The 143,169-nt window shown below is 44.7% G+C and overlaps 1 protein-coding gene across 1 annotated transcript; it reads left to right on the forward strand.

The window, feature by feature from the left end:
- The first annotated feature begins 3,887 nt into the window (after positions 1-3,887).
- On the forward strand, positions 3,888-64,516 carry LOC121334014 (BTG3 associated nuclear protein). Its single transcript, XM_041400872.1, has 11 exons — positions 3,888-4,020; positions 14,914-15,055; positions 15,865-15,959; positions 17,147-17,346; positions 30,463-30,585; positions 32,171-32,346; positions 40,492-40,731; positions 54,382-54,549; positions 60,341-60,471; positions 62,492-62,554; positions 64,427-64,516. The coding sequence occupies exons 2-11, from the start codon at positions 14,986-14,988 to the stop codon at positions 64,514-64,516; spliced, it is 1,356 nt and encodes a 451-aa protein (XP_041256806.1). The 5' UTR covers positions 3,888-4,020; positions 14,914-14,985.
- The last annotated feature ends 78,653 nt before the right edge of the window (positions 64,517-143,169 follow it).

The following is a 143,169-nucleotide window of genomic DNA, read 5'->3' on the forward strand; positions in this document are numbered from 1 at the left end:
GATAAAATCCTCTAAAATCTCTAGGTGGAATGAATCCCCTTCAAGCTTTGATAATCCTCCAAAAATACTGAGATGACAATGGTACCTGACCAAATAAATATGGTCTGGGGCAAACCTGAGCAGAGCTGGGCAAATCTCAGCTGGGCAGGGGAGGTAAAAGGGCAGAGAAGAAGAGAGATCTTCTTCTGGATTCTTCTTCTCTTTTCTTACAGCATCTGTGAGAGATCCTGGAAGATCCCAGCCAAGCAAAGTGTAAACACAGGGCTTGTGCCAGAGGCACATTTCTTGAAGGGAAGGAGCCTCCCATCATTTGTTTTGGGTTTTTTTTTTGTTTGTTTGTTTGGTTGGTTTTTTTTTTTTGTTTTTTTGTTTTGTTTTCTTGGTGGTGTTTTTTTTGGTTTTTTTTTTTTTTTTTTTTTGGGTTTTTTTTTTTTTTTTTTTTTGGGGTTTTTTTTTTTTTTTTTTTTTTTCCCCAGGATGTGTCCAGGGAGATGGAGGAGTCTGTAAATAAATAAGAGAACACCGAGGTTGTGCCTGACCCTTCTCACTTTGTTCCTCAGACTGGCAGACGTGACCCTGCAGGACCATGGACTTTGCCCAGGTGGCAAAACGTGTCACAGTGCTTCTCTCTCTGCTGAGGGGATTCAGGGCCTTTTCTTCCCTCCCTGTTCATGAAAACCAGGAGTATTTGCATTGAATAAAATGGAGTTTACTCAGCAGAAACAAGAATGAGATCAGAGTATTGATACTGAGGTAGCTGAAGTAGGTCCAGGAGCAAAACCCACCTGATGCTGCCATTTTCTGTTACAAACCACAGAACAGTTCTGAGGGGATTGAGAATGGATGTGGCATCTGAAAATTAAATGGTGAGCTTCTCCTCATATGCTGCTACAGCACATTTACAAAGAATATCAATATTCTCTTGGCTGAACAGGTATTTTATGTAACTTTTCCTTAAGCATCACAGTCACAATATAGGACAGGCTGTGTTCATCAGGCTGGTTTATTTCCCTTTCCAGTTACTAGAGATATTATAGAGAAAATGAATAAACCCAAAGAGAAACAAATAATAAACAGGGGAGCTTCAAGTACTCTTTTTTACTCTTGGGTGTAATTGGGGATTTTATCCTTAGGAAACAAAATTCTTCTTCCAGCAAATACTCTGGAGTGACTTCAGTGCCCTGCTCACATCTTCCCCATCCCTTTTCTCCATGTCCTCGTGCTCTGCACTGAGGATAATTGTGGATGTCTGTCATATGTTTAAACAAAAGCTTTGTTTGGCAACCTTTCTTTTTCTGCTGCAGCTGCAAAATTGTGTGCACAGTGTGTTAATTTTTTACCTTTGATGCTATGGGAAGGGTTTTTTTCCCTAATGAAAAAAAAAGGAAACCAATGAATGAGATCCCAATCTCTCCTGATCCGCACAAAACATGTGAAGGCAGCAACTTCCTTAGAAAACAATAGTAAATGAATGCTGAGACCAGGGTGAAATAAGCTGGATACTTCCTGGAAGCAAATTACTCCTCATAACATGGCAAAACACAGACATAAAATGCAAGAGACTGAAAAAAAAAAAAAAAAGAGCATGAAAATGTGAGGAAATAAACCAACAAAGAAATCCCTTGTTTTATTTGGGACAGCAGACTAACAGGGCAACAGGGGGTATTTTCTCCTGTAAAATTAAAAACATCAAATTATATATTAGCAACCTGAAGTTCTCAGTTGCTTTTATTTGAAAACAGGAAATTAAGAATGGATTTGTTGTAGGCACTTGAGCAAATTATCATGGTTTAAATCAGAATAAACCTTCAAGTGCATCAAGTTCTTCTTGGCATTTGCTCATAGGCAGACTTATCCCAGGGTGAAGTGAAGCCCTCATTCACTAAATGTGCATTACATTGAATTTCTTTCAGTTATTGCAGAAATAGTACTGGGAGCTCCGTTTTGGCAGCAGCTGAGGCTCAGGAGATTGTGAAGCACAGGAAGCAATTACCCTTTGGTCTGTCACTCATTGGTACTGGGAATGAAGGACAAAAAAGCCAAATCTGGCCCTTCAGATTTAGCAGAAAAATCCTTTTCCTCCTGCTGTTCCCAGTGTTTCCAGTCAGACTTTGTGCTGCATGAAGTGTTTGTCCTTTCTGGCTGTGCAGTCTCAAGGAAACACGGGGTAAACCAGGATAAAGGAGACTTTCTATGATTTATTGGTGTCATTCATACTTTTAAAATGAAATGCTCCCTGGTTTGGAAAAAAAATCCAAACTCATTTCTCTGGTAAAGAGGGAAAAACTCTTCCAAGGGATGAAGTAATTGTGGATTCTCAGCTGCTGGATCAGGGTGGACTGGCAGGAGGAGGTGCTGCAGCCTCCCTTGGGATAAATTGTTTTATTTGTTTATTCTGCTGTTATCTCTGATCACAGCCGCAGACATCAGCTGGATCCTGCCAGTATTTCCTGCAGTTAATTTGAGCTAAATTAACTTTGGGTAAATACCATAACTGTTTTATGACAATGAAAGATTTATGTTTGTGTTGGGAAATGATTCATGGCTCTCTAGAGGAGAAACACCTCACACCTCCAGCAAACAGGAGTTAATAATCTTTGGGATGGCAATAGTACAAAAATATATGAAAACAGGGCAGCTTTTACATCGGGCTGGTTTAGGATGGCAACAGCTTTTACCAGCAGCTGGAACACAGATATTTGTATCCCTGTTTTTCCAGCTGGGACCTGCAATTCCTTGAGTCCAGCAGAAACTCTTTAGCAAAACTGTTGCAGGGCAAATCGGTGCAGCAAAGCGTGAAATAATCCAGTGTGAAAAGTCAGATTCTAAATAGTTTAACCTTTGAACTGCCTAATCTGCTTGTGAAGGGGGAGAACGTGGTAAATAAATCAACAGGCTCAGCTGAGCACTCCCAAAGCTGCATGAGGGAGCAATTTCCCAACACACCAGGCCTGCAGGTGTCTGGAGAACGACTTACAGCTGAGCCAGAGTGGATTCAGCTGTGTGACATGGCACTGGAGAACCCCATCAGGCATCTTATTTAGGAGTTTTTATTTGTCTTATTTAAGGAATGTTTTAATGCAGAAGTCTGAAAGTTGCTGCTGGCTATGGTGAAGCTGAAAAGTGAAGTGTGGTTGGTCTTTATTGGGCAACACTGTGCTATATAAAGACATAAAACCGTCAAATCTTTGTCCTCTTTCAGAGCCGTTTGCATACGCTTCCTCCATGCTTCTTTTTTTGGGGGCTTTTTGCATATTTTTATCATCCCCAGAAGGTTCATGGCGCGTTCCCCACCTTCGCCCAGCCCTCCTGTTCTCACGGCACACACAGGAGTGACAGAGGAGCGAGGCTGATGAGCCAATTTAGCAAATTCCCACTTCTGCCTGCTGCTCAGCGTGCTCTGGGCACGGTGACATTTCTGTCCTGAGCACCGCGGTGACATCCAGCTCACGTTTCTGTCCTGAGCACCGCGGTGACATCCAGCTCATCCCAACTCCATAACCGGGAGCTGGTGGAGGGGGTGGAATCTGATGGAAGGAGCAGATGATGGTAAAGGTGTGAATGATTTTCGAGGTGCAGATTCCTGTTTAATCTGCCAGCTCTGCTGGCCGAGTTCTGCCCTGGAGGTGTTCCAGGAATTCCTGAGGTGGCACTCAGAGCTCTGGGCTGGGGACAAGGTGGGGATAGGGCACAGGTGGGACTCGATGATCCCGGAGCTCTTTCCCACCCTCAGTGATCCTGTGATTCCGTGATTCCCTGACTACACTTCCCGGCACGCCCCGCGCCACCCGCGCGTACTACAGGTCCCGTCGTGCTCCTGCGGGGGCGCGCGCGCTGCCCTCTGGGACTCGTAGTCCGGTCCCCGCTGCGGCGCCTCGGCGGGGAAGGGCGGGGGCATCGCGCGCGCGGGCGCGGCGCGTGCGCGGCGCGGGGCCCCGGGCCGGATCTCTCGCGAGGAAGGACGCCATTATCGCAGCCGCCGCACAAAACACCACGAGAACTCGGCGCCCGCCTCACACGGTAACGCGGCGCCCCGCGGGCGGGAGCCTCCGCTACGCGGCCACCCCCGGCCGCCCGCACGGCCCCGCACGGGGACACCGAGCACACACCGCGCACCCGCCGGGCTCCCCGGGCCGCGAGCCGGCGGGGAGGGAGCGGCCGAGGCGGGGGGGCCGCGCGCCCCCCTCCGCCTCCCTCCCCCCCCATCGCTCTCATGGGGGTCGCCCGTGATTCGAGATCGGGGAGAAAATCCTCCCCGTGAGGGCGCTGAGGCCCTGGCACGGGGTGCCCGGAGCTGCTGTGGCTGCCCCTGCATCCCTGGCAGTGCCCAAGGCCAGGCTGGACAGGGCTCGGAGCAGCCTGGGATGGTGGAAGGTGTCCGTGCCATGGCACGGGTGGAACGGGATGAGCTCTCGTGTCCCTTCCACCCAAAGGTTTGGCGCTGCCCCGCTCCGGGGCTCGGCTCTCCAGTGCCGGGCTCGGTGTCCCGCCGTCCCCCCGGGATGTGTTTGGAGCCGGGCGAGGCTCGGGCTGGGCTGGGAGCGCTCCTCCACGCCGTGCCCTGGTGCAGCAGGGACAGGGACAGGGACCAGCCCCGTGTGTGCTCATTCAGTGCCTGACGGGGATTTCCACGTCCATAGCAGGCTTGGTGCTTTCTATCCTCTCCATTCCAGCCAGTTGTTTTGACATTGAGTGCTTTCGATGGGATATTGAGAAGGAATTCTTCCCTGTGCGGGTGCCGAGGCTCTGGCACAGCTTTCCCTGGAGCTGCCCCTGCATCCCTGGCAGTGCCAAGGCCGGGCTGGACAGGGCTCGGAGCAGCCGGGGCTGGTGGAAGGTGTCCCTGCCCATGGATGGGGGTGGAACGAGATGAGCTTTAAGGTCCTTTCCCACCCGAACTATTCCAGGATTCTCTCAACACACTCGGTATCCCTATACCCTTATTTGCAATTCAAGTGTTGCCTTCTTTTTCTCCCCCCCCCCCGCCCTTTTTTTTTTTTTGTTTTATTTTTAAATCCATCCACAGTGGCAAGTTGTGTACTTCACCAAATATAGTCATTTTATCCTGCTATGGCACGGATAGTTTATGGATCAGTTTATTTTTGGAGCTCTCCAGGGAAGACTTTTTTGAAGTAAACAAGGGTTATTAGCAACTGAGAGATTGCTTTGGTGGAAGCAGCTTTACAATGATATTTTGAAGTGTTTTTTGGTGCTTTTGTGCCTTCTGTGTGAGGTTACCTGAGGTGTGGTGCCCTGTCAATACCAAGATTTCAAGAGGCAAACCTGATATTCATATAACTTCAAATATTTCAACCAAGATTTTAAAATATCAAACAAAAAAGTGTTTGAATTTCATAGCAGTGACTCTTGAAACAGAGAGTTTTCTCTGTTAGGAAGTTTTTGGATATATCATTATATATATATTAAGTAGTTGTTTCTAGAAATGCACCAGAATAACAAGACTTTGATTCTCCCCATCATTAAATGGAAGTAGATCCATTTTCAGTAATAGATGTTAGGAAGAAAGATTAATTAATTTATTGAGAGAATAAAAGGATGGAGGTTGGATTTGGGAAACATTCCATCTTCTCCAGAGGACACAAACATTTTAGAACTTTGTTTTTTCAATTTATCATCTTTTCTACAGCTGGGTTTTCTGTCTGAGTCACCCAGCTGTGTGAAAGTTGTGTGGTTCCAGAGCAGGTGTTGATTAAGGTTCTTTTAAAGGACTAATTGATTAATAACATCCAGAGTAATTTAATAAAACCATTAAGGGTGTGGTGCTAATTAGCAATGCTCACAGCTGCAGCTTCCAGAGGCACCTGCTCCAAGAAATAAGTTTGGAAAAGGCTCCTTTCCTGCCTGTGCTGCTTTTACCATCCTTTTTCTGGAATTTGGGGTGATCAGGTGAGGAGAATGAGCTTTTAGTCAAGCTCAGAGCTGCTGATTGTGGCTTTACCTTGGCTTGGGAAGGAGTTGGGGTGTCCCATGGGATTCACACCCAGGGAATTCCAGGGAGAGGCTCCTGTTGGCCAGGACTTGAATTTGCCTCTGGTTTTTCTCTTGAGCTTCCCCCTCATCTTGTGAAGCTTGCTAGGTGCAGGAACAACACACGGCTTTAATGTGTCAGAATTCCAGGGTTTTCCTTCTTTTTGTTAGAATTTCCAGGGTTTTCATCTCTTTCCTTGAAGGAGCCCTGGAATTGGAGTTGCTGGGATTGAGCCGCTTTTAGGAGGAGACAGAGCAAAGCCAGTGGTTGGAATTAAAACCACAAAATGTCTTTGTATGCAGAACTTTGCCAATAAAATTTTGGTCACATTCTTTTTGTTAGAATTCCAGGGTTTTCCTTCATTTTGTCAGAATTCCAGGGTTTTCCTTCTTTTTGTTAGAATTCCAGGGTTTTCCTTCATTTTGTCAGAATTCCAGGGTTTTCCTTCTTTTTGTTAGAATTTCCAGGGTTTTCATCTCTTTCCTTGAAGGAGCCCTGGAATTGGAGTTGCTGGGATTGAGCCACTTTTAGGAGGAGACAGAGCAAAGCCAGTGGTTGGAATTAAAACCACAAAATGTCTTTGTATGCAGAACTTTGCCAATAAAATTTTGGTCACAGGTTGATTTCCTTTAGTTTAAGCCTTGATATTTAGTTATTGACAGTTGAAATAACCTTATTTTCTTTCTTATCCATATCATTGAAAGGATAATCATCACCTTTTATTTTTTTTTCCTTTCCCAAGTAAAATAAAAGGAATAAAATGTCTTCACAGTCACATAAAGCACTTGTTTCCTTGCAGGTTTAGGTTTTTAAAGGTGCTGGAAAATAGTGAATTTTGCAACCAGTTAGACTGAAAAACGTACAAAAGGCTTAACTTCATCACACCCTTGGTATGTGGGACTTGAAATAAAATAATTTGTGGTGGTGTCTGTTGAACAGAATCATTTGATGTTGCTTCCTGTTTGTAACCCCTGACTTAGAGCACTTCAGGGAAGAATATATTCAGTTCAAACCTCTGAAAATCCGAGTTTTACCGTGGAGAAGAATGGAGGGAATTGATGGCAGTGGGGAGTTCCCCTTCCCATCCCTGCTCCTCAGGTACAGACAGACCAACCTGATCCTCTCTAGCACCCTCTCAACTGAAGCTTTGGGGAGTTTGAAGCTGAATTTAGTTGGGATTTGTCTTTTAATTACAGGGAGGGGAGCTGCCAAGCCTGGATCAGGTGGTGTAAATGAAAATTCAAAATTTGGAGGCAGGATGGGGGGGTCAGGCTCTGCTCCCAGGGAACAGGGACAGGAGCAGAGGGAACGGCCTCAGGCTGGGTCAGGGCAGCTCAGGGTGGACAGCAGCAGGAATTTCCCCATGGAAAGGGGGGGGTCAGGGATTGAAGTTTGGAGTGCCCATCCCTGGAGGTGTCCCAGGAATTCCTGAGGTGGCACTCAGAGCTCTGGGCTGGGGACAAGGTGGGGACTGGACACATCTGGGTGAGATGCACGATTCCAGAGCTCTTTTCCACCCTCAGTAATCCTATGAAAACAGTTCAGATTTTGAAGAACTGCTCATATCATGTTTTCCTACTGAAATGATGCTCTTCAGTTTATTTTCATTAATATTTTTGGTAAGAATTTGAAAATCCTGCTATCTCTCTGTTGTGCAGCAGTGCTAAGGTCTGGTTTGGCAGCTGGAAAGGCTTTTTTCCTTGATGCCTGAAGCAGGAAAATCCATTAGAAGATTTTGGAGTGAGCAGGTTGTATTTGGTGTTGGCTTTCCTGCTTTTTTGTAGTAGCAGCAGCCTGTGCCAACACTGGGGGCTGTCCTTGTCTCCTCTGGAATTGCCAAATCAGAAACTTTTTCCAGTGTATTGAGGACTAGCAGTGCACATATTAGGAAAAAATGAGAAAAAACCATAAATTATTATTCCCTTTTGTTGCTAAAGGTAAGCTGCCAGGCCAAGAGAGGATGGCCCTAGAGAAGGAGGGATAAGTGGGATATTGGGAATGAATTCCTCCCTGTGGGTGGGGAGCCCTGGCACAGACTCCCAGGGAATTGTGGCTGCCCCTGGATCCCTGGCACTGCCCAAGGCCAGGCTGGACACTGGGGTGGTGGAAGGTGGATGAAACTAATCCTGGAATTTTCAATTTCCTGGAATAATGGAATGGCCTGAGCTGGAAGGACCCACAGGGTTCCTCCAGTCCAGGGCATTCCCAAATTCCCACCCTGGGCATCCCTGGCAGCGCTGTCCAACCTCTCCCGGAGCTCTGGCAGCTTTGGGGCTGTGCCCATTCCCTGGGGAGCCTGGGCAGTGCCAGCACCCTCTGGGGGAAGAACCTTTCCTGATATCCACCTAAACCTGCCCTGGAAGTCCTTGCAGGATTTTTGGAGCTGTTCCCAATAAAAATCCTCCATCTAGTGGCTGAAAACAAGAAAACAGCGGGACGGGATTTGCTGTCTGGGCAGGTCTGCTCTCACATTTGCTGCTTTTCAGCAAACCCTACAAATTGTGCGTGCTGTGAATGATCCCTGTCGGGAACGATCCCACCAGGATCCAGAATTCCAGCCTCTGCCTTAAGGCCTGCAGTCTGCAAGCACTTAGCTCCTTGCCCGGGGTTGGGCTGCGGAGTTCAAGGGGATTAAATGGCTGTAAATTGAATTCAGGCTCCGTGTGTGTGCAGGCACCTGGAAGCAGAGCTGGGACACGTGTGAACATTTCCTGCCCAGCTCCTGGGGAATAATCCCATGCAGGCAGTGCCAGAGGGGGCTGGCACACGGCAGCGGGGTTTGTACAGGATCCACAGGGAATTTGGGCTGGAATTGCCGCTTTGTGTGACCACCCACTGCCATTCCTCGTGCCTGGGAGGACACTGGGAAGCAGGGAAGGCATTCCTGGGTTATTTGTTGGGTGTTGTGTTAGGGTTGGTGCCAGGGTTAGAAGAGTTGGGAAAAGACATCCAAGCAAAACAGCGCCTTGTACCAGGTGGAACGAAAAAAAAAACCCTAAAAAGCAAATATTTCTAAAAGCAAAACAATAAACCAACAATAATAATGGCAGCTTTTGTGGTAATACTTGAGAATTTCTGCTTCCCTGGGAGGTTTTCTACTCCAGCAAGTTTCCAGCTCCTCTATTCCTGGAGCAACTGTTTCCTTTTTTTGGTTGCTAGCTGAATTTTATCACTTGCACTGGAGTCCATCACCATAATACCTCTGTGAGTGATATTTATTTGATATATCCATCTCCAGAATGTTGTGGCTGGTGTCCTGGTTTTCCCAGATAGGGAATATTTTTGCCTTTTTTTTTTTATGGAAAACAGACATTTTTCCTGATCTTTGGCTGAATCAAAGCTGCTTGTCTACAATTACACTCATTTTTAAGCTGTTGAGCTGAAATGTTTGTGTGGTTTCACTATGAAATTTAATTGAAACACAATGTTTTTCCTTGCCTTTTAAGGTGGATTGAGGATAAGGGTGACGGCCAAACAGATGCTAAGAAAAAATATTCTCATTTGTAGTTTTGGGTAGTAAGAAGGAAGTGTAGATCTGATCTCTTCCTCCTGAAATGAGTTTTAATTCACATTGTGGTGGGCTGCAGAGAGCTGGGGCTCAAAGGAGGCTCTTGGATTTATGGAGCTTTGAGCCCTTCATGCTCTTAAATTGTTGCTTTTATTGTGTTACATTTGCACTGGTGTGTCTTTTTTGGGAATTGGTGCAGGAAGGCTCTGTTCCAGCTGCCAGCCAAGGTGATTTTGTCATGGAGGAAAAGCTTCTGGGTTAGAGAATTGGTGCAGGTCACAGAGAGACTGAAATGAGAATTGTTGTGTCCTGAGCTTTGTAACTCCCAGGAATAACCTCATGTGTGGAAATATCCCAGTGTTCCCAGTTGTGTCCTTGGAGCTGCTCCAGAGGTTGTTCTCCAGGACCCTCCAGAGGGGTCACAGCTCTGCCAGGGGTTTGCAGCCTCCAGAGGGGGATTCTTCTTCCTGGAGACCTTCCCAGGGACAGTCCTGTCCTGGTTTTGGGCTGCTGCTTTGCTGGATTCCATAGTTTGCTTCCCAGGTGGAGTGAAGTGGGGATAATTCCATGCCCAGAGACAGCTCAGTGCCCCTCTGGGCTGTTTCCCTGCAGGGATGAGACCTCAAGGGTTCAATAAAAACCAAATTAATGAGTATTTTCTCCTTTGCATCTTCCTCCAGAGACAGCTCAGTGCCCCTCTGGGCTGTTTCCCTGCAGGGATGAGACCTCAAGGGTTTCAATAAAAACCAAATGAATGAGCATTTTCTCCTTTGCATCTTCCCTGGAGAGTGTGGATGATGTCTATCCCATAATCCCTGTGCAGCTTGAGGTCATTTCCCTGCTCCTGGAGATCAGCCCTGGCCTGTGCTGGGTTTATTCCTGTCACTGGGCTGGGCTTTGTGTTCACCTACTGTGGAAAACCTTGAAAAGTCTCACTAAACCAGAGTTTTTTGCAGGATAATGACCTTTGGCTCAGAAAAACGGGCTGCTGAGCTCAATTAATTAATTAAATTCATTTGAGGGGAATGGTTTTCCATGGACAGGGGCAGGGAGAGATGGGATATTGGGAAGGAATGAGGGTGGGGAGGCCCTGGGTGGATTTCCCAGAGCAGCTGTGGCTGCCCCTGGATCCCTGGATGGCCAGGCTGGATGGGGCTTGGAGCAGCCTGGGACAGTGGAAGGTGTCCCTGGGGTGGAGTGGGATGATCCTCAAGGTCCCTTCCCACCCCAACAATTCCATGGTTCCAAATGTGGTTGGATGTGGATTTTTGGAACAGAAATTCCATATTTGAGCTTTGCCTTTAATCAATTAGAAGGAAGAGTGGGATGAAGAGGAAGAACATTTGAGGCTCTGGTGTTGGGCAGAGAGAAATGGCATTTCCCAGCTTTTCCCACACAAGCAGCAGGAACATTTGCCACAGTGCAAGATGGAATCTGAGGGAAGGTTTTTCATTTATCAAAATGTCCAAGAGAGCTCAGCTGCCCCAGCCAGAGCAGTGCAATTCCACACTCCAAGCAGAGCTTTGGAATGTGTTTGGGTTTTTTTAAAGATGATGTTTACCCTGGCTAATTAATATGAGAGAAGGTTTCTGGTTTGTGCATGTTCTCCTGTGTTAACAAGGCCTTGGATGGGTTTGATTATCCACTTTGGAATGCTGCCCCGTGACCAGGGAAAGCCATCAGATATTTCAGTAAATAGCTTTGTTTACAAGGGGCTGCTCAGAAGAATTATTTGGAATTAATGTTTTAAAATAGATTAATTAAATTACATTAAACTTGTGTGTGGAAAAGCTAATCTGGAATTCAGGTGAATTTAATTTAGTTGCTTACAAATATTAATTTACTTAATTAAACAAAGGCTGATTGAATTCTGTGTTAAGTGTATCAATTCTGAGTAAGAGTATTGGCAGAGATATTTAATGTAATTTATCTAATCAGCTTTAAATTTATATCTTTAGTTGTGTGTGATGAGTTTTATTGAGTATTCCAGTACTGGAGCCCCAGTTCCAGGCAAGTGCTTACAGGGATGCTCAAGGTTTTTTGCTCCTGTTTTTGAGGGAAAATGAGATAATTTTTAGTTGTAGCTTCATTTATCCAGCAGGAGCAGGTGTCTGCTGGGATTATTGGATCAGAGGAACAAAGTGGGGTCTGGCCTGGAGTGGGGAAAGGGGGGACAGTGGAAGAGCTGCTCTGGTAATGGGCTGCAAGAGCTCTGAGGGGTTAGAAACGTTTGGGGAAGCTGGGATTTCACAGAATTGGTTATAGAGGGTGGGAAGGAGCTCTGGGATCACCCAGCTGTGCCCAGTCCCCAGCCCAGAGCTCTGAGTGCCACCTCAGGAATTCCTGGGACACCTCCAGGGATGGGCACTCCAACCCTCCCTGGGCAGTTCCAATCCCTGACCCCCCTTTCCATGGGGAAATTCCTGCTGCTGTCCACCCTGAGCCTGCCCTGGCCCAGCCTGAGGCCGTTCCCTCTGCTCCTGTCCCTGTTCCCTCCTGGCAGGAGCTGTGCAGAGCCAGCAGGGCCCCCCTGAGCTCCTTTTCTCCAGGCTGAGCCCCCTCAGCGCCCTCAGGACTCTCCAGCCCCTCCCCAGCTCCATTCCCTTCCCTGGACACGCTCCAGCCCCTCCAGGTCTCTCTTGGAGGTGCCCAAACCTGACCAGAACCCTCAGCCGTGCCCAGCACAGGGGACAGTCCCTGCCCTGGGGCTGTGGCCATGCCAGGGCTGGTGCCAGCCAGGTGCCAGTGGCCTCCTGCCCTCCTGGCACACCTGGGCTCCTGTTCAGCCCCTGTCCCCAGTATCCCCAGTCCCTTCCCAGCTTTCCAGCCTGGAGCTCCAGGGGTTGTTGTGAGCCAACGGCCCTGTGGAACCTCATGGATCCAGGCTGGCCCCTTTGGAGGCACCAGGGAATTGGGAGTGAAGGGAGGAGGAAATCCCTCCGGGACACACCATAACCTGTTCCTCACTTTCAGAGTTGGAGGAGCCCCTGGAATTCTCTGGGAGAATCCAAAAGTGCAGCACAGATCCACCAAAAGCACTGGGCTGGAATGGTGTGAGCCTGGCTGGCCAGGAACTCCTTTAATGGAATATTTTCCAGTGCCTGGTAGAACCTCCTTCCCCATCCCCTCTCCCAGACAGGGTCAAAGTGACCATAAAATATTCCTGTGTTGATCCAACTCCATGTGCTGCTTGGGGAGGAGAAGTGGGCACGTTCCTTGGCCCTGCTGTGGTTTATCCCCAGCTTCCTGACTTTCTGTTAATATTTCTTTTTTATAACTGAAAATTTGTTCCTGGGAATAGTTCAGCACTGGTGGCTCCATGCCAATGTACATACACTTAATTTAGATTTAATGGGGACTAGAGTTTCAGACAGGAGGTGGAAAAAAGGGGGAATATAGAGGAAATTTCAAGAAAAAGAGTGTTTTACGTGAGGAAACGCTGGTAAATACTTCACTGAGTAAAGTACATGGAAACCATAATGGCAAAGTTACTCTGAATTTGTTGACTGAAGCTTTTGAAGCTGATAAACTCCTCTGACTCTCATCCTGCTAAATTTTATCAGGCTTTCCCCCTTGGCTCTGAAAGCAAGGTCAGCCCACTGGTAAAATTTACTGTTAGAAATGGGAATGGGGAATTTGGGAGAGGGACTCTTTATTCAAGGTGTGAAAACTGCAGTGGCTGCAGCTTCCTTGGGTGTTGCTTTCCTAATCCCCAGGGTTCATAACAAATTTATTTGTTATTTTGTTTGTATTTGTTTGCTTCCCTCTTTACGTTTTGATCCAGGATGGCAGCAGAAGGGAATTTTGTCCTGGCTTTGAAAACGCAGAATTGTGGCTGATTTGTTCCAAGTTGTGTCTGACTTAGTGAAATTGGAATAAAATTCATTTAAATGGAAATAAATACTGGTGTTATGAACACACATTTCTCTGTGTGTGCTGTAGCTGCTCTGCCAGTTGTAGGTTGGTGGTTGTGCCCTTGTTTCCAGGCTCTGGGACAGAATATTTGGGTATTCCTGAGGTGAAGTTGAACACTTGCAGCCTATGGCCCCTGAAAGGTGGATAATGGATGCTGGAAACAGGAAATCATTTGAAAAAAGGTTGAAATTAGTGATTTTTAAAATTTAACTTTGAATGCACATGGTTGGATCGTTGAGTTGTCTGTGCAGGGCCAGGGGTTGGATGATCCATGTGGGTCCCTTCAAACTCAGGATTTTTTGTGCTAAATATGTGAAATATTAAAGTGGATTTATACATTTTTACAATTTAATTGCAATACAATTACTGCAATTCCTTCAGAGGAGAAATTTGTTGCTGTGAGTGGTTTCAATGCAACACGTGCAGCATCAGTGAGTCCTGTCATAACCAACTAAATTACAGTGACTCCTGTAAATAATAAGCTTTTTAACACTTGTGATTTGTTCTGATTTGGCCTTTTTTAGCTTTTGCAGTGCTGGATGTGTCCCCTGAAGCCGAGGGCAGGGCTCTGCTGGTGCAGGCCACGTGTGACAGGATGGAACAGCACAGCTGCTTTGTTCTGCTCAGCCTGGCCGGGCACCAGGACTTCTCAGAAATGGCAAATTTCACTTGCCAAAACGGCATCCACAAGCACGGAAGGACTGCCAGGGTTTTTGGGCTTGCTGCCACACTCTGTGCTGGCCCAAAAGTCTTTCACCATGAGCAGAATTTCAAGTGACTCAGTGCTGGCAGTGCTGGTATTTTGGGTAAACAGTTTGGACATGTGGGGAGGCCTCCTCAGAATCCTTCTCTGGGTTGTGTTGCTCTCCTAAAAATTTATCCTCTCCATGTCTGGCCTGATGGATTTCTTGGGCTCCAGTGGAAGAGGAAAATCATTGTGCATAGTTGGATTTGGTTCCATGTCCGTGTTAATGGATGAATTATCATTTCCATCAGTGAATCTCCATTTATCTCTCCAGTGTTTTTTACTCCAGGTTAAAAAAGGGGAAAAAAAATCCACTGATCTCTTGGTATTCCTTGTGCAGCCCTTTGTAAAATGGGAGAAAGCACAGCTAGGAGAGATTGAAGTGATTCTATTTCAATTTTACAAGTTGAAGGTTTCTCTTCAAACACTAATAAATAAGCTGGACTGAGAATTCCAGGGGAGTAAAGCTCTGGTGTGGATTGGAGCTTTGTGAGCTTTGAGAGTGTGAACCTGAAAGTTCTCCTTATCCCGGGAATGTGCAGGGAAAGCAAGGAAAGCTTCAGCTCCTGGGGCAGGGAGATTCCTCCTGGGGGGGCTGCAGGAGCTGAGCTGTGGATGCCATTGCATGATCCCTTGTAGCTTGGTCATTTCTCTGAGAACTGAATTTTTGATAAAAGGAAAATGTAAAACTGAAGGCCTTGGTGCTGTCTGAGATGTTTCACAAATATTAACCCTGTCCTTGCTGCTGTTTTGCAGGAGTGCATGCCTGGGCCAGCTCTGCCCTGGGGAGCTGCAGTGGTGCCTGAGGGGTTTTGCTGCAGGTTCTGAATGATGTCAGAGCAGGATTTGGCAGATGTGGTTCAGATTGCTGTGGAGGACCTGACTCCTGATAATCCAGGTAGGAAGAGATTTCCAGCAGTGCCCATTAACTGGAAATCACTGCTGAGCTTTTCTTTAAAATACAAACCAGGGTTTTGTTCCAAAAAGTGCTTTTGAAGCCCATGTCCTATGATTTCCAGAGCTTCACTTGTGTATCTCCAAACCCTTTAGATCAGATTTTTTTTTTTTATTTCACTTTTCTCTTTATTGCCTGTTTGTTTTTTGTGCAGGGATAGACTAACCCCAAAAACAATGAAATATTTCTGCAGTCTTGTTTTTTTCCATGGTTTAGGCTTTTCCTCTAATGGGAACCGTTCTCCATGCATTAGGAATTGTTTTATGTGTAAGACACTTTGTCTCATCCATTATTAAAATTCTTTGGACAGTCAAATTGAAAAACACTTCTGAAAGTGATATTTGGATATCACTTGCTCAGAAATTGACTTCCTGAGTGAAATTATATTGAGATGTTGGTCCTGTGTGGCTATTGCAAGTAAGAACAGTAATGGAAATGAGAGACATGGGCCAAAAAACTGCTTTTCTGATACAAAATGAAAAAGTTGCTCAGAAATGATCCCAAAGAGTTGGAGAAGAAGCTGGGGCCTGCCAGTCCTTCCAAAGTCTTTGCTCAGCTTGGTAGAGGAACTCAAACCTGGCCCCATCACCACTGTCAGAGATGTGAAAGAAACGCCGAGCAAGTGTCAAAGAACACATCAAGTATCTTAATTAAATTTACATGCTTTTGTTTTTTCCACTTACTGTATTTTTAATTTGAGCTTCGTCCTCTCAAGCTCTAAACTCTGGCAATGCTTTTTTTTCCCTTTGCAGTTGTGTTGGAGAACCATGAGGTGGCAGATGATGATGTGGAACCTGCCCTGAAACGTCAGAGGATAGAAATCAACTGCCAGGATCCCTCTATTAAGGTTATTTCATGCCCTTTCCTGGGTTTCATTTTAATACCAATTAAGTTTAGGGGAAGTTATTACAGTAACATAAAATAAACTGTTTATACCTAATACTGGAATTATTCTGGTAGGTACTTGTGCATTTTTGGGCATAAATTTTAAAATCTGGATAATTGTCTAATTTTCCAGTGTAGAATTAGTAGCAAGAATTTCAAATGCAATATAAATATCATCAGAATTAATTCCACTGTCCCAAACTTCAGTATTGGGACATTTTTTGATAAAGTAAATGAAGTTGACCAAAAAGATGAACTTGAGGATGTATTTGTGTTACAATTTGTAGATACTTTCAGCATGTTTGAAGTTGTTATTTGAAGCTAACAGCATTCTCCTCATAGATAATTCACATTTAATTCTGGCTCAGGAGTTCAGAAGTCACCCTGCTGTGATTCAGGGTTGGTTTTTGCCCTGCAGTGTCAATATCTGATGAGTATTTCAGTGCCACAGACACTGTCCTGTGTAGTTCTGCATTTTTGGGGTGATCCCAGGAGCTGGAGCAGTGTGAAGGAGGGGTTTGGGGTGCTCAGTGACTGCAGGGCCACAAGATGGCACAGCTGCTGTTTGCAAAGCACACAGAGTGCAGCTCTTCCCTTTAATGGTCTGTTTTCCCAGGAGAACCCAAGTGGAATATGTTTTCTTTTAAAAAAGATTGCTTAGCAAAACAGATTTTATTTATTTGCTTTTCTTGATTTGCTGTTCAGCAGGAAGCTGAAGTGACTGGCATTAATTGTCTCTGAGATTTTTTGTGTTGATACAATTTCCACTGTAATTTATCTGTTTGGGCAGGAGAAAAACTTGCTAACTTTATCCAGGAGGATGCATCCAGAGATTTATAATCCTTTTGTTTTCACATGTGGACTGCAAGGCTTTGGCAAGCCATTAGAAATGATTTTGCAGTGGATGAAATCATCCTGACAAAGTGCTTAGGTGAAAATGGCTTTGGCTGGGCTGCTTTTGGCTCCCAAATAAAGATCTGGAAGAATGTGAGCCTGCTGAAACGCTCCTGGATGTCATCAGGGGTGGATTTTGTCACTAGACAGGCTGTGAGTTCCTTTAGGATTGCTTCCCAGTCACGTTTACCCGGAGCTTCCTCAGGAGTGGGGATAAACTCGGAGTGTTCAATGCGGCTTCTTCTCCCTCCCCAGTCGTTCCTGTACTCCATCAACCAGACCATATGCCTGAGGCTGGACAGCATCGAGGCCAAGCTGCTGGCCCTGGAGGCCACCTGCAAATCCCTGGAGGAGAAGCTGGACCTGGTCATGAACAAGCAGCACAGCCCCATCCAGGTGCCCATGGTGGCCGGGTCCCCGCTGGGCGCCACCCAGACCTGCAATAAAGTCCGATGGTAAGGACACAGCACTGCCCGCTTCCCTAAAAACCCCCAAATCCAGGAGCTGGCCATTTCCTCCTCTCTGTGCAGCTGGCAAGAAGCTGGTGGTGGAGGTAGAGTTCATTTTTCTTCTTGAGGGTAATTTTTAGCAGTTTGATGTTGCTCAGAAGCAGACGGACCTGGTCATGAACAAGCAGCACAGCCCCATCCAGGTGCCCATGGTGGCCGGGTCCCCGCTGGGCGCCACCCAGACCTGCAATAAAGTCCGATGGTAAGGACACAGCACTGCCCGCTTCCCTAAAAACCCCCAAATCCAGGAGCTGGCCATTTCCTCCTCTCTGTGCAGCTGGCAAGAAGCTGGTGGTGGAGGTAGAGTTCATTTTTCATCTTGAGGGTGATTTTTGTATCAGTTTGATGTTGCTCAGAAGCAGATGCTGGTCCAGGGACAGTTTGAAGCTCTCCCCACTTTTCATCCTGACTTAAACCAGACTCCTTCATCCATCCCCTGGAAAAGCCTCAGCAGCTCTTTCAGACAGGTTTTTGAGACTTGCTCTGCTTTTATTTATAGCTGTTTTGACTTAATGAGTTCATCATCATTCTAATTGCTTCTCATTTTACTTCTCTTCACCAGAAGTACAATGGACTGTGTTTTATGAGCTTGTTTGCTAAAGAATCCTGCTAGAAAAAGATCTGTGCTTATTTTGGAGTTAGAAGCTGGAGATGGAAAATCTGTTGAATAATCTAATGCACTTTGCTGAAAGAGCAGGCTTGACCTGCAGTCCCTTTGTGTCTCACTCCCCTAATGTGGTTTTAAATACCTAAATCTTGATGTGTCTGTCATCTTATCATCGAGGTGATCCCTGCCAGAGAAATCTGCTTAACAAAAGACTCTTTTCTCCAACACTTCTTCCTCCTTTTTCATTTTTTTATAGCTGGAAAACACTTCATAGTGCTCTGAATAACTACTTTTTACTCTCTATTACAAAGGTGTGCAGGCATTTAATTTTTCTTTTAAGCAGGTGCTGTGTCTGCTTTTACCTCAGCTTTTGAGGGCTTCATACACTGAAAAGATGAATTATGGCTGAGTTGTGTAATAGAAACAAAGTACCTGCAATAAGGACTTGGATCACAGAGGAAGTAACCAGAGTTTTACACCAGGGCTTTTGCTAAATACTCTTTTCTCAATAATAATTCTTCAAGAACCTTCTTGAAATCTGGGCTGAATTTTTTTGTTGTTAATTTAGAGATCTTCAAGTTCTTGTGCACGAGCTGAACTTTTTGCTGTGGTTTGTGCACAAAAGGCTTCAGAAACCATTTCAGGAACCCACGGCCCCTTTGGGACCCTATTAATTCATGCTCAGTGAATGCTTTCCTCTGTAAATTGTACTGCTTTGAGTTTCTGAAGGAATTTGTCAGACCTGAGCTGCTTGGTTTGGTTTGGTTTGTTTTTAAATCTCTGCAACCATCAGAAACTGTCCTGGCTGTTGATAGTGCTTCATCTTTTGGTTTGGGTTACAGATTTTTGCTGACAGCTCCTCAGCCAGTCTGACCATCATTTAGATGGAAGTCTTGAAGAAAGCAGGAATCTCTGCCCCAAATATTTGTTGCTGTTGGTCTGAAGTTGCACATTATCAGAGGTGTGATGCCAGGAGAGCACTGAAGGCTTTTTGTTCTGGAGCAGACTGTGGCCTGTGGGACTTGAGAGAAAATAGGGCTGGATGTTGAATTTGGCACTGGGGACACTCCATTTGCACAGGGACAGAATGTTTTCCTGAATTCCCTGTCTTTCATCCATAAATCCCTTTATCACTTGTTGATTGTTTCCAATTAAAGGCTATTCCATTGTACCTTCTGTGTCCTTCCCTCTGCCCCATCTGTCACAGAAGGCAGAGCTTCCCATAGGTTTGGGATAGGAATTTGCAGATTGTCCACAGGAATGGGATTCTCCAGCCTCCTTCTCCTCCTCCTGCCACCAAACTCGTGCTGGGTTTGCTGCTGTAACAAAAAGTTGTGGTTATTAAAGGCTGTCAGGGAAGATGGTGCTGCACTGGCAGGAGAGCAGCTCTTGGGAAAAAAAATGGGAATGAATCCAGTAAATACCTTGGGATCCTGGCTGAGAGTTGGGCCTGTGGGAATCCATGAGCTGGGGGTGCTGGTGGGTGGGGGGCTGGCCTTGATTCTGCCCCTCAGGTGAGACCCCACCTGCAGAGCTGCCCCAGCACAGGAGGGACCTGGAGCTGCTGGACAGAGCCCAGAGGAGGCACCAGGATGAGCAGAGGATGGAGCAGAAAGGCTGGCAGAGCTGGGATTGTTCACCTGGAGAGGAGAGGAGAAGCTTTGGGGTGACCTCACTGTGGCCTTGCAGGACCTGAAAGAGCTGCAGGAAACATGGAGAAGGACACAAGCTGGAGGGACAGGACAAAGGGAATGGCTCCACTGCCAGAGGGCAGGGCTAGCTGGGATAGTGGGAAGGAATTATTCCCTGGGAGGATGGGAGGCCCTGGCACAGATTCCCAGAGGAGCTGTGGCTGCCCCTGTGCAGGCACAGAGTTTGGGTGATTGTGAGTGGGGCTGGCCCAGCCCCATCCCCGGTGGGTCCAGCTGTGGAAGCAGCTGAGCAGCACTGACAGCAACCATGGAGTGCCCAGGTGTGCTGAGCAACCACCCAGGGAGCAGAGGGCACCCAGGGGCAGGGCATGGACGTGGGGGGACAAAAGGCTGGGCTGAAGGACGGGAGGAGCAGATGCCAGAAGCTTTCTGAAGGGACAGGATGTTGCTCTCTAGGGGCAGGCACCTGAAGCCTTCTGGTGTTACTGTGTATGGGGGAATGCTTAAAGCCTTCTGAAATTGTGTGCTGTGCCATGTGCTGTGACACCCCTGGAAGTGCCCAAGGCCAGGCTGGAGGTGTTCAGCTGTAAATGGAGGAAATCCAGGGGTAAATGGAGCTCAGGTGTTTTCCTGGGCCTATGTTTTTATTGCTACAGGTGAAATACAGACCACAAGCATCTGTTTCTGTTCCATATGCATTTGTGGCTAATTGACAACAAGTACAGAGATAAAAACATTTATACTTTTGTCTTTAATGAGAGTGGGACAGTAGTAAATGGAACTGTAGATTAATTGCACTCAATTAATGAGCCAAAATCCATCCTGGTGTCCTTGAACAAAACTCGTTGGTGGGGGGGGGTTGAACACTGGCTAATTAATGTGGCTAATTAATCCTCAGATGCAATTTTGTACCAGATGGGATGTTTGAATGTGCTGTATTTTTGTAGGTGTGGATCATTGAAATGTTTGTTTTACCATTGAATTTAATCAGCAGAACAGTTTAATTGAATTTGGAGAACAAGACTTGTCCACCCACTTTGCACTGTGCCATTTGGCAAAGCCTTCCTTGGCTCCACATCCCCCAGATTCCAGAGCTGTGTTTCTGCTCATTGTTTCCTTGTTTACGAGTGGGTTTGGGGTCAAATAATGCAAAATTGAGAGTTGAAATGATCTGAAATGAGGTTGTAAAGCAGAGAATGTGGTGTGAAATGAATTGTAGGGTGACTGTTCTAGATTTAGTAAAAAGACTGTTGCTCCTGCATAAAACCTTTAGGAAAACAAACAAACCTAAAGAAATATAATCAAGGTATTGGTGTATAAACCCTAAAATAGCCAGAATTCTATTTTTAAAATTTATATATATCTATATATTTATTCTTTCTGTGAGTTACAAACCCCTTGGCCAACCTAATTACATTTTTATCAGGAGAATTTTTACTGATTATAATAAACTACCCCACTATGCTAATCCAGACTTTTAGAAGAAATAATAATTCCTCAGTCCTTATCAGTGAGCAGTGGCTGCTGAGTCTCTTCCCTGTGTTCACTGCAGTTGATATTATAACTCATTAGGAGATGTAAACCACTTTATATCCTTTTATTTCACTCAGTGATAAATAAATTAACATTGGGAACCTTCAGGATTTTTGCTGGTTTTAACTCAGTTTAAGAGCTAATTGTTCCTTCCTGGAATTGCTTCTGAAGACCCTGAATTTGCAGGAAGATTTTAATTGATTTATTTGGGAACAAAACATGGATTGAGGAGCAGAGGATCAGGCAGGGTGAAAGGTTTCTTTTCAAGGTGCAGGTCCATGAATCAGCCTGGAAAAACATTTCCCTGGAAGCTGATTCAGCCCTGGAGACAACTCAGCAGTGCCTGGGGCTGAGGGGGAGTCAGAGGGTCAGAAATTCGGGGTGAGCTCTCAGGGTTTGATTTGGAGGAGCTTTGGAGTTTGCAGGAATTCTGCAGCAATCCAGGTTTATTTCTCCTTGGCCTTTCTGGGGCCCCACCCAGCAGCAAATGTGCAAACAGTGAATTCTGGGAGGCCTGGACACGACCACAGCTGGACTTTTGTCCTTGTTTGGGATGGAGGAATGGGATGGAGGAATTCCCAACCTTTCCCTGGCTGTCAGCAGTCTCTGTCACGGGAGCAAACGTTTGTTTGGAATTCCATAAAAAATTGCAAACAATTTTTTTTTGAATGTTTGAGTTCTGGGGTCACAGCTGGGATTCTCCCAGGTGGAATTCAGGGGCTGTTTTCCTGAAGGATTGAGGAGGAAGGGGCTGCAGGAAAATGGCACAATTGTTTGGGGTCTGTTCTCACCACCTTCATTTTGGTTTGGGGAAAGAGAGTCAATATTGACAATGATGAAATCATCATTAACACTTCATGAATTAAAAAATCCTGCTAAGAATCACAAGATTTTTAAAGAGTACAGAAGTGGAAGCAAAATTTGGATATTTTTGAGTAAAATAATTTGGTAAAGTGACATTTCAGTTTAGGGGGTAAGAATTTGAATGGTTTTTCAGAATTTCATGAATTGGGCCACAAAACTGTTGCTTTTCCAGCCTTTTGAGTCCCCTGTTTTCAGTTCTGATAAAGAGATCAAGGGGTTTCCACACATCATTTGTGTATGAACACTCTGTTTTCAGGTTGAGTTTGTGAATTGTTTTGTGTGGTTTTGTACATGAAGGAAGTCAGTGTTTGTCACCTTGGTGTCAGCACTGAGCAGTGTTTCACCTGCAGGAATTGTGCCTTGGGATATGAGGTGAAAACCCCAAATTCCTTCTTGAGGTGTAGGAGCGAAGTTTGTCTGAAAATTACAGTTCTGTCCTGCATTCAAAAATTGAGTTTATAAACAGAACCAGTGAAATAAAGGCATTATTAGATTATCTGTCAGCTCCTCTTTCTTTATCCAGAGTTCTGTTGTTTCTTTGGCTATGGAATGAAAAAAAAAAAAAGCCTCCCAAAACTTGACATCTTTAGTTCCTTGGAAAACATGACAGTGCTTTCTAAAATCTCCTAATTTGTCGACAAAACTTGTCAGCCTCAACCTCTTGGGGTTTAATTTTATTTTTGCCTTCCTGGCCACGTGGATTTAATGGAGATTTCTGTGATCTGTTTGATTTATCAGTGACACGAGTTGATTATTGAAAATAAGGGCTGGGATTTTTATGAATCCCAAATTCCCCCAGGATAAGGAGAAAGTGGTATCTCGCATTAATCAGCTCCCACAGCAGAGTTCTTGTGGAATTTCACATTCCAGGAGTGTTGCACTCAGATATTGGGGAGCCCAGGAATTTGTTGATGAATTGGGAGGCAATGTCTGACTTGCAGCATTTCAGGGGAGAGGGAAAGGTCAGTTATGGACCGAAACCAACAATTTACCATCATCCTTTCAGCTGGGTTTTGCAGAGTTCAATAATTCCTGCATGGATGGGGCGGAATTAATTTATAAAACTTTTCAGACTGACCAAGATTTGAACTGTGGATTCCTTCTCCCCACTGCAGTTTTTCTAAAGTTAATGGTTTCTGATGAAATATAATTTCTGAGAGTCCAATAATTCAACTGAGAGCTGAGCAAGTAGCAGCTGATGATTTAGGGCTGAGGAAAGGATGGAAAAAGTGTGGTTTGGATCTTTTTAATTGCACTGGTGCTGTTTCAAATGTGCCTGTCAGGCTTAAACCACCAAAAGGAACTTTTACAAAGAGGTGGTTTTGAATTCTCAAAGAGAATTTACACTGAAAATCAGACTTTAGGTCGTAAAGCTCCTTCAGGTTTCAGACGTGTTACCATGTTTGATATTTTACTTTTTTGCTAGGAAATTGGACATTTTCCCTATTAACTCAGGATAAATGTGAAACCCTTTGGTTTGGGAGGTTTGCAGCATTGCTGTTCACTCTTAGCCACATGTGGATAAACAGTTTATTTATTGCCACTCAGCTGAAACACTTGCTTTGGGTCAGAGACCTCAGGGAATCCTTTTAGTTCCGTTTAGAATCAACATCCTTTCATTGTAAGGGTTTCTGGGAAGGGAAAAAAAGAGGAATAATGGGAATCAAACAGGATTTGGGTTTAGATACAGATTAGGGGGGCATTTCCCACTCTAATTACTGTCTAAGAACATTTAAAATCAATTATAACACATTAAAATGTGGGTTAAGCTTGCCAAATCCCATCGATGAGATGAATTCCAGGGAAAGCAGAACATTGAATTCCATGGCTCCATGAGCACAGCCAGGATTATTGTTATTAAACATACAACACGAAACATATTAATAATATTAATATTATTACTATATAATAACTATATAAATATATAAACATATTATTATTATTCCAGGAATAAATGAAAAGGTGCAGGAAGTGGAATTTGGTTCAGGCCAAACGCCTTTTTAGGGCTCATCTTTGTTTTCTGCCTAAACAATTAAAAAATTATTATATTTAATGAAAGTGGGCAGATTTTTACCTCATGGATGTTGGAAAATGGGATCATGTTTAGTGAAACTCTCAAAGTCTTTATCTGTTTGAAGCAGAGCATTGGGTTGTGAAAGCCTGTGTTACACACAATATGTTTAATTTATTGAGCAGACAATAAACAGAAGGGGGCAGAAAAGCCTTATTTATCCTTTTGGGTTCCAGCCTGGCAGAATTTAAATTTTTTGAATGGTACATTCACTGGGAATTTGAAAATTCAGTAATAAAGGCAGACCCTGGAAACTTTTCCTGTAGTTTGGGGAGTTAATTCTGCCAGTGCAAGAAAATGAAGAGGAGAGCAGGTGTTCAATTAGTGATTAAAGGGACAAGGTTTGGGAATGGCAGGGATTTTGGTGGTGTCCCAGGATAATTTGTGTACCACTTTAGAGCAGTTTAAAGCACCAGTTATTCTTTTTAAAAATCCAAAACCTAGCAGTCTTGCTTTTGGCAAATCATATAATAATTGAAATTTAGTCATTTAAAACACTCGAGTTTGAAAAAAGAAATAATTTATTTCTTTCAGCGGGTTTGGAGGGCTCCAGTTTTACTTGAAGCAGGATGGAAGGGAGCAGTAGAAGGATTCCCAAGGATGAGCCACCCTAAAAGGCTGGAATTGCTGATCCTGGAGGTCTTTTGCACCCTTTGTGGCTCCAGAACCTCTCCCAGATCTCGCTGAGGTTGGAGCCCCTGTTCCATCTGCTTTCCTTGGCAGCAGCTGCCACTTAAGTGCTGCATTTCCACCCCTAAAAACCCCTAAAAACCCTTGGAATGTCTTTCCAAACAGCATTTCCCCCCCTTTTTTAGGAACTGTACGTTTTTGCATATCTTGAGCTCCATCTCTTTGTTCCATGAGCAGGAAATCTGCTCCCAATAACTCCTGAAATTGTGTTTTTCATACCAAGGGAAGAGCAGGATTTCTTTAGGGTGCCCTCAGGGGATCTGGAAATTTAAGATTTAATCCCTAATTTCATTCCAAGCATCCTTGGAATGGCTGGAAAATGTCTGTGGTGGTGGCAAGGGCACAGAGCTGGCTGGGAACTTGGAAAAGCAGAATTACCTGGTGGGAATTATTTACAAACCCCCAGAAAGGACTCAGGGGTATTTACAGGAACCTGATATTGTATTTATTTGTTACCTCGTGATCAGTGAGGCTTCACTTCCTGTAATTAATATATTGAAATCTGATTTATACACTGCCTCTTCCACCCCCAAGATTTTAGTGCTTAAATCTAAATTTAATTTAGTGCTTAAATCAGACTTCTGCTGCTACCAGAATTTGTCAGAAAATCAGGAAAATCATCTCAAAGTAACTAATTGTGTAATGAAGGACTCCAAGTATTTCATCCTGACTCAAACTGTGTTTTCCAAACATCCAGAATTTCTATTTTAATCAATAATTTCACTTCTGGAACCTGCTGAGGATCAGGGCAGCTGCCTCATTTCCCACTGAGCACAATCTCCACGTGCTGCACTGCTGCTCCTTATCTGGCTCAGGAAGTTAAGGCTCAAAGAAGGGTAATAACTGTAAATTTCTTCCCAGACTGGCTGAAAACAAGATATCTCTGCTGTTGTATTTTTATGAGTACATTTATCTTCCAAAAGGGTGGTATTGACCTGCTGGTTATGGCATGACCCAGCCTTTTCTTGGCCATAATCAAAAGTAGAAGATTGATAATTAATGTAATTTCTGGCATTTTTCAATCCTGGTTATGTCACATGTTGCCTGGATGGGTTTTTCCCCAATTTTTTCCCCAATTTTTTCCCCTTTTCCTTTTTTTTTCTATTTTAAAAAGTTTTTTCTCATTTTTTTTATTTTAAATTTTTTTTCTATTTTTTTTCTTTTTCCCCCCCTATTTTTTGTGCTATTTTTGCTATTTTTTTAAAGTTTTCTTGGAGTTTTTTTTCTCCTTTCTTTTTGCTATTTTTCCTTGTTTTGTGTATTTCTTAGAGGCAAAACATTCCTTGTACCCTGTGTCACCACGCTTAATCTTTACGGTTTCAGCTGTGTTCAAAATGAGAGATTTTAAAATTTTGTTGTATGTTTTTTAAGCCAAGATCTAAAATAATTTGTGTCCCCATTGAGGTGGTGGAAAATCCCTAGAGGAACAAGCCTGGCTTGGGAACAGGAGGGTTTGAGTTGATGAACTCTTTGGAAATGGGTGTTGTCATTTTGGATTTGGTTCTCCAGGTGGGTTCAGCTTTTCTCAGAGCACAATAATCCCCAGGAGAGTTTAACAGCTTTAAAAAATGGATTAAAATTAATTAAAAAAAAAAATTAAATTAATCTTAAAGCTGGTAATTGATGTTTTCCTGCCTCCAGCCAGCCATAGGCTCCTCTGTAGCTAAAGATGGATTTTGTGACTTGGAAAATCTCTGATTTGTACTGAGTTGAGTTGAAAATTCTATGTTGACTGTGTTTAAATTGTTTGGATAAAGCATCATTTGCTTTATCTTTCATTATAAATTGCTCCTAGGCCTCTCAGCTCCAGGAGTTTTTCCAGCCCTGCCTGGTGGACTTTGGCTTGTCCTGTTCCTGGGGTCTCTGCTCTGGGGGATGTCCAGAATCCAAAGAGAATTTTTAATCCTCAGCTCTCTGAAAATGATGGACGCCACTGCTGCTTTTTTGGCAACTGCCTATGCCTGGACCATGAATTTGGGAATTTAAATTCGAATTGTTGAGGTGCCTGTGCACAGTGTGCTTGTTGACAGGTTTGTTCATTTGGGGGCATCAACCCAAAGCCATTTCAGGGATTCTGTGCCGGTTTGTGGCTTTGCTGCAGTGGGAGATCCTGGGTGGCTTTTCTCCCTCCTTTTTGGATAGGGAATCCTTAACTCTGTCAGCAGCAGGCAAAGGAAGCAGGTGGCCATCAGGAGGAAGGAGCACTGGGACATTATCTTCCTAAATAATGATGAAAAGATGTAAAAAGGGGCTGTTGTTAAGGATGAACACGAGTGTTAGTGAAAGATAAACTAGGGATAAAATAAGGAAACCGGCACATTGTACAACAATATTTGTTATATTTAGATTTTCTCCCTGCTAGGGATAATTGTGATATTCCTCCACACATTAACTGTACATTTAAATTTTAGTTTAAACTGGGAAATACCAGAGTTCAAGGGCTCTTTTCCAGCCTGGCTTTCCTTTAGGCTGGAGAGTTTTCCAGCAGGAATTCCAGCTCCTCTTCCCATTAATGCTTCTCCATGAGCTGCTCCATGGGAGTGAGGACAAAGGGAAGTACCTGCCTGAAAATCTCACTCCTAGTCATTTTCAGTTTTTTAGAGAAACATTTTTGATCCTCATGGAAAAGAGAAATGTCAAGTTCATTCCTTCTGCCTTGATTTTTCTTTCTCTCCAAATGGAAAGCTCAGCTGGGAAGAGGAGGAGAGGATGGTCCTGGCATTGCCAAAAGTTCTTTTCTGTCTCTGGCTGCACTCTGGGTGATTGACAGGTTATTGGCAATGGAACCCCAGCCTTTAAGATGAATGATCAGATCTGACTCGCACATTTTCCATACTGAAAATGACCTTTGGCAGCAATTTCCTTATGCAAAATATAGACTGGCCTTTTGTATTTAAAAAAAAAAAAAATAAAATCAGAGGCTGAATACGCAATCATTGGTTGGCATGTTTATTTTTTAGGAATATTTTCACCTGTAATTTGACAGCTTATTCAGTAAACTGCATTAAAAAATTCCCAAATATCTGCAGGTTGCATGCATTTAAATTTTTTTTAGAGAGTTGTGTCCAAGAAGAGGCAAATTGCTGCTCCAGTCTCTCCAAGTCCTAATGCTTGTGGGGAAAGGAATATGTGAGCACAAATGGAAAGTTCTGGGGCCTGTGCAGTCACTCTGGGTCTGTGGAACTCCCCCTGACCCCTGCAATATTTTCGTTCCATCTTCCCCCTGAGTACTGGCAGCACTCAAAATTGCTTCCATTGGGGTCTGAGGGAATATCCAAAGCTTTCCTCCTCCTCCTTCTCCTTTGTGTTCTCTGTGTTTTAGTGCAGAAGGAATGGCTAAAGCTGTTTCATCTTCAGAAGAGGTGGAGAGATTGAAGAAAGTAATTGGAACAATCCAAGGATGCACTTGGCTGTAATGAATTTTAATGGTGTTTTGTCAGCTTGGCCCAATATTTTGATTTTATGTAGAATTCCATTTTTTATTTTGTGTCTATTCATCAGATTTCTAAATAAATCTGAAAACAGGGACTGGAATATCTCACAGGGAAGCAAATGCTTTATCACCCTCCACAAGTCCCTGCCAGGAGGGTGCAGCCAGGTGGGAGCTGGGCTCTGCTCCCAGGGAGCAGGGACAGGATGAGAGGGAGCAGCCTCAAGCTGCTCCTGGGGAGGTCCAGATTGGACATCAGGAAGAATTTCAAGCAAGTCCATAAAAATGAACATTCTTAAAACAAAGCAACCCCCCAATTCCTTATTTTATGCCAATTTTTAGTGCTAAGGCTTTTATTTTTTTCTTCAGATACAAACTTAATAAGAGCAAAATGCTAAGGACTTTCTAAATGTAATTTTATTGCATTTATCTCTCCAGTTGAAATTAATTATTCAGAGTCTTCATTAAAAAGAAGCTTTGGTAAGTGACATTTTAAACAGGCCTTCAGAAGTGATTGCAAGGGAGATGCTGATAAAGAACAGTGTCTGAAAGGAAGTGTAAAATACTTGAACATTTTCAACTGGGATGTGAGAACTTGCAGGGCAGCTGTTTGGATAATTTGGGAAATGTAATGAGCACACACACGATGCTGCTGGCCTGGGAGCTGCCAGCACTGCCACATCTCCCTCTTTTATCAAGTGTTTGGGGTTTTTTTAAATGTTTGGTGCAGAGAAAAGAGATAGAAATTTTGTCTTTTTTTCCAAAATAAAAATGTCCGGATTTTCCCCCTTGACCAGGTGACCGGGAGTGCCCTAAATCCTGATTCTTCAGAGAATAACAGGAAAGCAACAGAAACCCCCATTTCTTTCTGAAATCTGATCTCCACATGCACACGAGGGGCTCTGGCAGAGCCTGCCCTTGCCTGGGATGAGCCAAAATCTCCAGAGCCTGCCCAGGGCTCCCTGGGTTCCCTGAGGAATCCCAGCTGTTGCCAGCAGCACATGCAGTCCCTGGCAGGGGGAGGCAGGGCATTGCAGCCTGGGGCTTTTGGAGCCAAAATCCAGGGTCAAGCATTTTGTTTGTGCCAAAATTGGGATCTATTCATCCTCGGCTCCACGACAGGGCCTTATCTTTCCTTGATGATGGATAATTTGGCACTTGAGGCTTACACAGACACGAGAATGTTCAAGTGTGTGCTCTGCTGCAGCTGCAGGAAACGCACTTGCTGTCACCAGATTGGCTTAATTTGTGTTTCAGCAATTAGCCAGGGGAAAATAAATGACCCCCAGTCATGTTTGGGATGTTGGAGCAGTGACAACAAGAGCGAGCTGTTTACTGTGGGGAGAGCAAAGGGGAGCTAAACCAACATTTCTCTCCCTCAGTTCTCCCTGGGCACAGCAGGAACACTTTAAGTCTCAAATCCACACCTGGGAATATTGAGGGTGGTGTGGCAGTAATGGGAATAATCCCTGCAAACAGATGAGGTGCCCATCTGCATGTGCAGACAGTTTGTTTCATATTTCCTTTTGCACTCCAGTGTAGGCTTAGCCTGTCTCAAGTTTTCCTTCTCCATTGTCATCAGGAGTGATAAGAAGCTTTTTCTGGTTTCTCACACATGAAATTATTTTGGTGTTTGGATTTAGGTTTTTTAATGTGTGAAATGCACACAAGAAGTAGTTTAGTCTTGTTTTTCTTCAGTTACAGTCTGGTCTTGTTTGTTCTGATGCTTCTTGTGCTGCTCATCTCCCCACCCTGGAGGACAACAGGGTCCTTTTAACAATGCTCATCATCCACTTTTGCAATAAATCCTTTCAAATTCTCTTTTCCCAGGAATTATCCTACTGAAACCGGTGCATTACCATGTAAATTGACCACAGTACCTCTGCAAACACTCCGATTCTCCCAGAAAGAATTTGGTGGAGCTGTGATTTACACACTTCCCCCTGTGTGTCCCGAATTGATGAATTCCTTATTGCTTCCCCAGGGGTCATGGACTTTTCTATAATTCCATAGGAGCCATCCATCCTCTGGAGCAATCAGAGTGCTGGAGGTGGTGCAGGTGTCAGCCTCGATGGATTGCCGGCATCAGCGGTGCCGGGAGAGGGACAAGGCCCAGACCTTCCCTGGGTTACTTAAACCAAAACCCTCTTCATGGATTATTTATGAGCTTTGCTCCTTTACATTCTCGTTCCCTCTGTGATTTTTTTTTTTGCAGTGTTGTCCCTCAGACCACGGTGATCCTCAACAACGACCGGCAGAACTCCATCGTGGCCAAGATGGTGGGGCAGGAGGAGCCGCTGAGCAGAGCAGCAGATTCCCTGGAGAACATCCTCAGCAAGTGAGTGCTGGAATTCCAGATTCCCTGGAATCCTCCCTCCTTCCCTCCCTGGGCAGGGCCAGTTTCAAAGGCCACAACTGGAAGGGAAAAACAAGGAATCCTTAAGGTAATAATGGGGGGAAAGATTGAACCTGGGCTTGGATAGATTCTCTTGCTTCCCTCTTGATGGGAGAGAGCATCCTGGAGGAGCTGGGATTATCTCTGTGTTAAGTTAAAAAAGGGTTTCCCGTAGCTGTGGATTTTTACACAGAGGCATAATCCCTTGGGAGCACGCCAAAATCCTGTATTTAACCAGCTGAAGGAGGAATGTGCAGTCCAAGGAAAACTTGGACTATCTAAAGTGCATTTTAAACAAGCAGACCTGGGGATTCTGGGTGGAAAATGGTTGTAATTAATATATTTTTATAAGTTACTTGGAGGTTTCTTTTGTTTTGTGCATGGGGCCTAGACTTTTCCATTGAGCAGATGTAGGAAGTTGATACCTAAGTTTTTTTTATTCCTTCTGCTACGTGTGACCCAAAGGGCACAGTCTTAACCTGCACAAGGGGAAATTTAGGTTGGATGTTAGGAGAAAGTATTTTACTGAAAGAGTGATAAAGTACTGGAATCATCTGCCTGAGGAGGTGGTGGAGTCACCATCCCTGGATGTGTTTAAAAAAGTCTGGATGTGGCTCTGGGTGCCATGGTTTAGTTGAGGGGGTGTTAGGGCATGGGTTGGTCTCTTCCAGCCTGGTCATTCTGTGTGATTTTTTTATTCTGCTGGATAGCTCCCAGTTCCACAGGAGCAGAGTGGTTTAAAGGAGCTGATTTTATCCAACACATTTATTTTGTGATTAGCACTTTTAATTCCCTCACAATATCATGCAGGCCCATGAGCTGAACTGAGTGATGCTGGAATTTGGATGTTCCATGCTCATGTTCTTTCTGAGGGGCTTTTCTCTGGAGGGTGATCTGTGTTGGCCCTCACAACAATGTGCAGGGCCATGAGCTGAACTTGGTAACTCTGGAATTTGGATATTCCATGTTCATGTTCCTTCTGAGGGGCTGTTCCTTTGTGGTGACCTGCATTAGCCCAAACAATGACGTGCAAGGCCACGAGCTGAACTGACACTGGAATTTGGGTATTCCATGCTCACATTTGTGCTGAGGGGCTGTTCCCTTGAACCCTCACAACAATATGCAGGGCCATGAGCTGGACTGACACTGGAATCTGGGTATTCCGTGCTCTCGTTTCTACTGAGGGCTGTTCTCTGGAGGAGACCAGTGCTGGCCCTCACAAAGACGTGCAGGGCCATGGGCTGAACTGCCACTGGAATATGGGTATTCCATGCTCACATTTGTGCTGAGGGGCTGTTCCCTTGAACCCTCACAACAATATGCAGGGCCACGGGCTGAACTGCCACTGGAATTTGGGGATTCCATACTCATGTTCCTGCTGAGGCCTGTTCCCTCAAGGTGACGTGCATTGGCCCTCACAATGACGTGCAAGGCCACGAGCTGACCTGACACTGGAATTTGGGTATTCCGTGCTCCCGTTCCTGCTGAGGGCTGCTCTCTGGAGGTGACCCGTGTTCCTTGCCCACAGCGCGGTGCCGGGCCGCCGGCAGAACACCATCGTGGTGAAGGTGCCCGGGCACGACGACAGCCACAACGAGGACGGCGAGAGCGGCTCCGAGGCCAGCGACTCCGTGTCCAACAGCGGCCAGGTGGGCAGCCAGAGCATCGGCAACAACGTCACCCTCATCACCCTCAACTCCGAAGGTACGTGGGGTGCCAAGGGGAGATTTTGCCTTTTTTTTTTTAATGTACATTTCATGTATCCTCAGTACTCTTAGTGTGCATACTTGTAATTCTGTAGGTCTGATAATTTAGCACAGTCCTGGTGTTGTGTTAGGCCTCACATCCTAAAGGCCCCATCGTGTGAGGCCGCAGAGCCCTAAGGTGTCTTGAGAAACCAACAATACCCTGAGAGGCTGCCTAGAACAGAGGCTGGACAGTGTTAAAGGAATAAAGTAGGAATTTGGTAAAAGGCCTTTAAAGGATACACCTTGGGCAGTACAAGAGTCTGGCCAGGGAGTCGGGCTCTGCTCCAGGGAATAGGGACAGGAGCAGGGGGAACGACCTCAGGCTCAGGGTGGACAGCAGCAGGAATTTCCCCATGGAAAGGGGGTCAGGGATTGGAACTGCCCAGGGAGGGTTGGAGTGCCCATGCCTGGAGGTGTCCCAGGAATTCCAGGGGTGGCACTCAGTGCTCTGGGCTGGGGACAAGGTGGGGACTGGGTACAGCTGGGTGATTCTGATCCTGAAGTTTTTTTCCAGCCTCAGTGATTCTAGAATTTTTACTGCTCTGTCAGCTGTGCCAGGAGCAAAGCTGCCAGCATCAGGAGGGTGTTTGTTGTGTAATTCCCTTTCTGCCTTGGTCTGGCACAGATTTGCACAGACAAACATGATGTGTGACCCGTTGATGTGCATGTAAATTCTGAAGAAACACCTAATCCATTAATGTCTGCAGATCTGATTTCCCTCAGACCTCTGGAGCACTCATCCATTCAAAATCTTTGAGATTGATGAATGCTTTGAGGATCAGATCAGTGACCCCCCTCCACCTGCCCTTGCACAGAAGGGAATTGCTAAGTGACTTCACCTGCAGGGTGGCACAAATGCAATTATTAATAAAGGAAGAGATGGAGAATAACAGGGCTGGTGTGCAGGGAGAGGCCAAGTCACAGCAGCCCTTGGCTTTCATCAGTCAGCTGGGGCAGAATTCCAGGTGACTCTGAGGTGTGCAGAGGTAAAATCTGGATGGAGATCCTAGCCCAGACTGAGACCAATCACCAGGTGTTCAGGACAGCTCCACTCTGTCATCCTGGCTCTGGAAAGCACAACTGAACTGTGCTTAGAGTTGGGTTTGTCTGACATTGAGCTGTGGATATTTCCAGCTTTTAGGGAATGAATTTCTATAAAGGCATTCTTTGCTCTCTGCTGGCTTTAATGTAATTGTGATAATTTAAAAATGAGTGTTACTGCCTTTCTATCCCTGAAAAATAATGATTCAGAAGCTTGAGCCCAGTTCCAGTAATGGTGTAGAACAAGGCTGGTTTTTTGCTGACTGAACACTGTGACTTCAATCCATGTGCTTTTTAAAATCCAGTTAATTTTGACATGCTTGTGTTCTTACTGGTGTTTTCAGAGTGCAGCATCTTCTCACTTCAAACACAACAGTGCATTTATTTAATTGTGAACATTCTAATTAGGCTTAAAAACAATGAGCTTTGTACAGTTTAGTGTTATGTGCAGAACAAGGAGCACGGGAAGAGCTTTTTTAGTTTCACTGATACACTTTTGGAGCAGGAGAGCCATTAAGTGTTATACAATAAACATGAGGACATTTCTTTTGTAGTGGTTTATTTTATAAAGGTTTATTTTGTAATGGTTTATTTTATAATGATTGCATGGGAGGGATGTGATGGCCCAATGTTGTTTTGCATTTCAGGTTTCACACACTGCCCTTGCACCTTCAGGGTGGTAAGAGAAGGAGAAGTTTGGTCTGTTCAGTTCTTTTGAGACTCTTTTCCTGTGCTTTCCAGAGTTCTTGTGCATTTTAAAGTTCTGAAGATTCTGAATGCTGCAGCTGGTCTTTAGTGTCCTCCTTGCACAGAACTTCATTTGTGAATCAATTCTTTGGGCCTTCATAGAAGACATGGAATCATGGAATGGTTTGGATGGGAAGGGACCTTAAAGCCCATCCAGTTCCAGCTCTGACACCTTCCACTGTCCCAGGCTGCTCCAAGCCCTGTCCAGCCTGGCCTTGGACACTGCCAGGGATGGGGCAGCCACAGCTTCTCTGGGAATCCATTTCAGGGCCTCCCCACCCTCCCAGGGAGGAATTCCTTCCCAATATCCCATGTAACACTGGAGTGAAACCATTCCCTGTGTCCTGTCCCTCCCGTTTCTCATGCAGAGAACCCCGAGCTGGAAATGTGACCATGTATTTTTGGAGCAGATAAGGGGAGACTGGGTGTTAATTAAGGGATGACTGATGTTTATTCCAGAGAACACTCCTCAGTCACGTCTTGTCTCCTCAACTTGGCATCTGGAGCAGTCATTTGATAATGGCAGCATTAAACAGCACTCAGGATTTGCTTTCCAAATGGGAATCCAAGCAGCTCTGTGTCCCAGACTTATCTGTGCACAGGATTTTCCAGCTCAGGCAGGCTCAGATCTCACCCGTGGGATGAGCACTTGGAGCTGTTTCCTGCCAAGCTCCTCAGGACAGGCACAGACAGTGAGAGGAGCTGGAGCAGAGCAGGAGTGAACCTTTTGTACCCTAAAACACAATGATGTGGTGCTGATGTGGAGACACTGATGAGGACTTGTGAAAGCCAAAGAAAATTGTAATAATTGAATTGCTTTGGGGTTTTTTTCCAATTATTGGGAGCCAGCAGATGAACAAGTTTCTTGCAGGTGTCTGCCACAGGGATATTTGGAGTTAATGCTGGCCCACCTCCACCCAAATATAACAAAGATATATTAAACAAGGAAAAAGGGCAAAATCCACATTAGAAATCTGATTTTCTGACATGAAACACATTTTCCAAGATTTTAAAAAGCTCTTTGAGTCCATGGTTTTAATTTTCTGAATTTTTTCTGGATCTTTTTTTATCTAAACTTTTTATCTGATCGCATCCTTCCATGAGTCATAAAGCAAGGGAATCTCTCTTGGATTTCACCAAAACTGAGCCTTATTCTTAACAAACAAGTGACCTCACTGATTTGTGCTGAGGCTGAAGAACCTGTGAGTGCAGGGGCTGTTCCCAAAATATCTCCTGGTCCTGGATCCACAGGGGGTGAGCTGGGACTGGGTCTCCTTCAGCCACATCCTTTGTGTGTTCTGGAATATTTACCTGGAGCACGAGATTCTTCTGGGTTTGAACTGAAATAGGGCAGGGTTAGGTGGGATACTGGGAAGAAATTCCTCCCTGTGAGGTTGGGGAGGCCCCAGAATGTATCTCCCAGTGAAGACTCACAAAAAATCAGTAAATATGATTTACTGTGGCTGCCCCATGATCCCTGGAAGTGTCCCAGGCCAGGTTGGACAGGGCTTGGAGAACCCTGAGATGGTGGAAGGTGTCAAGGCTGGAATTGGATAATCTCCAATGTCCCTTCCCACCCAAGCCATTCCATGATTTTGATTTTTCTTTGATATTCAAAAGGAAATGAAACCTTTCTTTCCCCCCCACAAGAACAGTCCAGTGAAAAACTCCAGCTCTATGCCCAGGTTGTGTGTGTTGTTCCTCAGGCAGAATTCCCAGTGTCTGAGCTGCATTTTGTGCTGGAGGAGGTTTTGCTGAATGTGACTTTAAAGCTCTTTAACCTTTCTTTTAGCACAGCTTTCAATTCCACTGCTGCATCTGGAGGTGAAGTTACAGCCTGGTTGTCCCTCCCTTCCACAGACTTAATGATTTTTAATTAATAAAGTCAGTGCTCTGGAGTCTCTGCCAATTAATCACTGCCCCTGTGAACTTCTGCTAATTGACAGGAGCTCATTAAAAGATCACAGAATCATGGAATGGTTTGGCTTGGAAGGGACCTTGAAGTTCATCTCGTTCCAACCCTCCACATGATGCTGATGTTGAATCTTCTATACATCAGCCAAAACATTATTTAATTTCTCTAGAAACTGAGGTTTATTTTTCTAAGTTAGGATTTGTTTTTTTGGGGTTTATTTTAATTTTTTAAAGATGAATTAATCTTTCTGCCTCTCTGCACCTACCAGTCTTTTGCTACCACTGCCAACTTTGCACCCAACCTTGAGAATAAAATAAACACAACTTCTTGGAGTGATGGAACATGTTAATTCCAGTATTTCTGTGGGCAGGTGTTCTCTTTTGTTTTCCCTAGTTTTAAAGGAATGACTGACAGCTCCTGGGGCTAGAGCAGAGCCTGGCTTTGCTTTCAGGCTCATGTCAGACCATAGGGGAGCCTATCCCAATGGAAAAATGGAACAGCTCAGAGTCTGTCACTTCCCTGGGTGGGAGAGCACGTCCAGAGCAGGCTCTGTCTGGTTTTTGTTCTCTTGACAGGGCTTTTTTTGCTGCTGACCCCACACTGGCTCCTCCTGTTCCCAGGGAATTCTTCGTTTGCGTGACAGCCCTTAGCACGTCCCCAAACAGGGATGGATGGTCAGCTGTGCTGGGAGATAAAAGAAATGCAGCAAAAAAAGAGTCAAAACCAGCACTGGGAAGCAAACTGGGTTCAGTAGAAAGGAGATAAAGGCGAATTTTGTGATGTTGCAAAAAGAACAATGGAGAGGAACTAGAAATTGGTGTGGGAGGAATGAGGCTGTGAGTGCAGAGAGGAACTTGGGTAAAGCTGGCAGGGCTTTCTGCACTGGGAGGAGAAATGATCAGGAGCCACTTCTGTGGTGATCTGATATTTGGTGTAAAAAAGGGTAAGGAAGCTCCTTTCCCCTGAAAGGGCAGCAGAGTCCTCAGGAAAATTCACAGAATCAGGGTGGAAGGGAGCTCTGGAGATCACCCAGTCCCAGGCAGGGACACATCCAGGTGGGTTGGGATGTCTCTGGAGGGGGACACCCCACATTGTCCCTGGGCAGCTGTGCCAGGGCTCTGCCACCCTCCAGGGAATGAAGTTCTTCCTCAGTTAATTAAAGAAAGGAAAACAGGGCAAAACACAAAGGTGTGTGATGAGCTGAGCTCCAGGTGAGTGTGTGCAGTTGTGCTTCACTGAGCTGAAGGGAGGGGTGTTCTTTGAGTGTTCTTTTCCTCCCCAGCTGACACTGGCTGAGTTTTTGGTAGTCTTTAAAGAGCAGCAGCAGCAGGGTATGGCTGTGCAGTGCTGAGGGGTGGAGTCTGGCTTTTACAGTGCATGCACTAAATAACCCACCCCCTCCAGATTCCACCCAGGTATCACCTCTAAAGCCTGATAATGCACCTAAAGAACCATCCCACATGCATTGAAGGATATTTGGGTGCTGGGAGTCTGCAATGATCCAGATTTAGTCAATAGTGTTTATGTATTTAATTGCTCAGAGGGAATTTCCATCCAATTCCCAATCTGTTTTCTCCTTCCTTATCCATTCTCCTCCACCCCACACCAGAGCTCAGGGTGTTTGTGCCTCACTCAGAACTGGCCCTGGATTTCCTCTTTCCACCAGATTTTTGGGTGCCAGTCCTGTGTTCGCTCCCTGCAAAGTACCAGATGTGTTGGCAGCCTGGCAGGAATGATTTTGATCTAAAATAAGGAATAATTCAGCTTTTGTGCCCTCACAGAGCTGCAGTGGATTCACGGTTAACTTCAGTCGTGCTTAATGCAAAATGGTTATAAAATAAATTCCCTTTCTGTTTGAAAGGAGGAGGAAAATGCAAGAGATAATTTAGTGGGGGGATTGTGGTCATAGGTCAGAATAACAAGATAATGTCTTTTTTTCCAGGCTGGGAGCAATAAAAGAACAGTTGCATGTGGTAAAAACAGTATGTTCTGGACTCTGTGCCAGCAGAAAAAAGAGAGGATTTTGCAAATTGAACAGAATCTTTGGTTCATGTAGGTTAACAACATTTGTTAAAAAAGACTGCAGGCAAAAGGTGTTCCATAAGGAGTAAAAATTCCTATATCCAACAGCAATCCTGTGAGCTGTAAGGCAGTAAGGCTGTGATAGGCTGGAGGATAATTTATTCAGGCTTCCTAGAATTTCTTTGAAAAACGTACACATTGATCCAGAGATGTTTTTGCTTTGCCAGATCTGCCCAAATTTTTCTAACCCAGTCCATTTATCTTGAGGAACAGCCTGTTGTTTTCCCTGATAATGGTAACCAGACTTGTGGTGAGGCCAGACACAGTGGCATGCAAAACAAGGCACAGCTCATCCAAACCACTTTATTTTTCAGATGGCACCTGGTACTGGGAGCAGAAAGCAGCCAGTATGACCTATCCTGGCTGAGGATAAAAAAGAAAGGATCAAATTAAGGCAAAAAAAATACAAACAATTTGCAAGTGTATAAAAATATATTCAGGACAGGGCATGAAGTTCTGATTTCAGCAGGAAAAAAACTTGAGGGATGAGTTGCTACATATGTCAACAATAAATAGTTTTCCTTGCAAGTTACTGAATATAAGGAAGAAATCCTTCCCTGTGAGGGTGGGGAGGCACAGGGCGCCCAGAGCAGCTGTGGCTGCCCCTGGATCCCTGGCAGTGCCCAAGGCCAGGCTGGACAGGGCTTGGAGCAGCCTGGGACAGTGGAAGGTGTCCCTGCCACGGCAGGGGCAGAGGAAATGAATTTTAAGGTCTCTTCCAGCCCAAGCCTTTCCCTGGTTGTGTGGCTGTGCTCGTGCTGATAATCTGCTGCTCGCCGTGATAAATCAGGATTGCACAACCCAACGTTTGCCTCATCCTGTCGTTACTCAGCACTGCGAACTCAGCCCTGACATGTGGGGTGACTCAACCCAAAGGTCATGCTGGAAAAGCAGTTTGGAGTGTTTGGAGTTGCTTTTATGTTCTATTTTATTGAGTTCTTCTGGCTTGTAGTCTGATAAACCCTAGGGCAGGATATGGAAATTCAGATGCTGCTTGCTGTGGGTGCTGCTCGGTGTGAAAAGGAAACGCTGTTTGACCTGAGCTCTGTCACCTCCTGTGGGGACTGGAAGGGTTATGGAAACCAGGAACTGGGGACTTTGTCTGTATCACAAAACCCTGCTCTAAGATCACTTCATGGAAGAAAAGTCATTAATGTAATTGTAACTGAACACTGTTCACAATACATTACTGTAAAGCTCTCTGTGGAAGGGCTGAGTGACCCCTCAGTCAGCAAACCTTGTTTTACTCCACAGTTGAGCAAACATGGAAATCAAATCCAAATGGTCCATGTCAGTGGACACTGAAATATTGCTGGAGTGTTTCCTACCCAGCTCCTATTAGCAGTGTGAGGAATTCTGGAGGTTTGGTTTATGTCTGGAATGGGAGACTCATCCTTGGCTGTGTGTTCCATCCTCCACTTGAGGTGGGGTTGGTCTTGAGCTCTGTTCCAGTTTCTGGTTAGTCTTGAATTCATCAACTTTTGGCATTGTCTACACAGGTTAATTGAAGTGAGGTTCTAAGATTCCTTTGAATTTAATTAATTTATTTAATTAAATCCCTAGTATTCTTTTTTTTTTTTTTTTCACTGAGAAACTGGGAAAGAAATAAAAAAGCTTCTTAATATATTGAGTGTGTGTGTAGGTAGGTATAGCTGTAGTACTGATGGAGGATGAATAGTGATTGAGTAATTATCCTTCTGCTGGGCCTGTTCCTTGGGAAACTATTATTTAGAAAATAATATAGTCAGTAAATATGAGAAAAACCCAAATTATGTTTGGGATCTCTGGTTACATCCTAAAATATTGTCATTGCTTGATGTACTCCTTTTAAAAGATTAAGCAGGTTAGTGTTCACTATTGATTATAATTTCCTAAATCTATAATCTTGCTTAACCTTGCTTTAATCTCATGGGTTTGGGGTTGGGGAAAAACAAGGTTCAAAGCTGTTAGCTGCTTGAAATTTGCTGTGCTTTGAGAATATCCCAGAGTTGCAGTAACCTTCATTTTTAGGGGATCAGAGCACTGGGCCTGGAGTGGTTTCTCAATGAGAGAGGTCTCTGAGAGCGAGCTGGACACCTGGACTGGCTGCACAGTTGCTGTGTAGGTCAGAACACGAACAGCAATAATTTTTGGCCACCGCTGGGGTGAATTTGGGTTTCTTTCTCTCAGTGGCCGCCGTCGCTATCCCACCGCGCTCGGCTGGGAAAGCCTATGGACGCCAGGATGCAAAGTTGGGGGAGATGACGCAAACTATCAAAATCTTGGCTGTGACCTGAGCCTGCCTCCTTGCTCAGCCTTTGCCCATGTGTGTTTCAGAGGATTACCCCAACGGGACGTGGCTGGGCGACGAGAACAACCCCGAGATGCGGGTGCGCTGCCCCATCACGCCCGCCGACATGCTGCACATCAGCACCAACTGCCGCACGGCCGAGAAGATGGCCCTGACCCTGCTGGATTACCTCTTCCACAGGGAGATCCAGGCCATCTCCAACCTCTCGGGCCAGGGCAAGCACGGCAAGAAGCAGCTGGATCCCCTCATGATCTACGGGATTCGCTGTGAGTGAAGCATGGGGGTTTGACGTGTGGATAAGGCAGGAACGGACGTGTTAAATGAGATTTTAAGAGTGGGTTTGATGTGTGGTGGGGTGTTCTGTTGGCTTTTGTTTGTGAAGAAGGCTTAGGGTTTTTAGGAAGAAATCCTAAAGGGCTGGTTTACTTCAGTTGGTGGGTATTCACCAGAAATTCCTCAGTCTTTTATTCTGAATTCTGACATCTGTGCAACCACCAGCTGTGAGTGTAGTAAATATTGCAGAAATAATTCATAACACAAATTTCAGTACTGTTCAAGTGCTCAGATCACCGTGGTCTTGAACTGTAGTTTTTGACTTCCCATTTATGTCTCTTTTTTCAAAAGACTTGCTGAGATTGTGATGGGAAAAGTTGGCAATCTCAGGATCATAAAATCTGGATTCACAGCAGGAATGGCAGGACGCTGTTGGATTTCTGTCTGCTCCATATGCACCAGTCTTTGGATTACTTAAGCTGTTATGGAGCTGTGAACTGATATTATTTGTGTTAAAGGCACGATATTTGTTAATTTAAAAGGAATCAAATGTGGTTTTGTATAGAACAAAGGCACAGCCACTGGTTTGAAATGAAAAGAGGAATCTGGATGTGAGCATCGTGTTCTGCTGTGGTGACTTCTAGTGAATACGTTGAGGACAGCCAAGTCTGTTCCCTATGCTTTATTTCCAAGAAACTAGCATAATCAGGATTTTGGGAGAAGTTTCTTCTGCCAGGTGGTGGTTGAGCACTGGAATCAGGGAATGGGCATGGCCCTGAGGCTGCCACAGCTCCAGGAGTGTTTGGACAGTGCTCCCAGGGACAGGCTGGGGTTGTTGGGGTGTCTGGGCTGGCCCAGGAGTGATCCTTGAATGGGATTCTAATAAACCAGGAGGTCTTGTTGTTACCAGATTCTTTATGTTTTGTGTAGTCAGTGGATCTGGAGTGGAAATAATTTGTTCTACTGGTGAGTTTTGTATGGAATTGGCAATTTGAAACTCCAGGTAAGGCTTAGGAACAGGTCAGCAAGGGATTATTTGGGGTGGTGTTTAGAGAAGTGCCTGTGGAATGGCTACAGGAAAGGGAATGTCAGTGGTGTTTGGTGATGGCAGGAAACACGTTCCTCTTATCTGCTGCTGTTTCCAGTGGTTTTCAAGCTATTTTTGGGGAAATTGAAAGCCAAATCTAACCCAGTCAGGTGGCTGCATTAGGGCAATTTTTGCTTCATTATTTACCTGAAGCAGAAGACTTCAGGCTTCTTTTAGAAACACATTAAATATATATTTTTAAGAGAGATGGTAATTCAAATTAATGCTGATCTCCAAAGCCTTGTTGTCTGCTGCTCTCATCAGTGTCAATGATGTTGCTTTTAAAACACAGATTTTTGTTAAAAGTTTTTAGAAACACTGAGAAATGGATCTTGCACCAGTGTTAAAGCAATTCTTTCCCCATCCCTCAAATCTGAGAGCACAAATCACATGGGTCAGTTTGTGACTGGTTGTGGAGGAAGATGAGATGTTTGCCAATGTGAGCATGGGGAAGGAATGTGTCCATGTGACTAAGTGCTCAAGCTGGGGATTATGTCATTTCTGTGAGGCACTCTGACCATGAAAATACTGGATTATGGAAGTGATCCCTGCAGCTGGAGAAGGTCTGGAACAGCACAGATGTGAGAGCAGGGGATCATGAGCAGCCATCAGTGTCTGACTTTGGTGGCATGAGCACGGTTTGGGATCCAGGTATCTGAAACAACTTCATTCCTTCCTGCTGTTGGCTGCTGTGTTGTTTTCTTTTGGGAGCCAGGCCATAAAAAACTAGGGATTTCTGGAAAAAAATAGACCCTGTGTGGATCTGGCCAGAGAAGTCTGGTTTGGGCAGTGAAATGTTGATTCGCTACCAGCAAGGACAAAGAATCCTGTGGCAACCAGCAAAGAAAACACACGAGAACTTGATGGAGCAGCAAATGTAACAGTGAGAACAGTGGTCCAGGAATGATGATTTCACTTAATAACCTCATGTGTCATCACTGGGAGTAATTAAGTGGGAGTGGAGTTGGATTCAGCAGCCTGGAGAGGAATGTGGAGCACTCAGCTCTTGAGGATGGGATTGTGCCCACGCTCAGAGTTTGTGTGTGCCATGATTCCATCCCTGCATCCCTGTCTGGGCAGAGCCTGCCATCCCAAATCCCCTTTCCCTGTCCACACACATCTGCTTTTCATCCCTGAGGTGTTCTCCCAGAAAATCACCCCGAACCCGAGTGTCCCTGGCATGGGAACCCCCTCAGTGCTGGTCCCCACAGTGGAATTTGCTTCTGCTCTGAGCAGATGATGCTTTGATGACTTAATTCGACCAGAAAAGAAAAATCCAATGTCATCAGCCTGGCCTATGCCAATCACAGCCAGAGGAGCCCAGGGAAATAGAAAGGATTTTATTTTTCCTTTCGTTTCAATTTTCTTGCAGTTTGTCAGTGGAAAGATATTCTATCCTTTTTTTTTTTTTTCTATAAGAAAAACACCAAGTAAATCTGTATTTAATAGAGAAAGTATTTTGTGTAATATGCAGAAAGTATAGAAAATGAAGAGATATGTGTTTATTAAAAATTCTTGATGCTCTGCACAAGGTTTACCACAAGAGGAGAGGAAAGTTTATCTTTGGAAGTCTAAATTTTCACTTGTGGTAGGAATTTGCTTGTGGGGTGGCAGTGGTACTGAGGAGAGCTTTTGGGCAAGAAACCAGAATGATTTAAACACAATCTCTGTCATTAAATAGCTCATTACCTCAGCCCTGCTAAAAATGGAGACTTCTGCTGGTGAAATACAATCCAAGAACATCCTCAGTTGTAATTTTCTTTGCCTAACAGAAAATACAGGTTTAGCTCTTTGGAGATTTTACAGCAATTTCCACGAGCGAGTTGGAAAAAACAGATTCCCAAATTCAGAATTTTGCAGTTATAAGAAATGGTGTAATAGAAAAGATGATTTTCTGTGGCATACTGGAAAGAATGGAGAGGGGATTTCTGAAGCTCAGAGAAGAAAATTTATCAGTAGTTCTTATTCTTCAAAATAATCAAAGTAACTAAGTGAAAAAAAAATAAGATTAGTTACTTATAATATATATTTATGTATACACATATTTTATATATTATTGTGTGTAACTTTGTGTATTATTTCTGTGCAAGCCCCTTGCTCTGCACATGGGTTTTTGCAGACTCTCACCAATCACTTTCCCACTTATTTGTCAGTTCTGGTTAATTATTCCAAGAGGATGCAAGATCAGAACCTGCACATTTAATGCAGAATTTCTGGCTGGGTGGAGGAAGGAGATCCAAACTCATGAATTGCATTAAGGGGAACCTGTGCCCTTGTGTTATTGGACCCCAAAATCCTTATTTTGGCTCCAGACAGCATCTGGTGCTCAGGGAATGGTTTATGTATGTGGAAATAACTCTCTTGATAGAGACAGGATTGTTGCTGAGAAAAAACAACTCAAAAACTTAAATCCCCCACCAAAGCCCTCCAGTGCTCACAGGGGGGAGGAAACTGTGCTGAAAAATTTGGGTGAATTTTCCCATCTGCTTCCACTCTCAAAGAGTGAATTTTCCCATTTCCCTTTAATTTCATCCAGAATGCATCCCTGTCTTTTAAATACCATAAACCACAGTGTTAGCTGAGAATACCTAGTGATAAAATCTGATTTTTAACTCTGAATGATGCATTTTCTGCTTCAAATGCCAAATAACTTCATTTTTAAAGACACAAAAACCCAGCACAGAAAGAAATCCCTCATCAAAGCTTGGTGCTCCTGTTATATAAAACATTTCTTGCAGTAGGGATGGGAGCATTTCTCCTACTGCAGGAGTTGAAAGAGATGTTAATACACTCTGAAAGGACTTGTGTCCTCAGCAGAGGCCAAATGGAATTAAACACTGGCTCTGCTTCCCAAAAATCCACACACCAGCTCTGGAGCTGCAGCCCACACACGGCTGCTTAATAGGAACCACATTTGGCTGTGGAATTGATGTCAGTGGGATGAGTTTATGTATGGAGAGAGAAAGAGAAATAGAAATGTTGCTGCCCACACCCTGGGCAGGTTGGGCTGCTTGGAGCTGCCACTGGTGGCGTGGAAAACGTGTGGGGAGACCAGCACTGCTGCTCCAGCTTTCACGGGGAGTCTGAGCTTAATAACAGCAGGATAAACAGCAAATAGATCACATTTCTGTCCTTCTTGGGGATTATCCTGCTTGGAAACACTGCAGGAAGGGCAGGAAGTTCTCATGGATGAGCTGAGCTCAGATGTTTCTCACCAGAGGGTGTTTTGTGGGACGCCCCAGGCTGGTGCTGTTTTTTAAGATGTTTATTGTGGAATCCTGGAGTGGTTTGGGCTGTGTGCACCAATCATTTTATATTTATAGCTATAGTTATTATTTATATTTGTAATTTATATTTATATTATTTGTATTTATATTTTAAAGATCCAGTGCCACCCCCTGCCATGGCAGGGACACCTTTCACTGTCCCAGGTGCTCCAAGCCCTGTCCAGCCTGGCCTTGGATACTGCCAGGGATCCAGGGGCAGCCACAGCTGCTCTGGGAATCCATTCCAGGCCTCTTCACCCCTCCCAGGGAATGATTCCTTCTCAAAATGCCACCTAACCCTTTCCCCAGCAGTGGGAGGCCATCCCTTGTGTCCCTTCAGATCCCTGGAAATCATCTCTTTCCAGCTTCTGTCTCCTTCAGGTGCTCTCAACAAACGTTGCAGTTACTGAGGACATGCACTATAAATACAGAATGTCATCAATGTTTTCTATCCTTTCACATTCTCACTTCTAAAAGCCTTTTTTATTACTGCATTTTTATTAACTCTACCAATTTTTCCTTTTTTTCTTATTTCCTTCCTAATATTTATATGCTTTTTTGGCCTATTTTGTCTTCTTTTCATTTCCTGTTTATAATTTTGAGCTTCTCTTGTCTCATTTCTGAATATCCCACAAGTCCCTGGCTGTCAGAGTATTGAATAACATCCCATGGTTTAGAAGTGTCACACCAACATGCCACAGTCCTGAACATCAGCAGTGGTAGAGGTGCATCCAAACCTTGGATTCCATCTGGAGACTGCTGGAGAGCCTGAGGAAAAATGATCCAGATTGGCATTTTGTCCCGTGTCTTTAGCATTTCAGCAGCAGCAGCAAGTGGTGATTTCTGTGATTGGGATATTGGTAATTGTTGGTTCAGTGCCTCCCCAGCTCCCTCAGGAACCAGCCACGATGCTCTGGAGGTTTGGGGCAGTGGCAGAGCTCAACCCAGCAATTTCCTGAGGATCCCTGAATGCTGGCCCCAGCTCAGGGTTCCTCAGGCTATAGGATAAGAACTCCTCTTCCCAGCCCTGGTAGCCTGAACAGGAGTCCTGTGGTTTGTGTCTGCTGGATGAGCTAATCCTGTGGTCCCTGGAAGTACTTTTTGCCAACATTTTCGTCTCCCAGTGTTAAAAACCATGGGCTGTAGTTCTTGGGAAGTAAGGAGTGACTGCAGGCTGTTCCTGGGGTGTTATCACAGCACCCTGGAACTGTTTGCTTTGGAAGGGACTGGGATCGGTCCTTTCCTGGTCAGGACACTCTGCACTGCTCCAGGTTGCTCAGATCACCCTGTGGGACACTCCTGCTCCTCAGCATGGCTCAGGGGAGGACAGCTTTCATTTGGGGTGGAAGGGTTGACTTTGCCCAGTTGTGCAGCAGCGTGCCCGTGGCAGACTGGGGGACTTGGGCAGGTCCTGCTGAGCTTTGTGCTGCTCACAGCCCGGGCTCTGAGCCTTGCCAGGGGCTCTGCACCCCTGGGACCTTGGCTGGGAAGGCCACGAGTGGTGTCACCTGCTGGGGACAAAACCAGGCAGGGGCTGCAGAGCTGTGGAGCTCTCTCCTCCTCAGGAGCAAAGTCTGAGAGTTCGGCACATCTTTAAAAAGCAAGAAGTGAAAGAAATCCTTTCTGCTGGGCTTTTCTCCTCTCTGAAGGGCTTTAATTTCTGTTGGCCTCGTGCTGCTGCTGCTCTCCCGCGTTGAGCTGCACGAGCCTGGCTCCAGCTCCACAGAGCTGCTGCTTTGTGAATCAATTAAATGCTGCCACATGCAGGGCACTGATAACCTCGTTTGAGGCCAGGCAAGAAGATAATGGGAGAACCCATTGAGTTTATCTCAGCACCACAGTTCTCATCCATGGCATCAGTGCTGGCCTTGCTTTCAGCTGGAACTCGCTGCTGCCTGCAGTTTGCTTCTTTCCTGGGCACTTCTCTTGATTTCAATTATTTTCCTGGCCAGGCCCTGTTAATAAACTGAAAAAAAAGGCAGCAATTTTGGGGAAAGAAAATAAATTGTGTGTTTTCTCTCTCTTCCTCGCTTCTCTTGTTCTCTTGCGTTAGACAATTGAGAAATTCAATTTTCCATTCTTGGCAAAGCCGTGGTGGGGCTGTCAGTCCCCACTGCTGTGTGTAACTCCACCGTGTGTGATGTGCTGTCAGGCACTGGTGAGTGCTGGGCTCTCCAGAAACCAGAAAACGAATCTATGAGGTCACTTGGACCGTCTGTTTCCACACTCCTTCCATCCCTCAGTGCTTCTCCCTTTTGGCCAGACGTGGTTCGAGTACGTGCTGAAGTGTGCAGGTCTGCACTGCTGCAGAGGCAGCGAGCACAGTCCTCAGGCTGGGCACAGAAAAACAGCTTCTCAGGCCTTTCAGGGCTCTTTCAGGGGTGTATGAAGAAGAAAAAGGCAAGTTTGAAGATGGGCTCTTTGAGAAGCTGCAGCTGTTGTCTCCGCTTTCAAAAATGGGGGATAAAATAGGAATAAATGCAGGATTGGATTTTTTTAAATGATGGAAAAAACTAGAAGCAAATGCCATTTGTCCAGTGTCATCACTCTGGTGTAACTTGGAACCTGGAGCAGAGAACAGGAAGAGTTTTCTCTTTTCAGATTATAAATCCTTTGTTGGTCCAGAATTATTTGCTTGTAGGGGTTGATTGATTAATTTATAATAATTGTACTCAGGTTGTTAAACAGCTGTGGATGTTCTGTCACTATCAGGAAAGGGATTGAAGGATCCCTCTGGGAATTCTGTAACATGTGGAATTCCAGGAACACCACAAATGTTCTGTTCCTGCAGGGATTAGTTAATTCTGCAGGGATGAATTAATTCACCTGCCCCCATTCCCTGCTCCTGCAGCTCCATAATCTTTGAGAGCACTCGCTGTGTCCTGTGGGGAGTTGGGATGGAGCAAACCCAGGAGCAGATAAAAATCCATCTTTTCCTGCCACACTGGGAATTTGACACCCCACTAGATGGCAATATTTGAATGCTGATGGTTCCTTCCATAAATCAGAATAAAGCAGGTTCTGCTCACTGTAAAATAGGTAAAAATAGCCTGGCTGCTTTTGCAGAGAGGTGCTGGAGCTCTCCTGCTCTGGAACAGGATCCCTTGGTGGAATTTGGAGACTCTAGATCCCAATTAACATTAATCTTCCATTTTTAAAACTTCTGTTAGAGTTCTTTTAATTTAAAGAACAAAGGCATTTAAAATAACTTAAATTTTCATGTCTCCTCTGAATCTGTGGCTTGTTAAAGATGAACTATTCAGATAAGTATCCTAAATAAATATTAATGAGCAGAGTAATGACTTGGTAGCTGAATCTGCCTTCCCTCCTCCCTCTCCCCAAGTTCCCAGCAGCTCCTTCTGTCTCTTTTTGGACGTTTTGGATCACAGCAATGTCCTGGAAAGGGATTTTTTTTGGTGCCAGGATGGATTTTCCAGGCGTGTGACATTGGAGGAGCCTGCAAGGCTCTGGCATCCTTCCCCTCCTGCATCCCAAACCTAAACATCCCAAAGTGAGCAGGGGGAAGTGCCTCTCAGCTGTGGAGATCATCCCCCAGCTGTCAGAGGAATAAACAATTCCTGCTTTGCAATGATTTCAATATGGGCAGGGCAAGCCCTGCAGGAGCTTTGGAGAATCAAAGCCTGAAGGCTCAAAGGGGAATTCCAGAGGTGCTTCAGCTTTTCCTCTGCTCCCTCCGTGTTTAGAGCAGCAGATTTTGCTGTCATGTGCTCCTGGTTTAATCAAAAAGGCTCCAAATTTATGACCCTGCTGAGAAAAAATGAATTTTGGGAGCCAAAGCCCCAAAAAATCAGCCCGTTCTCCTCTCTGAGCAGGCAGGAGCCTTTGTTTTTTGAAGGATCCATCATGTTCCTGTCAATTTGGAAGGATTCTGTCTATCACTTTAAGTTAAATTCCCCATCCCTGTGCTTTTCTTTAAGTTTTAAAAATTAGAGGGAATTGGAAAGTGAAGGAGCAGTGACCCAAATCTGCTTAGATTCTGTATTTAATAGAAATATATTTGTATTTTATACATGTGGCTGTTGGATTCTGTGCTGCACTTTCCCAAATGCACCAAAACCAGCAGGAATTTCTGGGCCACCTCAGCCTAACTCTGCCAAGTCCATGAAAATAATGATTTACCTTAGAATTTTCCAAGGAAATCTGTGATTCCTGGAGAATGGGAAGCAGCAGAAACTCCTGCCATGGAGTTTGATTTTTTAGGAGCTGGTTCTGAATGTGGGATGAGGATGGAATATTTCATGTCTGGTTTTGATCTCTTCCTCCTCAGTTTGTTCTTAATTTGATTTCTTTACAGATTGTGGGGATTGTTTTGTCTTTTGTTCCTTGACTTCTGACCTTTGAGAAAGAGAGGATTACTTCCCCAGGAACGTGGTTTTCCTGGAATTTTCTCAGTTTATAATTAATCCTGGTTTTTAGGAAACTCCAACCCTTTCTCTCCTTATTTTGTACAGCAGATCCTCCAAAAACTTGGGAGTGTTGAATCATTTCAGACACCACCTCTGTGCTTGTACCAAATCAAATATTTTTTTCCTTTGCATTTCCTAGTTTTTATTTCCTTTAAAAACCACAGAAAGATTTATTTCAGACCTGCTTATGTTGCTGTTTTTAATTTTAATTGGACTCCCCCAGCTGTCTCCCTGTGTCTCTGATCCCTGCTGCACCTGTTGCCTTTTAAAGCTGACTTGAATTTTCCTGATTTTTGCCTTCTTCCTGAGCTTTTCCTTGCTAAGATTGGAATGTTGATCCTTGATTTCCCCTTTTCTCCCCTGTGGCTCCCTGAATTCTCTTTGCAGCCCTTTTTGTCTCCCAAGCTGCAGCCAGGATCTCTCTGTATAAATCACCCCAACTCCTGCAATTTATGAAATCACTGAATTATTTGTAAGTCTCTGGTGTGTTTTTTATGGAAAGCTTCCTTCAGGAAATGAGATTTCTCCCCCCAGAAAAGCAAACTTTGGGTTTTTATTGTTTTAAAACAAGGACATCTCTTTTTTTTTTTTGAGCCACCATTCATGAAAAGATCACTAAAAACACACTCAGCCAGTCTTAAATCATCTAAATCCTGTACTTTACTCTTTTATGGGCATCTATCTTCCAAATCATTGTCTTTTGGTCCAAGTGCTGATTTATATTCCTGCCTGGATTTTTTCCTGTGCTGTTCTGTGGCTCGTGGATGCTGTGCTGTGCAAAATGTCAGCGTTTGATGCAGCTTTTGAGAGTAAATGATCCAAAAAACCCTCCAATCCCTTCTCCCTGGAGCATTCCTGTCTTTTCTCTCCTCTGGATTTCCCCAAGTGAGAGGTCTCATTTCCAATATCCTGATTTCTGACTGTTGGGTGTGGGACAGGCTGGGAGTGGGGCAGCTGGGATCTCTCCTGCCTGGAATTATTTGTGGGTAGGGAGCAGTCGGCACGCTCCTCTTCTGCTATTGTGTGCACATGTTTGAGGGATTTCTCTCTCTCTTGCAGGTAAATCATCTTTTTAATGCCACTGGGAACTTTTTGTCTTCTTAAAATCTCCTCCAGTGCCTTTAGGTTGAGATTTTTCCTGGTAGGAAATGTCTTGCTAAGGACCTGGTTGTAACACAGCATTTTGGATTGTGACAGCGACTGCACAGATTTTGCATCTGAAATTCATTTTGGTTTTTTATCAGTTAGTTTTGTGCTTTTCAGTTAATTTTTCAGGCCTGATTTGCACATGACCAGGTCTGCAGTTGAGGTAAAAATCTCTGCAAACAGCACTGCTTGTCTGGAGCAGTTTGCCACCCTGACATCAACTGGGAATTTCATGAATGAAGGGAAAGAAGTGAGGATGCCTGGCTTGGAAAATCTGTCCCTGATGGTTTGGGACTCTTTAGCCTAAAATCCTCCTGTCTGCCCCTGTCCTGGTGAGGCTGTTGTCTGTTTTCCATGGTTTCCTCTGGAGCTGTTCTCTCCGTGGAGCTGGTGGTGTCTGCCAGCATTTCCTGGCCATTCCTTAGCACAGAGTAATGAGCAGGAGGCAGAATCATGGAATAGGTTGGGATGAAGTGATTTAAAATTTATTCAATCCCAACCTTCCAGTATTCCATGTTATTCCAGCCTGGCCTTGGGCACTGCCAGGAATCCAGGGGCAGCCACAGCTTCTCTGGGCACTCTGTGGCAGGGCCTGCCCACCCTCACAGCCAAAAATTGCTTCCCAAAATCCCATCTAAACCTCTTCCCTTTCAGTTTTCTGAAGGTGCTTTCCTTCCTTCCCTCCATCAAGCACTTTTGGGGATGTTTTGTGTCTCAGCTCTGGTGCTCAGCCTGTTCCTCACACTGCACCTGAGCCTCCTGTCCTGAGTAATTAATATCACTTTTATTTCCCTTTGCATCGAGTGGCATCCTGGAACATCCCATGGATTAAATCCAGTGGCACCCTGGAACATCCCATGGATTAAATCCAGTGGCACCCTGGAACATCCTGGAACATCCCATGGATTAAATCCAGTGGCACCCTGGAACATCCTGGAACATCCCATGGATTAAATCCAGTGGCACCCTGGAACATCCTGGAACATCCCATGAATTACATCCAGTGACATCCTGGAGTATCCTAGAATATCCCATGGATGACACTGGAAACATCCCATGGATTAAATCCAGTGGCACCCTGGAACATCCTGGAACATCCCATGGATTAAATCCAGTGGCACCCTGGAACATCCCATGGATTAAATCCAGTGGCACCCTGGAACATCCTGGAACATCCCATGGATTAAATCCAGTGGCACCCTGGAATATCCCATGGATGACACTGGAACAGTTCCACCTCCCAGCCAGGCAGCTTTTCCCTGGGTTTTTCTCTGTCTCAGCCCAGCCACCAACCCACCAGGAAAGTCATTAAAATGCAGTTATGAGTGAAATGTGGACTTTTTTCCTCCAAACTCACCCCGAGCCTGTGCTGGTGTTTTCTGTGGGGCTGCTGAGGCTGGGGCAGGAGTTCAGACACATCTGGGTTTATTTGGCACCCCTGCAAACATTGCTGAGCATCTCTTGCTCTGGGAAACGGCTGAGGCTGAGCACTGTGGGCTCAGGGCTTAATCCAGAATGTTCTCTGCTTTTGCTGACACCCATGGAAAGGAAACTGGCACAGCAGCAAATTGGAATTTCAGCCCATTTTCCTCCTTTCCCAGTTTGGAGACACCACCCAGGGTTGTAAAGTTCTCTTAGTTCTTGCTGTCAGTTAAAAGTGAGAAATCTTGGGGGATTTCAAAGTACTTTTGAAGTAGATTTTGGAGTCCAGTGTTTTCTTCCTGTGTGTTCTCTCCTGTATTTCAAATTGCTCCTACAAAAAATAATTAAAGCATTGAAAAAATAAATTTTATTTTAAAAAATGATGCCACAAGAGATCCAGTTCTCCACTTGGCTCTGTTAGAGCCTGCAGATTTCAGGCTTTGAGGACTCTGGGCTCATTTGTAATGCAGAGGAAACTGTGGAGCTTTTAGTTTGTGCAAACCTGGAATTTTGTGGCTCCAGGCTTCAAATCATTTGTCTTGCAGGAGCAGCCCCATATCCTGTTCTTTAGGTTCTATATACAACAGCTTAAGTAAGTCCTTCACAGGATTAGGAGCCCATCTGAGAGGAAGATGGAAAGCCCAGTAAGTGGAAAAGTGGAAAAGATTATTTTACTGTGCAGGGTAGGGAAAGGAAAATGAGAATTTTAGAGATTCTTGAAGCTTTGCCCTGTGGAGTAAAAGCATCTCTGGCAGCCTTGGCTTGTTCACTGTTGCACCTCTGAATTTTGAAGTACAGAAGGTTTAGAGTATTAACATATTCAATGTTCAGAGAGCTCTGGTTGAGTTTAGGGGGTTTGAATCAGAGAATCCTGAGATGGTTTGGGTGGGAAGGACCTTAAAGTTCATTTAATTCCATCCCTGCCATGGGCAGAGACACCTGCCCTGTCCCAGGGTGCTCCAGCCTGGCCTTGGGCACTCCCAGGGATCCAGGGGCAGCCACAGCTGCTCTGGGAATTCCATCCCAGCCCCTCACAGGGAAAAATTCCTTCCCAATATCCCACCTAACCCTTTTCTTTCTCAGTTTAAAGCCATTCCCCTTTTCCTGTCCATATAAAAATCCATCTTCCTCTTTTTTAGATTGGCAAATAATGGATTTTTCAGGTGGTTTTTTTTTCATTCTGCAACCGTGGGGGCTTGGAGTTTTTTGCTGTCCAGTGCTGGTGCTTTAGGAAAATCCAAACAGCTCCAATGAAATGGTGAAAGTGTGGAATAATTCAAGCTGACAGTGCACAACATTCCCAGTTAAATTCCCAGTTTTAAAGCCACTCTTCACTGGGTTTATGGAACACTTTGGCAACTCAGCACCAGGGGCTGCAAAGTTCATCCTGAGGCTCTTAAAGTGCCTGAATTCTGGGAGCAGCTGTGCAGAGCATCCTCATTTTGGGCTGTGTTTTTTACTGGATTTGGATCAATTTTGAACTGAGCTTGAAAAGAGTTGGGTTTTTTTCTTTCTTCTTCAGCAGGAGGCAGTTTTGTACAGTCAGACCTGTTGTGTGGTACTGTCAGTGAGGAATAATCCTTGCTCCAGCTTTGTCTCTGGAGTGCTGGATCCTCCTCTTGGTTTGTAACAGTGCAGCTTCCACAGACCCCAGTGCAGGTGAGAAAATTCCATGCACTGCTGGCATTTTTACCTTCAAAACTGTGCAGGTGACTTTTTGGAATAAATTTTGTTGAAGTCCTGTCACTGCTCAGCTTTGGGGCTCTTTGCACAGGTGCAGAGCCTGGTGTGTGGGACTGGGTGTGTCCTCTCTGTGTTTTCTGGAAAATACAGGTTGGTGTTGATTATTATTGTCAGATTATGACCTTTTCTGACCCAGAGATGGGGAAACTGAGAGGTGTTTTCAAAACTTTTATTCCATTTTCAGTCTCATGAGAAGGGTGAGACAATACAGATGTTATAATTCACACCATCACGATTAGAAGTCAAATACTTCCTAATTACAATACACTATAAGTGTTTCTTGGCCTATCAGCTTTTGCCACACCATACTGCAAATGCCTTAAAGCCAAATTTCCCCTCATGGGTCCTGCTGCAATGCATTTTTCATAGTTTTATTTCTCCAAAATATCCAGTCCTTTCTGTAAGGCCATCCTTTTAAACTTGTTTCTATTTCCATCTCTCTCTCAACAATGTCTGTCCTATTCCATGGCATTTCTAAGGTATATTTCTAAGGTATTTCTATGATATATTCTGCTGTATTTATACAATTATCTCTTTTTCCCATCCTTCCAGGCCACCTGTTTTACAAGTTTGGCATCACAGAGTCGGACTGGTACCGCATCAAGCAGAGCATCGACTCCAAGTGCAGGACAGCCTGGAGGAGGAAGCAGCGAGGCCAGAGCCTGGCTGTCAAAAGCTTCTCCAGGAGAACCCCCTCATCCTCCTCCTACAGTGGCTCAGGTACAAACCAAACCTTCCCTCCCAGTCATAAATCCCTCTTGGTTTCCAAGGTGAATTTTAATTTGGCTGCCTGGCTTTGCTGAGGTGCTGACAATGTGGAATCCTGCAGTGGTTTGGGTGGAAGGGACCTTGAAGTTCATCTAATTCCACCTCTGCCATGGGTAAGGACACTTTCCACCGTCCCAGGTTATTCCAGCCTGGTTTTGGGCACTTCCAGGGACAGCCACAGCTTCTCTGGGAACCTCCCCTCCCTCACAGGGAACAATTCCTTCCCAGTATCCCACCAAACACTGCTTTCTGTCCACCCCCATGGATTCCGCTCCTGCAGCTTTGTGCTGTAATTTTGTATTTTTACCACGCTCAGTTCTTTGAGGAGAAGGTCCAAATATCCTTGCAGTTGTTGTTCCTAGGAGGAGTGAAGTGACTAAATCCTTCCCAGTGTGTTCACACCATTCAGTGGGACGTGCTAAATGCTGTTCCTGAAGTGTTTTCCTCTGCAGACATGAAATGTGCTGTAGGTGATTCCATATTTCCATCTAGGTATGGAGGCCTGGATAACAAATGAAAAATCCTGACCTCAGGAGTGTTCTCTGAGGATATTTCTGGCTCATGCTTTTAATATAAAGCAGTGTTCTGGGACTTTTGTACATTAGATATTAAAACCAGGGCTTTGGAAGGCAGCCCAAAGAAAAGGAAGTCAGTTTATTTGCCTGCATAAAATTTTTGGTTGCATGTTAACACTAACCACCGTATCTCATGCAAAGAATGACAAAATCTGCTTTCAATGGAAAATTTTATGTGCTGGAACAGGGAATCCCATCCAAAAATCTCAAATTAAAACAACTAATCAATGTAATGATAACCATAAGCCCTCTATGTTGATGGGATTTTTACTTGCAGTCTTTCAGCAATCAGTATTTCGGGGTAAAAAGGCAGCAGTAGGTGGATGTTACAGCCTGTGCTCATTAGCCTGTACTCCTTGAGTGGTGTTGAGATTTATTATTCAAATTATCTTCAGTCTGTTTTGGAGGTTTGGAGGCACCTGTAGAGATGTAAAACTCAGAGCCAGTGGATTCTTGTCTGCTGTAGGATCGTGAGTCTGGGTTGGTTTCTTGGTGTGGTTATCCCATGGGATCCCAGCCTGCTCTGGGAGGGAAGGGCCTTAAAGCTCATCCCATTCCAGGGACCCTTCCACCATCCCAGGGGGCTCCAAGCCCTGTCCAACACTTCCTGTGGTATTCCCAAATCCTGGCACTGCAGTGCTGGAAACCCTTCCCTATGAATGGGAGGACTGGGATTTTCAGAGTTGGTTTTAGCAGCAATTCATTTGCCCAGCTTAAAAAAACATAAATATGGCATCCTGAAACTCACTCAGCTGTGCCCTGACTTTGCTTTCCCTGGCTCTGAGGAATTTTGGGGATGATTGAGCACACTAAGAGCTTGTCACCATCCCTGGAGACATCAAAATCCACCTGGGTGCAGCCCAAAGCCACCAGCTCTGGTAGGCCTTGGTTTGAGGAAGGACATTGGGTTAGATCATCTCCAGAGTCCACTTCCTACCTCATTTATTTGGGATTTAATTTTTTTAAATGAATTATTGCACACACAATTAAAAATTCTGAATTATTTGCATCACAACAGGATTGTTGTTCAAACTCACTCCTCTTGCACTTGTTGGAAATGCCAAAGCTTTGAGGCTTTTCCTGCTTGCTGGGATTAACAGTTCCTGGAGCACGTGGCTTTGATTGGAGCGTGGTGAAAAGTGACAGCAGATTTCCTCTCTGCTCTGTTCATCACATGGCAAAATTAACTCTGGAAATGACAGCAAAGCAGGAGGCTGAGCCCACAGACCCTCCAAGGCTTTGGAATTTGCTGTTCAAGAGGGATCAACCTGCAGGGAAAATCATGTCTGGGGAGCCTAGTGGGAAAACACAAATGGAATTTCTTTGTCCTTCCCCCCCCAGAGATGTTAATTAAGATTTTTCTGCACTTAACTGACTGTTCAATTCAGGCAGAAGTTGCTTTTCCTGGTTCTCCCTGGCTGTTTGTTTGAATCCATTGCCTTTTTTTGGAAAGGAGGTGTTGATTGCTGTGCTCTGCTCTGCTCTTGGAGCCAACAGTTCAGTGCCTAAGTGTGTTTTCCCCATGTTTTTTCCCATGCAGAGACATCCATGTGGCTGTCATGATAATTTCACTGGGTATTCCTCTGGAAATGGTTGGAGTTTGTACAGGGAATGCTGTAGGAAATGAGGGGTTTGGGAGGAGGATTAATTGAAGAGTGCCTTCTTCCTTTCTTTTCATTTCTCTTCAGATTGTTCAGGCTGTTATCACAATTTTCCATGTTGGAATTTTTAATTAGTTCCCTGACTTTGGGATTTCTGTGTAGATTTAGGCCTGTGCTGAGGTGTCACATTAAAAACTGGATGTGCAGCCAAATCTTCAAAGCTGTTCCACACAACTGGGGCTGAGGCAGGGGGAGGTGATGGTTTACAGCTTTATTTCCATTGTTCTGGAATGCTTTTTTCCTGCTTTTTTGGGGTTTTTGGATGGTTAATCCACCCACCCTTCCCTTGCTGGGGCTACAACGAGGAGATTCATCCCTGTTTGTGAGGAGAGGACTGAGGGTGGAGCTGGGCACCAAAAAACAATTTTGAATTCCAGAATTCCTAAGTGGGAATCCCTCCTGCTGTGGAATCTGTTTTTTCTCCCAGGGAACAAGGGGCAGGATGAGAGGAGATGTTCTTAAAGTTGCACCAGGAGAAGTTTAGGTTGGAATCAGGAAGAATTCCTTCATGGAAAGGATTGTCCTGCATTGGAATAGTTTGTCCAGGGCAGTGGTGGAGGCTCCATCCCTGGAAGTGTCCAGAAATCCCATGGATGTGGCACCTGGGGATGTGGTGGGTGGTGACCATGGTGGTGGTGCTGGTCCTGATGATCTTAAAGGTATTTTCCACCCTTAACAATTCCATGATTCCATGAAAATGAAAATCCTCAACAGATGAATAGGAACAGATTAGAAAACACCAAAGATTCTGCCTTAAAAAATGATTTTAGCTGAGAATTAAACCCACATATCCTTGAAGCTTCTTTGGGAATGCTCTGCAGGGTTCATGCCCCAGTTGTCCCTTGGGAACTCGTGGAAAATTCTGGAATTCAGCTGTGGCTGCTCCTGCCAGGGATTCTCCAAGAATCCCAATAGGAGAAGTGAGGCTCGATGGTTTCCAGGGATTTCTCACTGCTGACAGCTCCTCTCCCCACGCTGCCTGTGCTCCTCATGGCTGGGTTTGTTTGTAGTGGGGAATGTTTATAAAAGTGGATAAATATTCCCTTTGTCTGCTCCGAGATGAAGAGGGGGGAAAACAGGACTCAGAAAGGATGTTTTGTTTTAGATGTGGCTGAATCCTCTCTCTTTCTTCCAAAGAGAGAAAAAAAACCCACCAAAAATTCCCAGAAAATAAAGAAAAAACCACATTTTTGATTGTTGCAGTGAAGCCAAATTTAAATCTGTTTATAGGTGACCATAGGAGAAGTTCAGGGTGATTCCATCCAGGCTATGGCTCCTCATGCACCTCCAAAAAGCACAGTACTTTCTGTCCTCTGAAGCCAAAATTAATTTAAAAATCAAGACTTTTGGGCCTTACAGTTAAAAATGCATTTCGATATGTGAATATCATAAATATATAAAAAATACATATTTTTCTGCTGCAGGTTTTATTTATTTGATAATCTTTTATCACATCACTTAATCAGAAAATAAATATTATAAATGAAGGATTCTGTATTTGCACACTGTGGTTTGGCTGAAGATGAATTGTAATTATCTCAGTTGAATTCCATAGGGAAAAACTGGGAAACACAAAGGAAAGACCAAGCCCTGAGGGAATTTGTACCTCAGAATCCTGAGGGGAATTTGTCTCTCAAAATCCTGAGGGATGCTGCTGGGAGCCCTGAAGGAGCACATGATAGCCATGGATTTTCTCAGTCATACCAACAAAATGCCATTTGTAAATAAAAAAAAATAAAAATAGAGAAGTGAATTGCATCAAGTATTAGGAATAAATGAATAGAAATGGGTGAAAAAGTGAAAGACAGAGGCTCAGGTAAGGATTTTTCCAGGATATCCATTCCTTCCAGCAGCCATGACAAAGCAAATGGCATCCCAGATGGAAAAATCCCATTTTTATTTGGTTAATAAACGCCATTTATCATTTATGTAGTTTAAAAATGCCATTTTTATTTGGTTTGGGCAGTTTTTTCTGCAATGTTCAGCACTTTTCAGCCAGTTGGGATTCCTCAATCCCACCTGGAATTGCACAGGGAGCACCAAGGCTGCATTTAAGGAATTAGAAAAGCTCTGCAGTTACCTGCTGAGACGTAAGGAATTAAAGGTGTGCCCAACAGGCAGAAAAAATGTGGATTTGTTGTGTTTGCCTCGGTTCCTGTGGAAATTTGTGGCTGGAATTCTGTGTTCCAGCTCGTTAACAGAAGCAGAGCTGCCTGAATTGTCAACCAACCCAACTTTTCAACAAATAAATAAATATTAGCTTGGTGGTTTGGAGTTCCCAGTTCCCATGCTCAGACCTAAACCTCAAAATTATCTTCATGCCCAAACATTTGCAGACAGGAGGAAAAAAAAAACCCCTAAATGACTGATTTTATTAAAGAACATTCCCATTAAAATATTTGAGTGAATAAAGCTCTTTCCTGCAGAACTAACAGTGTGTTTGCAGAATAAATCTTGGAGTATTTAGTGGAGATATTAAAAATTAATGGTTTCTGTCATTTTTACTTGCCTTTTGCCTCTTCTGTTTAGAAGAATCCTTTCCCTGCAGCTGGAAAACCTCAGAATGGATCTATGATGTGTCCATTACAAGTTTTTTACCCTCTGGAAATCCCACTGAGGTTTTCCTGGTGGTTTTTGTCCCTGTTACATGAAGATAACTCCCATTTTTTATGTTTAATGTTCCCTTTTCAGGGGCATTTCCACTCTGCAGTGTGAGTTCTGTTCAGATTTAATAAATCAAGAAATCCACCTGTCATTTTGAGGTTCAAATATACAATTCCACACCTCACGTGTGTCAGTATGAATTGTAGGGGGTGGATCTTGGAAAACAATTGGGAGATTCCCTTTATTTATAATGATAAATTATAATTAATTGATTATTTATAATAATTATAAATTATCGTAATAATGAAAGAATAATGACTAAATATCACTAATAAGTAATAATATTAATGACCAATAGTATGTTAATTAAATATTATATTTATGTATACATATATTATTATTTATATTATAATTATAAATATGTATAATATTAATTTTATTTCTCACAATAATTTCATTTCCCACAACATACAGGATGGTTTTTAAAGGCCTTCTTGGGGTGGTGGTGGCAGAAATTGTTCTCAGGTGACCAAAACCCATTGAATTCCTCAGGACAGCTCTGTGGTTTTATTCTGATGGGACTTCTCCAGCTGCAGAATCTGGGATTTAGGTGATATAATGTGATATAATATAATATAATGTAATATAATATAATATGTATTCTCAGAGAATCTTCTGAGAACATGGAGTCAGATTCATCTCTTCCCTTGTCCTGGGACCCTCACACACAGCACACAGGAGCCCTGCCAGCCTGTGGAATTCTGTGGGGTTTAGCAAACATCCCTCATGCACAGGAGCACGAATGCTGGATGACCCATGGATTTGATTGCCATGGGGTTTTTAGGAGCAGCTTGGAGGATGGTGCACATGAAATAAATGGGAATTTGGTGTCTTTTGTTGCAGAGGGCTCGCAGAGCTCGGTGTCAGCCTCCAGTGAGCTGCAGCAGAACCAGCCCCAGGCCCTGCACTACGCCCTGGCCAACGCCCAGCAGGTCCAGATCCACCAGATCGGAGAGGATGGACAAGTGCAAGTAGTATGTGCTCACCTTCCCTACACCCCTGCTCCAGCTGCAGGCTGATGCTGGGGGAAATCAGAGCCTGCCAGCGCTTCAGGTGTCCACAAAACAAATGCTGCAGGCTTATGGGAAAAAAAAATAAATAAATTGAGTTATTTGACAAAAAAATTCCATGCAGGATTTCCTCGCGCAATCAATGCTCTTTGGTTATTATATGGAGAATTATCAGCCTTTTCCTGGCTGTGTTTACTTAGTGATTTATGCTTCAGAGGTAGTTCTGGTGTGATTCCACAACAAAATCACATTTATTTATTTGTTTTTCTGTAAAACTGCATCTCAGGCACTTTTGAACATCTGGGAGCTGAGTCCTTCCCATGTGTGTTTGTTGAGCTCTCTGTCTATCAGTGAAAGTTCTAAATATTGACATTTTTGAAGCCTGACACTCCCACCACCACTCAGACCTGATGGTTTTTATCTGTGGTTTTAGTGTACTCTGAAAAAAAACCACCTTCACTTTAATTCTTGTGTCCCACAGGGCGCTACAAGGATTGTTTGAAATTCAAATTCTTTTTAAAAAGCGTCCTCAGTGAAATAATTCTCTTTGTGCAGGAACTGGGTGGAAATCTTCCTTTTCCATTCACTTTTGCCATAACTTTTCAATATTATCCTGGGAATTTCTTTGTCTTTTGAATCACATTTAGATTTTAAAAGTGGATTTTCCTATGGATCTGTGGGTGAGATTTAACTGGTGACTGAAAAAAGTCTTGAAAGACAAGACAGCAAGGAAAATGACATGAAATATGTGACTTTATAGAAAAGATGGTTTGTTTATAGATGGAAGTGATAAAAACTTGCCTCATTAAAAGACCTGGACATATTAATTATCCTCCAAATTGTGGAATCCAGGGAAAAACCTGCTATAAATGGATCTTCTAAACATTCCATCTTTTTCCTGGGAGCACTGAGAGTTTGATGTGAAGGAGGGAAAGTGATTTTAATCTCCCCCTGGGCTGGGCAGTGCTATAATTTTCTCTCCAGCCCCTATTGTCAGAGGGACACTTTCAGTGTGGTTTTTCTCCCTATAAATAGGCAGTTTCCTTCCAAAGGAAATGAAACTGTTGGAAATAGAGGGATCTGTGTGTCTTTGAAAATCACAGGCAATTGTTCTTGTGTTATAAAATCAGAGGGGCCTTTGACAGAATTCCAAATGATTATCTTTCATCTCATGCAGGCATATTAAAATGAACACAAAGCTTTATAAAACCTCCAGGAGGTTATTTAGAATCCAATCTCCCCTCAGGTAAATCACAGTGGCTGGGCTGGGCAGGATGCACGAGGAATTCCAGCCACTCTTCTCCTTGCTGGCAGCAAATGGGACCTGGAGAGTGGTGGGAATGGGCAGCAATTCCAAATATTACAGGATAAAAACCATCAGGGCAGATTCTCACCAACATAAATCAGGGGAATTGCTCAAATTAATGATTTCCTGCCAGATCCCAGCAGCTGAGAGTCCTTGGCGTGGTCTGTGCTCCAGTGAACGAGCAAAAATAGGTGGAAAATGAGATTGGAAACCTCACTCTTGGAGATATTTACTATTGGTATATCTGTTCTAAAACAGAGTTTTTCAGATATTTAAATTGAATTCAAGTTTCAGTCAACAAAGCAAGTCAACCCTAGGCTTGGTATGCCAGTCAAAAAGGCAATAGAAAAATACACTTGTTAGATTATTATTATTATTATTATTATTATTATTATTATTATTATTATTATTATTATTATTATTATTATTATTCCTCCTGTTTTCCTTCCCCTGAAGTGGACATGAGCCAGTCTTTGGTCCAAGTCCCTCTGCTTTTATTTCCATCCAGAGCTGGGGCAGTACAGGTGCACTTTGTATTTTTAAAGCTCCCCGATGGTTTCGTTGCACGTTTTGCTTCTCCCCATGAAACTCTGCTGCCTGCAAGGCAGGAGCTGCTTCCTGGAGCTGTGATTTTCCTCTGATGCTCCTTGGTGTTTTCTTTTGTTGTGGATCCCACAGGGCCATCTCCACATAGCCCAGGTGCCCCAGGGAGAGCAGGTCCAGATCACGCAGGACAGCGAGGTGAGCAAAGCCTGGGGGGCTCTGTGGGACCCTGAGAGCTGAGGGAAAATGAGAAATGGGCTGGAACCAGCAGAAAAATGTGCTTTAGAACCTGCTGCTTCAGTCTCTGGGGTCTTGGGGGCTTCTTTTTCAGTATTACTATTTATATTTATTTTAATTTTATTATTTTGATTTATTTTCCCCTCCCTCACTAGCCAAAACAGCTCAGTGTGTGTTAACTGTTGCGTAAGGCTGACGATCTTTGGAAATTCAGTACTGACAGAGTTTAATAGGAAACCAGGTGCTTGCAGTGCTTAAAAATGAAATTATTCTGTTTAGGCTGGTGAACTAAATGTGGTCAGAACACTCAGGGCCTTCAGTGGTTGAACAGGAGTTGGAGAAACCTTCAGCCACCATCTAATAAAGAAATATTCCAGGATGCATTTACCCTCCATTCCTGACCAGTTTATCTGGCACTGCAGTATTTGCACTTCTTCATTTTTGTCCAGAAAAATAGTCCACTGGATTGGGATGGCTAAATGGATATGGATAGCTGGAAATGGATAAATTCAATCCTAAACCTTCCAATTTTGGCTCAGCTCCCAAATCCAGGTGGATTTCCCTGTGTATTTGCTGCAGTTGTTGATTATTTAAAAATCTCCTGACTGCTAAAACTGCTCTTGGATTTCTCATGCACTTTGTTTAAATGCAGAAGGAATAGAAAAATCAGGTTAAACATTAATACAGGCAACAATTTGAATCTGTCCCATCTCCCTGTCAGGGTTTTTCCCTTGCTGGGAAGTGGATCTGCCTGGCTTGGTTTAATCCCTGTCCAAAGAACCCAAATCACAGCTCATAAAACCACTTTGTGAAGGAGTATTGTTAACACAGGCAGCTACTGGAGAATAAATATTATCATAAAAATTCTATAAATATTATAGTTAAAGGCTTGTCCTTTGAAGGGCCTGTCAGGCCTTGAGAGGGAGAAGAAAGGATTAAAATATCCTGGCTCTAAAGTGTGGTGCTGCCATAAAACTGAGGGAGTTTTTGGGTAAAGAACCACTAAAAACTGATGATTCAGCAGAGATTGCTGGACTGGGTCCTGAGGTTCCAGCACAGCCTGGATCCTTTGGCTCTTCTTGTCTGGGGGACTTTCAAAGGCTGCATTTGTCCCTGACAGATGAAAACATCTGGTTTTAAATTGATGACAATGTACACAAGTGAGAGAGGAGCTGCCAGCAGGAGAAACTGCACAAAAAAGGGGATTTTGTCCTCCAAAATGTGCTGTTTCACTGCAAGGCTCTTTTGGGAAGCTGCCTTTCCTTAATCCAAGTGTACTTTTGGAAGGACATCTGTGAGCATGTGAATAAAAACTTCATGTCATAAAGATTTCCTGATTGGACTTGGGAGCTTAAAATACTTTGATTTATCGAGATTTTGTTATTGTTGTGGTTATTATTATTATTATTATTATTATTATTATTATTATTATTATTATTATTATTATTATTGATGTAATCCCTGTAATAGAACTGTGTTGGTTTTCAGTATGAAATGAGGATAAATAAAAAGCAAATAGTAAATAGCTCTGCAACCCTGTAAAAGTGTTAGATTGCTAATTCTGGGATAGGGCTGGATTTCAATTTGCAGGTTTATATAAAGAAGGAAAACCAGAAGTTTTACCTCAGAAAATTTTGCATAAAACCAGATTATCCAATAACTTCCAAAAGCAAAACATGCTGGTTGGGAAAGGTCCTTGCTGTTGAGGCTGAGTGGAGCTGGATTGCCTAAAGAACCTTCCTAAATTCACAGATTTTCTTCTCATTAAACAGATTTTTCTGCAGTTTTTTCCATCCCAAACTTGTGCTGATTGTCCCTTCTCTCCTTTTCCAGGGAAATCTGCAGATCCACCAAGTCCACGTGGGTCAGGACGGGCAGGTAGGAGCAGCACTGGGTTCCAGCAGCATTTTCCTTGGTCTTTGATGTTCATTGGGATAATCCCCATTTTTAGTGCCTGTTTTAAAGAGGCAAACCTGCTCTGGTGAAAGAAAAAATATGAAAAAGGCTAAAAGCTGATGGAAATATTTCACATTTGGCTCAGCTTGGTTCAGCATTCCTGCAGGATGTTTTCTCCCTCTGTTTTCTCCCTCCTTTGGCCTGTCCCCTGTGCAAGGAGGAGCTGGGTTGAGGACAGAGTGCCCAGGGTGTTCCTGTCTGCTCTCCCCAGTCCCCAGGAACCCAACATTTATTGGAGCAATTACTCTTTTTATTTACATTTTATCCCTTCCCATGGCATGGCTGTCCTGAGGGAAGCAGATCTGCTGTTGTTCTTGTTGATGAGAGGTTTTATGAGGTGTTCCTGCAAACAGCAGGTGAGGAAAAGCAGCTTTTCCTTGGCTGAGGAGTCACTGACCATGGGACTGAGCTCAGGATTCTCAGGATTCCCAGAACTGCTCACATTTGATCTCAGACACACTTAAAATGTTAAATTCTGCTAAAACAGAGCACAAAAACCCTCCTGCAAGAAGCTTCCAGGCCTCATGAATTAGAGTGTGATTATTATTATGTTTAATGTTGGTCTATCTGTTTTAAAACTGAGTTCTCCACATATTTGAATGAAATTAAAGTTTCAGTCAACAAGACAAGTCAGATTCACCAGGAATTGTTTGGTTCTTGTGAATCTGAATAAATTGGGAGACATTTGGGATCCTGCTGGGATGGAGGCTCTGCCATCAGCAGGGTTTGGGGCTCAGAGGAGCCCCCAGCACTCTGAACTTGACAGTATTTGGATTTCAACAGGAAAATAAATCCTGGAAATGTTCTTTGCTCAGGGCTGCCTCAGAGGTGCTTTTGCAGAAGTGAATCTTGGGAAGGTGATTTTTTGGAGATGTTCTTTTGGTATTTATTGGGTTTTTTCTTTCTCTCTGAAATATTGCTGTCCAAATTACAGGAAGGTGATTTTTTGGAGATGTTCTTTTGGTATTTATTGGGTTTTTTCCTTCTCTGTGAAATATTGCTGTCCAAAATACTCCTTAATACTGGGTTGTTTTTATATCTTTCTGAGTGTGGCACGTAGATTCAATTGAACTTATTTGTAATTAAAACCTCACAGCGTTATTTTCCCCTTGCATTTTCTATTTCTGTGGAAATTTGTGTGTCCACAAATTTGTGTGTCTGTGCATTGACAGGGCTGTGTCATGGATGTGAGACAGGGAAGAAAACCAAGATTAATGATCTTTTTTTGGATTTAAATGATGTTATCTCTCTGTACTATCACTCAGATTTGGGATAACCTCTCTCCTGCCTCAGTGGTTGTTGGCTGTACACACGTGGATGGGAAATCAGTTTGACATCCAGGTTTAAGGAATTTTTTTAAACTATCTGTGCTCTGAACTCTGCTTTTAAACTTTGGTTAGAGCAAAGGTTGAAGTGCTGGGTTTTTGCTTTTCCCTCACTCACTCAGCTGTGTTTTGGTGTGAAGAAACTCCAGTGCCTTGAGCATCACCAGGAGCATTCCCAGGAGCCCTCAGCTCCTCCAGAAGTATTTGCTGGGAAATTGGTGTTTTTAGTGGATTAAAAACCAGGAGCAAGCAGATATTTTGGGGATTTTTGGCATTAATTACTGAAAGCTTCAACAGCAGCTGAAGCCCTGGAGGGGGGTGAGCAGAGGGGGAGCTGTGTGGGACCTGTGAGCCCCCAAAACTGCCCAGGAGGAGGAGTTAAAGCAGCTCAGCTAAACCCTGCTGGTGGTTTAAGGCTGGGAGTGGAACTGATCCCTTTTCCTTGGCACCAGGAGTGGGATGAGAGCTGGGAAACGCAGCACAAAGAAACTCCTGCAGTTTTCCCACCTGTCCATTATTTTCCAGGCTTTTTCCTGGATCTTTTGAAGCCTAATTTGGAGAATCAGGAATATGGAGAATCAGGAATAATGTGGGGCTTCTGTTGCTGAGTGTTCTCAGCTGAATAATAAATATATCCTCACTGAAGACTGAATGTGAGCCTGGCTGCTGAATGCTCCCTGTGACTATTTCCCAGTGGAAATTCCTGTTTTCCAGGATTTTCTGGGCACAGGGCAGGGGCTGGGGGTTCCCCTGAGCAGGTGAGGTTTGGTGCTGCAGCTTCTCCATCCCAATTCCCAGTGAAAGGCTCACAGAGCAGGAACTTGGGAGGTTCCTGGGAGCTGAGGCAGAAAACAGCACAAACCTTGATGAGATGTTAGCAGGGAAATCTCCAAGGTTCAGGTGTCCAGGTACCAAATCTTGGCTTTTCTGCAGAATTTTGCTGATTGTGCTTTCCCCCCCTCTTGCCTTCTGTGTCCTGGTGGTTGCTCTGAGCTCAGATTTTGTTTTTCTGGCATCCCTGTGCATGGAATGAATGAAATCATTCCAGAGGAGCTCTGTCTACCTCCACATGTGTTCTATTAGCTGGAAGTTTCAGATTTCAGTGCACGTTTAATAAAAACCCCAAACTGCAAAAATAATTAAAGCTTCACATTAGCTGAGCCTTGAAACCTCAGAAAAGTGGGAATTTCTTATTTTTATCTTTGCATTTTATCCTTAGGAATTACCAGAAATTTTCACTTTTGTCTCCTCTGATTACCTGCCCTCCTTCTTTCCCACCTCCATCCTTTTTTTCCTTGGAGTTTTGATCATCCCAGGAGATGTTCAGTGTGTCCTGTGCCTCAGGGATACACCTGGGATATAAAAAACAGGACAATTCTGGGAGTTTCCCACTCCTTAATTCTGTTTTTGAGCCATTCCATGTTATACACCCTCACTGCCAGTGCTTCTCCAATTTAGGGATTAATTAAATGGCACCAGGGAAATGGTCTTTAATTATTGCCTGGTTCTTAAACGGAAAAGTTGAGGTCCTTTAAAATCTAAAGTAGGATTGTGTGTGTTCAAGGAGAGCCAACGATTTGTTCTGCTCAGGAATGAAAAACTGGGGACAATTGCAGCATTTAATTCACTGTAGGGGAGTGGGAAAAAGCAGGAAAATCCAGGATGGGGCTGGCAGGAAAAAGCCAGAGAGTGCAAAGAGCTTTTGGAGGAGATAAATCTGCAGGATTGCTTCAGCCACGTTGTTTTGCCAAAAAAAAAGTTGGGATTTTCTGAATTGTGGACACAAGTGTGTCCCAAGTGAGCCTGGAATCAAAGGGGTGCTCTGGGAGAGAGGGAGGGGATCCCATCCCATCCCATCCCATCCCATCCCATCCCATCCCATCCCATCCCATCCCATCCCATGGATCCCATCCCATCCCATCCCATCCCACACTTCTGCTCATGGGTGAAGCTTTGGATGAGCAGGAATTGCATTTTCTGGCCCTGAACTTTGCCTCTGATGACTTCAATAATGCAATATTATCCAAAATGGAATATATTATCCTAAAACTCCACATATAACCCCAAACTGAATGTATTATCCCAAAAATCAATGTTAATTTTTAACAATGTTAAATGTTGTTAATGGTAATTTTTTAATTCAAAGTTTTCCACTCCCAGACCTGTTTATTGTTTTTATTCCAGTCTGGAGCAGGGATCCATTGGCACTCCCTTGAAGAAATGTAAACCTCTCAAAATTGACCTTTATTTCATTTACCAGGATGCATAAATAATCTCAGAGACTACTTTTCCAGATATTAAAATATTATTAAAACATGGCTATTTAAATTATCCAAAAATAAGACAGGAACCTTCTAATGCAATTTTTAACTTGCACAAATTTAATTTGCACAAATTACATACAAATTTGATTTGTATATAATTAATTTAATTGGAATATTCTGGATTTAAATACACTGCAATCCTTTATTTGAGTTGCTCAGTCACAAATTAATCCAAGGGAGGAATTTTTTTCCCTATCCCCAACCCAGGAGCAGCAGAGGGCAGTAGCATTAAGATGATGCTGAGTTGTTTTCTGAAGGTATGAGAGGGAATTTGGAGGGGGAGAATTGAGCTGTGGAAATTCTGTGCTCCTGCTGCTGCTGTGGAATTCCAAAAGGTTTTCCCGGTTCCAGCACAGCTCCTGGAATAAAACACATGGAGAAATGCTTGTTACAAGAAAAAATTCAATTAAAAAGTCAGTGCAGCTCAGCTGGAGCTTAAAAACTTCTTGATTGTTTTGGAAGAAAAATTAGTATTTTTAACTGATAATTCTTCAGGAATTGTAATAAGTTGTCCTAAATTTGCTCCTGGTTTTAGGAGCAAAAAGGAAAAGAATAGTGTGGAAACAATTGTGCTTTGTACAAACTCCCTGTGAAATCCCAGAGTATTTATGGAAACTCTATTTATGGGTAAATAAAAGTGTTTAAATATTTAATTATACTTAAATAGAAGCATTTTACAGACAAGATTTTTTGGGGTTTCTTGAGGATTTTTGTGCATAAACTTTTTAACTTGGTGTTCATAGAGCTGGTCCCCACTTTGTCCCTCAGAGTAATTAATCCAAAACACAAAACTCACCCTGTTTAGTTCTGAAAACTTAATTTTTAGGTAAAGTAGTATTTTAGCACATGAAAATGGAGAAATTTTCTTTTAAAGCACTCCTAAAACTTAGGATTAAAAAAGGCTTGAGGGAAAATTCTCTGAGTTGGTGATCAGTGTCATCCAAAATATCTCCAGGAAAATTAATGTTGTAAGGAAAACAGGAATATTTCTGTTAAATCTGGCTTTAAAATGAAGTGTAATAAAATATTTATATATACATATGTGCATGTAGCACAGATTTATGCCTGATTAATTTGTACTTTCACTATAGAATTTAGGATGGGTTTGGAAAAAGCTTGCACTTAATTTGGAAGCTTAAAATAGGATAAAACAGTGCCCAGGAGGACAAAAACTGAGCTCCAAAACTGAAACAAATTGGGCCCATTAAAATAATAATAATAATAACATTATTATTACTATTATTATTATTATCATCATCATCATCATTATTATTATCATTGTTATTATGATCATTATCCATTACCATTTTAACCATTACGATAATTATTATTTTAGTATTTTATTTTTATTATGTAATAATTAATATTATTATTATTATTATCATTATCATTATTATTATTATTATTATTATTATTATCATTATCATTATCATTATCATTATCATTATCATTATCATCATAATTATTATCATCATTATTATCATTATCCATTACCATTTTAACCATTATGATAATTATTATTTTTAGTATTTTTATTTTTATTATGTAATTATTATTAATATTATTTCCTTATATTTCATTATATTATAATTATTATTAATAATTTAATGATAAAAGATAGAATTCCTGTACTCCATCACAAAGGACAGACCTGCAGTGACACCCAACCAAACAGAAAATAAGGAAAACCTTCAGGAATCGGGATGGCAAAGACATTTTCTGTGGTTACAGGACTCAGGTGTTACATTAAAATGCCATTTTTCATCCATGACAGAGTGGATCCCTCTGGGGCAGGTGAGGGGGCAGAGGCTGGGCTGGAGCTGAGCTCTGCCCTGCATTTCCAGCATTTCTCCTTCATGGCAGCAGCTTTCCCATCTCCAGGTCCCAGTCCCAAGTCCCCCTCTCACCTCACAAATCTCTCCTTTCTCTTTGCCTTTCTGATCAAAAGCAGAAAAATGCGCAGACAAGTGGCAAAATCCGCTTTCATTTTCATTTCATATCAAACAGGAATTTATTTTCTCCCCCCCTAATGACTTTTTTTCCATTTGTGGAAGGTTCTGGCTGCTGGGAAGAATGACCAGAGGTGATTTGTTAATCTGTTACAGGCAGTTCTTTGATAGTCCCTCAGTTCCAAGCGATCTGTGCTTGTAAAACAAGATTTTTTAATGAAGCCTTTGGAAAAGGAGAATATTTTCTGCCTGTTTTTTGATTTTTCTCCTCAGAGAAAGTGGGTTTGTTCCATTAAAATTCCATTCAAGCAGACAGGAGCATTTATAATGCTCCAAAGAATACCTTCTCTATTTTGGAGTATATTATGTTCTTTATTCACCCAAATCTTGTTTTAATATTGCTGTAAACTTAATAAGAAGAGATGAGATAGGAAGTGATAATCTTTTAAATATAAGGAAAAATCATTTTCTCCACCTTGATAGGAGGCAGAGGTCTAAGCTGCCTCTTATTAGAGCTGTTGCTAATAAAAATCTCTGCTTGTAGGCTGGCAGTGCTCACAAAGCTATCAGGGCTCATCTGGAGAAATCATTTCTTTTTTGTTTTGTTTATTTTTTTTTTCTTGCTCTTCATTTATGATTTTTCTCATCACGTGATGCCAGCCCTGTGCTGATGCTCCACATTTCCCTTATCCCATCCCTGTGCTCCAATCTCATTTATTTGGAATATTTGGGGTGTCTGGAGAGTTCCCTGCTTGGGAATCACTGCCCACATCCCAATCCCAAGCCAGGTGGGATTTGGGGATTTTTAACCTGGAGAAAAGGAGCTCAGGGGAAATTCCCTCTCCCTTCCCACTCCAGGAAGCCCCACAGGGAATCTTGAGGAGTTCAGGGTTCCCACATTTTGTGTGGCAGGGTTAAATGGCATTTTGGGGTGGTCACGAGGGCTGGTCACAGCTTTGGGAATCTGTGGTGACTAAAAATGGGAAATGGCTCCTCTTTTTCATCTTCTCTCTGTTAAAAAAGTGCATTTTTGCCAACTTTAGGCACCAAACCATCCCTTAAAGAAATTCAACCCCAGCTGAAGGATCAGTTTCTCTTTTTCAGTGCAGACCTGTGTGATTTACAGAGATTTTTAACAGGGCAGTGTTAAATACAGTGAAATTTGACAATTGATTGACTTTTGTTTGTGTTCAGAGATTTAATCCTTCACATAGTTCAACTCCATTTCCAGGCCAACTTTCCAGAATACTTCAAATATTTCAAACTAGCTGAGCAATAAATAAATGTTATCTACAGAATTCTGATAAACGGAAGAAGGATGATCCAAGATCCTGAATTTGGGATTAGGTTTGCACATCTATTAAAATAAAACCCTACCAGATGAGCAGTTTAAGTTGCTTAAAGATGATCCTCAGTTGTTTTCGGAAAGAATGAGGAGGGAATTTGGAGAAAGGAGCTGCTCCTTGATTTAGACATTAAAATCCCCCCTCAGCAGCCCAGTTTTAATTCCTGCTCTCAGCTGCTGTTTTAATTAGCTGGGATAGATTTCCTGTATTCAGGGAGGAGCATTTGGAAAGCCTGCTTGGAAAACCATCCTCTGTAGCCATTTCTTTGGTGTTCTGTGACCAGAATTCCTCTTGTGGAGTGACGATTTGGAATGCTGAACTTGCTCTGTTTGGTTCCCAGTCTGCTGGGATTAATTGGCTCCTGCTCCATCAATTATCCACTCAGAGCTATCAGATCCTGCCCGGGCTGGAAGCAAAAGCAGAGCTGCTTCAGCCACTTTGCCTTTGATACAAACTCTGGGCTCCCACCAGGTCTGACTGAATGAATCTCTTTGAAAAATTACCTTTTGAGTTTATATTTTTTATTTTAATAACTGTTTTTATTCCCGAAATCTGTCACTCTGGAATGTTGCTAAATGTTTGTGCTAAGCAGCACGAGGGAGTTCAGCAGGAGGAAGTGTTGGGGTTATTGAATTTCCAGTGAACTGCTGTGGGAGAGGTGGCACTGCCCATGAGGGACCCATCCCACAGCCATGGCACAGGAGAGGTGCCAGGGGCATCTGGACAGGGTGACAGGACACAGGGAATGGCTTCAAACTAAACTAGATGGGATATTTGGGATAATCCTTCCCTGGCAGGGTGGGCAGGCCCTGGCACAGGTGCCCAGAGCAGCTGTGGCTGCCCCTGGATCCCTGGCAGTGCCAAGGCCACGTTGGCAATTGGGGTTTGGAGAAGTCTGGGATGGTGGAAGGTGTCCCTGCCATGGCAGGGGTGGGAAAAACATGGATTTTAAGGTCCCTTCCAACACAATCCATCCTGGGATTGTCTGAAATCCAGCCCAGCCTGTCCTGCACTGAGTTTGGGATGCACCAAAGCCAGTGGGTGTGAGAGCTGGGAGGGGAAGAATGCTGAGATTGTAGGAAAAAGTCCTAAAAATGATTAGGAATTCCCTAAATTATTAGGACTGTGTTGGGAGATTTTTTGTCTTTGAGTTCAGGTCAAGACCTGACTTTGTCCTGTTCTTTTGGAAAATATCATTATACAGAACATTTCTCAAGGTACTTCAGTTGTAAAAGTCTTCATTAGAGATGCTCCATTGTGAAGATTTAATGTAGAGGTTTGTCTTTGAAGTCCTTTCAAAGGTTAAGATTATTTTATTCAAGGTGGGGTTATTTTGTGGAACAAATAAAATCCTTTCATTTTCCATGTGTTGAGTAATGCCTTGTTCATTTTAGTGGGAAGCCAGTGGAATCCATTTGGAGTCTGCTGTCAAAGTTGATTTCTTTCAGCCTCTGTCCCTGATCTTTAGAAGAGCAGAACTTGGTCTCACTGATGACAGTTGGATAATGAAAAAGGAATGACAGCCCTCCAGAGCCAGAGCTTTCCAGAGTGAACATTCCATGTTTTTAACAGTTTTAATCTTATTTCCTGTTCCATTAATCAGGCTGAGCCAGATTGTTTTGTAAGGATTTCTTGTTAGGTTGTTTTTTCCCTGCCTGAAGTATCAAATAGGAAGGCTTTTCCTTTCAGCATTATATCTCAGATAAATATCAATTAGCAAATTACAACAGTGGGATCCAACTTCCCAGACTTTGTCAATCCTGAGATTTTGACATTCCTTGTTTTCACTCCTTAAATTATTGACATTTCCAGGGAAATCTGTGGTTTTATCTCTTCAGAATTTCCTCTAATGAAAAACTCAAATCCTCTTAACTGTGGATTAGTGCATAAATGTAAAAAAGGGAAATAAATTTATAAAGAAAATCAATGATATTTAAATTATTCCCTGGAAGTGAATAAGATATCTTTAAATCTGTTTTGCTTTGATGGGAAAACATAAATCAGAAGTTGATTTTCCCAATGATTCTGCATCCATGGCATCCATCAGCCGTAATCCAAACATTTCCTAGCACTGATGATGAAGAAAAGGACTTTAAAAGTCACATTCTTGTGCCATTGGGCTGGGCTTTATTAGCCAGACCTTGCTGTCAGTACAAGAAGTGCCATTCCTTGTGAATTTTTTCTGAATTCATTCAAATGCCAGATGAATTCCAAATGTTGATTTTGTGAGGGATGGTGTTTTCTGTGTCAAGGCAAACATTTTATTAAAATGATAAATGGCTTTGTCATCTGTTTGCATTTTGCCTGTAATTATGATTAAAGCAGAAATTGGTACAAAATGTTTGAATGAACTAAAAATCACTGGGTTCTTTTCGACCCAGCAGACTGCAAAAAGCAAAAGCTACAAAAATTCCCAGACTACCTTTTTTTTCCCCCTAATTTGGAAAGTTATTTGTTTCAGGGGGGAAAAAACTGCAGTATCATGGAATCATGGAATGGTTTGGGATGAGAGGATTTAAAGATCAAGTCCCACCCCTGCCATGGGCAGGGACACTTTCCATTATTCCAGATTTTTCCAGCCTGGCCTCGGACACTTCTAAGGATGGGATATCCACAACTTCTCTGGGAAGCAGTAAAAGTAGGGAAATATGGTAGCAAAACCACAAAGATAATTTATTTTTCACTATCCAGCCTCAAATAGATCAGAATTAAATATTCTGTGAGATGAAAAATGAAAGTAAAAATTATTTTCAGCGTTAAAAGATAATTAAAAATCCAATTGGCTTCAGAATCATCCTAAAAAAGGAGGAGGGATTTGGGAGCAGCTGCCTGGGATGTGTTTGGCTCCATGCTCCATTAAATTTTATGGCTGATCTGACATTATCTGCTCCAGAGTATCCTGGCAGCAATCAGCCCTTCCAGGCTCATGTTCAGGAGTCTGTGCTCAATTTTCTCCTTGGAGCTGGGATGCAGGTGGGCTCAGGTGTGTGCCCTGCTCAGCTGTGTGCAGCTGGAGTGCAAATCCCAGGAAAACAGCAGCACTCCTGGCATTTTGTGACCTATTCCTAGAGAAAATTGCTTTAAAATTCAACTTTTCCCCTCATCTCTGCAGTTCTGGGCAGTGCAAAGTTCTGAGTGTAACAAAGAGGAGAATTGTTGGAACTGCCCCTTTGAAAGGAAAAAATTGGGAGCAGCAATTCCCATTGGTTTTTCTGACCAATAAACAGGTGCTGCATGGAATTCAAAGAGAATTTGAGGGAATATTTGGTGTCAGGATTCTGTGTGCTGCTAAATTAAACAGAAACATTTTGTCTCGCTGAGCAAAGTTTGACAATTCATTAAATGAGCTGGAGGTTAGCACGGAGTGGGATCCTGGAGCATCCCAAGGAATTCACATTCCTCAGCAAGGGAGGTGATTCTGGCTGGGATATTTCGGAATACAAACATTTTGTAAGCACTCAAACCATCAAGTTCAGCCCAGCCCTTGTCAGTGATCAATAAAAATGATGCTCCCTCCATTGGGAAATCCTGGAAATATGTAACACTTAAATAGATATTTGTGGATATAAGAGGTTTTGGGGATGAATTCCAAAGAAAAAGCCCAGGGTTTGTTTTTGGGGTTGGACTCAGTGCTGGCAGGCAGCAGGAACCTTTGAGTTTGAGATTTGACAGAGTTTTTTTGGGTTGACAGAGCCAGGTCTTTGGTTTTGCCCAGATTTTTTGGGACTCCAGTATTTTATTCTGTGTGAGTACCTTGTTCTGTATTCAAATTTTCAAGTTGGTTTAGAATTATTTTGATGCTGGAGTTGTTTTGCCTGTGAAAAACCAGGTAAAAAAATTGATTTTCTGCTCTTAGGATTATCTAGAACTGCCTTGAGAATGAGCTTGAATAAACCCTTCATTTTTATCCCGTTCTGTGACCTTTCTGAGCTGCTCTTTTCAGGTCAAACCTCAGACTTTCTCCACTCCTACATTTTATTTACAATATTCATCCATATGTTTAATCAGGGCTTGGTTTCTCCCTCAGGAGGGTCTTTGGCACCTTTTTTCTTGAGTTGCTCCAGGAAAAATTTGGCTCCTGAAGGATCTTTCTGTGTTGGTTTGGTTCCCCTGGTCTGTGTTCTTTACCCATCCAAGGCTGCCTGGCTCCTGCCTCCCTGCCACTCCTCCTGGAATCCCTGCTGGAATTCCTGCTGCTTTCAGCTGGAAATTCCTGGCCATGCTGGGTTTGGAATCTGCTCGTGCCACTTTTAGGGGACAGCTCCCAAAGACCTCCCAGCTTTTTGTAAATTCACAGGGATTTGGGCAACACCTGTCTGTGGTGATTCCAGGGAAAACCGTTGATCCCAGAAAGGTTCTGGCACAGCAGCACAGATGTGATCTCACATGATGACCTCATGTAAAAATCACCATGTTGGAAAGAGATCAGGGAACATCAGGATGCCCCTGGGATTTTTCCTGCTCATTTTCCACGTGCTGGTTTGATATTCCCATTCTGCTTTGATATTCCAATGCTGGTGGCGTTTCCACTGAATTATTTGAGGTCATTTTCCTCATCAAGTTCAGATTTTTCATCATAAATCAGCCCTGTCATGTTCTATAATGAGTCCTTCTCCCACAGCTTCACTTGAGAGCAACGTGAGAGCTCCAAAATCTTTAATTCAGGAAAAATCTGCATTGTTCCAGCCTCCCCTCTCCACCAGCAAGGTGAAATATTTGGGGGACAGCACTTTTAAAAGCTAAATTTTTTGGGACAAAATACACAGGGTGAAGGTTATTTTGGGGTTTTCTTATGAAGCCAACTTGGAACAGGAAATAGAATTTTAAAAAAAAGCCCAGCCCAAATGTGCACATGTGATTTTTCAAGGATCTGATTGATGCCTGAATTCCATGTGGTCTAAGGCATACAAGGAAGATTGAGGGATATCCTCAGTGGGAGAGCAGAGGATGTGAAACATGCACTGGAGTGAGAATTTGGTACAGGAGAAAGTTGAAACAAGAATGGACTGAGCCCAGCTCCAGGGAATAGGGCTGGGCAGGACTTGCTGCTTTGGACACACTTGAGCCACTTTATTTTCTTTTAAAAGAAAGAAAAGGAAAAGAGAAGGAAACTGGGAAATTGGGTCAGAGAAAGGCGAGCAGTGCTGCATTCCAGGAGCATCTGAAACACCAGGAGATGCAGTTTTACCCTCTAAGGCAGGAGGTGCTAAAAGTGGCTGAAATCACAGGAAGCCCTGGGACTGAGCAAAATTCCACAAGTGTTTTTTCAGTTCTGAAGGGTTTTTGTTGTTTCTGTGGTGAGAGATGTGGTTGTGATAATGAGCTCGTGGAAGAGCCTCAGGAGTAAAAAGCTCTTTAAAACACAGGGATTTTCCATCAAAACAAGGCACTGGGTTAGGGATAAAACTGTGGCTGCAGCTCCAGGATCATGGAATGGTTTAAGCTGGAAGGGACCTTAAAATTCATCCCATCCCACCCCTGCCATGGCAGGGACACCTTCCACTGTCCCAGGCTGCTCCAGCCCTGTCCAGCCTGGCCTTGGGCACTGCCAGGGATCCAGGGGCAGCCACAGCTTCTCTGGGAATTCCATCCCAAGCCCTCCCCACCCTCACAGGGAGGAATTCCTTCCCAATATCCCATCTAGCCCTCCATTCTTTCAGTTTAAACCCATTTTCCCTCATCCATGCCCTTGTCCAAGTCCATCTCCAGCTCTGTCAGAGGCCTTTAGGTGCTGGAAGGCTGCTGGGCTCAAGGAGGAATTCCAAATATTCCAGGAAAAAAGACCTGGAGCCACAAACCACATGGATCAGAGAGCTGGAGCTGAGCAGAAATAGATTTGTGAAATATTTCATTTTGAATAATCCAGCAGCTCTTCCTCCTCACGAGGACAGGAGGGTCACAACAACATCCCCTGAGAGACACAATTATATTTTTATTTGTGTTTTAATCACTTTAAACCAGACAGTTTTGTCAGATTCTCATTGGAGCTCAGCTCAAGCCCTGTTGAGTTTTGCAGCCTGGTTTTGCTCACACAGAGTAGCCATGGCCAAGGGACAGCCCAGGGGGACAGCTGGGGCTGCCAGAAGGATTTCTGGACTGGGTTCATGTTTGTTGGGATCTGTAGCGTTGGGTTAGAAAAATCTCTGTTGAGCCTGAGCAGCGCTGTCACTATTTTGGAAGTGCTCTCAGATGGGAGGAGTGATAAGTAATGCTCTGGAATGATGGTCAGTGCTCTGGGAAGGGCCCCACGGGTGAGGCAGGAGGTGCTGCGGGGCTTCAAGCCAGGATGTCCAGGTTGAGACACAGGGAGAGGTCTGGAGGCAGAAGGAAGGGGATCCTGGAGTGGGGTGAGCCTGGGGCAGAGGAAGGAGTGAAAGCAGGGAGGAGGAAGGAAGGAGCTCTGATTTTCCATGTGTTCAAAAGAGGTGTGAAATCTCTTTGGAAAAACCCAAGTTTAAAGTTTCAAAAAGGGACCACGAAAAAATCTCCATGGAAGGCAGCAAATCCATGGGTTGGATGTGGAACCCCTTTGGAGAAGCTCAGCAGAGGGTGCAGAAAGGTCACCCTGGAGGTATAGCTGCCACTCCTGGGCTGGCCTAGACAGGGGAGAGATGCAGAAGAGATTTCTATGTCTGGATCAGCAGCCAAGGAATGTGAGGCATAAAGATAACTTGTGGGATAATTATAAATCCACAAATTCTTCACCCTGCTCCCCTCAAAGCAATGAAACACAGGAAGCACCAGGACTCAGACAGGACCAGAATGGTCTAAAATTTCTGCCTTTTTGTATTTTACCTCGGTGTAATCAGGAGCCAGAGCTCAGGAACCAATGTGGAGTTGGTATAGAATCAGGAACTGGGATGTGGAGTTGGTATAGAATCAGGAACGGGGGTGTGGAGTTGGTATAAAATAATTGTTCACCAGTGCAGTGAAAAGGGGGAGGAGGGTTTGGCCGTGCTGCAGCTCTGGGAAAAGTTTCCATGCTGCACTGGGAGAGTCCAGCTGAGGCCTGGCCATGAACTGGTACTGCCAAAGAGAGCAGATGAGTGATAGCCCAGTGGAATATGGAGATTGCTGTTTTGACTGCCGCTCCAGGATTCCCAGTGAAGCACAGAACTGGGAGACACTGGATGTTTGCAGCCCTTGTTCCTGAAGCTTTTGCCAGGAGCTCAGTGGAACAAAGAGCAGAGTTAAATTTAGTCCATGACAACCTGATCAAAACCAACCCCACAAAGGCAAAGCCTGTCCAGCTCCAGGCCCAGCGTGGCCTCCAGAGCTGCCAGAGCTACCACAGAGTTGGGATCCTGTGGAAAATCTTTCCAGCTCTTGCAGCGGGAGGCTTGAGGCAGCTGCGCTGCTGCTCTCCAGTGTCAGTGTGAGCTCAGCAGGCCTGGGAATGCCTAAAGATTTTATTTAAGGTAGAAACTTGGGGTTTTGTGGAGTGGTTTGGTAGGAAGGGACCTTAAAATTCATCTCATTCCACCCCTGCCATGGCAGGGACACCTTCCACCATCCCAGTGTGCTCCAGCCTGGCCTTGGACACTGCCAGGGATGCAGGGGCAGCCACAGCTGCTCTGAGTACCTGTGCCAGGACCTCAGTACCTTCACAGGGGACAATTCCTTCCCAAAATCCCACCTAACGCTGCCCTCTGGCAGTTTAAAGCCACCTTTTCCATGCAGAAATTCCTGCTGGTGTCCAACCTGAGCCTGCCCTGGCCCAGCCTGAGGTCATTCCTGTTCCCTGGAGCAGAGCCTGTCCCCCTCCTGGCAGGAATTTTTAGGGAGCAGAAAGCCCCCCAAGAGCCTCCTTTTCCCCTCATGGCTCCAGCAGTGGCACAGAATATTTTCCTTCCCAAACAGGAATAACGTAACCACAAAAGCCGCAGTGAATATTCCGTGTTGTGTTGGTGTCAGGGCTGAAAGCTGCTGGAAGGGCTGCTCAGCTGTGCCTTGGAGGGGGGACGTGATGTTCAGGCCTTGGAACAGCTGGGCTGGAGCCTGGGCAAGGTGCTGGGAAAAGCTTCCTTCATCACCAAGCCAGCTGGACAGGCCAGCCCTCGCTCCAGCAGTGGTTTCAGCACTGAGGGAGCACAAACCACCACACGAAGCCCAGCTCCTTCCATTTTCTCCTGGAGCTGATCCTTTCATTCAGGCAAACCAGCCCTGCCAGCTGTGCACAACCACCTGTGTTATGCTGCCGCTTTTTATGCTGCCTTTCTCTCCTCAGGAGGAGAAGATGACACTTCTGGAGGCCTTCAGCCTTCGTTTCTTCCCTCTAACGAGATCAAGCTGCTGCTGAATATTTCCCCTTGTTTTGTGTCAATTAACACCGGGAGGTTGCTCTCTGAGCAGCCTGGGACAGCCTTTATCTCCTGCATCTCCAGGGCCGCGTTTGTGCATCAATATTTGTCAGGAATTGTCTTCCCCACAATTATCTGTGGAGCAGATTTTCTTCATTAGGCCCAGCAGCGCTGGAAGACGCAGGATTTCACAAGAGAGTAAACAAAGGCGGGTTTGTGGTGGAGCACTGGCCCCACGTTCCTGTCAGTCCTGTGGTTCCCTCTGCTGCAGCCTCATTGGAGCGGGCAGGGTGAGGATGGGAGATGCCACAAATGTCTCAGCATTTCGGAGGGAATCATTCCCTTCTTGGAATAACTTTAATAGAAAAGCAGCGCCCGACCTGATGAGAACAACGTGCGAAAAAAACCTTTTCTTCCTTTTGTTTTTTGCCTCCTTGAAATGGTTTTTTTCCAGACTATTTTTAGCCGTGAGCACTTTGAGAAAGCTTTGAAACCTCGGAGTTGTAACATTTGTGGAATTAGAGCACTTGGAGGAGGTTTTTTTTTAAGGAGCAGTAAAGTTCCAGCCAATTAGAAAAGAAAATTATTTGTGTCTGGGATAGTTTGCTTTAGATTTTAAACAATTTCTGCAGCTTATGGAGGGTTAGGAAGTGGTTGGATTTCCTTCTGAAGAGATAGAACAGCCTTTTTAGTATATTTCACAGTAACATCAGATTATGTTAAAAACGTAAGAGGGTTTCTAGCTCAGCAGAGCACTCAGCACTCCCTGGTTTTGCATGAAGCCCTGGATTATATTGCCTCTCATCTTCCTCACTTACTCTGTCATTGCTTGGACGTTTGCTCTTGATGATTTCAAAACACTGAACAAGTGAAAACCACGAGTTTTTCACCAGTTCAGTGAAGATCAATTTAGTGACTCCCATTTGTAAGAGAACTCTTGACACACTTTGTTGTTTTAGGACTTGGATTTATAGTTCTTGGGGATGGAGTCCATTCCTTAATGCCATATAATCCATGGAGTGTTGGTCACAAAGCCAAAAATTGCTTCTGCTGCCACTGCAAAGTGTAACTTAAGAAAAGTCCCCTCACTGATGGTCTGAGGGAGAACAGCCACCAAAAGTGGTCACAAAAAGAAAATATAAAAATGGAAGCTCTTATTGCATTGTGGAGCTTCTTAAAATGTGATATTTTTATCAGTTTAAAAGCTGAGTCAGTCCAAAATGTACACATGAAACATGAACCCACACAATGTGCAGCCTGTGTCAGGGAGTGAGGGTTTAGTTTGGATTTTAGGAAAATTTCCATATGGAGAAGGTTGTAAAACAGCTTCTGTGGGCAACCCCGGGCAGTGGAGGATTCCCCATCCCTGGAAGTGTGGAAAAAACATGGATGTGGCATTGGGACAGGGTTAGTGCTGCTGGGTGATGGTTGGTCTTTTCCACTCTTAACAATTCCATGATTCTCTGATTATTGTCCTTGGATTCATTTTGCCAGGTGGGATTCATTCTGGCAATTTGGAGGAATTTGGGGGCAAAACTGGTATTTTATAGAAAAACTGAAATGCTAACATTTCTGACTTTGGAAAGGACCTTGATGCTGCTCTGCTCCAAATTTCGGGGCTTCTCTGGTGCTTCGAGTTTGGTGATGTGACCCTGTTAATAATCAGGAGATTGTTCATCTGAATTCTGCTTTGAGTGGGGTTTTTTCTCTCTGAGTGTCCAGAACTGGTTTTTTACTCCATAGGATTATCCCTGGATTTTATGCTGCAGTGAAAAGAGAGCTGGAGGTTGTCCTGTGCCAGCTGCATTCCAGGGAAGCATAAATGGGATTTTGGCCCCTCAGGCAATTTTAGTGGGAATTTCCTGTGGCTCCCCCATTTACTCCCAGTTTTTTTGGCCTCTCAGGTTGCCCAGTGCAAACCCCACTGCAGACAGACTTTGGAAGTGGCTTCCCTGCACCATCCCATTTTTAGGGCACCTTGAGCTGTGTAGAAAAAAAATCAGGAAATATCCTGTGTAGGAATTCATAAAGACCAAAGAAAACAGAGCAAAACTTCCCTTTGATTTACAGGTTTACAATGATTTTCCCCACACAATCTTTTACTCCTCCGTGTCAGGCACTCGAGACAAAATCCTGTCTTTGCTGATGAGACTTGGCCAAAAGTCAGCTGGAAAACTCTGGTATTTATCCATTGAGGAAGCAGCTTTTACAAACTTTCCTGAAGGAATTCAGCTAAGTGTTTTCTTTAAATGAATATATTTCCAGAGCCACGTTGTTACAACATCTCGGGCTTCTGGAGCTGCTCCTTCCAGCTCCTTGAAGATCTTCAGCAATTAGGCTGCACTGATAAAGCCAGGGGGGCTTATCTTGTCTCTTCTTTTAGCTCAGAGGAAATAATTTGTGCATTTTATCAAGGATAAGAAGTGGGAATTGTGAAATCTGATCCCACTCCTGCCACTTGGTGACCCGGAGGAAATTGGTTCCCCACAGCATTTCAGCCCTGCCTGTGTGATAGGTGCTGCTGGGCTCGTTTTCCAGGGAATTCTGCAGCTCCTCCAGGATTTCAAACCAATCCCAGCCATTTTTGTATATCACTTTTATTGAAATAAACTAAAAATGAGGTTATCTGGAGCTTACAATAACTGTGAAATCTTTCTGCTGGAAATCTGTGTGTCCCACTTGTTTGGAAAGATTTTCTCTTCCATTATTCATTACAGGGGCCTTAAAATTATACTCCAGTGACAAAGCCTCTATTTATTTTTAGACAATTGGCATCCACTTCTGGCTGACCTAGAATGTTTCTTTGATGACAATGCCTGTGATCCAGCTGGGTTTGCTGAATGGTTGCATAAACAAAGGCAGATAGTAAAATGTGGGAAAGAAAAGGCTATTTTTATTATATTAGAGACTGTCCAGCCAGCTCCAGGCCCAATTTTAAATGTCATATCTGTAACACTGCACTTCAACTAAATGTCCTGATCATCTCCAGAATATCTCTGGAATTTTATCAGTATTGGATTGCAGGGTTAGGAGGAGACTAAGAGAAAAAAAGTTCAGACTGGAGGTGATCCACAGAAAAAGACAATCAGTTTGGTATCTGGCCTCTTCCTTCCTGAAGAATGTAGGTTAAATACATGGAGCTGGGAAGAAAAGTCTGAGCTTGATGTTTTCTCTAGTCCCATTTGTTCATTTGTTGGCCAATTCATGTTTCATTGCAGCAGCTTCATTTTTAATGGATAATAACACTGCCTGTGGGCAAAGAATTCCAGGTAGGAGCCAAAAAGAAGTTTCATTTTAACTCAAATCATGGAATCACAGAACAGTTTGGGTTGGGAGGGGTATTAAAGCTCATCCCATTCCACCTTCCACTGTCCCAGGTGGCTCCAAGCCTGTCCAAGCTGGCTTTGGACACTGGCAGGGATTCACAGCTGCTCTGGGTGCCAGGGCCTCTCCACGCTCCAGTAAATCCAAAGGGGGTTTCACTGCACTCCATCACTATCCACATTTCTCCCAGCAGTTCAAAAACAAGAGCCTGAAACAGTTACTGGGGCAAGAAGGTGTCAGAGGGCAAAATCTGCCTTCAATTCAAGTTCCAGTGTCAATTTAGGGGAAATTTCTGTGTTAACAAGACTTAAGACCAAGTGGCAGAAAACTGCCTTCCGTGGATTTACATTGAGGTTCCACATTATAAATTCTAGGACTGGAAAGAGCATCCTGATATTCCAGTTCTGGCCTCTCAATTGGCAGGGTTAACCTCCCTCCCTGAGGGAGGGATTGGTTGGATTTTAGGAAAATGTTCTTCCCTCAGGGAAACTGGAACAGCTGCCCAGGAAATGATCAGGTACAAGAGCTCAAGGGATGTCTGGAATTTTGGGATTGTCCAGGAGTTGGACTCTGTTAACCCTGTGATTCCCTTCCAGCGCAAGGTATTCCATGTGCAGCTGCAGGTTCTCCCTGGAGCTGCCAGCAGAGAAGAGACCCAGCAAATCCCGACCTCCTCTGGGTTGTGGCCACACCTTGGGCCAAGGAAAACCATTGCTGCCACTGGAAAAACCAATGGCACAGCCCAGGAGCTCCAGCAGGAGTTTCAAAAGCAGGAAAATCAGTTGGTTTCCCAGGTTTTTACATGTCTGGACAAGGATGTTTTTAGGATGTGTGGATTCCCCAGAAGTGCCCCAGCTTTTAACCACAACCCATCAGCAGAGATTTATTCCTACCCCATAAAACAATGAAAGCACCCAACAATGCTCTGCAGGAGCATCCTAAAATCAGAATGATCCTGTTTGTCTTGGATTGGGAACTTTGCAGGATTTATTTAGGAGCCTTTTTGTTTATCTGTTAAAAACAGTCTTTCAATCAATCCTAAGCTCGATGGCTTCAGTGTAATTTTCCATGCTTCAGACTTGCTGAAGTAATAAATAAAATGTAATAAGAATAAATTATAAATATTTATAAGGCTATTTTCAGCTTTTATGAGGTTCTTAGGATTTTGAATTTAATATCCCAGCCAAAGCTGCTCTCAGAGCTCTTCTCTTCCACATCCAAATGCCTGCTCAGGGTTTTGCAGCCGGATGGAGTTTGGCTGCCAAAGCTTCACCTGTGGGGATGCCAAGGAAAGCATCCAGTGGGACAGAGCAAACACAGGCAGCAAACCTGGCACCCACACCAGGGCACGGAGTTCAGCTCCCCCCAGCACACTGCAGCTCCCATCCTCGGGCCTTTGACTCTCCAGCACTCACTGCCACGGACTTGGACACACCAGATGTGTCAGAAAAGGTTTTCTGAAAAATATTGGGGAGGAAAAGGGGAAAAAAGGCAAAAATAATCGTAAGGTTTCTAGAAAAGCTGGTTTTATAAATGATTTTTCTGTGCTTGCGTTTTAATCATGAAGAATTCCACTCAATTTGCTTTAACCAGTATTTTCTGTGTTTTTCATTTAAATTTGGGCATGATATAGATGGAAGAAAAAGTGGGGGTTGGTGCTAAAAAAGCAATAAACACAATCTTCATTTTGACTTAATTGAAGGACCCAGTTCTTGCAGAAGGACTCTTGAAGAAGTTGATTTTATTGATTGTTAATTAATACTGAGCAGAGGGTTTGGGACCAGTGGTTTAAGGTCAGGAGTGGCCAAGCCCTTGGTGAGACATGAGACATTTGGGGTCCCAAAGCATTCCATGGTTCCATGAGATGTGGGGGTGATGGTCCCAGCAGAGCTCCCCACCTCCCCCTCGAGCTGGGCAGAGAGGATCCTGTCCCATGAATGGAAAAACTGAGAATTCTCCTGTTCCAGAATTCTCCTGGAAAAAGAGATTGCTGGAGTTCAGTCCATCATTAGACCCCAAATCTACCAAACAGCTGATTTTTCATGTTAACCTTTATTTGGGGAAAATAATATCCCACAGCCTACGTGGAAAAAAAGGAACCCTTGGCAATACCCTTATTAAAGCTTATTTTTGCAAAGCTTCAATGAATTCCTGCCAAAGAAGAGAGCAGGTTGGATGCTTTTTATTGTTAAGAAATGGGAAAGTAACAAATGTTTCCCTGATCCCTGAAGTTATTCATTCTCTGGGTAACATTCTTCATTGATAACTACATTTTTTATTTTGAAGAATGATCCCAAACCAAGCCAGAAGTTAATAGATGAAAGAAAATTTGCAGAAATACCCTACTGAATACATGGTCTCTGTTAGGATTTGCCTGTTTATTAATATCGTGCATAAAAGTTTTTAAACCCATGTGGGTGGAAATAGGATTTCAGTGTAGTGGTAAAATCCATGGACTTACGTAAAAATACTCTCTAATTTACTACCAGGCTTTTAGTGCTGAGTCTAAGCAGTAAAAGGATTTTGAAAGAGAAATTTTCTTTTCTTGATGTCAAACAGATGTGTTAAAAATATTTTTTATTATTTTTTATGTGGATTTTACTAATAGAGGGCATTTTTTTCCCATAGATTGAACTTTGTGATTTTATCTGATATCGATACTTGTCAAAGATGGGGGTTATGGGCTTTGAAAAGGTGTTATTTAGATATTTCTGCAAAAAATCATAATACAGAGGGGGAATGAAATATTTTTATTCAACTTGATGTAATTTTTCTAATCTTTTTCTCTTTTAGAGAGTGATTAGAAAGTTAGATTTTTCCCTGTAGCCACTTTGCAAGGAGAGTCCTCTTGGTGTAACAGCTTTGAAGAGTGAAAGTTTAAATCTTTAATGCCTCAGTTGTGTGGGAGCTGTGTTTCCAGCTGGGTCTGCTTTATTTCAGTGACAATGTTCAGCTCTGCTCAGTAATGCAGGGAGAAATATGGATTTGGAAGGAGCAGCCTGAAAATTTGAGCAGCAGATAGAGAATTGCCGTGAAGAGGGTGCTCACATTTCAGGGGGAATGTTCAGGATGAGCCATTTTAGAGTGAGGAATCCTCCTTACACTTAGTTTAGCTCCTGCATCACACCCTGAGATAGAGGAGAGCATGAAAGGGGTAAGAATTTATTTTTTAATGTTTAATAATTGTGGTTTAGTCTCAGTTCTCTCAGTTGTTTTTTTGCTGCGGGGGCAATAAATTCATCTGGCAGGCTGTGAAATCTGTATTAGCAGTTTTTAATAGCCTCAGCATTTACCAAAATGAATAATTTGGGGGTTCTTTTTGTTGATTAATTTGGGTTTTAATGGGTTATCATTAATATTCCTGTCAGTCCCTTCAGCTGTCAGCAGACATCATGTGCTGCAGATCGCCGTGGCATCAGCATCAGGGGTTTGGTCACTTCTAAATAAAACTGAGTGGCAGTGCTTAGATGTGGGTTTCCATCCTACAATGAAACCTTTCACTTCCAAACTCATCTTCATGCTGCTCGAATTCCTCTTGGAATTCTTCTTAATTTGCAACAGCAACGCAGAACAGTTGAGTGTTCCAGGAGCCTTTTCCAGTCGTTTCAATGCCTTCATTTAAAGAATATTCCACTCTTTATCCATGTTTTTCCCTCTTGGCTCTCTCATCCCCTGCATCCTCAGCTGCCACACCTTTCTCAGGTGGTTGCTGCTGTGGATTTTGGAGCCAGGGGATTTTTGTAGCTCGGGACGAGCGCGAGAGCCACGGTGGAAATTGGGATCTGGGAGCGGAGCGGCTCTGGGGGATACACGAACCAGCTGTGCTGCCAGAGCTGAGAAATGTCCCCTCGCATTTGGGAAAGGCTGCACATGCTGCACAAACAAAGCAGCAAAGCTCAGAAGTGTCTTGTGATGCTGAATTAAATCAGGGAGGTGTGAGGAGGTGTTTTTATTCGGCACCGCCGTGCAGCAACTGCAGCCCCGCTGTGCCTGCTTGTCCCGGGAACCCTTCATATTCCCAACCTCCCTTCCACAGGAGGGAACTTGCAGGTCTCTCATATATTTCACTGCTTTTCTCTGAGCCAATTTCTCTATTTTCTTTGGTTTGTTTCTAAGGTTGAGAAGCTGAAAGTTGGACACGTATTTATTTATATGCATAACACTAAATTCTGTTTTCCAAAATGGCATTTCCTTGTTTCCCAAGCCTTTCACATCGGTTTAGGCTGACATTACAAACCTGGTCTTGGTTTATTTTCCACGAATTTACAGGATTAGTTTGGAAATCGTTGTGACATTAATTTGTGCTGGTTGGGGATGAATTTCACCTGCCTTTGGGATGCTTTTTAATGTTCCTGCATTGGTTTGGGTTCGGCATCTCTCAGGATGTGCTCCTTGCACTGGGATCTGCTTTTCTGAGGGTTAAGGTTAAAAAAATTCCTGACGATTTAAAAATCTTGAAATGTTTCTCCTCACATTTTTGATGCAGAGTTTTGGACTAAAGATTTGCCGTCTCACAGAAAATCTAACTCCCGTTCTCAGCAGAACTTGTAGTTAGACTGGTATTAAGTTATATTTAAGAAGAAAAACATGCTGCAAACAGTATATTTTAAGTGAAAATATTGTGAATTACTTCACCATATTCTCTTTTTCACCAGTAAATATGATACAGCTGAAACAATGACTGTTTTCCTCCTTTAAGTTGTTAAACAGATACACTCTGTGCCTGCTAAATTGTGTGTAAATTTGGATTTCTGGCATTTCTTATTTAGGGGGGAGGGAAGTCACTCAAAACACCCCATAGAAATTAATTTTGTGAAATCACTCGAGGGGAATTAGGTCCATCTGCTCAGAGAGTTCAGCTTTTCAAAATTCACTTCCACAAGAAAAGAAAAAGGAGTCATTGTTTGACTCGAGAGATGCTCGTGCTGTGAGCTGGGGTGTGTTTTTGTAGCGCTGGCTGTGAGCTTTTGGAGGAAGAGGATTGTTTTTGGAAGTGCCTTTTATTTCCTTGCAGATAAAAATGGGTAATTAATACATTTTAATGCCGTGTGTAAAGTAATGAGTGCAGCTATGGACAGATGATGTGCAAGCTCAGAGCTGGAGACAGAATTCCAAGTGAGGAGACACAGAACTCCAAGGAAAGAGCCCTAAGTTCAGCTCATATCTGTAATTATTCCCATGCACTTACAGAAACAGGAATTTAAAAAGATACAGATACTTTCTGCCTCATTCAGTTAATATAAAACATGGAGTTGAACTAAAATCTGATTTTTGGGCCCCAGCTGAACCCGGAGAGTCTTTGAGACAGAATTAGGAGTGAATCTCTTCAAAATGTCTTGCATTGATGATTAAAAACAAGGAACCTGCTAAAAAATGATGTATAATATATAATATTGATATTATATAATTATACAATAATTATAATATGATTATATGATATATAATTATATGATATTATATAATATCATATATGATATTATACATCATATATGATATGATATATAATATATAAAAATGTTGTATATTATATAAATCAAACTCTAGCTTTGCCCCAGCACTTTCAGGCTGATTTTCAACCTGTGCTTGAACTCTGGTGAGTGGGAAGGATTTGGGGAGTTAGAAGTTTTGCCAGTGAGTTTTCCCTTTTAAAATCCTGCATTTCCAACTCCAGGGAAGTTCCCAATGAAATCCCTGTTTCCCTGAACCATCAGCGCACAGGCAAAATCCAAAATACTCCAAAACCGCCCTGGTTTCATGTCCAAATTTCAAGGCCTAATTAAGTAATGGCCGCAGGGGGTTTCAGATCCTTTGCTTGCAGCTGGATTTCCAAGGGCAGAATAACAGTAGCAGGGTGCTAAAGAACTGCTAAAGATTTATTTTTGTGGCTTTGTGTGGCTGCTCTGCTGAACTGACAGTTCCAAACTTGGCACCAAATGAAAAGATGAACTTTGGAGCTTGTCCAGAGTCACCAAGGCCTTGTGTTGAGCCTTTGAACAAGGCTTTGCTAAAAGGGCCTACGTGGGACCTAAAGGAGCTCCAATTTATCGGTGGGGATTTTATTTTTCCTTAAATCTTTTGTTTTCAAAATTGTTGAGTGGTTTTTTTCAGAATAGTTTTGTTTTCCTTTTTTTTATTGAGGTGCTGTATTCACCCTTTAAACAAGGCCTTGCTAAAAGGGTCTTTGTGGGACCTAAAGGAACTTCAATTTATCTGTGCTGATATGTTTTTTTTCCTTAATCTTTTTTTTTTCCAAAATTGTTGAGTAGGTTTCTTCTTCTATGTAGTTTTTTTTTTCTTTTTTCTCCCCAAATAGTTTTTTTTTCCTTTTATTTGAAGGTCTTGGGTTCAGTCTTTGAACAAGGCCTTGCTAAAAGGGCCTACTTTCTCCCCAAATAGTTTTTTTTTCCTTTTATTTGAAGGTCTTGGGTTCAGTTTTTGAACAAGGCCTTGCTAAAAGGAACTTCAATTTATCTGTGGTGATTTCTCTTTTTCCTTAAATCTTCTGTTTTCAAAGTTGCTAAGTAGGTTTTTTCTATGTAGTTTTTTGCTTTTTTTTTTTCAAAGTAGTTTATTTTCTTTTTTTCCAAGGCCCTGGGTTCAGCCTTTGAATAAGACCTTGCTACAAAGGCATACGTGGGACCTAAAGGAACTTGAATTTTTCTGTGGTGATTTTTCTTCCTTCAGTCTCTAATTTTCAAAATTCTTGTATTTTTTCTACGCACAGACTTCTATACTGTTATCTCTGAGTTCATTTGGGTCTTTTTATGGAAAAAAATCATATATGTGAAGCTTTTTTCCCTGTGAGAAGACTTGCCAAGGAAATCTTTCTTGCAGTTATCCAAAGGAAAGGTCATTTTTACAGCGAGACTTCAGATCTGTGTTTTCAGACAACTCACAAACACACAGCCAGCAATAGCAGGGGCATCTTTCAACTTTAACCTTGTGTTCTTTAGAATTTGTTTAACCAGAAAAAAAGAGAGAGATTGGAAGAACGTTCATCTTTTCCACTGAGTGATTCTTTGGAAAACTCGGATAACAAAGAGGGGGAGAAATGGGAATGTTCAGCTTTTTATTTTGAATTTAGATAAAAACATTCAATTAAAACTCCCATGAAATATATAACTCGCTCCTGGTTTTTTAGCCATGTGACTTTAATTGGTGTTTATTTCTGTAGGTTAAGGCTTTAGAAACTTCAGCAGGTTTTATTCCAATTTCTATTGAAACTAAACCCAAATGTTTCTTTATGGAAACCATAAAACCAATATTTCAGTGAGCTTTTCCTGTAAATATTTTATTTCCCCGAGTTATTTCTTGCTGCCTTTAGCTACAAGTACTTAAAACAAGAAACAGAGCTCAGGAATGTCCTTGAAAACAATTCTTCATCAGGGACAGGCAGCAGCTTCCACAGAGAAAAGAAAACCTGAACCACTTAATACCTCTGTTAATTAAATTTTCAGTGATTTCTCAGCCTGTTGATGGGTATTTGGGGGTACTCACTCCAGGAAGCTTCCAGGTGGGGGAGAGGGGGCTCCCATTTGGCTTTGGCTGCCTTTGAGAAGAGATTTTAGGGGATTAATGGAAAATCCAACACAAACTCCACGCAGAGGCTGTGCTCCTGTAGGAGCTGCAGGAGCTCCTGCCTGGCTTTGTCTTTAACACCTGAAGAGCTGTTTTGTGCTAAATAAAAAGTGGATTTGGGATTCATGGGCTAATTTATTGCTGTATATTGTGCTTTTCTGTTAGTGATGATTTATGGAGCAGAGGGATGATATTTGTGGTTTTTAACAATTCACGTGGCCAAATTCTCTGGTTATTAAGGGGGAACATCACAAATTTAAGTTATAATTATAATCTTTCCAGAATCCCTCCTGCCTTTCTCCTCCCCTTTATTAAACCTTACATGTCAGAGGTGTGAGAGATGAGGGAGTGAATCAGGGTGTCCCAGCGGGGTCTGGGGAACATTTTCCATTATTTCTCCCCAAGCAGAGGGTCCAGACCTGGATCTGTTTTTGGCATCAGCCCCACATTCCGGGAACATTCCCCCAGAGCCAGGGGAATAACCAAGGAGTTCTGTTTGGATGTTGGGAATGTGCAGCATGAACGGAGTCGGAGCTGAGACTGAGAGTGAGATTTGGGTGTTCCCATAGCTTGGGAGTCATTTTCCACAGAAATTCCTGAGAAGGAGAGAGCCAAAGTGAGGATTAGGGGGCATTGCTGCACCCAGTCAATAAAGCTCCTAATTAAAAGGGGAATGTAATTGAGTTAGAGAGGAAAATATCAGTAGAGGATATTGATTATCATAACCTTTAGGGTTATGTTCTGAAGGGCAGATTTATTACCAAAAAAAGGGGAGTTTTGTATAATTTTCAGGATGTTGGGACTCCTTTGGTGATGTGGGAGAATGAAGAATAATGGGGGAAGAGTGAAATTGTGTGAAGAGCATTTGGGTGGGTGTTACATCCAAAAGACTGAATTATCATTGCCAGCACTCAGCACAGACTGGAGCACGTTAAAAATGCATGAAAATGTGAATAAATTAAATTTCTGTGATGTTTTAAAAGCATAATCCAAAAATTGTAAATAATAACAGGAATAACTTTGATAATTCTCCTAAACCCATCCTTCAGAGATTCTTTCTGGCTGCTTTCTGCAAGGACATTCCCAAAAACTTCTCTAAACTAACAAAGTTCTGTAGATTATTTTAAACCAAATAAAACCCCCCTGTGGGCAATATTTGACAGAACCCAGAGGATTTAATTTATAGTTCTTAATTCACTTTTGAGCCTAATTAGATTGCATTTAATAAAATCACTTGAATTATGAGTGAGAGTGCTGAAGGTTGTAATGGAGTTTATCCCTATATTTTTACAAATATTCCTGTATTTTATAGGGAAAAAAATTATATCTATCTCTCTATTTTATCCCTATATTTTAATATATATACATATAATTTACAGGGAAAAAGTATATGTATTTCTGTATTTTATCCCTATATATATGTATATGTATCCCAGGATGTTTTGGATCTCTGACTATAATTCCAGCAGATCAGAAGCACCACACAATTCTTTTGTTTGCTCAGTCCATGTAAAATCAACCAAATATTCCATAGATGCTCACTCTTTGCAGGAGTGCAGCTGGAAAAGGAAATATCCAGGATTTTGTGTGGATATTTTGTATCTGTATTTTTTCTTTACTCATCTCTGACTGCAGCTTTTCCAGTAATGTTCTCTGGAGTTGGGGATCCAGGGGGCAGAGGAGGAATGAAGGAATTAAGGAGGAATTTTGAAGAATTAAGGAATATGGAGTTACACATTTGCAGGAAAAGCTGGAAAAGCTGCTCAGGGCTCGGACAGGACACAACTTTCCATCTTTACCTTAATTCCAGAGCTTCCACAGAACTTTTGGGAAGGGCACCTTGTGTTTCCCTGCCTTATCTCGTGTGCCTGTTCCTCATTTTCTCAGCTGAATTATTTTTTGGGGGTGAACATCAGCTCCTCACATTCTCCACGCTTTTGTTTCGTGTTGTTCCCTTTCAAACAATCGGGAATTTTGCCATCAGTTTGACAGGACCTGGATCAGACCTTGGAGTTTTCAGCTCCAGCTCCAAAGCTCATCCCTGCAGGGATTTAAAAGTGGATGCAGAGCTTGGGGACTTGGCAGTGCTGGGAATGTTGGACTCCATGGCTTTGGAGGGGCTTTTCCAACCTAAACCAATTTAGGATTTGGGGATTATTTGAGTTCCTTGGTATTTTCTGCTTTATGTGCTCCAGAGTCATTGTAGATCCAGTATTTGTTGTGTGATGTGGAGGGAACAGAGCTGGGAGGGGTTTGGAGCACCAGGAGCAGCTGGGGGGACTCAGCCTGGGGAAAAGGGAGGCTCAGGAGGCAACGAGGACACAGTGAAAGGAACTTGGAGGGGATGTTTAGGCTGGATATTGGGGAAATTCCTTGGAAAGGGCTGCCCAGCCCTGGCACAGCTGCCCAGGGCAGTGGTGGAATCCCCATTGCTGCAGGGGTCTAAAGCCATGTGGATGTGGCATTTGGGGTCGTGGATCCATTCCCTTGGCAGCTCTGGGAATGGTTGGATTTGATGATCTTGGAGGGCTTTTCCAGCCTTGGCAGTTCTGTGATTCCATGTCAGATCAGGATTGCATTTTCCAAGGTCCAAATCCCTGGATTGTGTTTCACTGGAATTTTTGTCCTGCATTTGGAGCAACACAACCCTTATTTCCATGGGATTTCCATGGGGTTTTGGTGGGATCACCTTCCTGTGCTTCCCTCTGGAGCTGCCAGGATCCCTCAATCCCACTCCAGGCCAAGCTCGTGCTGCCTTATCAGTTCAACCTTCAAGCATCCCCAAATATTCCCTGAAAACCCTTCTGTCCTTCTCTTAGGAGCCAGAGGAAAGAAACTCTGGGGAAATCCCCTGGGATTTGGGAGGAGGGAGAAAAGCCTTCAAATTGGCAAAATGTGCTCATATGACAACATCAGGTCTCCCAAATTTATTATTGTTTTTATTCAAAAGAGAAATTAAGGAGCATCTTGAACCACTTGTCCTAATTGGCCGAGCCAGTGAAATCCATATGGATGCACATTATCCATAGAAAAAGTGGAGGATTTGAAATATTTCCCCTTTCTGACAAATGGAACCATTTGTTGCTCATTTTTCCCTATCTAAACAGAGCTCCCGAGGCTGGGAGAGCCCGGGGAGGGAGAGGAGGGGATTTCTTGGCACGGGAAGATCGGCTCTGCCTGGAGTTTTCCCCCCTTTTTTGCTGTTCCTACAAATCTCCTTGAAAAAAGGGGAAAAAATCCATGAGACAAATCAAGCAAAAGAGAAACCCCTTCTCATCAAGCTGTGGAATGCATGGAAAAGTGCTGGATAAACCTTCTTGTGTTGGCTCCCGGAGGGATTTTATGGAAAAAAAAGTGGGAAAAACTGTGGAAAAATTATAGAAAACATTTTACAAATACAGATAACAGCAATTCTTACAGACCAGGTGCTGTGAGCAGGGCAAGGAGGATAAAAAATGAAGTTTGAACAACAAATAATATAATTAAGCAAGGATTCCACAAGCAGAGCTGCTCTTTTGGTTTTAAAATTGCAGATTTTTTTTTCCTGTGGAATTAATACCATTAAGGTAAAAGTTTTGTGCTTTTCAGGAACATTTAGGATTAATTTAAATAACTATTGCTGTGTGCATGTGCTGATTTGTCACATAATATTCCCAAATATACAGAATTTGAGAGCATCTGAAAGAGGAGAACAACTCGTGGTTGTGGTTATTTCCCTCTGGGTCAAATATTTGGTATCAAACCCAGATTTTGGTTTTTTTGGGTTTTTTTTTTTTTTATTCATTACATGTAAAAATTAAATAATCATAATTAGCAGATCAAAATTGATTTGCTTTCAGCTGAATGGAGAATGTACATTTTATGGAACTTTTTAATAAGAGCAAAGAACATTTGAGGTGCAGTATAAGGAGTATAAAATTTCCAGTTTTAAAGCAGAACTATTTTTGCTCAGTGCTGCAGGATTTAAAATCCATAAATATGCAGTTAGACAGTAATTAGAGTGTATCTCATTAATTATATTTTTATTCCATTAATGACTTTAACTCCGTGAATGTTTTTTTACTCCATTACTGATTTTAACTCCACCTTTTGCATTTTAACAAACCTCAAGGAAAAAATCTTGAGGAATTATCACAGATATTCCTCCTTAAAGTGAGATCCTAATATTATAATTATTCCAGGGGTGAATCAATTAATGAGGAATTGTTTAATTAAAGTTCCTTCCTGATGCAGTTCTGTGACTGTAAATCTGGATTTGTAGTGGGAACAATGATTATTTTCCCCAAAAATTGCCAAATTTGGATGCACTGAGGTTCCAAACTCGGAGGGGACAGGAAATGTTCCAGGACATAAAAACTCATCTTGGATAAAAATCCCTGTTGTGGGGGGAACTAAGATAAGAAATCAGAAATTCTAGATTTTTTTTTTTTGTCTACGTTTTTGGGTGTTTTCTCTGATTTTGGATGGATTTTCTTCTGCTTTTCCTGAGGAAGGAGGTTTCTGCTTTTGGGGGAAACTGCTGATCCCACGTTCCCTGAAGAACGGAGCGAGCTCTGAACCCTCTGCCCATTTTCCCCCCTCTTCAATTAGCAGGGAATGATCAGGAAAAAAAACTTTGCTTTGCAGGGAATGATCAGGAAAAAGAATTCCAAAATCCCTGAGCTGTCAGTTACAGGAAAATTTGGGATTTTCAGCTTTCCTCGGTTTGGAGCTCTCTGCTCCCAGGGCAGCTCCTCTTTTCCAGGCTCTGTTCAAATTCTTGGGATTCAAAAGGATCTTGATGTATCTGTGACAGTTTTTCCCTCAAAATCTTTGGGATGGATTTGATTTCACTGTTCCATTTCAGCTGAACAAATTCTCCTTTGTTCTGGTGAAAACGAACAGGAAACTTCTAATTGAATTTTAACTTCTCCATTTTAACTTTTTAATTTAATTGACACAACAAACAGATTTGGTTTTTGTGGTGGAAAATTTGGCATTTTACGATTTCTGTGTTTAATTTCCACGCTGAATAATCAGATTTTTATGCCCCTTGTACCCTTTTAATGGATGAGGTTTTACTATTGATTTTTGATGTGCAAATTCCTTAAAGCTGCAGCGAGCTCGAACCTCCTCGAGAAAAACTCGAGGGTGATGAACCCAAGTCCAAAGATTTTTGAAAAATATTTCATGGATTCTTGGCAGCTCTTCTGAAGTGAGAACCAAATGAGAGCAGGGATAGCCCCAGGTCAGCTCTGGGTGTCTTTTAATGAGTTTTGGGTTTAATCTCAATATCTCAACTCGAAACATTTGCGTCTTGAAAGCAGAATATTTAATACACTGAGCAGTTGCTGACAGCTGCATGGAAAAGGAAAAAAAAAGGGAATTTGTTTCCAGCTAAAAATGAAATGCTTCAAAATGTTTTTATTAAAAAAAAATCTCCACGACAGCTATGGAATATCTTCATCCTTGGATTTTGTTCGCTCTGTCACAGCCGGGATTTACAAGCTCATGAAAAGGTTACAATCCCAATAAAGCCCCACGAGCGGGGAATTAGGGAATTACTGAGTCTGTAAAACCTTGGCGGTGTTTAGTGAGGTGTGAGGTGAGGTTGAAAAAAACCAGGGAGTAAGGACAGGGAAACCTTTTGGAGTTTAAGGAGCAGGTGGCCAAAGGTCAGGGTTAAACTCATTCGGGGTTAAGCAAACTCGGCTTTGTTAGGTCTGGGTTAAACGGAGCCAGATCCTTCCTGACAGGGAAGTGCAAGGAATGCACGGAATCAGAATTATCTGACAAGGACTGAGCAAACCTGCTCCTGGTGCTGCTGGGGTTGTGTGAAACAAGAGTTTAACAGGGAATTTCAGTGATGAAGATTTCCCCCGCAAAGTTTTCTCTTCGTTTTTGCCTGTCAGGAATTCTGGGAGCGGGATTCAGTGTCTTTCCTTTCCTTTGGAATATCTGCTCAAGGCTTTGAAATCCTCTCTCGTTTTATTTGCTTTGCATTTGTCATTCTGATGTTTCCCCAGCTTCCCACGAAATTCTTTATTTCCACGGGATCGCTCTGGAAAACAAAACCCCACCACCCTCATTTAGATTAGTTTAAAATCCAATGTTTTCCATAAAAAATCCAGGTGGATTCGTTACATAAGGGATCTTACATAACTTTTGAGCTTTCCTTGAGCTCAGCTTCTCCCAGAGGGATCCTTCCCCAAGTCCTTGCTCGGCCTCGTGTCTCCACAAACACACGGCTCATCCTGAGCCAGCTTCCCAAATCTTGGACATTTCCCGGGAACATTCCGTAGCTGGGCAGTTCCTCTTATTTACCTGGGATTGCAGGGGTGGGAGCCATGGAATTACTCAACAATTAAGTCACTCATTAGGCAGATATCTCAAAATCCTGTCGGTTTTCAACAAATTTTGGGGTCATTTTGCCACCCCATAAATAAAAAAAATAACGGCAGCGGTGGGAGATAAACTCCCTGAAATATTCCTTGTTGGAAATTCCTGGCTTTTGATAAAAACTGCCAATCGTGCTGGGAAGGGATTTGAAAACAGGACTTTCAGAGTTGGAAAAAAATCCTCTAAAATTGTTAAGCTGATCTTTTTAGCAAATTGTTAATTTGATCTTTTAAAGTCGTAAGTGACCAACACTCCTAATAATTTAGTAAAGAAATTCAGGAACCATTCCCTTTTGTTAGCACTGAGAGAGTAAAAACTTGGAAAAATGGAGGGAATTAACAGCTTATTACTCATTTTTCTTCCTGCTTTTGAGGTCTAGGAGAGATTTTATCGAATTAAACTTGAAAACAACATCACCCACCCTTCCCAAATATCCTAAATTAGGATTTTAACCCTGCCTTGGCTCTCCAGGGTGCCTTTGACTCCTTGGTGGCCAAAATCCACTTGTGCTCCGGCTTGGAGTGGGATCCGGGCCAGAAATGTTGAAAATGTGGGATAAGTGTGAGAAATGTTGGGCTAGAAAAGAAATAATTTCCAGGGAATTTCACATGATTTGTACCCTCAGCATCACCCAGGCTCGAGGCTCCCTCACCCTTTGGCTTGGTAGGATTTTGTTTTCCTTGGATAAAATCTTTCCCCGGTTCCCAAGCAGCGAACAAACAGATTTAGACAGAAAACCCGCAATTGTTTGTTCTTTTCAGGCTCAAATCTCATTTCCAGCCGCAGGAAAAACAATAAAATGGATGTTTGCTTTCTTTTTTTGCCCCTCTGGTGATAAATATGATTTATTTAGAATTTTCTCGGGATATCTCAGCTATTCCAGTGGAAGCTTTGGAAGGAGAACGTTGCTTTCCCTGCATTATTGGCTGCTGCTCAAGTGCTTTAAGTTTGTGCAGGAATAAGGATTTTAATTTTTAAATTAATTATTTTTCTTAATAATTTCCTTTTAGAACTAAGTGAAATTCCTGAAATTTTTAATTATTGCAATTATTTTAAATGTTTCTCACTACAGAACTTTCCCCCACTCTGTTTTAAGCCTTAATGACTCCAGCACATCAAAAATAAACTGGAATTCTCCCTCCTGCAAATTATCTTACAGTAATCTTTGCTGCACATCACATCTGTGAATTTTCTCAGCTGTTTATCAGGACAGAAATCCCATCCCCTGGGTAGAAAGGCTGGATTTACCTTGCCATGGAATAAGAGGTTTGGATGCCGGGTTTGTGGAACGGCAGCTCTTGGCAGTGCAGTCTCCAAGGTTTTATTTTTCCTGGAGCGCTCCGTATTCCGCTGGAATTTTTATCCTGATGATTGCCTTCAAACTTTTCATTTTCTCCCTTAATCCCTTTTGTGGAGTCTCTGTCCCTGCTCTCATCCTCGCTCTTGGATTCCTCAGAGAAGTTTCAATCCGTGTGAGCACCGGGTTCCGCTCTTCCCACGTGTTGTGTGGAAACATTCCCGGATTTCTCCCTGTGCCATGAGTAGAATTATTAGGGATTTCTCAACGTTAAGTATTTCCACGTGCACCTTCCTCCCCTTCAGTGCTGAGCCCTTCAGGCTTTTGTTTGCAGCATCCAAATAATTCCAAACTTCCCTTGTTGGTAAAAAAAGTCCAGAAATTCCAGATGGGTTTTTCCAAGGTCAAATTGAATTTTTATAATTTAATCCTTGCACTTATTGGTCTGAAGAAGGAATGTTTATTAGTAATAATAAGCTCATTAATTTATAGTTTTGCTAATTACTGGTGCAAAGCTCAGGTGGAATTTACTCCTGATTTACTCCTTCCCAACAAAGGGCTAGATACAGAAGGAGCAATGAGACCCCTCTGTTTCTCTCTCCTGGTTTCTTATTAATTAAAATTCCCTAAAAATCCATACAATAACATTATGTTTTATAATATAGATGGTATATTAAACGATATCTTATAATTTCTTATAGAAAAAATTCATATCCTCCTAGATATAACATTTTTATCTATTATTTCTATAGGAAATAGATATTATTCTATCAGGTATATTATACAACAAATTATATTATGATTTTATATTTTATATGAATATAAAATCATAATATAATTAATTAAGAATTAATATTGAGGTACTACATATTATATTATTAAATATATACTATATAAAATAAAAAATAAAATTATATATCATATATACCAATAGAATAATAATCTTTTTTGTACCATATAATAATATATATATATTTTATACAATAACCATTTCCCTGTGGCCCAACACTTCAGAAATGCCTTCAGGAATGTCAGCAGCAGCAGCTTTTCCATGGAGTGGGATGTGGAATGTTTGAAGCCGTGCATCCATCCCCACGGAACCCCCAGCTCTCAAAGGGGCTCTTTGTAAATGAGGTGGGAATGGCCCTGGGGGGACCCTGGGAATGTCCCCAGGTCTGGGGATGGCAGCACATTTCTCCAGGGCAGAAATGGAAAATGCTGCACGGAGAGGGGAAATGTCAGGAGTTGTCAGAGGTTCAGATGAAATCATTCCCATTGTAAGTGGCACTGAGCTCACCCCAGCAATGCTGAGCTTTCCCTGGAATTGCCCTCTGACATTTGGGACGTGTTAATGCAACGTTCAGCAGAGTCTGGGGGTGGATCCAGCGGGATTTGCTGCTGCTGAGCAGGAATTCCAGCAGGGAAACCAGGGAAAAGCACAGGGGGGACACTGGGAATGGGATTGCTCCACAGGCGCAAAGCAAGCTCCACTCCCTGGGATCTGATCAGCTCCTCAGAATTATCTGAGAGAAGGAAAAGGCTCAGTGATCCCTTAAATACAGATTTGGGATTGCAGGTGGGGCAGGGGATTGTTCCTATCAGATCAGTGGGAATGTGGATTTGGGGGATCTGCACCAGCTCCAGGAGGTGGGACAGGATTCCAGCAGCTCCTGCTCCATCTCTCCGGACACTCCAGCACTGGAACTAACCCCTGATCAGTCACATCCAGGCTGAAAATAGGCAGAAATGTTTATTTCCATGGATTTGGAACATGAAATTTCTCCCAGAGACTCCCAAACCTTTTAGAAGTTCTCCTGTTCACTCTTTGTCTGCTCCGTTCTGGGTGCCACCATTTGAATTTTAAAATCTCCTTTAAAATCTAATTATCAACTCTTATTGCTCTTCTTATAACACTGCCCAACCATACTCTGGCATGTCCAGTGCTTTAATATTTATTTCCAGTTTCAGGATGGATAATTCCTAAAGATTTTTAATCTGACTGCACATAAAAAGGAGAAAAAAAAATTGAAATGGATCTTTTTTCAGTGCTGTTTCATACCTTATCTCCTCTGTGGTTTATTTACTGTACAGTGGCTTTCTTTGTGCTTTGTGTGATCCAATTCCTAAGCGATATATTCAGGAAAAAGCTCCAAGTAGGTAAATAAAAGGATCAGAGGGAATTCTTGGTCAGCTGCAAATCTCCTTGGAGAGTCTTTTATCCCTTTCTTTCCTGTGCTTTTATCTCCTTGTTATGACAAAAGCTTAAATAGCACTTATTGCCTCCTTCTCCTTAAATCCCATTTCTCCTTTCTCCTTAAAAAGTGTGAAACTTGGATTTGAGGGGGCTTGGGGAGTGATTTTTGAGGGATAGAGTTTGGAGTTGCTGGGGCTGTTCCATCCTGGCAGGATCCAGCCCCAGATTGCTCCAGAGGAAAATGTTGGTACCAGGAGCAGAACAGGCTCCAAAAACACCTCGTGTTCAGCCAGAAATTGTGAATTAATGGGGGAAATGGTCCCAGAATTTCCTTAGGAACTGGGAATTCAGGGGGGAAATATTCCCAGAATTTCCTTAGGAGCTGGGAATTCAGTGGGGAAATAATCCCAGAATTTCCTTAGAAGCTGTGAATTTAGTGGGGAAATATTCCCAGAATTTCCTTAGCTGTTTTTAGCTGGGAATTCCAGGCTGCCTGTGCTGTCAGCTGGAGAAATTCAGCTTGAGGGGGCTCAGTGACACCAGGGTCATTCTGGGTCTCTCCATGAGCTGCTTTTGCTGAACTTCCACACTTTTTGCAGGATTTTTAAAGAAAAAAAAAAACCAAAAAACCAGCATGTTCTGTGTTAGATATGAAAAAGTGCTTTTTATGAGCACAAACTCGATGGAATCTTACATTAATGGGATCTTGGCATTTTGCTCTCCCAGGGAGAGTCTGGATCCATGTGAGGGCTGGAAATTCTCTCGTTTGTATCAGCCCCAGACTCGAGCAAGGCCAAATGTGGGTGGGTTTTGATTTTTCCTCCAATGCTGAACCCATTTTCAGCCCTTCCTCATCTCCACAAACAGCCAGACGCAGTCAGGCTCAGACTGGAGGATGTGTGAAGAAAAATCTGCTCATCTAAATCAAAATAATTCATCCCTTAATGGGCTGGGAGGAGGAAGAACTTTCCCTGACACTCTCAAAACTCCTTCCCCATCCCACAAATCCCTGTCAGCCGCAGCTTGTGCTCCTTCCCTCTGCACAGCTTTTGGGATAACCTTATCAGGTTATCACTTTTATTGCTGCCCGACTCCTGATGGATGTTTGGGCCACCACAGCTGCCAAAAATGATGGTTTATGTAGAATTAATCCATTTATTCAGCTCTCTTTGACCAGCATTTCCCTCTCTACTCCAATAGCTGGAGTGTTCTAAGAATTAAAAAATTTCCTACCAGACTTCTCACGGATTAGAGGAAAGTTTGGAGTTGTGGAGGGAGAAGATTCCCAGCAGCCCAGAGAACATTCTGTGTTCTCTGCTTGGAGAAAATCACATTTTTGCTTTCAGAACTGAGGGGTTGATTGTAAAAATAAGTACTTTAACCTTCTAAAAATGGATTTTATACAGCTCTGGTGAGCTTTAGTTCCACTTCCACTCGTGTGGCCACACACACGCACAGGGCCTGCTTTGGAGTGGGATTTTGCCCCCTTTTCCCTCCATTGAGACCGAATTTCGGTGGGTAGAACACGAGTGAAGCTGAACTGGCTGCACACAACTATTCCTGAGCACAAATATGTGCTCCCAGCCTTTATTTGAGGTTCTCTCCTCGTTTTACAGTATCCCAGCTGGGTATTAAAGTGAGCTCCAGAACTGGCAATGGCTTGGGGAAAAGCAGATGTGGACTCAGAGCAAACAACACTTCTGGGTCCAGAGCTCTCCTTGATGTCTGCTTCAAACTCACACTCCAGGAAAGAAAAATAAAATCAAATGGAGGGGCCTTCCAAAATGCCTTTTCAAACATGCAAATGACGCTGGGAAAGTTTAACATGTATGCAAATGTAATCTGGAGAGGGGAATTAAAGACCTTTGGCTGGCCTGGAGGCTCAGCTGGTAGCAAAATAGAAATTTCTTGCTGGATGGGAGAGTGAGGTTCAAGCACAGGCCAGGGATGGCTGGGAGCTCCACGTAGGTGAAACTTGGAGCTCTGCAGCAAAGCCAGGGGTTCAGAGATGTTCTGGTTCCTGTAATTGCATCCCCTGGATGTGGCTGGAGAGGAAAATGAACACAAAGGGTGAACAGAGGGGTGAGGAGAGCACAGAACCTCGGAGAGCCCCGGCAAGGGTAAAACTGCCCTGACAACTCACATATGGTTGGAGTTTAATCCACGGGGGAGAACAGGCACTCCACGCCCGTGCCAATTGTTTTCCACCCCCAAAGCAAAGAGATTTTAATGATTTATAGCAGAACAGGGTGGATGTGTTACCTAATGGCTTTAGAATGACTCGATGCAGTTTTCGAAGCGATGCAGGAAGTGCAGTGGATAAACAAATCTCTTTTTATTCCTCTTTGTTCCCGTTTGAAACAGAGCTTTGGTTCTTTGCTAAAATCAGAATTTCTCTGGGAGTGCTTTCCATGCAAGCAGAAAAAAAATTAAATTTTAAAAATCCCCTCCAGAAAAAGGATTTTATTTGCAGGCTCAATGTGGAATGTAATTGGCAAATCCCATTTTTGAAGGATTTGTACAATTCTTACATGTCAGGCTACTGGCTTCAACTTGAGACGAGTCCATAAAGGAGGAAATTAATTCAAGGAATCACAAATTCATTTGCAAAATTGGGAAAGCATCATGTGCAGCCTCAGAACTTGTAGTACATGACTTAGTCAAACAAACTGACACTCTCTGAGGAGTCATTTCTATTTTATGGCTGGAAATTAGAAAAAGAACATTTGCATCATTGCAAATGCTTGGTCTGAAAGGAGCACCAATTCCCAAGCTTTTGTCCAGGGGATTGGAAACATTTGTCCACTTAGTGCCTTGGCAAAAGGGAAGAACCTGTGGAATTCCAGCAGAAATGATGTGGCCTCAGGTGGAGAAAACAGAGATAATTCATGGCTTATCTGTGAGCCCTGCTGGGAATCTGAGGGTGCTGATTTGTGCTGATTCTGAGCTTATTAAATCCATCAAAACCTAATATTTTAAAAACTGCAGCGGCTGTGTGGAACAACATCCACCTCCATGGAGGAAATCCATCAGCTTGCCTAATTGCTTTTCTTCAGGAAAAGCCTTTGGACATCAGAGATGATTTTGAGGTGGGAGGTGATGGATCACTTTTAATATCCAGCCCATCTGCTCCAAGTTCTGGTCACTGCCAGAGCCACACTCACCCTGCCCAGTGCCAGTAATTGAAATAAAATAGATAAAACTTCTGTTCCTTTGGACTCCTCGGACATGAACTTTCCTAGGAGATAAAAGCCAGGATTGGAGCTGCAGCTGGATGTTTTAATTCCTTTCTTACCAGTATCCTGTAGCTTTTGTAGGAGCGTTTGGAGAGGTGCAGGTGTTCTCTCATATGGTTTTCATTCCAAACTCCATATGTTTGTTTTTAGCCGAAACTCTGGGATTCATATTCCCCCTCCACATGGAAATACCCCCGTAACACGGAGATCTCCTCGTGTTCAGTAGAGCTCTGTCACTCCTGTCACGAGATTTGGGTGGGAAAGGAAAACCAAAGACAACAGACAGCTCCACGTTCTGCATTCCTCCCCTGTGCAGGAAACCAGGGAATCAGGGAGCATCTTCCCAAAGGAGTGGCTGTTAAAGAGAACAATCCCTGAGGGACCGACTCTGCTCTTTAACTTGGGTCAAGTTTCCACTTTTCCTTGTCCTTGGGAATTTTTTTTTCCATGAATTATATCCAGAGCAGGGTTTTTTTGGTGCAAGTTCCTGTTAGAAACTCATTATTGTAATTCAGGTAATTCTCCAGAGCACTGTTTGCCCCTTTAAGTGCTCTTTAATTGACAAGCACTGCCTTAGAACTTTCTCCAGCTCCTGATTTATAGCTCAGGCTCCTCACTCTGGTTTTTCCCTCCACCCTCCTCCTGCTTTTCCTTTGAAGCCACCATGAACTTCTGATCCTGATGGATGGAACTCCAGCTGGTGACATAATTCCAGAATTCAAGTGGAGGAGGGAGAAGATTCATTTTCTTAGGCCTTTTCCTGAGCTGTGCAATCCTAGAACTTCTCTGTGTCTCCGTGCTCGTTTTCCCCATCCATATTTCTCCTGGTTAATGGGATCCTGTCGGGGACAGTAGGAGCAGTGTTTCGTTACTCTGGCAACAAGAGCCAAACTTTCAGATGTTATTTTGCTTCTATTTAAAAAAACCCACTGCCAGTTATGATGTAAACATTTGCAGCTCCCCCTAAATCTCTTTTCTTTCTGGAACTGAAGTGAAATGACCCTTCTGAGGGCAGAGTGAGGGATTGGAGCAGACATCTCCCAGCTGTGTGGGATTTGGGGAGATCCTCGGTGATCTGCTCAGACTCTTCTTAAGTGGCATATTTACTGCCAGCCTCATTGGAGGGGATGGAGCTTCTCAGCAGCACTGAGAGGCCAAATCCTCCCCTGAATTTATTTAGGAAAAGATTGGATGCTCTTCCTTCTGCAACTGCCTGAAGCCTTCAGCAGAATGTCATGGGAAGTGCTGAAAATACCCCGGCATTTCTCCTGACCATTTGTTTCTAGCAGAACTAATCCCACCAGGACTTTGAGACCAGGGTGCCATTTCAAGCCATGTTTGTATTTTTCAGATGAGCAGGGATTTGCCACATTTGGATGGAAAGGGAGCCATTCCTTCAGCAAGGAGGGATCCTCTCCCTCTTGGCTGGGGCACCCACAGATTTCCCACCAGGCAGATGCTCCATGAGTCACCCTCAGTTATTCCTTGGAGTGACCTCTCCTCTCCCAGTCTGGTCACTTGCAGGAGTCTGCATCACCCTTTGTCTTTGACTCCTTCCTTGAGCTCTTGCACTCAGCAGCTCCAGTTTAGGAAGATTTCCCTGACTCTGGAGTATTTTTCTCTGGATTATCCAGCCATTACTCAGTTGTACATTGAATAAAACCCAACAATAACATTTTGCTGGGAAAAAACCCCAAAGAACATTTAAGCCAAAGGCTTCTTTAGTGTTGCTCAGAACAGTGAATTATCCTAGAGATCTGGAATTGCCCACTCCTGAAAACTCTTCCTTTGGGAGGCAGTTCCGTGGGTTTTGCTGTGCTTGCTGCTGGCACTGACCCATTTCTTCACAAATTCTCGTAATTGTGTGGATCTGGGGACTCCTGAGGGACCTTAAAGCTCACCCAGATCCACCCCTGCCATGGGACACCTTCCACAATCCCAGGTTGCTCCAAGCCCTGTCCAGGGGATGCTTCCAGGGATGGGGAAGTCAGAAATTCTCTCGGAATTCCATTGCAGCACTTCCCCACCCTCACAGCCAGGGATTCCTTCCCAATATCCCATCCATCCCTGCCCTCTGGCACTGGGAGCCATTCCCTGTGTCCTGTCCCTCCATCCCTTATCCAAAGTCTCTCCCCATTGTTCTTGGGGCCCCTTCAGGCACTGCAAGGTCACAGTTTGGTCACCCTGAAGCTTCTCCAAGCTGAACAATCCCAGTTCTCCCAGGCTTTCCCTGTAGGAGAGGTGCTCCAACCCTCTGAAGTGTGGGTTGGTTTTGGGAAGAGCCCTCAGGTAACTCCAGAGCCATCCTGAGGAGTTTCCCTTGGAGCACAATTCCCCAGGAGGATCTCAGAGCAGGAGATGAGTCAGAGGAACCATCCAGATTTCCTTTCTTCCCAACATCCCCTTGAATTTGATACAGGGAATGAGATGAGGTAACTCCTGTTTCCATAACCAGTCATTTCTACTGAAATTCCATCTGCATTCAAACTGCAATTAATTGTAATTATAATTAACCTTTGCACATGTGCTGGTTTCAAGAGGATTTCCAGTGGAAATCTGTTTGGATTTGATGCATTTGACATTATTGTTCAGGGCCTGAACCCATCCCTGCCAGAAATCAAAGCAAATCCACACTTTGCCATCACTCCTGTCACTCCCCCCGACCATGGCAGGCAGGAAAAGGGACATTTTGGGGACATTTAGGTGGCTGCAGGTTGTGTTCCCATGTTTCTCCAGGACAGGAAGGGAATCTCAGCGCTGGGATGGTTTATTCTTCTTACACAATTAAATAATGCCCCTGCTAAAAACACACTCTGGGATTCTCCTTTTGGTTTCTCCCCACTCCGTGGAGCTGAAATCAGTTTCCTTTTCCTGTGATTTTGGGGAATTTCCACGAGGTGCTCCCTGTTCTGTGGCTCTGCTGGGGGCTCCCTAATGAAGCTTTGACAGATTTAAGGTCACTTTTCGCAGGGTTCCACTCAGCACTCCCAGAAATGCACAGCAGGGACAGTTCTTCCACTCTCAACTGCTTTGATTTATGCTGAATTTATTTTCATATCGGCACATTTCATGTCAGAAAGAAATAACAAATTTAGGTGCAAGCTGTTGTTGGGGAAGGGAAGGTCTCCAAGGAAGCAGCTCATGAAATTCCCTCACTTTAAGAGCAGTGGATGCTTCTTATTTTGTTTTACTTTAACCCAACACACTTTTCTTTCCAGAGCAATTAATTGGGATATTAATGGGAATAAAGCACCTGAAAGCTCTTGCAGTGGGATTTTCTGCAAGGCCCTTCTCCCACAACCCTGCATTTCCTTCACAGTGGAATATTTGAGGATGTGAGCAAATAAATGAATGTTTTGCTGGCATTAAATGCAGGAGATGGTTTTAGTTTAAGGCTCCAAAAGTTTCAGACTGAAAAGAATCAGGGACAGGGAGTTATCTTTTTGAAAAGAACTCTTATCAGCAGAGCTTCTTATCATTTGGAGGAGCTGTGTTTGTCATTTGAATGTGTTTGGCCATCAGTGTCCCAGCATTTTCAGCTTCCAGAAACATCCACTCCTTCTGGGATTCCAAACCTCACTTTGGTTTAAAGAAACATTACCTTTTTACTGCATTCCTGCTGGAGAAATGGGGGAAAAACACGGAAAAAAGGCACCAAAATCCCAATAGATCTTATTTTTGAGCTTTTTATGGGTAGGCAAATACATGTTCTTAATGAGATTAATAAAAGAACTCACAACAGTAGTAAGAATGGTTCAAAAATGGGGTTTAGAATGTTCAAAAAGGGGGTTTAGAAGGTTCAAAATGGGGTTTAGCAGGTTTGAAAGAGTTATAGAAACTGAACTATGTTTGAATAATTTTGGAAGAAGTTGAAAGAAAATTTCTTATATTTTATTTTTTTTTTGAAAAATTCCCTTTCGTGCCTTGGCAGTTCAATGTTAAATGGGAATTATTTGTTATGGGATAAAATGGACTTGACATGGAAAGAAAGAGAGCAAAGAAAGTGGCTGGTTTTCATTGTTTATATTCATTTTATTATGTTTTGTGTGGTAAATATCTCACTGAAAAAGGATCAAAATAGAGAAATGTGGGAGATTGATTGCTTTCTTGTCCCAAATCACCAAGACTTTGAAGAGAGTACGACAGAGGGGAGAAAAAGGGGGAGAGGAGAGGGAAGAACCTGAAGAGAAAGGCAGAGATTCAGGTCAGTGGGATGGCACGGGGAGAATGCCAGAACCCTGGAATGGTTGGGTTGGAAGGGACATTGGGCCACCCCATGTCATGGACAGGGACAGCTCCACTCTCCCAGGTCCTCCAACCCAAACTATTCCAGTGCTCTTTGCTCAAGGGGTTGTTCAGTCACTCCCAACCCTTCTGAATTTTCCAGTTGAGAAATAAATGAGAAAAAAACCTCATTTCAAACCTGCAGGGGATCAGTGGGACATGGGGTGTTCCTGACAGCACCGGGTGCTTCCAAAACTAATACTGTGGGATGAGAGAATTCGGCTTATTCCTTCAAAGCAGCCTGGGACATCCTGGAGCAGCTTGGTGCTGGTGCTGTCTCAGAACACCCAAGATCCCAATAAAATCCTGACAACACCCTGGAGGTCATTCCTGGAGGTCACCTCCTCTTCCTCCCACGCTCCCCAGGGAAATTCAGGTCCTCCTCCACGTCCATGGCCACCCACCCTCAGATCAGCTGAGAAATCATCCTTTGGTCAGCAGAACCTTTGTGAACAATGTTATTTTTTGCTCTTTGTTCTCTTCTTTTGGTTTGAAAGATTCCTTTTGTTCGTTGTGTTCAAATGTTTAGAAATCCCTCATTTGCGGCTCATAAAAGTTAAACTTGGATGTGGGGCTGGGTTTGAGAAATGCAAGGGGGACTTGTTATTTTTTATATACATTTATTTCATTCTGATTTTTGTTTCAAGAAGGGAATTAAAATGAGTTTATCCCAAGCCCATTTTTAAGTGCTTTGAGATGGATCAGTTTTTCTGTGGGTTTGAAGCCTGTGAGGGACTTGTTGTCTTCTCCAGCCAAATGCAGATGGGATAAACATCAGCATTAATTAGGAATTCCTAAATCTACACCTTCCTATTGATAGGACTATAAACACTGCTGTAATGAATGCCTTGGCTGTGGGAAGGAATAGCTTGGATTTGGGTGTTCATGCAGAAAAGCCTTGCTCAGTGATTCCTGATGGTATCACACTCACAGCAGGACCTGTCACTCTGTCCCAATTAACTTGTCCTAATTAACAAAATTATCAATCCCACAGGACCAAATGCATTGAGCATCCAGTATGGGAATCCATCTGCTCCCTGTTTTGTGGGAAACCCTGCTGGGAGCAGCTGGGACTGGGGGACAGCTTCTCTTGTGGTTCCTTTAGTGGGTTTTGGTGTTGGATCTCTGGCACTGGGAGCCATTCCCTGTGTCCTGTGGTTCTGTTTGTTTGAAGGTTCATGGGGTGTTCCTGGTTGGATTTGTTTGGATGTTCCTAGTTGGATTTGTTTGGAGGTTCATGGGGTGTTCCTGGTTCTGTTTGTTTGAAGGTTCATGGGGTGTTCCTGGTTGGATTTGTTTGGATGCTTCACAGGGTATTCCTGGTTGGATTTCTCTGGATGATTCATGTGGTGTTCCTGGTTGGATTTGTTTGGATGGTTCATGGGGTATTCCTGGTCTGGGAGATGGTCTGATCCTAACGTGAAGACAGTTAACTACAGTCTATATGGAGTTCAGAGCCATGCACTAATGCAGTACAGGATTTGAAAAGTATGAAAACTAAAATCTTAAGGCATCAGCCCTGCTGGGCAGGGAGCTGGGACCAGTTGCCCTCTGGGCTCCTCCTGATGCCTTGAGAGGCTGCCTAGAACAGGAGCTGGACAGAGTTAAAGGAATAAAAGAGATATTTATTAAAAGGTTTTCAAAGAATACATCTTGGGCAGTACAACAGCCTAGCCAGGGCAACAACCAAGATGGACCCAAGATGGACAGAGGTCCTGAGTTCTCTCCCCCCCCCCCCCCCTCCTCCTCTCCTCTCCTCTCCTCTCCTCTCCTCTCCTCTCGTTTTATATCTACCCACAAATACAAGCCACTCATCATCCTATTCACACACCATAAACCCCATCATTAATAATAAGAAACATCATTTTTTTGAAGGTAGAATTGATTCTTGACTGCTCCTGCTTTGATGTCCTTGCTCAGTGCCTCTGGGGAAGTTATTTTGGTCACTGGTGTGTCCTTGAACGCTGAGAGCCTCCCAAAGGACAGCACCAAAAACGTGGCTGCAATCAGACAGAAAGTATTTTCAGACTGAGGTTTCCCTCAGAAAAGTCCTTCCCGTTCTGACAGAAGTTTTCCAGTTGTTTTGATCAACAGAAAGTCCAGTTGGAAGTGAACACTTGATCCTCTCTGCTTGAGGAGGAATTTTTGGGTTTTTTTTGGTCGTTTTTAATCAGTTCGAACAGCCGTGAATCTGAGGCTAGAAAAAGTCTGTCATCAGCTTGAAGCTTTGGTGACAGCACCACAAAGTTGATTTAAAACAGTTGGAACACATTTTTCTGAATTTGGTCACACGTGGTTTTGAAAATCCCACTCCGTGGGCATCTCCAAGTGGTTGTGGAATTCTTTTTGCATCAGCACTGCCCTTGTCAATGTTTTATTTTTAACAGTGCTCTGGACACTGAGGGTGTTCTGCAGGGATTGTGCCTTGTTTTTTATGGATCCTCCATCACTGCTGCTCCTGTGGATTTAATAAATCCAAGAGCAACGGGGATACCCTTAGCTGGGAAGGACCCACAAGGACCATGACCCCAGATAAGCACAGCAGGCTGTGAGAGGTGTTCCTCATGCTGCTGTCCCCTCTCCAAGCCTGGAGAATTCCCAAATTTCCCTCCATGGGCTTTCTCCTCGTGCTCCCTCCTCATCCAGCACCTCCTCAGGAAGGAATTCTGGAGCAGAGTTCCCCAGGAGCTCCTCCCTCTGCAGGGACACTTGGCACCGTGTTGGTTTTGGGCTGTGGTGAAGCACAGAGCTTTCCAGGGAAAGCAGGGCAGGAATGGCACAGCAAAAGGGCAGGGAAGGAAAAGCAGACAAGCACCAAAACAAGTCAGCCATAAATATTTCCTCACTCTGCACCAAGTGAAAACTGAGGATCTAGAAAGCAGCTGGAGAAACCAACTTGGTGCTTGCACTGCTCTGAGTTTATCCATTGTTCAGGAGGTTTTTTTGTGGATAAAAATATGGAATTTTCCTGTGGAGAAGGATCTTTCATCTAAAAGGAAAAGTCTTATCTGAGGGAAGGGAAAATCCAAGTGAGGCTGCACTGACACTTCCACCTGGTTCTTTGTCAACGTGCTGAGAGGTTCCCAAGGATTTTGCAGCTCTTTATCAATCAAAGCTCATTAAAGTGGAATTTATTTTCCACCTGGGTTGAATTCTGTGCCAATTCCCTGTTAGAAACGGCACAAATGTGGATTTATTTCATGTCTCACTACAAGGTACCAGTTTTCTGCCCTTTTTTTTTCCTGAAATGAATTCCTGCTCTGAGTTCAGCTGGAGCAGAGCAAAATCCACTTCAATTTTGTATTTTCAGTCTATTCATGAATGATTTTTGCTTGGCTTCTTTTCATGTTTAGACAGCAGTTTGCAAAGTCTAGAAATACAGAATATTTGGATTAAAATTCTGTGCTCAGATGCAATGCTGGTGGTAAATTTTGTTAGATTTGGAAAAAACCCACCATCATTCCAAATATAAATTCTTGTAATCCCTTCAGGTCTGAGGTTGGATCAATATTTGGTGTTGCTGTTGTGCTGATATTTGATAATTCTATTTACTCAGTACACTTTTCCTCTAAATGGGAAAGAAAACTTTGAGGTTTATTTAAATTTTTTTGTGCTATCCAATTTAGCAATCTCATAGATTTATTCAGCACCTTGGCATGAATTTATTGAACTTTTAAGCAAACACAAAATACCCTTCAAATTAAACAGGGAAAAAATTCCTGTAGCCAAATGCAATTACTGGCAATAAGGCAGAGAGAAATAAATTAATTTAGGAGCAGCACTTTAGGATTTTGAACTTCTGGTGTTTTAATTTGAATAATAAATAAGCTGGGACTGTGCAACAAAACCTAAAAGCTGGGAATTCTGGTGGATTTTCTCCCCTTGTGGATCTTTTGGCAGGTTCAAGGCTGGAGCACAAAGCAGGACCTCAAATGAGGCTTTTTTATCACCAAAATCCTGTCAGAGAGAGAATTCTGTGGCCAGGGTGTTGCACAGAGCATCCTTTAGAGGTGTTTGTGAGGGAAAATCCAGCAAGGGCAGATCTCTGGAATGAGGGGGAGTTCAGAGGGAAAAAATCCTGAAATCCTTGCCCTGGGCTTGGAATTCTATCCGTGCTGTGATGGCTGCTGGCAGGGGAATTTTTTTTGGGTGTGAGGGGCTCTGTGCAGGCCAGTGCAGCTGTTCTGGATGCTGCTCCTCTCACAGCTCTGCAGGTGCTTTCCTGGCTCCCAGGAATTTGGATTTTTCCTCCTCAGTTGTTCCTGGTAGGCAATGAGTTGGTTTGTAAAGAGATTTTTCCTTTGGAGGTTTCAGTCAGTTGTGCTCACTCATAATTCTTGCTGGTTTTCCTTGGGAAGTGAGGAGAATCAGGCCTGCAGGAAGAATTTCCTATGAGGAAGAGCTGGCTGTAGTCCTGCTGCTCTGACTTCACCCTAAACAGGGAAAGGCTGCAGTGGGGAAAATCAGCATTTTTAGACCCTATCCTTCTCCAGCTGGGAAATTCCAAGGACAAAGCCAACAGTGATTTCCCTGCCCTTACCCCCAGCAGCAGAACTCCCTCCTGTCTTTTCCATGCTCATCCTTGGTGCCCTTTCCAGCTCCCTGTTCCCAAAATCTCTCTGTTGGGATGAGCCTTCCACAGCTTCAGTTTGGTGCCAGACTCTGTATTTATTTCCTTTATTTGGAGCTGGTTCTTTCCCTGAGAAGAGAGAAGGAATAATTGCCTTGGTGCCACTCATGATTTTGTAGATGTTTATCATAATTGCATTATTTCAGCTTCCTCATTAGGCTTCATGGAGACTCTTGATGTTATTTTTGTTGCCTTTGTGAGTGTGTTCCCATTCCCACTGTCACAGAGCCCACATCCATGCGGATTTTGCTCTGGAATTTTTTCCACTGGTATTCACAAGAACTTTATATTTGTATAATAAGCTCTCATTCTCTCGGTTGTACCAATAAAAAGCACTTTTGGATTGATTTCCTGCTGTCCCATTCCCCTTTGCAGGGCACTGATTCCCTTCAATCAGCAATCCAGCCAGAAATGCAGATAGAACACGGAGCCATCCAAATCCAGTGAGAGGATTGTGGAATGTTGGGGGGCTGGCAATGAACTCCAGCCAGAATTGGACTGGGAAAGGCTGGAAAAACCTCCCAGACCTCAGACCCTCCAGCCATGCCCTGCTCACCCACACCTGGGATAATTCCAACTTCAGTCAGAGCTGCATCACGACACCAATCCAAGTCCTGGCCTTCAAACAAAACCCCATGGGCTGCACTTAAATCCACTCAGAGAGGACAAAACAAATTTTTCATGGGGAGAGGAAGAACTCTCCTGCATCCAAACTGTGAGGCTCCATCCCTGCCCACCCCGTTGGTCCCTCCTGTGAAAATGGAATGTCTGCAGATGTTTGGGGCATTGCTGCCCTGCAGTACCTGCTTTGCCACGTAGGGAGAGTTCCAGAGCTCAGATATTTTTCACTGTTGGAACAGCCTTTTTTTTAATTTGCTATGGTGTTTATAACAAAAAAAAAGGAAAATATTTAAAAAAAGGAAAAATCCCTTGACAGCAAGTCTTGGCCTTTTGCTGGTGTTTTCTGTTCAGTGTCATGAAAACTGTATTTGCAGAAGACTAACACTTTTGTTTGTACTGTTGCTTAACTACTTTTCTAGGGGAAAATGCTTTAAAAATGCTGTAATTACGCATTTCTAATGAAAAAATAAATGTGTATTTATGAATAGTGCAGCTCTAAGTTGCTCTGCCTTGGGAATGAGTCCGGGTTGGCTGGGCAGGAATGCTGTCCTGCAGGAGCTGGGGATGGATCCACATTCAGCCTCTAAGGAAGAACCCAATCTCAGACATTTGATTTTCTAAATTCCCAATCTCAGACCATTTTCTTTTCTAAATTCCAAATCCCAGACCATTTTGTTATCTAAATTCCCAGTGCAAGAAAAACGGGATAGTTGAGTTTTTGAGTGTGCGAAATGTAACGAATTTATGAAATAATTTTATGTAATGTGAACAATTCTGAGCTCTCTCCCTTTCAGTTCCTCCTGCCTTCTTTGTCCAGCAATTCCCCAGAGTGGGATCCATCCATCTGAAGCCAACATCCAAGATCCAGGTGAAATCCCCTTTCCTCTGAAAGTTCTGGGAAATTTAATATGGATTTTGACAAAACACCATTGTCCTATTTGCTAGTCCTGAGTGCAAAGGAAACCTGTTTGCTGTCACCTGTTTATTTTAATGATGCTTGTTTTGGAAAGTAGGGTTTGGAAAATAAGAGAGGGAGGTGTTGCTTTGTATTTGATTTCCAGCTGATTTCCCACAGAGTCATTCCCAATATATGGCTCATAATGCATTTAATGAATGGATAAACGAGGTATGGCCACAAATCTCACGTGTTGGAATCCAGGATAATTTGAATTTTTATTTTTTTGTTACCAAAGGAAGGGTTAAGCACCCCCAGCTTCTGGGAATGTTGTCCCTGGTAAGTGTTACACTTTCTATAAATTCCTCCTTCTCTTTAGGATATTTCTTGACACAGAAGCGCAATGCAGACAACCACAGCTTGTGGAGCTCGGGGTCTGCAGCAGGCCAGGAATTTGGCTGCTCTTCAGCTCCTTTTTGAGTGCTGTTCCTCAGCCTGGGGGAACTTTGAAGAGCTTGGCACCCAAAGAGAGGCCTAAAAATAAACTCAGGCCTGGACATTTTAATAATCATGGAAGCATGGAATGCTTTGGGTGGGAAGGGACCTTAAGGATCATCCAAATCCAGCCCCTGCCACAGGCAGGGACACCTTCCACTATCCCAGGTTATTCCAACCTGGCCTTGGACACTTCCAGGGATGGAGCAGCCACAGCTTCTCTGGGAAATCTATTCCAGGGCCTCCCCACCCTCCCAGGGAACAGTTCCTTCCCAGTATCCATCCATTCCTGCCCCCAGTGGGAATCCATTCCCTGTGTCCTGTCAGGTAGAGTTGGGAATTCCCCTTCATTCCTCTGGTTTATGAACTGAGAATTTTGTCCTCTTTGCATTTTCCAGCTGAAGTTCAGGAGGAGGTTGAGCTCAGGAGGCTTCAGCACTGAGCCAGGAATTCTGGTGAGTATTCCCTGTCCCTGCTCCTTCTCTGGGGGTTGGATCTCTCTGTCCAGGGAGGAAACATCTCCAGGAATGCTGGATTGATCTCCCTGTCCAGGGAGGAAATGTCTCCAGGAATGCTGGATGTGTTTTCCAGGCTGTGCCACCTACAAATAAATCATTCCCCAAATGAGTAATTCAGGGATGGGTTCCCTCTTGGGAATGTCTCTGAGATTCTGAGCAGGGTGAAGGCACCTTCACCTCGAGGTGGTACCAAAACCATCCACAAACCAGGAAGAAATGCTGGAAGTTTTGGAAGTTAAGGAAGCAGGAGCTCCTGGGGGCCCTGAGGGTCTGCCTGGCTCTGAGTTTGGGAGGGTTGGTGTTGGTTCACCACGTTCATCCTTGAAGACAATTTTCAGTAAATCCCCTAGAAACACTCAATTTACATCTGCTCTTACTCCCAGTCTCTGCTTTTCTACCAATAACATTCTTTTTCCCTCAGCAAACCTTCCAACATCCTCATTTTCACTGTTTTTACCTCCTCACACTGCTTCTGTCCAAGAGAGATGGAGAACAGGATTGTCCAGAGGACATTTCTTGTGGGGTTAGACTTGGATCAGCTGCTTGTTTTGCTGGAATTCATCTCATGCCCTGCAGAACCCAGTTTTCCTGGGATGATTTTGGTGAGAGCACTATTTTGGTGTTCAGGTTTTGGAGGGGGGGAAGAGCCTCTGGTTGCTCTACTTGGCCCTGCTGGTTATTTTTAATATTCAGTTCACTAAAGCCACGACCATTTATCCTGATTTTTACTAAAATTCTCTCAGTGGACCATTATTAAGACCCTTCAGATCATCTAATCTTGAATCCTGCCTGAAAAGAAGAATCCTTAAGGGTTTCCTGATTAAAGCTAAAATATTCTGGTTTGATGGATTGTACAGCAAGAAATCAGTCTCAGAAAAGTGAGGGATGTGGGGAATTTCTTTCCTGCTTTTTCTTCCCTGTTAGTTTTATGTATTTTGTCTTGCAAAACAAATCTATAAAAACCATCACCCTCCTGTGACCCAAATAAACGAGAATGTCTTTGTGAGCTGCATTTTCAGGCATTCAGCATTGACACTTTGCCTGTAAAGCAAAGAATTCCATCCAAAAATAAAAAAGCTGCTCTGGTGCTCGTCTCCGTGGTGGAGCTCGTGCTGTGTGGAGATCCTCTGGTGGCCCTGGATTTTATTACCCAATTCCATGGATATGGAGTTGCCTGTTAGAAAAACACCGGGAGAAAACCAATCCCTACAAAAAACCCCAACCCTGAACCACTGTGGGATCTCAAACTCCTGTTAGCAATCCATTCTCCTGCCGAATTCCCAATTATCCCAGCGCTGCAGATTTGGAGCTGGAGCTGTTTCCCATTATCAGGGATAAAAATGTTCCTTTCATTCCTGGTGCTCCCGAAGCTCTGCCGGGAGCTGGGCAGGTTCAGAGGAGCCTCGGCAGTCAGAGCTCATTTCCTGGGATGGAGCTGGGAATGAGGGAATCGTGGAGCTGGGAACTGTCCAGGCCTGCTCCATCCTGCTCCATCCTGCTCCCTGTGCTGCTGCAGGCACACAGCTGCCTGACGCTCCTCCAGGATCCCAAAAAATGGGAATTTCGGCAGGAGGAGCCGTGCAGAGCCCACAGTCCAAGGCAGGGCTCAACTCTCCTCTTTCTCCAGGTGATTTTCAGTCAAGTCTTGTTCCTTATCGTGATAAATCAGATGGAAATGGATAAAAACCTGTTTTTCCCCATTTGTGTCTCATACAAAGTTTAATTCAGCGGCAAATGTCTCCTTTCTTTAACTTTTTTTGCCTTTTTAAAATTCTACTTCTCTGAGTTTTCTCCTCTTTGTTTCCTTTCAATTTTTCCTTTTTGTGCAAAGGAAAAAAAAAGTCTTATAGTGATAAATAATAAAATTTCATCTTTTGGGCAGAAAATATATCTTTTATATATTTTACCTATTTCTTTCATTTTTATTTTAATTAACCAACAGACAGGGCAAAGTTCTGCACATCTGGTCCCTCTGTTTAATCTGTGTTTTGGGTGTTTAATTAAACTGCCGAGTTCCAGCTCTCCATCAGGTTTATGATGAGGTTTTATTTTATATAATTATTATAATTTATTTAATTTATATAATTTTCCAGTAAGTGGATTATTCCAAGTTTTTCCTGTGAGTTAAAGTGGTGCTGAAACACAACAAAAACCTGGATGGTGATGGACTCTCCTTTCCATTTGCCATTTTCTTGCTGGGAAAAGCAGGAAAAAAACTGGGAGGTGTCCAGCACTGCTTGAGTGGCTGAAAGGTATGCTTCAGATATTTATATATAGAAACATATATAATTTATAAATATATATTTATTTATATTTCTTTTTATAACTCTGTGTATTTATCTATTTATTTATCTAGATTCATGTTTAAAATATTTTAAAATATATACACTACACATTAAATATAGGTATATTTATTTTCATATGCACCATATATCAAATATAAATTTATTTTTATATATAAATATGTACAATATATAATATATAGTATATAATTTATGTATACACACCATGTATGCAATATCTATATTAATTTTTATATATGCACCATGGATACTATAGATATTTATTTTTATATTAATACACCATATAGACAACATATATTTATATGCACAGTATTTATATTTATATTTATATTTATATTTATATTTATATTTATGGTTATGTTTGTGTTTATCTTTTTCTTTTAATTGTTATTATATTTTCATTTTATTTTTATTTTTATATTTATTATATTCTATTTCTATTTCTGTTTCTATTTCCATTGCTATTGCTATTGCTATTTCTTTTTTGTATATTTATAATAATAAATATTCTTATAATAATATTATCAATAATATTAATAATAGATATTATTATTATAATATTTCTTTTTATATATTTCTGTATTTATAAACCCCATGCACTGCTGCATTCTGAATTCCATTAATGAGGAAAAACAAAAGCAATTTTAGCCCTTCATTTCATGGACAGAGAAGATGGTTTTTACTGGGCTGATTTAACAGCTCCCGAAGTGCCCCGGTTGGAAATCCCAGCCTTTGATGCTAATTAGGAACATTTTCAGCCAAAATCCAGATTTGTCCCTTCATTTCCCACGTGGCAGTGACCCCAACCCTCCCTTTGGGAGCCCCCAGATGATGGCCCTGGGAATTCTGCTGCTCCCAGTTTGGGTGGAACAGCAAACTCTGGCTTTGGTGCCTTTTCTCCCCAAATTCCTGCTCCCAGCTCCTCCGGGGTTCAATCAGCCGGGATTTGTCCGGGAACGCCGCGCTCTCCTCGGGGCCATCTGCCTTGCACAATTCCTGGGATTTTACAGCCATTGCATGACTCAATCCTCCCTCAACTCTCTTAATCCCCCCGCTCTAATGGGCTCCCTGCTCTCTCCAGCAAAACCAGAAGAGAAATTAAAGAAAAAAAAAAAACAAAAACATCCAAATGTTCAGAAAAGAGGAGGAGGGAGGAATCCAGGGAAAAGCGAGGCAAAAAAACCGAGGAGCAGTTTGGTGGTTTGGTTGGATCCCTCCCTCCTTTTCCATGCTCAGGTTGCCTTTCCCTCCTCTCTGCAGCCCAGGGAGGGGGTTCCTGGGAAATTCCTCCTTTTCTGGCATGAAACAGTTCCCCAAATTTCCTCATTCACCCCAGGAGCAGCAGTGCTGGAGGTAGGCAGGGGCGAGGCGGAGGGGAGCAGCTTGTGGGGGATTTTCCATCTTTTTTTCCCTTCCCCATTTTGTTTATCCCTCGCTGGGTTTTGCAGGAGTCTGTAAACATCTGGGGGGATTACATCTGGTTTGGGTTCTGCCTGAAATTCCTGGGAGTTTCGTTCAGTTGAGGGTTAGAACGAAACCAGCAGCTCCTCTGGCAGGTTCTGCCTCAGGATTTTCCAAAAATAAACTCTGCATCCCCACACGTCCCCCTCTGACACTTCCCTGAGTTTTCATGGAAGCTTTCTTGTGTGGCAAAGAGCTCGGTGAACCTGGAGTTCGGTGACAAGAATGACTCCCTTTTATTTTTTATATTGTAAAAAGTGGAATGTCTTAATTTTCCTGCCAGAAAATTGAGTTTGTGGGAATATTCTCTTTAAAATTTTGGAATATCTTTGCATGGATTGACAGTTTTCCACGCTGATCCTTTCTTTGAGCAGACACAACACTCTTGGCACTGATAAAATCCATTGATAGGAAATGGTTGGACATTTTGAGGTGTGGTTTTTGTGTCTGGTTGTGGTTTTATTTTGGGATTCACCTGTGTCATTCCCTGTTCCAATCCTGCTGCAATCCCAGCTCTGTGCTGTGCAGGTGTCCTGGGATTTGAGGTCCCTCAGGCTCTGGGCTCCAAGTCCAGGTCTTGGCAGCTTTAATCCATGTGAAAATTCATCCATTAAATTTAAATTAAAAATCTCATTAGTGGAGTTTTGCTGTTGGGAAATAAAATTGGGGAAAAGCTTTTCAGTTTGGGCAGGGAAGGAACTGCAGGGGAGATCCAGGTGGGAATTGAGGCAGAGGGATTGGCAGTGTGGGGAGGAGGAGGAGGAGGAGCAGGAGCAATGCCCAAACAGCTCTGGAGTGGAGAATTCCTCATCTTCAGGGCCCTTCTGCCACTGCCAAGTGTCACCAAATGCAGCCCCGTGGTGCCACCAGGTGCCTTGGGATGGGAATAGGAATGGAATGGAATGGAATGGGAATAGGAATAGGAATAGGAACAGGAACAGGAATAGGAATAGGAATAGGAATAGGAATAGGAATGGGAATAGTGTGTGGCAGCCTGGGATGGTTGTGCAAGGCTGATCCCCTGGATCCACACAGTCCAGAGTCCCTGGATCCATTCCCAGGCTCTGTCCCTCTGTTCCCTCCCTGTCTCAAAAAGCACCACCCAATAATGTGGGAAATATCCTAAATTTAGAGAATCAGGGATCATTCAGGTTGGAAAAGACATTCAGGGCGATCAAGTCTAACCATCCCCCAGCACTGCCAAGGCCAGGGCTGGACAACCCTTCTGGGGAAGAAATTGTTCCTAATATTGAGGAATAAAGCTCTTGCTCATGTGAAGTTCTCAAAGTAGGAAGGTTGAGTTGGGCTAAAAGTGCTTTTTACTGGGTTCTGACCAGAGGAACAATGGGGTCTTGTCCCTCTAGTTTGTGGGGGACAGCAAATTTCTGGCTGGAAATCCACGGACTGATCAACAGTGTAATAAAAAAAAAATTGAGATAAAAGCAATTTTAAAAAGCTTTGAAACCTTTAATCCTTGGGGGCTGGTTTCTGAAAGTCTAGAATTAAAAATATCATAATTAAAAAGAGCTTTCCTACAGCACAAAGTTAATAAGCAGAGAACACCCAAGAAAACACAGATTTTTCTCTTAAAATGCCCCCTTTCCCTCTTCCTTTTGTCTCTGATATTTTGGTGGGTGCTGACCAGACAGACCCTTCCAGCAAAAGGAGGGTTAACTCCTGGAGAAAGGGGGTGGAGAGGGAATCCCAGCTTGGAACTTGAGACTTTCCAGCTGAGAAAGAAAGATTTGGAGATGCAGACGTAATCCCAGAGCTCTGCAGTCAGCTCCCTGTCACAGGAAAAGCACAAAAAAAACAGCCCAGGGTGCAGGGCAGGACACGGAGCAGCAGTGCCACCACCTCCTCCAGGGTGAGTAGGGAAAAACTTCCCATCGAAACTCTTGGAAAATGCTTGGAATATTGGGAATGGCTGGGTGGGAAGGTCAGGAGCAGAGGTGAATTCGGATTGTTTGATACCAGATGCAGTAGGTGATCTCTTAATTCAGGTTTTCCTGAGCTGGGGGGGTCTGGAGCAGAATCTCTGCCCTTTCCTGCTGTAAATCCAAAATTCCCCATGAGCTGCCAAGCGCTGCAAACAAACTCATGGAGTGGGAATGCAAATTTATGTGGATTTCATCTCAAAATGGGAGCATTTTTGATTTGCGTGGCTTAACTCCTTCAGCTTCAGCTGCTCTCCTTATCTGCCTGCTCCAGCTGCAGGATTCCAGGTAATCCCTGCCTTCAGGATGGGCTTTCCTGAACTTTGGAGCATCCTGGTGGAGCTCCACACTTTGTTTGCTGCCTGTGGGATGCTCCTGCTCTGAGTGGGGGGGTTTGTTCTCCGGAGCATCCAAGGATTTTCTGATTGATCCAGACACCAGGAAGGATGGGAAGAGGGAAGAGATGCTGCAGCTTTGGTTTCCAAACCTGCCAGGTGCACGGGGATGGGATGTTGCAGCTGCTGTGTGATTTATTGCAGTGTTTTGATTGCTATTATTATTATTAATAATATCAATATTTATGGAGTTAACGCGCTCGGCTCCCCGAACCGTTTCACGCTGGGTTCTGTGGGGATGTGTTTGTGAAACGCCTGTTTTCCATTACAAAACTGGGAGATAAACGAAGATGACAGTCACATTTTCCTAACATAAATTTCTCCCTTTCCCCCTGCTCCTTGGAAACCATAAATCCCAGCAGCCTGGCTGCCTGCTCCAGACATCAAAAGGCCCCGGCTTTACAAGGCCTGCTTGCCTGGGTCAGGTCCTGTGCAGGAGAGACACAAATGATCCAAATCTTCCACATGACAACAGAAAGCTGGGATGGGAAGCACAGTGAAAGGAGGAAGCTGGACATGGTGGGAGGGAAAGGAAAATCTCCTGAGAGGACTTGTCTCAGCTGATGCAGTTCAGGTGGTGGGGGGAGATTTTCCTGCTTTTTCTGGCCAGTCAACATCTTCCTGTTTTCCTGCTCCTGCCCTAAATGTTTTCAGCCCTAAGAGCTCAACCTTTTGAGCAGAAACCTGTGGCCAAGTTGTTGTCTCATCTCATCCCCATGAATCCAACATCCTTTGCTCTTGGCCTCTCTGGACTCTCTGCCTTTTGCCCAGATCACATCCATTCACAAACTTCCTCTCCTTGGCTTCTTCTTCCCTGGCACATCAAACACTCAGCAGGACTTTTGCTGTCCTCACCTCATATCCTACTCTCATTTCAATCTGCTCCTTCCCCCCTGCTGCCCCTTGCCCTTGGCAGGACCAAAATTTCAATGCAAACAATGAAAATGCAAAGTTCTAATGCAATTTCAATGGTTCCTTTAGTCCCGTTCCCTGCTTTCCTGGACCTTCTGTCCCTCTGAGCTTGGATCATCCTTCCTTCTGCAGCACCTACCACCTTTTGGTGGGATATTCGGAGTATTTCATCCATGAATCCAGCTCTCACCAGCTCAGAGCTCTGGATCAATGATATTTCTCTTTTTATTACAATTATGCTAAGAATAAACATAATTACCTTGGAATGATGACACTGAACAAACCCAAGACTCAAGTTACAGATGAGAAACCTTGTTCTGGTTTTTGCTCTGCTTTATAAACTTCCCTGTGCCTTGAAGAGCAGCTCCAACCAACTGAGCTGTAGAAATAAACCCTTTTTTACATCTTCAACCTGCTGAGTCCTCATCAACACAGGGAAACCTTCAGTGACCAACACCCCAATGGGTAAGAACAAAGAATCCTGGGACACATTATCTTAGTGCATTATTTTAGGTCTTAATATTTGCCATAAATAAATTCCAGTTCTAAATAATAATAACAACAATAAAAGTAAGAAGAAAAATTAATTGCTTCCACATAGAACCAAGGTCTAAAATCCACTCTTTTCCCTCAGCCATCTCTCTTAAATCCGGACATAAAATTCGCTGTTTCCTCATCCACCTCTTTAAACCCAGGTATAAAATCCATTTTTCTCTCATCCACCTCTTTTAACCCAGATATAAAATCCATTCTTCTCTCATCTACCTCTTTTAATCCAGATATAAAATCCCTTTTTCCCCCCACCTGTGGCTGTTCCCCTTCCCTCAGTGCTCAGCCCTGGGGTGAGGATTTGGCTGCTGGGCTGCTCTCAGCCCATGCTCAGCATTCCCATGTCCTGCTCCTGCTGCTCTTCCCAAGCCTGGACTGGGACCTCTCCTAAGGAGCTGTCTGGGTCCTGAGCCTGCATTGGGACCTCTCCTAAGGAAGTGTCTGGGTCCTGAGCCTGGACTGGGACCTCTCCTAAGGAGCTGTCTGGGTCCTGAGCCTGGACTGGGACCTCTCCTAAGGAGCTGTCTGGGTCCTGAGCCTGCCAAGAGCCGAGGCAGCTCCTGCCTGGGACACACAGAGCGTGGCACTGTCTGACCTTTGCAGTTCTCTCTTGGGAAAGGGGAGACAAAAAGGCAAGAAATAAAGCAAACAAAACAAGGAACAGCTCTGCAAGTGCCAGAAGCAAAAGTCAGTACAGATAGCAAGTTGTTGGGTTATTTTTTTCTCTCTTCTATTTTTAATCTGCTCACTTTCATTTTTCTCTGGAGCTTGTGGGAAGGAGGAGTTTCTGGATAAGGAAAAGTGACTGAACTTGTGCTGAGACAGAAATAATCTGGGTAATCAGTGCAGGGGAGGGGGACACAAAACTACATGACCACTGAGCTGAAGTTTGGGCAAATCTCTCTTTGTCTGGGACATTTTCCTGCTTTTGCAGAGAGCTCCAGCCCCAAATCCAATCTCAGGGCAGTGTTATTACAAGAATTCATCCCTGAAACCCCAGCAGAATTTGTTTGGATTGCTGATTTCCTCGAGGCCTGGGGCTATGCTGGAGTGGAGGAAATCCACGGGTTAGCACACAGGGTATCCAGTTGCAGGGTCTCTGAGGAGTGAGAAATCACTTCCCAAACGTGCCTAATAGTCCTGGGGTGGAGAAATTATTAGTGCTGATTACACCCTGAACCAACAAAGCATCAAAGCAGATCCCAGCCAGGGATGTGGATGCTGAAAGAGCAGGAGAACGGATGGGACAGTGGGGAGATAAAGGCTCCACGCTGCTCTTGCTGTGTTTGTCCCTGGGCAGAGCCACAGCAGTGGCTGAATTACATTTCTTTCAGCAAAGCTCTTAACGAGGAGCTTGTAATTGCCAGGAGTCATGTGTGGCTCTCATCCAGGTCTCTGCTTTTTGGGACCCTTGGAAAGATGGAAACCAGCTCATTTTTACTCCAGACTGACCTTGGATCTTCTGACTCTGGATGTGACAGGTCCAGTCCTTGCTGTCCCCTCCACACGGGATGTGGTGACACTGCTGCTCATCCCACCCTGAGGTCATGGGGAGGGCTTCACCTGGCCTTGGACACTTCCAGAGATCCAGGGGCAGCCACAGCCTCTCTGGGAAATCCATTCCAGGGCCTCCCTGCCTTCCCAGGGAGAAACATAGGAATTTATGATGGCTCTTTCCTCAGAGACCCCAAATCACCACCTTAAATCTAAAATATCCCAGGAGAAGCAGGGAAAACTCATCAAGGCCTGAACTCCCTGTCTCAAACAGAGGGGATTTTCCTGGAGAATTTGAACTGAATCCCTGCAGGACACCTGCCCTGAGTCCTGTCCCTCCCTGGATGATGCAGGGGCTGCTCAGACACCTCCAGGACAGCTCCAGTCCCTCGGGATCTCTCAGGTTCCTGGATGGAGCTGTGGCTCCTCTGCCAGCAGGGACACTCTGGGTGTCCCCATGGGTGGCTGTCCCTGGGAACAGCAGCACCCCAGCTGGGACATTCCCCAAGGAATGGCATCTGCCCTGGGAAACCTTGGTTTTCCTTGGTGGAGATGAGGAACTCGTGAGGAGGTGGCACCTGTGGCTGACCCAGGGGGGTTTGGTGCTCCCCTGTCTGGTCTCATGAAATCCATGTCTTAAAAACAACATCCTGGGGAAATCCTGGAGAATTTAACAGAAATTTGTTCCACCTTTTCCCAACCCTCCTTTGTTGATTTAATGTTTGAGGTGCAGTTTTGTCCCAGACAAACCACGTTAACACAAACCCCATTCTGGTCCTTCTCCCCAGGAATTTGTGCTGTTCCACCTGGAAAAACAGGATTCCCTTCAGGAAATCCCTTCAGGAGTGAGAGATCTGCAGAGCTCTCAGCCCCCAGGGCCTCAAGGTTAGTGGATTTTCTGTTGCATCCTTTTAAAAGCCACTGGAACTGCAGCAGGATGGGGAATTATTGTGGAGGATAAATATCCCCTGCAAGGATCCTCACAAGGATATGGAAAAGTGGTTCCAAAAGCAAGGTAAGCAGAGGAATTGATATTTTCCCTATTTTATTCTCTTTCATCATCTACCCTGGATGGAGAGGAGCCTAGGTTTGTTTGCACCTTGCATGAGAAATATTTTTTTCTTTTCCTAATGATTGGAATTTGTATAAATTGACAATATCACAAAGGACAGGGTGAGAAAGAGAACTCCAGAGCTGGGTGATAATTATTCTCCTGTTAAAGTTGGCTGTTGAGCTCATGTTAATTGTGTTTAATCACAGATTTAAGGCCAGGTTTCAGCCCTCCCAGGAATGAGGGAATTCCCTGAGTCTCTTCCCAGTCCTGGGTTTTCCTTGCTCAAGGGATGCACTCAGATCAGCAGAGTTTGGATTTTTCTCTTATTTCCTATTTTATCCACATTATTTTAGAAGATGCAGTGCAGAAAAAGGAGGATTTAATGCAAATTAAGGGCTGAGGAGGAGAAAATCCAAACTGTTTTGGCTCTGGGAACTCCCAGGGTTTTCCTGTGGAGACAGGGAGTGAAAATAAGCAGGAAAGGAAAATCCAAGGCAGGGAAGGCACTTGAAGGCCTTTCCCATCCATCCCTCCCCTCTTGTGCAGCACCTCCCACTCCAGGGTAGGAAAAGCACAAAAAGTCAGGAGATGGTGAGGACAGAATTAGTTTTGAATTTGCTTTCCCCAAGTTTTAATAATCCCTGATGCTGTTAATAATCCATTTATATTCCTCTAAAGAACAGAACTAATAAACTTCCTTTTTTCTAAGGCACTGCCTGTTCAGGGGGTTAAACATTCTCCCAGGTGCTATTCCAAAAAAAGAGCAGGGATTTAAACTCCAGGAATTTCAGTCTGCAGGACAAAAAAAAAGACTTATTTGAAGCTTGGGTAGGTCTGGATTTTCAGTGTCTACAACCTCCCTCCCCCCTAAAATAACACTTCAGCCACGGTGAGGGAAACCTTGGGCCAAGTTTTACAACTCAACCACATGCAGAAGTGCTTATGCAACTGCTGCCTTCAAAATGAACTCAGATTTCAGGGAAAAAAGGAGAGTTTTGGAACACTGAGGGTGTCAGACTGGTCTGGAGATGTGCTGGCACCTTTGGGGGCTTCACACCTTGGCTTCTGTGCTTTGTGATGGTGCCAGGAGGGAGCTCAGAGGGTTTTCTGTGTCTCCCTGGATGCCATTTAAGGTTGGGCAGGGGGGAACTTTAGGAGATGAGCAGCACCTCCTCGAGTTACTGTCTGCAGGTTAAAGCAACACCAGAAAAAAATGGATATATATATATAAAATAAACAAAACAAAACAAAAAATTTAAAAAAAAGGAAAGAAAAAAAAAGAGAGAGATATAAAAAGTCCAGGCCCTTTTCTCCAGCTGGTTCCATCTGTGTGGTCTGCTCTGCTGGGGAATTGCTGCTCTGGGAGATCCCCACAGCTCCCAGAGGGCTGAGGGAGATGTTTTGGAGGTGTTCATCAGCTTCTTTCTTCTGGACACCTCAAAATTTGGTGCCTTTGAGGTCCTGGTGGCCCCGTGGCCTTTGGATGTGTCTTTGTCACAGAGTCCCCAAAAAGGAGCAGAGGACCAAGACAAAGAGTGAAAGCAGAGGCCTGGAGCTGGAGTCTTGGCTTTTCCCCAGCCTAATGGATATTCAGGGCTGGCCTGGAGCTCTGGGATCAGCAGAGTTGTTTTCCTCAGGGGTTTGGGGAAATCTCCAGCTTGGCTTCTCCAAGGCCGGTTCCTGCCTTGTCTCGTGACGGGATCATCCCTTGAGCAAGAGCAGATGATAAATCCATCACCTCCTGAGATTCTCTACTTTTTACTCCTTTTTTTTCCCTTTTTCCCTTTCACACAATGGCACCAGGGCCTTCCAGAGGGAGTTTGCAGCTGTGGGCTTCCAAAGGAAAAGGATGGAGTTAATGGGAGCGCTGTTGGCCTCCCCTCAGCAGCAGCAGGTTAAAAATCATTAATTACAACAGTGGGAGGCTCCAGAGGCCTCTCTGGAGCTGGGCTGGGATGGGCACAAGCTCTTCCTGATGGCCAGGATCCTGGGAATGCCTCCAGTGCCACTTTGGGATCATTTGGAAGGACAGAGAGGGTGGAAGCACAGAGCTGCGCACAGGGATGGCTTTGGGTGCTGTTTTCCTGCAGAGAGCTGGGTTTGAACAGCACAGCCCTCAGGGGATGAGCTGCTCCCTCTGAGTGCTCTGGACATCAGCCTCCCTCAGCTGGGTCCCAGCAGGACAAATCTGGGGGCATTATTTTGGCTTTTCCCTGTTGCATTGGTTGCAGTGGCTCTGTGGCTGTCTCTGTCCAGCAGGAAAGGCCTGGACATTCCAGGAGGTGACACAGGGAAGGGGCAGCTCCACCACTGCCTCCAAATAATCTGTTGGATTTGTGTTTCTCTGCTTGGGGCCTGCTGGAAAATCCTTTGCTTCCAGCAAGTGGATATGCAGGGCAGGATTTATGGGATAAATGGATGGGATAAAAGGGGGCAGATGGATCCTGTGGAACAGCCTCGTGTGTACCACACGCTCCTTTTGCAACCCAGGCTTTCATGAAAACCTCATTTTTTGGTGAATCATTGAGGCCAATTCCTTCCTTCCCCCTCTGCCCTCTCCCAGCAGCCATTCCCTGCCCTTTGGATCATTCCTGGGATGCCTGGGCACAACACTGAGGGATTGCTGGTGTGGAAAACCCATCCCATTTCCAGCCTGGGCTTCTCACAGAGCCTTTGGGAATGCTGCAGGCGGGGAAGGGCTGTGAGCAGCCCCAGGGTGGTGCTGACACCCCCGATAAAGCTCAGGGAGCTCTCTCCAACTCCTGAGCTCAGAGCTGGGATTTAATCAGCTCCAGAGCTCAGCACGACCCCGCTGCACTCCCAGAGCTCCCAGGTCGTGCAGAACCAAAGATTTCTTTCAACACCCCAGGAAAACCATGAAAAACAATCTCCAGCTCATCCAGAGCCCACCCTGGCTTCCACCCACTGTTCCTGCCTGGGAGTGTTTGCCAGGAAGCTCCTGGAAGAGAAACCCCAGGGCTGCTGAGCAGGTTTGCAGGAGCTGGGGATGGACGGATCCCCTTGGATCCTTTCGGGATCCAGCCTCTGGGGGCTCCAAACAGACATTCCCTGGAATTTCCCTTGGGCTCCAGGCCTTGGTCTCCTCCCCACTCTTGGGGCAAAGCTGTGCTTTGCTGCACTGCTCTGAATTCTACTTTTGTTAATCCCTGGCAAAATAAAGCCCAAGCAACTCCAGCAGAGCTGGATGACAGCGTGTGCCAGTGGCTGGTCCTGCTCCTGCCATTTGGAGCAACATTTCCTCTTTACTCCCCACTTTTTCCCCCTTTTTCTCACCTTCCCTCCCCCCTTTCCTCCTTTTTTTCCTCCCTTTTTTCCTCCCTTTTTTTCCTCCCCTTTTTCCTCCCCTTTCTCCCCCTTTTCCCCCCCTTTATTTCCCTGGTTCCTTCCAGGTCTCAGCCTATTCAGTTCCTGTTCTCCTTCCCCCTTCCTGCAGCAGCTCTGCTGTGCCCACAGGCCCTGTTCCTGCAGAAATGTTGTTGAAGTGAAGCCAGGTTGACATTCCCTCACTGGGATGTGCCTGGAGGATCCTTCCCACTCCACGAGTGCATTTCTGAGCTTTCAGCATTTTTGGGGTGTTGTTTTTTGAGCTGCTTTCACCTGTGTCAGCCAGAACCCAGAAATGGGGTGAAGTGAGCATGGAAATATCCCTGGTTGTGCACTGAGGCCCCGAGCTGAGGGATCTCCTCCATCCCCCTGTGCACACGCTCATTTAATCCCAATAAAAGCCTCTCTGTGGGGCAGGGAGCAGCTCCTGGCTGGGAGGCCCCTGGACTGGGCTGGGAGGGAGCTGAGCTCAGCCAGAGGCAGAAACGCTTCAGTTCTGCTGAATTCCACCTGCCAGATCTCCAGGTGCCTCTCCAGGCTCGGGTCTGGCTGGTGGGGAGGGTGATCCACATGTGCACCTGCCCTTGGGATAATGCCAGCCTTGGACAGCTCCACTGGCTCTGCTCAAGGGGAAAAAATGGGCTTGGAAACTTCTCCTTCAAAACCAGGGCAGCTTTGTTGGTTGTTTCCATGGGATTTGGTTCCACCAGCTCCCAGGACCTGCTTTCCATGGGGCTGCCAAGCTCTGTCTGGAATCTTGATCTCAGAATGATGGGAGCAGAGCCTGTGCTGAGCCTGTCAGCTCGGGGGAACCATAAAAAAGGAACTGAGAGTTCAAGCAAACAAAACCTGGAAGCCTGGAGAGGAGGTCATGCAGACACCCTCTCCATGGCAGGACACTGTGTTTTTTGGGGCTGGGCTGCTCTGCCTGGCTGTAGATCCCTGGCACATCCCAGATGGACTCTGTGGAGCTGCAGGAAGCAGCTCAAACTCAGGATAAACCAGGAGGATGCTTTTGAAGCAAAACCAGGTGTTAACCAAGGCTCAGGGAATGTTTCAGGTGCCTCCTCCCTCCCTGTTCAGAACCCATCTCCAGCAGGATGGAGGGCTCCTTAGGAAATTCCAGGCTGCAAACCCTGGATCTCCATCCCAGGCAGGGAATTTGCTTTGATTCCCTTCTGTCCCTGGAGCAGCTGCCACTCTTACCCCACACAGGGGAGATTCCAGCTCTGCCCAAATCCTGATTTGTGCTGCACTGTCCCAGCTGCTGGATGTGTCTGGAGCCTGTGGTGCCCAGCATGGGATTGGTTTCCTTCCTGAAATCCTGTTTGGGACTGGTGCTGGCAGCCAAGGAGCTTCCAGAAACCTGGTGGAAACAATTCCCAAAACCTTCCCTCACAGGGCACAGCAGGCTTGGGCCTTTAGGAGCTGCTCCAGAATTCCTGTGGCACTTCCTCACCTTGACCAGGGCACAAACCCCACCCAAGGCAGTGGCCAAGGCCAGGCTGGATGGAGCTTGGAGCCCCCTGGGATAGTGGAAGGAGTCAGGGAGATGACCTTTGAGGTCCCTTCCATCCCAAAGCTTTGGGCAGAGGGTTCTGTCCAGGTTCACCAGGTGGGAATGGGCTGGGAACCATTTCTGCAGCCTGGAATGGGCAAAGGCTCTTTCATCTCCTTCCCAAGCCTTGGCAGACCCTCCCCACTGAACCCCCACTGCTCCCACTGAGCGAATCCAATGATTATTTCTTCCCTGTCCTGTGGCCCAGCCAGCCCTGGAGGCAACGGGAACGTGGCTTCAAGAGCTGGGGAGGACCCCCAGGATCCCAAATATCCCAAAAATCCATCCAGACCTGTGCTCTGTGTGCACAGTCAGGATCTGCTCCGGCTCCCACCAGTCCCACTGTGCTGGAACCATCCCGGATGTCCACGTGCAGACGAACTGGGGACAAACCCTCCTCTCCAGGATTTCACCCTCAGCTGCAGCAGCTGGAACCATCCAGGCCCTCCTGGGGCTCGTGGCCTTTCCCTTTGTCTCTGTGTTGGGGAATCAAGCTGATTGCTGTCAGGAAGATAAATGTTGTCTCCAAGCTGTGATAAGGAGGATGAAATCTGCCCTTTGCCGAGGGCTCTGCAGAGGTTTGGGGGGATGCAGTTGGAAAATCAGCATTAGGCTTGCGAAGAGCATGGAGGCTGATCCAGGGGGTGGATTTTTGGGAGGGAAGTTGATGTGGACTCTTTATTTGGAGGTCATTTCCCTGTTTTCATCCCGTTTCCATGCTGGTGGAGCAGCGTTTCTGGGACATCACTTAAACTCAGGGATATTCTGCTGAGGAAGGTCTTGGAAGCAAGAGGGCAGATCCCAAAAAGTCTGTTTTTCCCTGGATACGGGGAAGCTGAGTGTGCTGGCCTCCATCCCATTCCCACAGCTGGTGTCCACCTGAGGAAACACCATCAGCATCTGGGGGGCGTCAATGGGGCAGAGGTTGTGGCACCTCTGCTCCCCAGTCCTGGCAGAATCCAGCCTGGATTCACCCCCTCTGCCATTTAAACAAAGAAATTTCCTTAAAACTCTTGGTGAGCTGTTTTTAGTGAGTGCAGGTGGTGAGAAACACGAAATTTCCCAAATAAAATCAGCACAATGCTGGGTGGCAGCCCTGGTTCCCTTGGCTTCCTTAAAAACCCAGCTCTTAATGGATCTGCTGGAAAGTTTTTGAGATGCTGTTTGAAGTCTGGGCCGGTTTTATGTTTTATGCAGGAATTTGGCTACAGGAAGTCTCGGTTCTTTCACGTATTTTGTATCAAAATCCCTTTATAGACCAAATAATCCCTTTTCCATGGCAGAGCCTGTGCCCAGATTGCTCCAACCTGCTCATGCTGCTGAGATGATTTCTGTCTAAAAGATAAATTTGTAGCTTTTTTTTTTAAAAAAAAATTTATTACATTTCCAGTTCCCTGGATACGGGGAAGCTGAGTATGCTGGCCTCCATCCCATTCCCACAGCTGGTGTCCACCTGAGGAAACACCATCAGCATCTGGGGGGCGTCAAGTGGGGCGGAGGTTGTGGCACCTCAGCTCCCCAGTCCTGGCAGAATCCAGCCTGGATTCACCCCCTCTGCCATTTAAACAAAGAAATTTCCTTAAAACTCTTGGTGAGCTGTTTTTAGTGAGTGCAGGTGGTGAGAAACACGAAATTTCCCAAATAAAATCAGCACAATGCTGGGTGGCAGCCCTGGTTCCCTTGGCTTCCTTAAAAACCCAGCTCTTAATGGATCTGCTGGAAAGTTTTTGAGATGCTGTTTGAAGTCTGGGCCGGTTTTATGTTTTATGCAGGAATTTGGCTACAGGAAGTCTCGGTTCTTTCACGTATTTTGTATCAAAATCCCTTTATAGACCAAATAATCCCTTTTCCATGGCAGAGCCTGTGCCCAGATTGCTCCAACCTGCTCATGCTGCTGAGATGATTTCTGTCTAAAAGACAAATTTGTAGCTTTTTTTAAAAAAAATATTTTATTACATTTCCAGCTTTTGCTGTTTTCCAGGGACATTTTCACCGGGTATTTTCATGGGAAAATCCCCAGGAATTTCGAGAGCTGGAACTGCTGGGGAATTTGGGGTTCATGAGAAGCTGGGAATGAGCTGAACACAACTGAGCTGAGCTGGTCGGGGCTGCTGCAGCTTTGGCTTCTCTTCCAGTGGTGTGTAAGGAATTAACTACAGGGGAAAAAAATTATTCCGTGGGATCAGGGAAGAGGAAGAGGAGAGGAGAAAGAAGAGAGGAGAAAGAGGAGAGGGGAAAGAGGAGAAAGAGGAGGGGAGACGCTCAGCAGAGCTGGAGCATCCCCGAGTTCAGCGCTCGGAGCACGGAGCCGCTGACCTGGCGTCACCTCCGCTGGCACTGACGGGAAAGCCTCGCCAAAAATTCCTGTGGTTTCCCAGCTCCTGGGCTGCCGGGGCTTCGCAGCACTCCCAAAGGCAGCCGAGCCTTCAGGAATCCCCCCTGCAGCAGCTGCGGCTGCTCCATCCCGCCCCGCACACGCTGATAACGAGCTGGGCGAGGCTCTTATCAGCATCCCGCTGACATCCCCGGCTCGGCGATGAAGGCTCGGGCTGCCGGAGGCACCGGGAGCCTCCCGCCTCCTCCCGGGACACACGGCATGGATTAGGGACGTGCCGGCTGCGGGGATGCTCGGGAATGTGACGGACGAGGAGCGCTGCCCTCCCGGCAGGAGCCAGGGAATCGGGGATGAGCTGCAGGAGGTGGGATGACAGCGCCTGCGAGATAAGGATGTGGTTTTCATTTCAGCATCCCATTAAACGGGAGGGGAATGTTCCTGAGCCCCAGATGTGGCCGGGAATGAGATCCCAGGGATTGCAAATCCCGGCTGGGTTTGTGTCCTGCGCCTTGCACGGGCGTTTGTGCTGCGTGGAAAGAGGGGAAGGTCCCAGCGTGGCTTGGCAGGGCTGGAAAATCGGGAGAAGGCAAATTTCTGACTGGTTTTCAATGAGAATTTGGCTCTTCCCAGGCTCTGGTGTAAGAGCAGGAATTTGCTGTTTCAGTGGGAGCAGGCAGAAATCAAACTCTATGTGATGATATTCAGTGAAGTGGTATGGAATGCACCAGGGACATCCCCGGCATCAGCCTGGATTTCCTGTGGGGCTGGATGTTGGGAAAGTCTCCTGGACACCCAGCTTGAGGGGTGGGATCAGTATTCCCAGTATATCCCAGGGTAGTGCCAGGCTGGACTGGTCATCCTTGGGTCTTGTAGCCTCTGCCCAGCCACTGCAAGGCTTTCCAGGAGGAAACTCTGCATCCACTTTATCCTTTGCCCATTCCCAACTGTGATGTTCAGTGGTAACCTCAGATTCCAACCAGGAAAATCCCTCCAAGGCCAGCCCAGGGTGTGCAGAGTGGAGCATCCCTGTCCCCTGCTCCAGCTTTCCCAGTCCCAGCCCTGCCTGCCAGGACACAGACACTGCTGGACAGGCTCATCCCCATTGCACAGAATGATGGGATCAGGATCACTGAGCCTGGGAAGGAGCTCTGGGATCACCCAGCTGTACCCCATCCCCACCTTGTCCCCAGCCCAGAGCTCTGAGTGCCACCTCAGGAATTCCTGGGACACCTCCAGGGATGGGCACTCCAACCCTCCCTGGGCAGTTCCAATTCCTTACCCCGCTTTCCATGGGGAAATTCCTGCTGCTGTCCACCCTGAGCCTGCCCTGGCCCAGCCTGAGGCTGTTCCCTCTGCTCCTGTCCCTGTTCCCTGTCCCCTCCGGGCAGGAGCTGTGCAGAGCCAGGAGAGCCCCCTGAGCTCCTTTTGTCCAGGCTGAGCCCCCTCAGCTCCTTCATCCTCTCCAGAATTCCAAATGAACCCAAACTCAGCTTCCATCGGGCACGAACCTCTTCAAACTCAATTTTATTTCACCAACAGCACAATGCTGCTCCCCTTGACCAATCCTTTGTCCCAAGGCCGGATTGAGGAGCCAGGTTCAGCTCTGCTTGAACTCTTGGAAAGGCAGCACTTGGAGCCAGGGCCTCTCCCGACCTTCCTGGAGCGCTCACATGTGCGGAGCAGAGCCGGAGCCTCGCCCGCTCCGAGTGCATCGTGACCTCAGTTAAGCAAACACTTGCTGTAATCGCCTCCAGATCTGCCCTGGCTTTGATCAGCTGCAGGATCACTTTATCTTATGATATAAATATGTAAAACATCCATTTGTTTTTGGGCAGGATGCAAATAAATCATTGCGTAAGTTCGGGCCCGAGCGAGGAGTGCGGCCGTGGCTCCGGAGCTCCTCAGGCTCCACCTCCTGGAAGGTCATTCCTGCAGGAACATGGCCTTTCTCTTCCAACTCTGCTTCATTCCAGTGTTCCTGTCCCTCATGGACACCTCTGGGTGTTCCCAGCAGAGTGGACGTGGTGCCACTGCTGTCCCAAGGAACAGTGATCCCAGTCCCACCCAGTGATCCCCAGTGCTCCAAAACCAGCTTCAAACTCCTGCTGGGATCTCTCAGAAGGTCTGGTGGTCATCATTTTGGTGGCCATCATTTTGGTGGCCATCATTTTGGTGGTCAGCACCCTGATGGTCACTTCCCAGCCCTGCCCCCCATTCCACGTTCAGCTCATCCCCAACACCCATTTGCTGTTCCCACAGGAATCATTTCTCAGAGGCAAAGAGGGTTTCTTTTTAACCCTCTGGCTCTTCTCCAGCCTTTCCCCACAGCCTGTGCCCTGATCCCACTGCTCCTGCTGGGATTCCATGCCTGGATCCTGCTGGCTGCTCACGGCTGTGACCCCCAGCCCAGAGCTCTTCCCCAGGGTGGTGCTGCTCCCAGCTGGAGCGAAGCAACAATTCCCACTGGGAAGCTGCTGGGAGTGCTCTCAGGGTGGTTTTACAGAGGTTAAGCTGAGCCCAGAGCTTAGCAGCTCCTCTGTGGTGTCAGCCAAGCTTAAGGGCTTGGTTGGTTGATGGGAAATTGGGATTTGGGCTTTCCCCAGCTGAGATTCCTCAAAATCAGCTTCCTCTGCCTGTTCCCAACCCAGGCACGAGCACAGCTCCTGTTTAGGATGTCGGGGAAGGGAATCTCTTGCCAAGAGATTCAGGAAAAATGATAAAAAAACCCCAGCTGATGGCTGGGGAACCTCATCTCCTGAGCCAGGAGAGGCAGATGAATATTCCCAATTTTCCAGAGTGAAGGAAGGATCAGGGTCTCCACCAGCTCTGTTCTCCAAAGTTCTGGCAGCACCTTCCCAAGAGAGAAGGGATTTTGGGCAGTTCTGGCTTCATTCCTGCCTGTGGCCTGGTATCCCACTTTCCTGCAAGCCCTGGATTTTGACAGGTTGCCTGGGAAAGCTGTGGATTCCTCATCCCTGGAATGTTCCAGGCCAAGCTGGAGGGGCTTGGAGCACCCTGGGGTAGTGGAAGGTGTCCATGGCAGGGGTGGGACTGGATGAGCTTTAAGGTCCCTTCCTGCCCATCCCATGACTGTGAGATTTTTCCTCATGTTTAAAAGGATTTTCCAGTTTTATCCCAAATGCTCTGCTGCATTTTGGGGCAGAGCCATGCCCGTGTTCCCATCTGCCTGAACAACACAGCAATCCCAGAGAAGAACATGGACACAAGAAGAGGAATCAATATTCCAGTGCTGCTCCAGGATGTCCTGGGAGGGAGCACAGGGAGCTTTGGGAAGATAAGATGGGTGCATAAAGCAGTGCCAGATGATTAATGAACCTTTGTCCTGGCGAGGGAGATAAAACCCCTGCAGTTGCTGCCCCCTGCTAACAGCTTTTCCATCACATTGGAAATATTTTTCCTCATTCCAGAGGTATTTCATTATCTGTCTTTATCCAAGGGCAGATGGAATTGGAAATCTCCCCCAGCCCCGTTCTGCTCTCACACCAGAGCTCCTCCCTTTGCTGTTTGTTCTGTTTTCTCACCTCTGCAGGCTCCAGAGTTGGGAGAAACCCACATCAGTTACTGGCATCCCACTTCTCCTCCTTCCCAAACTTCCAGCAGGGCATTTTATCTCCTGGCTGCCCCTGCTGATGGATCCCTGGCTGTCCCCAAGGGAGGAGGGAAAGGTGGATCCACACCAGAGCTCTGTAATTCCACAGAGAGAGGGCCATTCATTCCACCTGGAAAGGAGAGGGGGATGAGGCAGAGCTCCCAGAGTGCTAAATGGGTGTTAAACTGGGATGGAGTGGGAGAAGACACCGGGATTTGGGTGGGCAGAGCTCTGGAGCCTTTGGAGCTTGCAAAATCCCTGGTGCCTGAAAAAGCCTTTTCTCCTTCTCTTCCTCCTCCTCTTCCAGGAGCAGAGCATCCCTTGAGCTGCTCAGCTCCCTGAGGAAGGACGAGGGAGGAACCCATCCCTGGGAGAACAGCTCCGGGAAGGGCTCGGAGGACAGTGAGCCACAGGGATGCCACAGGGATGGCAGCTGCCAACCCTTCCCTGGTGTCATCCAGGTGCTCAGCCTGCCCAGGTGGGGCCATCATTGCCCAGGAGCAGCTGGAGGAGATGCTGGGTGATTGGGATGGGCAGGAGATGCTGGGTCATTGGGATGGGAGACCCCGCCCAGCCCATTTCCCACCTGGCCGCGGGATTGAAGCCGCCCAGAAATTCTGGTTCCACTCCGGGGAGAGCTTTTGGTGGAGAAGCTGCAAGGAGCTGGCGTTTGTTCCTCATTTTTTTGAGTTTTTTAGGGACAGTAAGTGAATTAGAGGAGGACTTCCCCCTTCCTGAGGGGCTGCAGAGGTTTTGGCAACCACCTGGATTTTGGGGATGAGGCGCCATGGAAATTTTGTCGCCTCTTTTGGAACTCTGGGCATCTTCCAGCGCCGGGGCTCAGCACTGAGCTGTGTGTCCCCTCTGTGTCCCCAGCAGGTCAGTGAGGTCTCTGTGTGTCCCCAAACCCCCCTGTTGGAGCTGAATTTGGGAATTCCCAGGATTTTCCTCCCCAGAGGGAGGCTGAGCTGCGCCTTGGGCTCCTGCTGGGAGCTGGGCGAGCCCGGAGCTGTGTGCGATGCAAAGCCCGTCCTGCTCCTTGCCCTGTGCTCGGAGCAGGGGTCGGTGCCAGCCCCTCAGCCCTGGGGCTGGGAAGGCTCAGGATATGGAAACCATTCCTGCCTCACGGGCTGCTCCCTGCTCCGCTCTGTTTTCCTCTCCATTTGTCCCAAACCTCATCCCTGTTGCTCCTGAGCTCCGCTGGCACCCCAAGGTACGGCTGTTTTTTCTCCTAATCCCCCCCTTTTAACCAATTTTAGCTGTAATGAATATTTGGCTTTTGTTGGGCTGGGTTTTGCTGTTTTTCTCTTTTATTCCTCTCCTTGTGTTCCATGAGCTCCGCATGAGCAGCGTCCCTGAAATCCGAATTTTGGGGTATCTCTGCTATCCCTCTGCTCCCCTTTGGAACGACACAACATCCTGCCGCTGAAAATCCTATTTTATTATTATTGTTGCTGCAATAAAACCCCGAATTCAAACCCTCGCTGCTCTCTGGACTCGGCTGGGTCTGGTTGGATGCTTCCCCTGCGTGCTGGGGTTTTTTGGGGGAGCAGGAGCAGCTCCACCCCAGGCTGTGCCACCCTGACCTGCCCCGCTCCTCACATCTGGAAAAAAAGGGGAACAAAAGCGCTTTGTGCTCCCTCTGGAGCCAAGTCCTTGTGAATTGTGCAGGAAAAGCAGCGGCTGGGGCTGAGCCAGATCCTTGGGAAGCAGCCTGCGAGATTTCCATGGATTTACCGGCCTTGGGAGGCGATGCTGGGATGGTTTTGCTCCCTTTTGTTTGAAAGTCCCTTTTGCTTTCCTTCCCCAGCTGAGCGTCCTCCGCTCCCAGCTGGAATCGCTTGGGCTCATCAGCGGCCGGCCCCGCCCCACTAATTAAGTAATTAACCCCCCGGGCTGCGCAGGTGCCGCCGCTTTGGGGCTAATTAGGGAAAAACGGCCACGCGCCGTGCCAGGGATCCTTCTGGGGCTGCTCCAGGGGGAATTGTCCCAGCCGGGATGGGGAGGGGGATGTGGAGCATCAGGTCCAGGAGTTTCTCTCGGGATTTTTTTTCCTTGGCAGGAGGGCGCAGGATCTGCTTCCCTGGGTGTCCCCTGTGAGCTGATGAGATCTGGAAACAGGTTTTGAGCTGCAGGTTTCTCCCAAATAAACCCATCCTGCCTGACTGGAAGGGGAATATTGGATACCTGGAGAGCTTTTATAGCTCCTTTATGTGTCCACAGGGTCTGAATATTTCTAGGATTAAAGAGCAGCTGAGCTGGGCTTTTAAAACTTCTCTTTAGTTTATTTTCCTTTTTTTTGAGAGCCTCTGATTCAGTTGTGGGCTTGCCTTCACCTGTCAGGTGTTTGAAGAGCTTTATAAACCTGATTTAGAGATCCTGGAATTTTTGGCTGCACTCTTGAACTTCTGCAGCAAATGCTTTTATTTGTCCTTTTCCTAGGGAAGAAAAAATAAATCTGTTTTCTCAGGAGCTCCTTTCCTGTTCCTCCAGGGGCTGCTGGTGAGAAGAGGGCACTGATTTGGGAATTGGCACTGGAGGAATCTGGGATGGGAGCTGTGGAAAGGGGAAGCAGGAGCAGTGCCTCCATGGCTGTCATCTGCTTTAGGAAGTGGCAATGGCTGGGCTGGCTTGTTTTCCTAACTGGAAAATTCTCCCCCTTTATCCCAAGGCACCCATTTCCCTCCTAACTGAAAAAAAAAAAAAGAAAATTGAGGGGAGAAAAAGTAAAAATGCCGTGTTTGGTGAAGGACTTTGCTGCTGAAGGCAGAAGTTTGGGAATGCTGTCCCCGAGGGAGGGCCAGTGTCCCTGCTCAGGTGGCACTGCTGGGTTGGGTGAAATGAGTCCAGGATTTAACCCCATCCTCGGCTGGGAGCGTGCACTGCCATCCCTGGAAGCTGAAAAATTAATTTATTGGCACCTGGAGTGCTCGGGGCTCTCGGGGAGAATGAAGAGCTGGGGAGGGGCAGGACCTGGCTCATCCTGTCTGCATCCAGGTCCTGGCAGCTTTTCCAAATGCCTGCTGAGCTCCATTTCTCCCTGCTGAGACCAGATTTCCCCTGGGATGTGCAGGAAGAGTCCCCAAAAGCCCAGGGTGGCAGCGGGGCTTTTGGGCACTGCCAGGGGTGCAGGAGCAGCACATCTGCAGCACAGCTGGCTCAGCATCCCCGGCTCAGCTGGAGCAAATGTGAAAATAAATGGATTTTATTTAGGATCAGGTTGCAGCACAGCCCTGATAAATGAACATCCCATTTTCCCCAAATGGAGGAACCCAATCCTGGAGGTATCAGTGCATCTTTTAATGGCCTTGCTCTGAGAAACACAAGGATTCTGTTGAAATGGGGTTTTAATGGTTCCTGCTTTTTTCCTGCTTCTCCCTGCAAAGCCTTTTGAGCTGGGAAGGAGGCAGGGGATGGCTGGAATGCTGCTTCTTTGTGGGCAGCCCAGTTAAAATCTAATTATCCTGGTTATCAGTCAGTAAAAGGCTCTCCCAGAGAAAAGGGGGTTTTTATCTCTATTTGTTTGACAGCAAACCTGAAATGCATCACTTGATACCATAACTGAGCTCTATTCACCCATTTCTGCCATTCCAACAAAAAAAGGGAAGTTTGATGCTCCCTTTAATGCCAAGAACTACAAAAAAGGTCAATTTAAGTTTTACTGGCTCGTTAATTCAAGCTGTTCCCTCAAAGTGCATCTTTCCCATGCAATGGCCCAGCCTAAAAATGTTCTTTATTTGGGTTTGGAGATAAATGGCTCATCCAGGGAGACTGCAAACTCTGGAGAAGATCCTGCATCAGAGAGATGTGGAATAAACCCAGCAAAATGGGCATGGAATGATGCAAATGGGAAAAGTTTGCTAAATGCAGGGTGGGAATGTGGATGCAGCCACTCAGTGCTTGGTTTTGGTGGGCTGGGGGGAGGTTTCCCTTCAGGATTTGTTTTCTTGCTCACACAAGGTGAAACTTCCCCTCACTCAGGCTCTGCTCCCAGGAAAACAAGGGACAGGACAAGGGGAGTGTGCCAGGGGAGGTTGAAGTTGGGTTTTGGGATTAATTCTTGCCCAGAAGGGTCGGCCAGGCTGGCACAGCCGCCCAGGGCAGTGGTGCAGTTCCCATTCCTGCAGGGATTTAAAAGCCACCCATTTGAAATAGCAGAATTTACCAATTTACCAATCCCAGCTGCCATAACACGTCGGAAATCAGGGAATATTGTCCTTCTCTGCCCTCCCCATCCCCATTTTCTTGCCTTTGCCTGCCCCAGGTGCCAGAGCTGCTGTGCCAGGGGCAGGACCTCCCCAGAGTCCAAACCTGCATCTTCCCAAATCCACCCCAAAACCTCTGGCCCTGGCAGAGGGAGGAGGGTGGGAAGCTCTGATGGAATGGAGCTGGATCCCAGTTTTGCCAGGTGAAGCTGCAGGAAGAGAAGGCAGGGTTCTCCTGGAATTCTTTTGTCTTTATGGAGGCTAAAATTCAGGAATTGCCTTTAGAACCAGAGGGTTTTATATCCCTGTGGAAAACGGGTAACTCATCCCTGGGGCTGGAGGGCTCCAGACCCTTCCTGCCTCTGCAGTCCCTCCTGCTGGGAGCTCCACCTGTGCCTTGGAATGGGAATGCTGCTGGAGGGAAAGTTAAAAATGCCCAGAAAACAAAATCTGGGCTTTGTACAGAGCTGGAGTGGTTGAGTTCCACACAGGAATGAAAACAAGACCTTGGAGGCCGAGGGTTTGTTCCTTTGGTGTTGGAGTTTTTTTCCCTTTTTGGAATGGAATGGAGTCAAAACATGAGGTTTTTGGATAGGAAAGGCTCCCCCTCCCACCACTCTGCCTCCCTCCATCCCTCTGGAGGCAGCTGAGGGATCATGCTGGACCTGGGATTCTGTTCCACCAAATATTGTCAGAATTAATCCCAGTCCCCAAGGAGACCGTTTGGGCAGAAAACATCAAGTTCCTTCCATGCAGCCAAGAGGAACCATGTCCTGAGCCCTAATCCCAAAAAAACTGGGATGAAAAGCTTCACTCCCAGCCAGCAAAGATGGTCCTGCTTAAATCCAGTGCCACAGAAAACTTCCTGTGCACAATTCCCTGCTTCAAACGGGGATGGTGGAAGCACAGCTGGTGGCTCCTGGCTCTGCAGCCACCTGGGGGACCTGGAGGGGCTGGAATGTCCCCAGCTGCCAGGGGAGGAGCTGGCAGTGCCATGGGGACGTGCAGGAGCTCAGGATAATCCCGTGGTTCTGCCTTCCCTCTGGATGAGGGCCCAGCCTCGTTTTCCCAAGGGGCTCAGAGCCTTTTCCAAGTGTAACTCTTGGCTGTGGAGGCTCTGGGAGAGGATGGAGCTGCGGCAGGAGGTGGCTGCCAGCTGCTCTGTGAAAGCCCTGCCTTGATCCAGACTCCCTTGGGAAGCTCCCCGGCTCATCCCGGGAGGATCGCGCTGACCTAGATTCTGCTGGAGTGGCTGAGGTGGAGCCACCACTGAATGCCACCAAATGTGGCTTTGATCTGATCCCAGAGTGCATCCAGAGCAAGAGCAATGTGCAGGGAGCTTTGATTTCCTTGGAAAGCCGTCGTGGCCAGAGCTGCTGCCACATGGTTGGGTTGGTTTTTGTGATCTCACTCCCTGATCCTTTTGGAGGAGTTCAGGAGGAGCTTATCCAGCTGGGAGTGGCTGGGAGAATCCATGAATTTATCAGACACCTGGGAGACTCTGGAGGCTGGAGCTGGAGCAAATATTTGCTGGGATGAGCAGCTTTTCCTCTTTGAAGTTCCCATGGGTTCGAGGCAGACATTTCTTATCGAGGTTGTTTTTGGAGGGAAGATGGAATGCCATGGGAAAGGTGTTTTTATGGAATTCCTGGGATAACACTGGACAGGCTGGGAAGGGCAGGATGTCTGCGGGAGTTCCCTGTGGGAGTGTGCAGCAGGGGCTCTCTGGGAAGGAGCTGAGGGCTGGTGCTGCTCACAGCTGGAATTCTGCACTCAGGGGTCTCCAGTGCTTCCAGAGTCTGGGGGGGGTTTGGCTTCCTGAAGGTGCCACCTCCCCATCCTGGAACTGGCATGGAAAACAGCATGGGAATTATTGTGGGCTTCATCAGGGGATCTCCAATGGCTGAATCATGGAATGGGTTGGGTGGAATCTCTGAAGGTCCTCAAGTCCAGCTCCTGCCATGAGGATTCCCAGCTTTCCACTAGCCCTGGTTGCTCCAAGCCCCAATTTCCAGCCTGGTCTTGGACACTTCAGGGATCCAGGGGCAGCCACAGCTGCTCTGGGCACCCTGTGCCAGGGTCTGCCCACCCTCACAGGGAACAATTCCTTCCCAATCTCCCATCCATCCCTGCCCTCTGGCAGTGGGAGCCATTCCCTGTGTCCTGTCCCTCCATCCCTTGGCCCCAGTCCCTCTCCCGCTTCTCCTGGAGCCCCTTTAGGCCCTGTAAGGGGCTCTGAGCTCTCCCTGGATCAGCTGAACACCCCCAGCTCTCCCAGCCTGGCTCCAGAGGGGCTCCATCCCTCAGAGCATCTCCTTGGCCTCCTCTGGACTCACTCCAGCAGCTCCATGTCCTGACATTGGCGTTCCCAGAGCTGGAGCTCCTGTGGGGTCTCACCTGAGCAGGACAGAAGGGGAGAATCCCCTCCTTCCCCTGCTGACCCCAGTGCAGGAGGATTCCCTGTGCTCACCTCCTGGGTGCCACCCCCCTTCCCAGAAGGATTTTCCTCCCTGTCTGTGCCTTGGTCAACGTTCAAACCAAGGGAAATGGGGTTGGAATCCCAGCTGTGCTCGGGATTAGCCCAGTCCAGGTGTTCTGGTGACATCTGCACACCTGGGCACTGCTGGCCCAGCCTTGGCTGAGTTCCCTCTGCAGCTCCAGGAGGAGATTCCCTGCTGTTGATGTGCCACGTATGCTGGCCCTGCCATGGAGCAGGAATTGTTTCATGGAGCGGGAATATTCACACTCCAATCCTCCTCCTTTTGGGC

Source organism: Onychostruthus taczanowskii, unplaced genomic scaffold (genome assembly GCF_017590055.1).
Source record: "Onychostruthus taczanowskii isolate IOZ18803 unplaced genomic scaffold, ASM1759005v1 scaffold18, whole genome shotgun sequence".
NCBI lineage: Eukaryota > Metazoa > Chordata > Aves > Passeriformes > Passeridae > Onychostruthus > Onychostruthus taczanowskii.

Excerpts from the sequence above, each read along its gene's own strand:
- LOC121334014 (XM_041400872.1), top strand. The coding sequence starts at position 14,986 with ATGATGTCAGAGCAGGATTTGGCAGATGTGGTTCAGATTGCTGTGGAG. Across the intron at positions 40,732-54,381 it reads CATGATCTACGGGATTCGCT|GCCACCTGTTTTACAAGTTT; the intron begins GTGAGTGAAGCA and ends CCATCCTTCCAG. Across the intron at positions 60,472-62,491 it reads AGGATGGACAAGTGCAAGTA|GGCCATCTCCACATAGCCCA; the intron begins GTATGTGCTCAC and ends TGGATCCCACAG.